This window comes from Ochotona princeps, chromosome 10 (genome assembly GCF_030435755.1).
Source record: "Ochotona princeps isolate mOchPri1 chromosome 10, mOchPri1.hap1, whole genome shotgun sequence".
In the NCBI taxonomy this organism is placed as follows: Eukaryota; Metazoa; Chordata; class Mammalia; order Lagomorpha; family Ochotonidae; genus Ochotona; species Ochotona princeps.
Genome location: NC_080841.1, coordinates 2,287,266 through 2,428,873, shown reverse-complemented (window position 1 = coordinate 2,428,873; position 141,608 = coordinate 2,287,266). Strand labels below are relative to the sequence as shown.

General features: G+C 46.2%; 4 protein-coding genes across 11 annotated transcripts; 2 read left to right on the top strand and 2 right to left on the bottom strand.

Annotated features, from left to right (window-relative positions):
- Positions 1-3,642: 3,642 nt before the first annotated feature.
- On the top strand, positions 3,643-9,245 carry PDC (phosducin). The gene is made up of 3 exons (XM_004578816.4): positions 3,643-3,721; positions 4,991-5,139; positions 8,721-9,245. Exons 1-3 carry the CDS (start codon positions 3,661-3,663, stop codon positions 9,243-9,245), a joined length of 735 nt encoding a protein of 244 aa, XP_004578873.2. The 5' UTR covers positions 3,643-3,660.
- A 26,036-nt stretch (positions 9,246-35,281) lies between these two features.
- ODR4 (odr-4 GPCR localization factor homolog) lies at positions 35,282-68,653 on the bottom strand. 3 transcript variants are annotated; one of them, XR_009246131.1, is made up of 15 exons: positions 68,399-68,653; positions 66,515-66,638; positions 64,011-64,136; positions 60,961-61,056; positions 59,749-59,855; positions 58,824-58,860; positions 57,355-57,495; positions 56,640-56,735; positions 55,855-55,923; positions 53,133-53,261; positions 52,569-52,658; positions 50,184-50,369; positions 38,477-38,587; positions 37,200-37,268; positions 35,282-35,852 (listed from the first exon to the last, which is right to left on the bottom strand). XR_009246131.1 is itself a non-coding variant. In XM_058668955.1 (15 exons), exons 2-14 carry the CDS (start codon positions 66,611-66,613, stop codon positions 37,201-37,203), a joined length of 1,362 nt encoding a protein of 453 aa, XP_058524938.1. In that variant the 5' UTR covers positions 66,614-66,638; positions 68,399-68,651; the 3' UTR covers positions 35,282-35,852; position 37,200. The 3 variants fall into 3 exon arrangements, 1 of the variants encoding a protein (XP_058524938.1); XR_009246132.1 differs by lacking the exon at positions 68,399-68,653 and adding an exon at positions 68,292-68,379; XM_058668955.1 differs by having other exon boundaries at positions 52,562-52,658; positions 68,399-68,651.
- A 283-nt stretch (positions 68,654-68,936) lies between these two features.
- On the top strand, positions 68,937-119,383 carry TPR (translocated promoter region, nuclear basket protein). Of its 2 annotated transcripts, none has more exons than XM_058668948.1 (51): positions 68,937-69,309; positions 70,135-70,239; positions 70,848-70,921; positions 73,454-73,550; positions 74,491-74,594; positions 75,091-75,255; positions 75,623-75,715; positions 76,047-76,127; positions 76,202-76,289; positions 77,161-77,301; positions 77,638-77,729; positions 78,168-78,365; positions 79,965-80,072; positions 80,704-80,930; positions 81,730-81,893; positions 82,276-82,409; positions 82,527-82,675; positions 83,538-83,700; positions 85,108-85,242; positions 85,929-86,069; positions 86,853-87,018; positions 88,286-88,452; positions 90,033-90,185; positions 90,536-90,652; positions 92,021-92,224; positions 92,349-92,533; positions 93,123-93,270; positions 94,090-94,227; positions 94,311-94,442; positions 95,330-95,460; positions 96,266-96,476; positions 97,880-98,023; positions 98,277-98,475; positions 99,898-100,103; positions 100,187-100,248; positions 100,789-100,997; positions 102,447-102,719; positions 103,050-103,198; positions 103,899-103,982; positions 106,549-106,749; positions 107,354-107,485; positions 107,645-107,735; positions 110,988-111,169; positions 112,252-112,320; positions 112,410-112,498; positions 113,781-113,887; positions 115,259-115,354; positions 115,454-115,610; positions 117,063-117,181; positions 118,663-118,758; positions 119,191-119,383. In XM_058668948.1, exons 1-51 carry the CDS (start codon positions 69,159-69,161, stop codon positions 119,244-119,246), a joined length of 7,083 nt encoding a protein of 2,360 aa, XP_058524931.1. In that variant the 5' UTR covers positions 68,937-69,158; the 3' UTR covers positions 119,247-119,383. The 2 variants fall into 2 exon arrangements, with proteins under 2 accessions (XP_058524931.1, XP_058524930.1); XM_058668947.1 differs by having other exon boundaries at positions 112,407-112,498.
- Positions 119,338-132,923, bottom strand: PRG4 (proteoglycan 4). 5 transcript variants are annotated; one of them, XM_058668949.1, is made up of 12 exons: positions 132,767-132,923; positions 130,553-130,675; positions 129,351-129,470; positions 127,226-127,375; positions 126,551-126,670; positions 123,109-125,316; positions 122,479-122,556; positions 121,724-121,860; positions 120,788-120,944; positions 120,476-120,688; positions 119,972-120,097; positions 119,338-119,533 (listed from the first exon to the last, which is right to left on the bottom strand). In XM_058668949.1, exons 1-12 carry the CDS (start codon positions 132,906-132,908, stop codon positions 119,436-119,438), a joined length of 3,672 nt encoding a protein of 1,223 aa, XP_058524932.1. In that variant the 5' UTR covers positions 132,909-132,923; the 3' UTR covers positions 119,338-119,435. The 5 variants fall into 5 exon arrangements, with proteins under 5 accessions (XP_058524932.1, XP_058524933.1, XP_058524934.1 ...); XM_058668950.1 differs by lacking the exon at positions 126,551-126,670; XM_058668951.1 differs by lacking the exon at positions 130,553-130,675 and having other exon boundaries at positions 132,767-132,920.
- Positions 132,924-141,608: the final 8,685 nt, after the last annotated feature.

Here is a 141,608-nt window from a genome sequence, read left to right as displayed (position 1 = left end):
AAACGAAGGAAAAGGCAAGTTCAAGGAGTCCAGAGCACAGAGCAGTGGGCAGCACCAGAGCACAGAGCAGTGGGCAGCACCAGAGCACAGAGCAGTGGGCAGCACCAAGGAGACTGTTCTCAACCAAGCTAGATTCAGAAACTACAGACTGCATTGTTCTCCAGCCCCTTACAGAACTTATCTTGAGTGTGTGGCAAATGCATCGTTTTCAAAGATACACCATGTACTGAGAAGACTGTTACATAAAACTTGGGCTAGATAATAACAGATATATTATTGAGGGAATATATTTTCCAGCTGTTTTATTGTACACTCCTACCCACTTGTGAGGTAAGAATTTGAAGCAGGGACATAGTGCAAAAATGGGATAGTTTGTACATTCAGACATTGAGTGCAAGCAACCTCACAAAGGAGGACATTTGTCCTTATACAATCAGTCCAGAAGGAGACACCAATACAGGAGGAAAGGGGCGGGGGATAGGAAAGATACAGACCCCAGGTCTGGTATACACCTTTGTGGGATGAGGGACGGTTCTCTAATCAAGCATTTAAGTGGGTTGGGGTTTAGGTGGGGTTCAGTATGTCACTTGGGAAAGTTAGCAGAGCATCTGCAAGCCGAGCTCAGTGTCCGAGTGTCCACCATGGCATCTGCAAGCCGAGCTCGGTGTCCGAGTGTCCACCATGGCATCTGCAAGCCGAGCCCAGTGTCCAAGTGTCCACCATGGCACCTCCAAGCCGAGCTCAGTGTCCGTGTGTCCACCATGGCACCTCCAAGCCAAGCCCAGTGTCCATGTGTCCACCATGGCATCTGCAAACCAAGCTCAGTGTCCGAGTGTCCACCATGGCACCTCCAAGCCGAGCTCAGTGTCCGTGTGTCCACCATGGCACCTCCAAGCCAAGCCCAGTGTCCATGTGTCCACCATGGCACCTCCAAGCCGAGCTCAGTGTCCGTGTGTCCGTCATGGTACCCTCTGGGTGCCTGAGAAAGTGGGTATGCTGGACTGGTATGAAAGGGGGTGAGGTTGGGGTGCAGATAATCTCTGATCCTTGGTTTCATGACTCTTTACCTATCCATGTTGGTATGAAACAAGTAGGCTGAAGGAAATGAGTGTATCATAAAGATTTCTGAAGTCATGAAATTGTTACCTTGACTAAATTTGAAAACTAAATACCATTCTTTAAAGTACAAAAAATTATCATTTTAAATGGTTACTATAAGACCATGAATATAATGTCTCACTTTGCTGTAGAAGGATCTACACAAAGCTCACCATGTAACATTGCCATTGAAGTTTGCCACACATGAAAGAGAAGTTCTGTAAGGAGAATTTCTTAATTTGATTTTTCTATGTAACTGATCATACTGCCTATTACACTTGCTTTTACAAGTCATCTAGAGACAGAAATCATGAACAGTTCTTGATCAGTTCATATGCTTCTTAAGAATCAACATCAGGCAAGGAAATTTTTATGTTTCACAATGGCTTTCCAGGGTCATTATCAGTCATTTAGAATTAATTCCATTAACTGGAGCCAGCACATTGGCTCAACTGGCTAATCCTCCACCTCCAAGAACCAGCATCCCATATGGGTTCCAGTGTGTGTCCCAGCTGCTCCACTTCCCACCCAGCTCCCTGCTTGTGGCCTGAGAAGGCAACAGAGGATGATGGTCCAATGCCTTGCAACCCTGCACTCGTGTGGATGATCTGGAAGAAGCTTCTGATAATAAACAATTGTTGTTCTTTGTCCCCCTCAAAAGTCAACAAGAAAACGATGCCTTGAGCATCACTACAAGTTTTTAATTTTTAACAAACTGAAAAGCACTTGCTGCCGTGATCACATCCATCTCCTTACAGCCATTGCTTTGACTGCACCTCTTCTTCAGGCTCACACTGGCAACGCCATGTTCTATCTCAGAATTACATGAAGGAGTTCTTCAGGATCTTGACCACACTTGCTTAAAATGTTCATTAACAACTCTGCTCTTGCCTGCCACTCACTACTTTGGGAACCAAAGTTTTGGTACCCATCAAAGAAAGTTTGCTCAATTTCAACTTTTCAATGAGAATTGTGTAACCAACTGAGATGTCGTTACTGGCTACTATGTGTGCTGTCAATCCCCAATCCTCTTCTGTCGGAGCAAGAGCAAGCAGTTCCTTCATCTTCAGCACCATCGCATCCACTCCTAAAACAGTGTACTGATCTCTCAACTGCTGAATTCTGCGGGGGCACAATGGTATCATGACCTTCTAGTAAACATGAACGGTTCTACCATTCTTCCAAGCAAGTGTTACCAATTTTAGAAGAATTCATGCTGCTTCAATAGAACCTCTTCTCAAATGGATGGCTTTACCTTCTTTGTATTTCAAACTAGATCAGTTTCAGACATGTTAGAACAAGTCAGTATGAGTTGACCATGGAGCATAATTTTGTTGAGATAAAGACACAGTTTTTTCACATGGATTTTCCATGAACTTTCTGAAGGGAGTGCATATAAATCACCAACAAAGAAGGAGTTCAAGCCACAAGGCGGATGCTTGAAGGGTAACACTGTCAAAACTTGAGGCGCACACAGAGGCCAGCACTCGGCATTGAACAGCCATGCACCTTAGACCATTATTCTTCAATGTCGATTCGGAGGATGGATTTATCAAGTCATCCTGAGAAAAAATGAGTCACTATAGTATATTAACCTTCGTAGTAATGTAATCATTAAGAGTTGGCTAAGAGTTTAATGGTTAAGGGTTATACAAACTCAGGTCACATGTTATTACTCTCTGAGTGATCATGGATGAGTAAATTTTTTGTCCTTCAGCTTCTTAAAGCCATAAAATGACATTAACAGTTATCTCTACTACTCATAACTGTATGCAAATTAATTTTGATGCACAGAATTACTAAATCAATGCCTAGCAGCTAGTAACTATTCATAGTAATACTCTTCACACTAAATATTGCTTGTTATATAAAAATAGGGCTAGAGTTTCACAAAATACAGTAATGCATAGTAATAAAACCAGCAGTAAACAAACATTTGTTATGTACATGGTCTTAAAATGAATGCATAAAGGCCCGGCACAGTAGCCTAGTGGCTAAAGTCCTCTCCTTGCATGAGCCAGGATCCCATACGGTCAGTGGTTCGTATTTCGTCTGCTCTGCTTCCCTTCAAGCTCCCTGCTTGTGGCTTGGGAAAGCAGTTGAGGATGGCCCAAAGCCTTGGGACCCTGCACCCATCTGGGAGTCCCAGAAAGAAGCTCCTGGCTCCTGGTTTCGGATCAGCTCAGCTCTGGCCATTGCAGTTTTCCCTTCTCTCTACAAATCTGACATTCCAATAACAATTTAAAAATCTCTTAAAAATGAATGTATAAGTAGAAAATAAAAAAAAATAAAACTCATTGGGTTCTGTTACTTTCAGTAATACAAGTGTTAGATCTGTGTACTATTATTATAAAGCAGACAAAATATTTAAATACTTAATCACTTAGAAATAAGGTTTTTAGCCTGCCATGGTACCTGTCATCAGAAGACTATATGTATTTATGAATATGTATTTATGTACCAGATATTAAGTATAAATGTATATCTGTGTGTTTACTGGGATTCATCTGTTCTTATTACTTCTTGTTTATCCTGTAGATTAAATCAAATCCGATTCCGAAAATGGAAGAATCCAAAAGCCAAAGTTTGGAGGAAGATTTTGAAGGACAAGCCACACATACAGGTCCGCAAAGTTAGAACAAAATACTATTATTAAGTCAAAATTAAATCTGAAAATATATACTGTTCTTTTTTGACACTATTCATATGATTTATTTTCATAAGACAATTTTCATATGATCTGATAAAATGATAAAAATATTTTGAGTAAGTAAATCAATTTGAAAGGCTGACGGCTAACGCAGTTTTGCTTGATGCCAAACAGCAAGGAACTCCAATGCTGATCATTTCTTGCTCTCCCAGCGTCAAGGGCCTACTTGTGGGCACTGTGATCAAGCCACTTTTCCCTTTCCTTACCCACTTTACTCTCCCCATGAGCTTCCTTTATATTTTATAAACAATAGTAGGCCAGAGTTAAACAGATAGCCTTTAATTTTAATTTTTTAATCTGAATAAAGTAAAGAGAATGAAAAAACATTCTTGCCTCAGATGGATTTCCGTATTCCTCAGAGACACCCAAGACGTCAATTCATTTTCTAAAGAGCCTGGTTTCCTAATCTGTTCAATTTTGTCTGGCTATCTGTGTGCAATTTATGAGAGCTCAAAACTAAAAATCTATCTCTCAAATTTTAAAACTTTTAAAATATTTAATCTTATTTGCCTAGTAATCTCTTATCTCTTTTAATATGGACTAGAATCTTTAAATTTAGCCAGAAATTTGAAAAAACTTATCTAAGTACAAGAGAAGAATGAATACTCTCTGTATAATGGTCATCTTAGAAAAATCTTTCTAGATAGAGCATGAAAGAAATAAATCATAGAGACTGTTCAATTCATTTATTCCTTTCTGTTTCATAGAAGACTCTGAGACTCTCAGAAGAGACTGGATGGTTTAAAGATTTTCTTAAAGCCATTTCAGCCCCGCTGATTGAAGCCCAGGCCTTCTTTCTGTCTTGGGTCAATCCTACTAGCTTCCTTGATCAACAGGACAGGGCGAAGCTTGCCTTACTCTCTCTTATGCAAGAAACGTATTCTTTTCTAAAACCTGAGTTGCCTCCTTACCTTCTAATTTTAATAGCTTGAAGTGCATAATCTATATTTGCATTAATGCAGATATTTCTGAAATATTCATTGCTAAAGCTCTAACAAAATTCATGTGGTAGAACATCTTTATGAGCAGCTGGAAATGTCTTGCCCAAACAAGACGTTGGTTTCTGACGCAGGAAATGACAAGTCTATTCCCATGGCAATGCACACACATTTCAGTTGTGCAAACGGTCCTTTGAAAGATTAAAAAAAAAAAAGCAGCATTTTTTCTAACCTTCCATTCCAGGACCCAAAGGAGTAATAAATGACTGGAGAAAGTTTAAATTAGAGAGTGAAGACAGTGACTCAATCCCTCCTAGCAAAAAGGAAATTCTCAGGCGAATGTCTTCTCACAACAAAGATGACAAGGATGCAAAAGACAGACTGGGCAGGAAGGTAAGAAAGAAAAGTCAATCACACGTGATTTAAAATGTACTTTCTGGTATGAACTGCACCCAAGACCTACTCAGGATATTACAAAGTACAGTGCAGCTTTGTTATACTGGCAAAGACAGAAAAGGAACCAAATCCTTGGGCAGACGCCCCTTCACGCGGCTGCTAACGGCCCGAGACAGCAGCAGCAGGTGTCTCCAGTGCTTGGGGTTCCTGAACATGGGAAACCCACATGAAGCTGGTGGCTTACAAAAGCAGAAACACATAGTACTTTATAACTTTTATTTAAAATACATAAGATATTTTATTACAGTACATAGTCTTTAATATCATTTTAAAGTTTCATGTGCATTTTATTATCCAGACATTCAACAATTTATTTACCATTCACTACTCCCATCCCTGGTTATTATAGATTTTAATATTTCCATCTTCAATCTATGAGCATTCTGTAATAAATATGATGTTATTTAAAGAGCGAGTCATAAAAGTGAGTTGACTTTAGAGGCCATTTCACCATATGAGAAAACAATCAGAAATTTCAAATTACATGTTCTCATGTTACAGAGCAATAAAATGACCACAGAATCTGCTTGTACAACGGATGGCATGTAATGTGTAGACACAGGACACTCACCAAACGGACGGTACTTGCTGGGAGAAAATCAGGAAGGAGAGGGCAGGAAGGACAACCCACAATGCTTTTAGATTTTTCAAAAGGTGTTTTTTAAAAGAAGCACTTTTTAAAAACTATCACCTACTTCAGTTACATAATTTGTATCTATGTGTGTCAGTGAAGACTTTCTGAGTACTAGAGTGGCGGCATTTCAGTATTTGCTATTTCCCATCTTTAGCTTTCAGCTCATTTTTGAACCTTTATTATTAGAATATATGATTTAGGTGATTTCTATGATGATGATGATAAATAGACCTCAGGGATTTTCATTGTGGAAGAAACTCAGCTTAGTGGAGCCTAAGCAGAGACAGAATTTTGGTTCTCTCAACAAGCTTCTATGTCATATGAGTGAGTTGTTAACAACACCTCCACATTTTGTTTGTAAGGGACAATATGAGAAAATAAGTGTGGAAGCTTTTTTTAAACCTGTCACACACTCATGCCATACAAACATACATGCATATGATCATTACCAAAGGTTTTTACACTAAAATTGAGTCTGAAAAAAAATCTGAATGCCTAAGTCTTTGCATGCCTTAATACGTGGATGGAACAGGTTCAAATACGAGTGTTCAGACACATTTTTTTTAAGATTTATTCATTTTATTACAGCCAGATATACACAGAGGAGGAGAGACAGAGAGGAAGATCTTCCATCCAATGATTCACTCCCCAAGTGAGCCGCAACGGGCCGATGCACGCCGATCCGAAGCCGGGAACCAGGAACCTCTTCCGGGTCTCCCATGCGGGTGCAGTGTCCCAATGCATTGGGCCGTCCTCCACTGCTTTCCCAGGCCACAAGCAGGGAGCTGGATGGGAAGTGGAGCTGCCAGGATTAGAACCGGCGCCCATATGGGATCCCGGGGCTTTCAAGGCGAGGGCTTTAGCCGCTAGGCCACACCGCTGGGCCCTAGACACATTTTTAAATCAACATTTGTATGATTTTGTTTGTTAAATGACCAGAACTAGGCTAGCAGTTTCAGAATTATATAAAACACTTCAACAATTTTCAGGGTTAAAACAAAGTGGAACTATGACAATAAAACAGGAAAAATGCAAGAATGAGGCTATAAGGAAAACAAACACAGAAAGCAGAAGCAAGACAAGGAAGTGACGAGACCATCTGTAACAGAGGCAGCAGGTGCAGGAGGACCCATTTCTGACTGAACTGTACCAGAGGCAGCAGGTGCAGGAGGACCCATTTCTGACTGAACTGTACCAGAGGCAGCAGGTGCAGGAGGACCCATTTCTGACTGAACTGTAACAGAGGCAGCAGGTGCAGGAGGACCCATTTCTGACTGAACTGTACCAGAGGCAGCAGGTGCAGGAGGACCCATTTCTGACTGAACTGTACCAGAGGCAGCAGGTGCAGGAGGACCCATTTCTGACTGAACTGTACCAGAGGCAGCAGGTGCAGGAGGACCCATTTCTGACTGAACTGTACCAGAGGCAGCAGGTGCAGGAGGACCCATTTCTGACTGAACTGTACCAGAGGCAGCGGGTGCAGGAGGACCCATTTCTGACTGAACTGTACCAGAGGCAGCGGGTGCAGGAGGACCCATTTCTGACTGAACTGTACCAGAGGCAGCAGGTGCAGGAGGACCCATTTCTGACTGAACTGTACCAGAGGCAGCAGGTGCAGGAGGACCCATTTCTGACTGAACTGTACCAGAGGCAGCAGGTGCAGGAGGACCCATTTCTGACTGAACTGTACCAGAGGCAGCAGGTGCAGGAGGACCCATTTCTGACTGAACTGTAACAGAGGCAGCGGGTGCAGGAGGACCCATTTCTGACTGAACTGTACCAGAGGCAGCGGGTGCAGGAGGACCCATTTCTGACTGAACTGTAACAGAGGCAGCAGGTGCAGGAGGACCCATTTCTGACTGAACTGTACCAGAGGCAGCAGGTGCAGGAGGACCCATTTCTGACTGAACTGTACCAGAGGCAGCAGGTGCAGGAGGACCCATTTCTGACTGAACTGTACCAGAGGCAGCAGGTGCAGGAGGACCCATTTCTGACTGAACTGTACCAGAGGCAGCAGGTGCAGGAGGACCCATTTCTGACTGAACTGTAACAGAGGCAGCAGGTGCAGGAGGACCCATTTCTGACTGAACTGTACCAGAGGCAGCAGGTGCAGGAGGACCCATTTCTGACTGAACTGTACCAGAGGCAGCAGGTGCAGGAGGACCCATTTCTGACTGAACTGTAACAGAGGCAGCAGGTGCAGGAGGACCCATTTCTGACTGAACTGTACCAGAGGCAGCAGGTGCAGCGGGACCCATTTCTGACTGAACTGTAACAGAGGCAGCAGGTGCAGCGGGACCCATTTCTGACTGAACTGTAACAGAGGCAGCGGGTGCAGCGGGACCCATTTCTGACTGAACTGTAACAGAGGCAGCAGGTGCAGCGGGACCCATTTCTGACTGAACTGTAACAGAGGCAGCGGGTGCAGCGGGACCCATTTCTGACTGAACTGTAACAGAGGCAGCGGGTGCAGCGGGACCCATTTCTGACTGAACTGTAACAGAGGCAGCGGGTGCAGGAGGACCCATTTCTGACTGAACTGTAACAGAGGCAGCGGGTGCAGGAGGACCCATTTCTGACTGAACTGTAACAGAGGCAGCGGGTGCAGGAGGACCCATTTCTGACTGAACTGTAACAGAGGCAGCGGGTGCAGGAGGACCCATTTCTGACTGAACTGTAACAGAGGCAGCGGGTGCAGGAGGACCCATTTCTGACTGAACTGTACCAGAGGCAGCGGGTGCAGGAGGACCCATTTCTGACTGAACTGTAACAGAGGCAGCGGGTGCAGGAGGACCCATTTCTGACTGAACTGTAACAGAGGCAGCGGGTGCAGGAGGACCCATTTCTGACTGAACCTTTCTGTTGTTTCTCTCATCCATCTCAGATGAGCACTCAAGAATATGAACTAATCCATCAAGAGAAGGAGGATGAAAACTGCCTTCGTAAATACCGTAGACAGTGCATGCAGGACCTGCACCAGAAGCTGAGCTTTGGGCCCAGATATGGGTTTGTGTATGAGCTGCAAACAGGGGAGCAGTTCCTGGAAACGATTGAAAAGGAGCAAAAGAACACCACAATCGTTGTGCACATTTATGAGGAAGGCATAAAAGGCTGTGACGCTCTAAACAGCAGCTTGACATGCCTTGCATCAGAGTACCCGATGGTCAAATTTTGCAAAATAAAAGCTTCTAACACAGGCGCTGGGGACCGCTTTTCCTCAGATGTTCTCCCTACACTGCTTGTCTACAAAGGGGGGGAGCTGATAAGCAATTTTATTAACATTGGTGAGCAGTTCGCGGAAGAGTTTTTTGCTGGAGATGTGGAGTCTTTCCTCAATGAATATGGGTTACTCCCTGAGAGAGAGATACAAGCCCTAGAGCAGAGAAACCTGGACGAAGACATGGAGTGAGGACCCACTGCCAGTGCCTCCCACAGGAGTGCTCGTCCGCATACTCTACACACAGCCCTTTAGGCAGCACCAGGCAGCACCATGGCTGCTCTAATCCAGAAAAAAAAATAGTGACACTAAAGTTGTGCTACTGTCATTTCTTAGTATTAGTTTATCAAGCTTATACAATGTTTTACTACAAAAGATTTAGTCTTCAGTGACCACTGTCTGTCTTAGTAAACATGGATAATACTGTGATACCTAAAAAAAAACTTCTTCAAACTCTGTTGCTGTTTTATTCCTTTTTTCTTCAAGATTACTGTTATGCATATTTTTAAAATTATATTCTTTATTTTGCTTCCATAGTAAGAATAAAATCTCATGAGGAAATAAAATTTCTTTTTAAAGTCTGTTCTTTCCAAAGTATTCAAAGAAACAGTGTCAAGGCCAAAACAGAGAGGTCATCAATAAGTAAAATATCTCTAAACAAATCCATGCATATGTAGAAATATGAAGTTGCACACCTTGGACCAATGAAATCAACGGCATCTCAGAACTATCCAAATAAGTCCAAACATGTTCCTCACTGGGGAACCTGGAATCACATCACTTGGTCGTCCCCAGTCCCTGGGCACCGATACACTCAGGTCTCCAGGAGCAGCCCTCTCCCTGGGCACTGATACACTCAGGCCTCCAGGAGCAGCCCTCTCCCTGGGCACTGATACACTCAGGCCTCCAGGAGCAGCCCTCTCCCTGGGCACTGACACACTCAGGTCTCCAGAAGCAGCCCTCTCCCTGGGCACTGACACGCTCAGGCCTCCAGGAGCAGCCCTCTCCCTGGGCACTGACACGCTCAGGCTGCCAGGAGCAGCCCTCTCCCTGGGCACTGACACACTCAGGCCTCCAGGAACAGCTCTCTCCCTGGGCACTGACACACTCAAGCCTCCAGGAGCAGCTCTCTCCCTGGGCACTGACACACTCAGGCCTCCAGGAGCAGCTCTCTCCCTGGGCACTGACACACTCAGGTCTCCAGGAGCAGCCCTCTCCCTGGGCACTGACACACTCAGGCCTCCAGGAGCAGCCCTCTCCCTGGGCACTGACACACTCAGGTCTCCAGGAGCAGCCCTCTCCCTGGGCACTGACACACTCAGGCTGCCAGGAGCAGCCCTCTCCCTGGGCACTGACACACTCAGGTCTCCAGGAGCAGCCCTCTCCCTGGGCACTGACACACTCAGGCCTCCAGGAGCAGCCCTCTCCCTGGGCACTGACACACTCAGGCCTCCAGGAGCAGCCCTCTCCCTGGGCACTGATACACTCAGGCCGCCAGGAGCAGCCCTCTCCCTGGGCACTGACACGCTCAGGCCTCCAGGAGCAGCCCTCTCCCTGGGCACTGACACACTCAGGCCTCCAGGAGCAGCCCTCTCCCTGGGCACTGACACGCTCAGGCCTCCAGGAGCAGCCCTCTCCCTGGGCACTGACACACTCAGGCCTCCAGGAGCAGCCCTCTCCCTGGGCAAGAAAAGACAACTGGAAATAATTGTCTCATTCACCTTCACCATTCCAGGATCCTTCCTATGTTAATCAGTAGTCCACAGGGCATACATGCTTTTCAACTATGTGAACATCATCACAAATAAAATGAATTTTTAAAAAACAAATTTTAGGGCCCGGCATGATAGCGTAATGGTTAAGGTCCTCACCTTGAATGTGCTGGGATCCCATATGGAAGCTGGTTCTAATCCCGGCAGCTCCACTTCCCATTCAGCTCCTTGCTTGTGGCCTGGCAAAGCTTTCAAGGACGGTCTAAAGCCTTGGGACCCTGCACCCATATGGGAGACCAGGAAAGGAGCTCCTGGCTCCTGGCTGCGGATCAGCACAGCACCAGCCATTGCGGCCACTTGGGGAGTGAATCATTGGATAGAAGATCTTCCTCTCTGTCTCTCCTCCTCTCTATACATCTGCCTTTCCATTAAAATAAGTAAATCTTTAAAAAAAAAAAAAAAACAAGTTTTAGGTTACTTTGAAATCATAAAAATTAGTATTTGCCAAGGCAGAACAGGTGCAATAATTTCTTATTCTTTGGATGAAATAATAGTATGTAGCCGTAGTAATAGTTCTAATGGCCATTTGATTGCCAATTATGGGTTTGTGTTTTATGCCGATCCAGTCTAATCTGTAACCACAATTCTGCATGCATTACGCTTGTCTTATAAACAAAGAAATGAATTCAAGTGAAGCGAATGTTCTACTCCCATTCCCTTGAGAGCATCTGCCAGTCTATTCATACACAAGTAGGCGTGCAAAACAAAATGTGATTTCAAGATGTTTTTAAATGAACTGAAGCAGAACAGGATAAAAAAATTTACAAGTGTCTGATCAGAGAGGAAGTAAGTTGAGTGTGAGGCCTGAAGCAACAAGGCCTGCACCTTAAGGCAAGGGGTTGTGCAAGTACCCAGAAGTGGGTTCCCTGAAAGATGGACATTTAAAGCAGGTGTGCACCTTTTCACTGAATAGCCCAGTGTTGGAACAGACACGTGTCATCAGTACCAGTCTACTCTCTGAAATGATCATTTCACAGCTTTGCTTCTTAAGACTGTCATACATTTTCTCGCCTAACATTTCACTTTGTTCATATGTCATTGATACAATAGAAGCCATTACAAGTGAGGCCTCCCTTACAATCACACAATCGAATCTATTAAAAGTGCACCTGTGTGATGCAGTGTCCAGCACCTGTCATTACCTAGTGCACCTGTGTGTGGACACTGTCATTACCTAGTGCACCTGTGTGTGAACACTGTGCTGTCATTACCTAGTGCACCTGTGTGTGGACACTGTGCTGTCATTATCTAGTGCACCTGTGTGTGGACACTGTCATTACCTAGTGCACCTGTGTGTGGACACTGTCATTACCTAGTGCACCTGTGTGTGGACACTGTCATTACCTAGTGCACCTGTGTGTGGACACTGTCATTACCTAGTGCACCTGTGTGTGGACACTGTCATTACCTAGTGCACCTGTGTGTGAACACTGTCATTACCTAGTGCACCTGTGTGTGGACACTGTCATTACCTAGTGCACCTGTGTGTGAACACTGTGCTGTCATTATCTAGTGCACCTGTGTGTGGACACTGTGCTGTCATTATCTAGTGCACCTGTGTGTGGACACTGTCATTACCTAGTGCACCTGTGTGTGGACACTGTGCTGTCATTATCTAGTGCACCTGTGTGTGGACACTGTCATTACCTAGTGCACCTGTGTGTGGACACTGTCATTACCTAGTGCACCTGTGTGTGGACACTGTGCTGTCATTACCTAGTGCACCTGTGTGTGGACACTGTCATTACCTAGCGCACCTGTGTGTGGACACTGTGCTGTCATTACCTAGTGCACCTGTGTGTGGACACTGTCCTGCTCACGATGGACGCAGTGTCCAGCACCTGTCCTCAACTATACAGCAGTTTTCTCCTGCAGTTCTACCTGCCTTTCCTGGCAGCATTTCTTTCTCTTTGCATATGTTGCATTAATCATACTGACATATAAATCAGATTTAATAGTTCATTATATTTTGTATCCTACCTCTATGTGGACTTCGTCCCAAGCACTCTCATTACAACTGTAGCATCTTGTCAGGCATGATGGCAGCTCAGACCTTACTTTATTCTCTTCTTTGCCAGCACCGCCCTTCTCTGCCTTCCATCCCGACTGCTCGTCCTCAGACTCCTGTGCTACCTTCTCTAAGCCCTCCCTCTGGGTAGGCTTCCCTAGCTACAATCTGTAAAATCAATTTGATTCAAAAGACTCTAAAAATTATATCTCTAGATCTACCTCTCTCTCAAGTGAAGAAAAGGGATAAGAAGAAATGAAAAATAAATAAATAAAATCAACACAATTGTACTACATATTAATGATACACAATGGATAAAACAATCCTTGCTTGTGACTAGCATACATTAAGCATGCCCCAACATTGGATCACTAAGAGGTCTAGTTTATTAATCTAAAGTGCCGACATCTGATCCTTTTTGTAAACTGTGAAAGGCATCTTTAATTTACCTTCACTTGTCTGTAAGCTGAGGAGCAACAGGTGTGACATGGAAGAGAGATGCTAGTAGGATTTATGCTAAAGAATAGTTAGACCTAAAAACTACGGTCACGGGCCTAGTGGCTAAAGTCCTCGCCCTGAATGCACGGAGATCCCATAAGGGCACTAGTTCTAATACTGGCAGCCCTGCTTCCCACCCAGCTTGTGGCCTAGGAAAGCAGTCCAGGACGGCCCAAAGCCTTGGGACCCTGCACCCATGTGGGAGACCTGGAGGAGGTTCCTAACTCCTGGCTTCGGATCCGCGCAGCATCGGCTGTTGCGGTCACTTCGGGAGTGAAGCACGGGATGGAAGATCTTCTTCTCTGTCTCTCCTCCTCTCTGTATATATATATATCTAACTTTGCAAATAAAAACAAATAAATCTTAAAAAAAAACTACAGTCACAAAACAGTATCCCTGTATGAGATATCTGTGATTAAATAACTCCATAGTAGAACAACTTAAATTGAAAATTAATTTAATGGTCTGGAAGTAAATACTCAAAAAAGAACAATATTTTAATAATCTCAAGAATTCAGAATGCAATTCCATTGTTAGCTGCAGTGTGATACAATTTTTCAAGCCAGGGTAGTTAAGGAGAAAAAAAAACTGTACAGTAAAAGAAAACTCTTATCTATGGGAAAGAATAGAAACCAATGCTTGTAAAGATTCTTAAAAGAGAAAACTTGACTTTCTAAGCAATAACCCACCATGCCTTCCTTAACACAGAGAGCTAACAAGCTTAAGTGAGATTAAGCCCAGGAATGTATTTAACCCATAATTGTCAAAACAAAAGTAACTAGGTGGCTCCTGTGGAGAGTGATGACAGCAACCACCCTCAGTGACTAAGGGAGCCCTAGCGAGGCTCTGATCACCACAGTGCCCGGGGAGCTGTGCCAAGGCAGGACCCTGATCACCACACTGCCCGGGGGAGCTGTGCCAAGGCAGGACCCTGATCACCACACTGCCCGGGGGAGCTGTGCCAAGGCAGGACCCTGACCACCACACTGCCTGGGGGAGCTGTGCCAAGGCAGGACCCTGACCACCACACTGCCCGGGGGAGCTGTGCCAAGGCAGGACCCTGACAACCACACTGCCCGGGGGAGCTGTGCCAAGGCAGGACCCTGATCACCACACTGCCCGGGGGAGCTGTGCCAAGGCAGAACCCTGACCACCACACTGCCCGGGGGAGCTGTGCCAAGGCAGGACCCTGACCACCACACTGCCCGGGGAGCTGTGCCAAGGCAGGACCCTGACCACCACACTCCCCGGGGTAGCTGTGCCAAGGTAGGACCCTGACCACCACACTGCCCGGGGGAGCTGTGCCAAGGCAGGACCCTGACCACCACACTGCCCGGGGGAGCTGTGCCAAGGCAGGACCCTGACCACCACACTGCCCGGGGGAGCTGTGCCAAGGTAGGACCCTGACCACCACACTGCCCGGGGGAGCTGTGCCAAGGCAGGACCCTGACCACCACACTGCCCGGGGGAGCTGTGCCAAGGCAGGACCCTGACCACCACACTGCCCGGGGGAGCTGTGCCAAGGTAGGACCCTGACCACCACACTCCCAGGGGGAGCTGTGCCAAGGCAGGACCCTGACAACCACACTCCCTGGGGGAGCTGTGCCAAGGCAGGACCCCACTACTGCAGAAACCCTGCACACAAACACTAAATCCCCTATTTTACCAGTAGCAGGAAAGGAATGGTTCATTTTTGTCTAAACAAAAGAATGCAGTTTTAAATGTAAAGATTTACAATCTAGTAACATGTCTGAGAACAAAGCATCCAAACAGCTGCAACACACTTGAAAGATATTCCAACTGTCCAGTTGCAAACTAACAGAAAAGCTGGTAGGAAATGGCAAAACCATGAGTTGAGACGCTCGGGCATTCACCTGTTCACAGAACACCTACTGGTAAACTGCAGTGTGCCCTGCGCACCCCCGAGCCCCGGGAGCTCCAGAACACTGACATTCACACACGCAACGCTGCGTCTACACCTACAATGCTGCGTCTACACCTCTGTTTCCGTGACAGTCCAGCCTGGGACTGCTATCAGACTTCCTAAGTTTGAATTCACTTCCTAGTCTGGGTACCTTGAACAAACTAGTTAACCTTTCAGGCTCTTTTCATTGTCTGTAAAATAAGGGTAAGAGTAGCAGATGGAATTGGTGAGGGGGAAAATACTAAACCATGTCAACCATTCTGAACGCCCGACTCTCATCACTGAAATGTTAGTTATTGTGATTATTAATACATAAACACAGTAAAGTGGTACAGACTGCAGAAAAATCAGAAGTTAGAGTTTAATGTTTTCTTACAGAAAATACTTACGATAATACAGTTACTTATTTGGATATATCTATTTTATCATAATAAAATTTTACTTTCAAATATTCAACAAATATTTGAGTGGCTAACACATATAAGGAATTAGCTAATGGAGACAGTTACCATTCTTTCCAAGTAATTTAGAACCTAGGAGTACTCGTTTCTAAAATTAACAAATGTAGGGCCCGGCGGCATGGTCTAGCAGCTGAAGTCCTCACCTTGGAAACCCCGGGATCCCATATGGGCACCGGTTCTAATCCTGGCGGCTCCACTTCCCATCCAGCTCCCTGCTTGTGGCCTGGGAAAGCAGTGGAGGACAGCCCAGTGCTTTGGGACCCCGCACCCGTGTGGGAGACCAGGAAGAGGTTCCTGGTTCCCGGCTTCAGATCGGTGCGCACCGGCTGTTGCGGCTCACTTGGGGAGTGAATCATCGGACGGAAGATCTTCCTCTCTGTCTCTCCTCCTCTCTGTACATCTGACTTTGCAATAAAATGAATAAATCTTTAAAAAAAAATTAACAAATGTAGGGGCATATTTATTGATTGATTGATGCTTGAGATCTTACACAAGAATTTAGTAAAAGAGCTATCACCTACTCAGGCCCTTCTGATTCACCAACATGCACTCAAGACATCCACTCCATTTTCCTCCTACTGTCCCTATCAACTGCCCTTTTGCAATCTTTAGTTTCAGGGCCGGCACAGTAGCCTAGTGGCTAACGTCCTTCCCTTGTATGTGCCAGGATCCCATGAGTGCAAGTTCTAATCCATGTGGTCCCATTTCCATCCAGCTCCCTGCCTATGGCCTGGGAAAGCAGTCAAGGACGGCCCAATGCCTGAAGCTCCTAGCTCCTGGCTTTGGATCGGCTTAGCTCCAGCTGTTGTGACCACTTTGGGAATGAATCATTGGACGGAAGATCATCCTCTCTGTCTCTCATGCTCTTTGTATAACTGACTTTCCAATAATAATAATAATAAATCTTCAACAAAAAAATCTTGAACTCAGCCCAGGTACATACAGCTGAGCACACTGGGTCCCTGGGGGGAGGGAAGCTCGGCAGGCTCCAGGACCACCCTATCCTGGAGGTTAGGTTTTTTTGATTCACACAGGTGCCTGTAGCTGGGCAGCTTGGGCACCAAAGGGCACCAACCCTGTAGGCCGTCCAGGGACGCACCCTCATGGTTAGAGGTCTTCACGTTCAGGGGATGATGGGATCCCACAGGTGGCAGTGGGAGATGACCTGTGGTTTTTATGCCCAGGTTAGGAATTACAGCTGAGGGACTTGCATTGATAAATCCATGACATGTGTATATACGTAGGGGACTGACACCAAGTTGGTGTGGAGGGGGGAACAAGAGTGAGAGAAGTGGGTCTGACAGCAGAATCTGGGGGGACAATGTGAGCTCACCCCTGTGGAACTGCAATCTCTGCTGGCTCACCCAAGAACTGTGGATGGGGTCAGGCCTTGCTGGAGAGCTAATGGGGCACCCCAGCTGGTGAGAATGAGAGTAGGACTGAGGGCGGCAGGCATGGATATACATGGCTACAGACTGCACAAGCGTGGGTGTGCACTGGGATGGTAGAGTGACAGACCGGGCTTGACTTCAGCCCCCACTGATACTCATGAGAGTCAGTTTGAGTGTAGAACAGGCCAAACTAGGTCTTGACTCCTGCTGAACTACGTGAAAGCTGTGTCTGGGCATGGACCATGCAGCGCTAGGCTGCAACAACCAATAACAAAGAACCAGAATCAGTGTGGCTGCTTGAGCAAAGCCAATGTTCTTATCAGGACAGGAGGTGGACAAAGCCAACCAGGGCAATGACCCACTGGTGTGCGCGAGAACTGCCACTGGGAGGAGACTTGATGGAGGAGCTTGGGGAACTCCTTCACTGGGACACAGCCCCTGCAGGCGAGCCCAACAAGCAAGGCAAGCAGCAGCCCAGAACATGCCAGGTTACAGAACCCACCATCATACATATGGGTCGGGTCTGGGGACAGACCAGTCGGGGCCAGCACATAACACCCACTGGCAGATCTGAGAACCAGGGCAGGGGGCAGGAGGAGCCAGATCAGGTCGTAACACCAGTTCACATTAGGGCTGGGACAGCAATCAGGCTGGGCTGGGACAGGCTGCAGCACCCACCAACAGGAGCTGGAACAGAGTGCAGACTAGACTAGGCCAGGTGCGCAAGAAGACTGCAGATGGTGAGCTGAGGAGAGTCATGCCAGCCTGGGCCTAGCGGGGGCCGGGTATATGAATACTAGGAACGGGGGATCTGACAGGGCTAGCATAGCTTGGCTCGGGTCATGGGGCCCACCTGTGTGGTAGCAGATGGGTTCCTGAGCCCCAGGGACTGGGGAACCAATGGGGTATGGGTCGATTGGCCCAGACCTGGGGGGACCCGCCTTTTAGGTGGGTGTTGTTTTCGTGAACCCCAGAGGTGGGGACACCTGGCCCAGGTACTAGGACTCGCCTGCAAAAACATGCCCTACTTAATGAAGAAGGCGGGGCAGTGGACACAGGCCCTGCTGTAAAAGGAGAATATGGCAGCACATTTGGTGTTGTAGCAGAAGAACAGAACAAACTGACAACTCCCCCAAATAAATGATGACGGCAAAAAATCTCGGTGAATGGAGTCAATGGACATTGGGAGGGTGACATCATCCTTGGTGAGACTGGCAGCATTTCAGAACTATCCAAACCACTTGGGCAGAACCCTCAGAATATGTACCCATTGAGACTCTGGGTTGATATGAGCTGGTGGTTCCTCATCCCTGGGGACTGGGACGTGTGGAAAGTCATGAGTGGTTTACCTACTTTGTTTCTCTCCTTTCCCCAGGAACAACAAGAAGAAACAGCAAATTTGGAAGCAATGAATTCACCCAATTTTCCCTAAACTCCGATCCTTCCCATCATGATCGACCATGTAATCATTATTAAAAAAATAAAATTTAAAAACATTCTTAAAAACATTTAAAAACTTGAAAAGAAATCTTTAGTTTCACTTTACTGTTTGCCGGTGAGAGCCATCTACTCTTGACCTCCGTCACGCCCTCTCACGACACATGTCCTTCCGCACCACGTAGGACCTCTGCCTTGGTGACGCCACGCCCTCTCACGACACATGTCCTTCCGCACCACGTAGGACCTCTGCCTTGGTGACGCCACGCCCTCTCACGACACATGTCCTTCCGCACCACGTAGGACCTCTGCCTTGGTGACGCCACGCCCTCTCACGACACATGTCCTTCCGCCCCACGTAGGACCTCTGCCTTGGTGACGCCACGCCCTCTCACGACACATGTCCTTCCGCACCACGTAGGACCTCTGCCTTGGTGACGCCACGCCCTCTCACGACACATGTCCTTCCGCCCCACGTAGGACCTCTGCCTTGGTGACGCCACGCCCTCTCACGACACATGTCCTTCCGCCCCACGTAGGACCTCTGCCTTGGTGACGCCACCTTCACCCCAAGGTTCCTGTCCTCGCTGAGCCGAGCCCCTCCTGTTCAGACTGTCAGCATTTCTCATATTCTCATCCCTTAACCCTCCCTAAGTCCTAATTTTTTAACAAAGTATACAAACCTCTGATCATTCCAGTTTTCTGATCTCTCTTTTCCAAACTACATCCAAACCACGTGCTACTCATGGCAATTGCAGTTTCCTGCCTGATCTCAGCTGAGGGACTGAGCTCATTCTATCAGCGGTCCCTCTCACTTTCCACAGCCCATCTTCAAGCCTTCAGCAGCCTCTTGGTCCCGTTTCCCACACCCTCCTGGCTCTCAGGGTCACAGAGGAAACAATGCACAGGCATGAAGCTTCCCTTCTCTCACCTGCTTTCCTTCCGTGCTTCAGCCTTACAGCTCCTGTTGTATCATCAACTTTCGCACCTTCCTCTGTCCGGCTGCTCCTCAGTGCCCGAGGTGATTTGCCTCAGGATGACCTCAAGGTACCGAAAGCTGGCATTCCGGACTCTGCTCTATTAACTGCTATCATACCTGCATATAATGCACATTATATTTTATACTTGGATAATTTCCAGATTTATAACACCTAGTGTAACGTAAACACCATGTAATCAGCTGTGCACGGTATTATTAAAGAATAACGGCAAGTGCAGGAAAGTTGGTTTGTATTTAATGTTGAGGCAATCTAAGAAAAAAATTCTGATCTGGGATTGGTTTGAATGCACATATGTGGAATTCATGGGTATGGAAAGCCAAGAAAGCTTCTTATCTTATCCTAACAGAAGTTTACATCCTTAATTAAAAAACAAAAAGGGCTCTGTGTCTCTGGTTCTTCAGAATTCCCACTAGGGTATCCTTTCCTAACAGGTTTGTTCCTTTGCCAAACTCGTTGCAGGAAAGCAACCAACCAACAAACCTTCCTTGACCTTCCTTTTTCTCCCTTTACTTCTATCAGCCTCAACTTCTGCATGGAAAGTCCCCTGACAGAGACGAGTAGTGAGCTCTGTGTCAGGCAGGCCCCTGGCACTGAAGAGCACAAACAGAAGCGGCGTGACTCAACAAAGCTGAAGGTTCTAGCAAGAGATGGGGACCGGACGGACAGCGGGTGGAGGTGACCGCAAAGCACAGGCCCTGAGATGCCTCTGCCCATCTGTGCCCAGCAGGCACAGAGCTGGCATAGGGAATAAGCTCACCTCTCTCTTTTCCCTGCTTGCCTTTTCCCCGCAGTTTCTCTTCGTCCAAACCACAAGGCTGTCAGAGGGCAGGGCATCTCTGCTGATGGCTAACATCCCCTGGGCATGAAGCAGGAGGAGCAAGGCTGCGCCGTGGATCTACAGAGGCCCCTGGAGGAGCAAGACCACTGGCTCACACGGACTGTGGCTTTTTGCTGCTAATTCCCAGCTGAAAGTCTTTCCTTACCTGGCTTTCAGGGTGGCAGTCCAGAGGCCGCAGGACTTCTGTGACCCTTCTCACTGTGTTTTCCTCTGCTCTTCCTTGGCAAAGAGGAAAAAGAATGTTTAATTTTTTTTAATATATGCAGGGATTTTTTTAAATGTTTACATCAAAATAAACTTATTTTATCTCTCTCAGCATTTTCTTCTAATATTTCTCAGCAACAAAATAAAGCATATTTTATAAAAAAACAATGCTGGGATTTTTTTTTTATTTTCACATCAAAATAAACTTACTTAACTTGATCTTACATGAACTCTTTGAAGTTCCTTTCTGAAACTCACCACTATGGACATTTTGGGATGGTTAATTCTTTGTTGTGGGGACTTTGCTATGCATTATAGGATGCTTAGCAGGAACCCTGACCTTTGCCCTGGGTGAAGGCCAGGGGCACTCCTTCCCCAATGTAACAACTGACACTGTCTTCAAGCACAGCAGAGTGTCCTTCTAAGGGCAAACTCACCCCCTAAGTCAGGAGTCACTTACCTCGACATCTGCTCCCTGAGATGCGAATGGGAACTCGATGTGCCATCATCAGAGACGGACATTGTGCACCCGGCAAAGCTGCTGCTTGGATGCTCACATCCCACACCAGATGCCTGCATCAAGTCACGCCTCTCCTTGCAGTCCAGGGTTCTGTAATGCAACTGGCAGGCAACAGCCAATGGTCCAAGTATTTGGGTATCCACCATCCATGCAGAAGACCCAAATGCAGTCCCTGGCTCCTAGCTCTGGCCTGGCCCAACCAAAGCTGTGGTAGAAATCTGGGGAATAAACCAGAAGATGGAAGATTCAGTCTCTCATTCACTCTCTCTCTCCCCCTCCTCTCCTTCTTCCCACTTTTTCACCCTCATTCCTTTTCTTCCCCATCTTCTGTCTCTCCTTCCACTACTGTCACACTGCCTTTCAAATCAATCAATCAATTAAAAATCACCATGATCAGTCATGTAGACCGTTGCAATAATTTCCCAGCTGGACACAATATTAATCCATAAAAGATTGTCAGTGGGTGAGGAAGTCCCCAAAGCTGTGAAACACATCGCTAGGCATCTTCTTGGAATACCTGTAAGAAAAAATAAAGAGAATTAGAATTGTAAGAATGCTTTGCCTACCTTCTAAAACATCTGGAGATAAAGCACTGTGACTTATGGGTACTAATTTAGTATTTACAGAACTATTGGGCATCCTACTGTTCAGATATTCTTTCAGATCACAAACTCAATAGTAATATTTCTCTAGTCAATTTTCAAGAGTTTGATCTGTAACTGGAAGTTTGAAACCCCAGAGAAGTATATTTTAGCAATGGGTTGTTCATTGATTTAGTCTTCTGTTGTCATTTCACTGGGATGTTCTTCACATTTACCTTTGGTTTTGGTGGGCATTATTCCTCTTCTCTGTCAAGAGAACATCTTTAAGTATCATTTGTAGGGAAGGTTTGGAAGAGGCATACTCTTTGAACTTTTCTTTCCTGTGGAACAATTTTATTTCATTTTAAAAGACAAAGGAAAGTTTTGCTGGATATGTTATCCTGGACTGACAATTGTTTGCTTTTAGAATCTGGAATATGTTGTTCCATTCTCTTCTGGCCTGTAGAGTTTCCTGTGAGAGGTCTCCTGTGAGTTTAACTGGCATTCCTTTATATGTCAGCTGATTTTTTTTCACGAGCACTTTTAAGGATGTCTTCCTTATGTTCATTTGAAGAGAGCTGGATTATCATGTGTCGTGGTGAAGAACACTTCTGATCAACCCTCCTGGATGTTGTTTCCCAATTCTTTCTCTAGATTGGGGAAATTTTCCCTTATTATTTCATTAAATATATTTGTAAACCCAGCTTCTCGTTCTGCACCTTCTGGGACTCCCATAACCCTTATATTTGGCCTTTTAATACTGTCTTTCTATCCTTGAATACTTTTTTTGGCCTGACCCAGCTCTGCTTCCAACTTTTTGTTTGTTTCCCCCTGGTGACAGGAAATATTTTCCAATTCTGAGATTCTTTCTTCTGCCTCCTTCATTCTATTTTGGAGACTCTCCACTGCACTTTTAGATTGCTCCACGATATTCTTCATTTCTGATAAATCAGCTTTCATTTGATTCATTTCCAATGTGACATATTCCTTGAATTCCTTGAATGCCTGCTTTATGTTCTTGTTGTTGATAAGAAGTTTTATAACAAGTGTTTTGAACTCCAAATTACCACCCATTCATATTAACCCCGCATGTAACTGGCTTAAACTCATCAATCAAACGACATAGATTAGTAGTCTGGACTAAAAAATAAAACCCATCTTTTTGTTGCCTACAGGAGATATATCTCACCAACAAAAATCAGCGGAAACTATATTTCATGGATTTTGATTTTTTTTGTTGTTGTTAGTTTTATCTCTTCAAAACACTTTCTTCTGATTAAATTCTTCAATGATTCATAGATCATACAGTAGCATCATTTTCTTCAAGAAGGTTCTTGATTTTCTTTTTTATTTCTTCAGCGATACATTAGTCATTCAGTAGCATGTTATTTAACTTCATGGTGTTAATTTATTTTTTCTTCCTGTTGTTGATTATATTTTGTGGCTTTTAATTTAAAGGGATGTATAGGAATGGTGTAATGGAGACTATCATATCTAGGAGCATGTTATTTAACTTCATGGGATTGTAAATTTCTATTTTGCTTCCTGTTGTTGATTTTGTATTGTGACTTTTCACCGCTCTATACGTTAGATTGCCGGATCTTGCTCATTTTATTACTGAAAGTTTATAGCAACTTGCCATTCACAAAAAAAGCATACCCTTCATAACCACCATTCTCCCGTTACTACAAGTTACCTTCTTTGCATTCCCCGTCTAAACGAGACTGTGCAGTGCTTGTCTTTCTGTCTGGCTTATTTCACTTAGTATAATGTCCTCTGGATTCAGCTGTGTTGTCTCAACCTTATCTTTTCGCTGATGTTAAACGTGCAAAAAAGAATAATCTGAAAAGGAAGTTCATCATTGTAGCCAGGGAAGTCCACCTGCACCGAAATACCTCCTGGGCCAAAAGCTGCCTCAGCAGCCATTGTTCAGCCTCAGATCCTTGTCTCCCTCCGATATAGCTATTCCAAGATCTAGTTCTAATCAAATATCCAACAGAGACTTTGAAGCTCCCCCCTCCCCCTGTCACTCTCCCAGAACTAACAGCTGTCTGTAACCTAAGCGGAGTGGGAGCCAGGCCATGGTAATTCCATCATGGAGAGCAGGTCTGTGTGCTGTATGCAGCCTTTATACCGTTCAGCTATGCTCTGCACTTCTGAAATGCAGAAATGTAGCCTTGTCTATTACCTGTCTTCAACAGAGAGCAAAAAGATCATGAGAAACTAAAAAATTCACTTGAAAATCAGTTCTGGCTGATTCTATGAAAACAATAAAGGCTCACCGACCTTCTAAAGACAAATTCATCCTCTACAAAGAGTCCTTTCATTTGAAAACCAATGCACGTCCTCCGGAGACTGCTGTCTGTGGACTCCAGGGTCACGCAACGCAGACACAGGCTCCTGGTCCTGCTAGGCGGCAGATCTAAGAGCATGTGCAGCCGTAACTGTGTGGTCAACAGGCCTTTCGCAGCCCCCGAAAATCAAATGGAGCTTTGAAAAAGTTAGAGATTTAGTTTTGTGAGTTGATTTATTCGGGGGGTGATTTTTTAAGTGCAAGAAAAGAAGGGCAATGTTCATGGGGTGCACAATTTCAAGTCCTAGAGATCTGTTTTACAGGCCTGAATACTATAGATAACAACAATTCATTGCTCGCTTGAAAATGAAAAGGGAGTATATTTCAAATGTTCTTACCACCAGAAATATGTAAGATGATGGCTATGTTATATTGATTTAATTACTCCACACTGTATACATACAATCAAAATGTGAAGTTGTACAATTTGACTTTAATAAAGCTGGGATGGGAATGGAAAAAAAAGATTTTTATTTTGTTATCACCTTTGTTTAGCAGAGTAGGAAAACTGCCAGATCTCCATTCAGTCACTGCTGAAAAGTAGCAGTGAGTCGCTGAAAGCAAGTATATTACCATTCTTTGCTGTTTCAGAGCGAAATATTGAAGAAGAAATAATTCTAGACATAGTGGTAACAAAAAGCATACATGCCTTAAATGTACTGGTTGAAAAACATAACATCTACTGAGACTTTTAAAAAGCTACAACACGGGGCGCAGACAAGAGCATGCAAAGGGGCAGGAGAGTGTGTCAAGCAAGCGTCAGACTAACTAGGTCAAGGAGAAGCAGCACTGGGAGCTGCAGCTGTGACCACGGCCTGTGGACCTGTGGGAAAGCAGCCGTCAGAGACACGGAGCACCACGTCATTAAATGCACACGGTAAACACGGAGAGAGACAGTGAGAAAGGGTTGCTCTCCCGTCAGAGATTGGTAAATCAGTATCTATGGGAATATTCACCCCATAATTAAAAAGCTTGACAGAAGAGGCATTTATAAAATGCTGCAACTGATAATCAGTGAAGTAACATGTTTCGCACACAAGGAACATTTTCAAAGTTATTAATAAAGTAGGACACTACAGCACATCACATTTTTGCACCGCAATGCACTCAGGTACAAATTAGTTAATATATTATAAATATAAACATGTATACCCCTCAATAATTTCTGCGTTAAGGAGCCAATTACACACAATGTTTTAAAACTGAAAAACAATTTTAAGCACTTTATATAAAAGCTTGTGGGAATGGGGAGGTGGCTGGCACCGTGGCATAGCAATTAAAGCTGTTGCCTGGGGCACCAGCACTCCTTACAGGTTCCTGGTTCAAACCCTTGTGATTCACTCCTGCTCAAGCTTCCTGCCAGTGTGCCTGGGGAAGCAGCAGAAAATCACCTGAGAACCTGGGCCTCTGTCACCCCTGTGGGAAGCCCAGCTGAAGCCCATGGCGCCTGGCTTTGGTGTGAGCCTGCCCCTGCAACTGTGACCATTCAGGGAGTCACCCCAGAGATGGAAGAGCTCTCTCTGTGGCTCCCTCTTTATAACTCTGTCTTTCAAGAAAATAAATATACTTTATAGATTCTAAGTAATATATCAGCAAATAAAATCCAACAAGTAACGCAAAACATAAAATCTGACTGGGTTGGTTTTATTGGTGGAATGTAAAGCCACAGCTACACTCTGATGTCTTCTGCTGCTGGCATCACCAGCCAACCTCCACCCATGCAGCAGCAGGTACCAGCAGCTGTCCAAGTGCAGTAACTACTACATGAGCCCCTCTCCTGACCATTTGGCCCAGAAGTCAACTATCTCAACTGCACTCAAACTACTCAGCACTGCATCCAGAGGGCAGGCTTTCCTGCCATCTCTGCTCTTCTCACTCCCCGCCGCCTGCCCATTTCCGGTTTGCTTCTTGCTGTGACTCTGCCGGGTCATCATCCTCATCAGTCATCACATTGCAGATTGCAGGAATCAACACATTTCTGCTTGTTTTCAACATCTTCTCTGAACATCCTTGTACAACTGTGCCATCACTAAAACCTGACTCTTCACATAAGGCCGCTTGAGTACTGACTGTGTGTTATTCTACTGCAGACACACCCCTTGCCACGGGCTTTTCCCAAGGGCTTCTGTAAGAATCTTTTTCATCTTTGAGGGCCACTGTGGCTGTGTGTAGCACTTTCTTCTAATGCTTGTAACTATCAACTCTTCAGATAACCATCGACGGGGCATCATATATCTGGGTGCTCTGCCTTGATTTCGCCCATAATCTGCACAGTTCTGTGCCCAGACCTCCAGCAGTCTCTACTTTATGCCAGCCACTCACTAAAGGTATGTTCTTTTTGCAAGTATCCTTATCTTTGTGTTCCTACAACAAAGATGTTGGTCCTCTGACTTTTAGACCCCATGGCTCCCTTTCCTTCATATGCACCCTGCCCCAGGGAGGCCCTCTCCCTCTGACTTCTAGACCCCCTGTGCACTGTGCCCCAGGGAGGCCCTCTCCCTCTGACTTCTAGACCCCAAGTACACTGTGCCCCAGGGAGGCCCTCTCCCTCTGACTTCTAGACCCCCTGTGCACTGTGCCCCAGGGAGGCCCTCTCCCTCTGACTTCTAGACCCCCTGTGCACTGTGCCCCAGGGAGGCCCTCTCCCTCTGACTTCTAGACCACCGGTGCACTGTGCCCCAGGGAGGCCCTCTCCCTCTGACTTCTAGACCCCAAGTACACTGTGCCCCCAGGGAGGCCCTCTCCCTCTGACTTCTAGACCCCAAGTACACTGTGCCCCCAGGGAGGCCCTCTCCCTCTGACTTCTAGACCCCAAGTACACTGTGCCCCAGGGAGGCCCTTTCCCTCTGACTTCTAGACCCCAAGTACACTGTGCCCCCAGGGAGGCCCTCTCCCTCTGACTTCTAGACCCCAAGTACACTGTGCCCCAGGGAGGCTCTCTCCCTGACTTCTAGACCCCAAGTACACTGTGCCCCAGGGAGGCCCTCTCCCTCTGACTTCTAGACCCCAAGTGCACCGTGCCCTCCCACATTACCCTACATTTCCTAGTCCTTCTTCACTTTCAACTCATCTATTATACAAAACCTTCAAATACTGGCAACTCAAATTTTATACCCTTGAATTTGAGAAGACAAAGACAAAATAACACAATATCATTCATTACTAGCATCCACAGGGAATTTGCCACTGTCGGGCAATCCCATGTACTCCTTTGATCAATTTGATTTCTCAGTCTTTGTAACACTGCTTCCACATCTTGATGCTCCTCTTTCCTCACCCTTCAAACATACAATCCTCTTCTCTGACAACTGCAAACTACCTGACAAAAGTTTAATATCTAGAAAATATCATCAACTCAAAAAGTTCGACACAAAAAGACAATACATCAGGTTAAAGAAGTAGAAAAAAAGACCTCAAGAGACAATTCTCAAAGAAATATGAATCGCCAGGAAACGCATAAAAAATGTTGTGTTTCACTGCCCACAGCGAAACTACAATGAGAGATCACATCAGAATAACTCTTCCCCCAAAGACAGACAGCAGCAAATGCTGGCAAGGTTGCGGAGAAAGGGGGACAGAGACACTGTTAGGGGCTGGAGTCAGGGCAGCCAGTCTGGAACACAGCTGGGAGAGTTCTCAAAAGACCAGAACCAGCCTTCCGACAGGATCCAGCAATGCCTCTACTGGACGGCTACTGCACACACACACCAGACATGAACACACTGTAGCAGACACCTGCACCCCAAGGCTTAAAACAGCACCTTCATAACAGCCAAAATGGGACAACAATCAGATTAATGCATATTATTTTTCAGCTACAACAAATGATGAAATTTTATCATTTGCATCAAAATAGTTACAACTGGAAAACATCCTGTTGAGTGAAATAAGCTGAACACAGAAAGACAAACACCACATATTCTCTTACACGTGGAAGCAAAAATTATTTTTAAAAATAAAAAATACGTTTGTATACCAGTACACACACACACACACACACACATCCTAGCATCACTACAATTAGTTCTACCAAATTTTGCTATATGTCTTTGTCAAACCAATGGTTAAGAAGGATATTCTACCATAGTTTTAATGATCTGTGATTGTCTTAAAATTACTGTATATGAGTGAAACCAACATCTTTTAATTTGATTATTGTTTAAGGTTCTTGCCTATATCCTTGCTGTACTAAGTCACTACTTAGTGGAGCATAACGCCTCTGACTATAATGTAAATTTTAAAATGTTCTGTCAAGAGTATTTTTTTTAAAGAGGTGGAAAGGAGACTTTCATTATATTCATGGGATTATAAGTAGGAACTACATTGTTTGTTCTGTTTGTATTAAAATCACAACAAAAAAATTCAAAAACAGTTAAAAGCAAGAGACATTCCCCCTCTAAAGGTCAACAGTCACCAATGTTTTGGGGTTCAGTCGCTCACTTCTCTGGAATCTCACACTCCTGTTTCCTTGGTTCTGAACAGTCATCCCTTCTTGCGTCTATGTGACTTCATTTCATGAGCATTATTCCTTCACTCTGCCTGTGTCCCACCATCCAGCAGCTAAACCAAGTCATTTTTCCAAACTTCACTTTCTCAAAGTATGATAAAAGTAAAAATACTTTGTTTAGTAAGAATTAAGTTTGCTAGAATTAATTCCAGTGTAAAGACCAAAGGAATCAACTGACTTCCCAAAGTTTTACTTCACTTTTGGATGATCTAGGGGCATAAGTCAAATATTCACAATTTATATGTAAATCAAAAATTTAAATTATAATAAAATTAAAGTACAGGAAGTACTTTGAAAGTACAGAAATTTGTGTTAAAATATTTTGTTTACACACAAGTATGACAGATTACCATCTTAGCTTATTAGCATTCAGAATTTTAATCACAGGGCCAGGCATCTGGTATATCTACAACTAAATTGGATTTGACCAAAATAGAACCTAAGACCTGATTAAACTACCTCCATCTTTATCAGTAAGTTCCCCTTCACAATTATGTAATCAAAAGATCTTAGGGGCTGGCATATTAACTCCACTGGCTAATCCTCCATTTCCATGCACCAGAATCCCACATGAGCACTGGTTCATGTCCCAGCTGCCCCACTTCCCATCCAGCTCCCTGCCTGCAGCCTGAAAAAACAGTCGAGGATGGTTCAAAGCCTTGGGACCCTGCACCCACATGGGAGACCCAGAAGAGGCTACAGGTTCCTGGTTTCGGATGGGCTCAGCTCCAGAAGCTGTGGCCAACTGAAGAGTGAACCAGCAGATGGAAGATCTTTCTCTGCTTCTCCTTCTCTCTGTAAATGTACGTTTCCAAGAATAAATCAATCTTTTAAAACAAAAATGATCTCCTTAACAAATCTATCAAATTCAGTGAAGTCTTTTCCTAAAATACAACAAAATATCCTAAAATACCTTTTTAATTAAGCAATTTAAGGGATTTTCTACAGGGCTGTTTTGAAATTAAAATTTCAGAAATCCCACAGAGTAAACAATATAGCTTTATTTGATAGTTCCAAGTTTATTTACAAAATATTTTTTCAAACATGAAAAAATAAGGAATAACCTATTTCTGATTATGGAAACAAAAATAATCACTGACTAAAATATCTACATTTCTTAATTATATGTCCTTGGGGAAGATATTGAGTATTTCAATCCTATCCATCATGTTTGGGTCTACTTAAAAAATATTTGCTTGTGTGTTGTAAATTTCAACAAGACAGTGAACATTAGGATATTTCTTTTTTAATTTATTTTTTAATAATGATTACATGATTGATCAGAGTGGGAAGAATCGAGGTTTAGGGAAACTTGGGTGAACTCATTGCTTCCAAATTTGCTATTTCTTCTTGTTGTTCTTAGGGTAAGGGGAGAGACAAAGGGGGAAACCACTCATGACTTTCCACATATCGCGGTACCCAGGGATGCGGAAGTGCCACCTCGTATCAACCCTGAGTCTCAATGTGTACACGAAGATAGTTCTAAAATGGCAAAAGCAGAGACAAACTATAAACTTTAAGTCTACTTTGATCTGTTGTCTTTTATAACTGCTAAGTTAAAACCTGTTAACATATTAATTTTACCTTTTGTAAGGACTATGTACTTTGAAGAACATTGTCACAAGTATTTATTAGCATACTTGATATTCTCAACACAAATTGACATGAAATGAATTTACATTCATACAAGCACAAAGAACTTAGAATAGACTGATTCTTCTCACCTGTGTTGACTGACTGCCAAGCACCACAGGCGTGGATACAGGGAAGAGTTCATGCGTTCACAGCAGAAAGGAATGAGACAGGCACTGTAGTAAAAAGTAGACTGTGGAAAGTGTACTTTTAGAGCAGTCTCTATTTTTCTGGAGAATTCCTTCATCTTTTCTTTTTATATATTCCCAATCTTCTTTCCTTACACATACATACACATATGAAAACTCAGGTGTAGTTACAAATCTCTAGTCATCACTGCAAACAGTGCTACCTACATACAAGCATGCCCCACTTCAAGAGATGGGCTGCTTTCCCCCGTGCATGCACAACCAGGCTAGATTTAGGTCTGCTTTAACCAAGTGAACATAGAGGAAGTGGTGTCCTCATAGCCACCAACACCGTATCTTAGGCGTCCCTTTCGATGGAATTCAACCATCATGACACGCACGAGAAACACCAACGTTCTCTGGAGGAGTTCCATAATGGAGGATCAAATAAACTGTGCAACTTGCAGGTAAGCAGAAGTCTCAACACCTGGCACCAAATGAGCCCCTCTAACACAGCTGGATCCCACCTACTCACACAACGGGACTTAGTCATTCCAGAAAGCCACCGTAGTTCTGGGGTTGCAACAGAACCAAATTAGCCAAAACAGAAAATGATTCTGAGTCAGGATTCTCCAGGAGCAGCTCATCATATGCATCCTTTACAGCGGCACTGAGCAGAGGGGAGACTCCAGGGCATTCAGCCAAAACAGTCACCAGAACAGGGAGACTACAAGGCAACCCTTGATGTGAAAGGCACACCAGATCTGCTGCACTGTGAAAGCCAAAATGAATAAGCTGATGGAAACTGCTCAACAGAAGAGATAACCTAATAAATACACCTATATAATTCAGCTCAAAAATGCCAACTGACTTTCTAGCAGTCTATGATCAAACAGGAGAGACAAATGAACTAAAGCAGCTGTTTCATTTTGGAGCAAAATTCATAGGAGCTATAAGTAACCCAAAACATCTTTTCCAGCCATCAAGAAACTGCCTCAGGACAAAGATTAAAACCAGAGTTGTTAGTCACAGAATCAAAGGATGCAGCTCTACTGTCTTGGTAACACTGAAAAACATGAGGTCAGTACCTTACGGATCTCACAGGCAGACAAAAAAAAAAAAAAAAAAAAAAAGAATCTTACAGTTCTTACAGTTTGAAGATTCACTCAGCTAGACAATGAATAAGTAAGACTTCCACAGGTGTTGTTCCTCAACCTTTGACTCTCAAAGCTGACACTGTTCCACAGTTTCATGAATATGCCTTTTGTGTACTGGAGTGTATCACAACTCAACTCACAGGAAACACAAGACATCTTAAAAGGGATTACATCATCTTAACTAATGGGATAATCTGGTTAAAAAGAAAAAAATGGCAGCAGCAGCTATTTTGAGCCTTTGACCTCCAAAAATCAGAATGCAGTTTGACAGAAGTTGTTTGGTCTTAGACTTGAGCCATTTCTTATGGGAGCAAAGCAGAGTCAAAATCTCTTAGAGAAGAGCCAAGAGCTGCCAACCACTGACTAGAAGGAATCAGGTCCCAGTCTACACACACTGTTCCTAGAACCACATACAGTTCAGATATTCACCCAACTGCAGTTCAAAACTGCTAGGGACCACTCATTGATATGCTCGCCTTACGAACCATCCCCTTTTTTATTGGAAAGTCAGATTCACAGAGAGGAGGAGAGAGAAAGAGGAAGATCTTCCATCCGATGATTCACTGCCCAAATGGCTGCAATGGCTGGAGCTGTGCCAACAGGAAGTCAGGAGCCATTTCCAGGTTTCCGACGAAGGTACAGGGTCCCAAGCCTTTAGGCTGTTCTCGACTGCTTTCCCAGGCCACAAGCAGGGAGCTGGATGAAAAACAGGGCCTCCGGGATTGGAACCGGTGCCCATATGGGATCCTGGCACGTGCAAGGTGAGGACTTCAGCTGCCAGCCTACCGCACCGATCCCTTATGACTCTTATTTTACCTTAACTAGCATCCTTTGCCTGACTCAATTCCTGCTGTGTGAATATAGGGAAGCAACATCCCTCCTTAGCTTATCTTCAGATTGACAGGCACTACCATAAAGTTGTCTCAGATGTAACCAACACTGGTTTAGAGGACATTCTTGACCCAAGCTTGAATCTGATGCCAAACTTCCGTAAGCCATCTAAGTTTCTTGGGAGGAGGTGAGGAGTTTAATGCTGTGGTCAGTGTATTAAAGGGAACCGGTGCTGGCTACCATCAATCCCTCTTTTTCAAGGGAAGGTAAAGTGCTTTGCTTTTGCCTTCATCCTTCCCTCCCTCAACACTGGGCCTCTATGTGCCTTGCTGAAGCACAGTAGTAAACACGAGGACCTGGGGGGACTTGGCTTCTGCCATGCTCAGTTTAGGATGCCACTTGGTGCACCACAGCCCTCTCGGTGAAGAACTTTGAAAGCGCACTGGGGAGCAGCTGGAGGACTGAGGAGTGAGAACTCTGCAGGCACGGCACCGAGTAGCCTCAGATGCTTCCAGCTCCACCAGATCCCATTGACTCGGACCCACTTCTCCATGGAGCATGTCTCATGGTTAAAGCTCAAGAGCCTTCAAACTTCTTCCTGATTAGCGGAAATGCAGAATCACCCAGCCGATGCCCACCAACTCAAAACTGTTTAGAATAAAACAATTTGCTTTTCTGAAGTCAATCCAATTTGGAGATGTTAGGAAGTAACAGACAACCAAATCAACACACATTACTGCCAATTAATAAAACATCAAGGAACCCACTGCTCAAAAACATCACCAATACTGTTTTCATGTATTGTTCCACTCTCTTAAAATCCCTGGCTTCCTGACTGACCATTTGCTAATGGACAGCTGAAACGATATTCTAGTTTTCCTGATTTTTAATTTATAAAATTTAGTCATGATGCCTCAGCCCTTCTATGTGCTAACTTCCATTCAGTGCTATTGATCTTTATATGCTTGTGCTATTAACTTACAGCAATTTCTCCAATTGGATGTATCCTCGTTTTAGTAACACCAGCCTCATAAACTTCAAGGGAAATATTCCTTCGTTATCAGTTTTTAAAAAGTGCATAAAATTTCAGACTACTACACTTCTATTAAGGCAGAAGCAACGCGTACCTGAAGAGCTACGCTAGGTGCTGCGAGTTCTAAGTGTCCCAGCACTCAATGTGCTTCTCCATCTGCACTGCAATCAGCGTGTCCTGACCTGACGCATTTCAAGTCCTTCCCTACTGTTCCAACTCTGCTGCAGCCGATGCTCAAGTGGTTGGTTTTCCTTTCATCCAGATTTTTAAACCTGAAAACATATGGCAGTTACTATTTTTAATGACCTCTGCTTATGTTTCTGTTATTCCTTTACTATTTTAAGATTGATTTTTATTGGAAATTCAGATTCAGAGAGAAGAGACAGAGGGGAAGATCTTCCATTCAATGATTCATTCCCCAAGTGGAGCTGAGCCGATCCGAAGCCAGGAGCCCAGAGTCTCTTCCGGGTCTCCCATGAGGGTGCAGCGTCCCAAGGCTTTGAGCCGTCCTGGACTGCTTTCCCAGGCCACAAGCAGGGAGCTGGATGGGAAGTGGGGCTGCTGGGATTAGAACCGGTGCCCATATGGAATCCCGGAGCATGCAAGAAGAGGACTTCAGCCACTAGGCTACTCTACTGGGTCCTCTGTTACTATTTTTAGTGGTCTAATTTTGTCTTTAATACTATGAAGTCAATATGATTTAACCTACACAAGTACTCTTAGTATTTGTATAATGCAGCTATATCTTTTTACTTTCAACTTCCATGTCTTACATTTTTAGTCTTTAGTCTGTACAAAAAATAATTTTTTAAATGAAACTTGACCAATATGCCATTTAAATGGGCACTTCAGCCTATTCATAATTAACTCTGGATATTGAATAATTAATGTTAATATTCAGTTATCTAATATGTAATATTAGAGAGTTCTTTTACAAATGTTTTCTAGTCCTCCCATCAAACCCCCCCCCCCAAGTAATTTCTTTCTGTAACTGCCTTCTTTATATTTTAAACGTTTTTGCCCTTGGAGTAATTAATCCTTAATTTTTTAGCAGTTAACATTGAAACGTGGCTAGATATATTTAATATAATGACTTATAAAGTTACACAAGTTTCTCAGAACCCTTAGACCTCTCTTTTATTTTATAAACACTTTTGACTTTTACGCAATTAAAACTCATACATATACACTCTTCACTTCCTTAGTTTTTTTTAAACAACTTTTATTTATTTGAGAGCAGACAGAGATAAACAACAGAGAGACAGATTATCTTCCCTGTTTTTACATTCCCCGAATGCCTGCAACAGCCAGGGTTGGGCCCAGAGCTGGAGTGCACTCCAGGTGTCCCACACGGGTGCCACGACACATGGTACTTGGGCCATCACCTGCTGCCCCAAGGGTCACGTTGGCAAGAAGCTGGAGTTGCAAGCACAGTCATGACTCAAACCGAGGGCCCCAGAGCAGGATGTGAGCATTGCCACGCAGTGCTATGAATGCCCCACCAGATCCCACCCAGGCCATTAACTTTTCAATTTCATACCATCCTTTTGGAGTGGCTTACTTTTTCTAAAACGATTTATTTATTTATCAATCAGTCAATCATTTGAAAGGCAGAGAAACAGAAATCAAGAGAGAGAGCGGGGGAGATTCATCTTCTTTCCACTGACTTCCTCCTGGAATGCTGAGAACGGCCAGGGCTGGAAGGCTGCGACCCAGAAACTCCACCTGAGCGTCCCACGCGTGTGGTGGGGCCAAGTCCTGGAGTCACTGCCTACTGCCATGCAGCACACGCATTAGCAGGAACTTGGAGCTTGCCATCCCACTGTCGTGTGGGAGGGGCATTCTCAATGGCATCGGAACCATCCACCACCCACTTCCCTCTTTATTCTTGAACATCACCATTCTGTAGATTCCAAAGAAGGCCCCCGATAAACATGTGTTTCATGTTTTTCACCTGAACATATTTATTTCAGTTTTGTATGGCACAAATTCTTAAGCTAATTATTTTATCCTAGAATTCAAAAGGTATCATTGCTGAGAAGCCTAATGAATATGTGACTATGTTGCATTTATCAATGGTATTTTCTCTCCCACTGGTTGCTTCTACAATTTTGTGCTATAATGCAGTGTTCTGCAATTGGTCTCAGAATGGATTTTATTTAACTATGTGTTTGGGATATACTTTGCTTCTTGAACTTATGAACTCAGTTTCAAATAAATGCAAACCTCTGTCACCTCTTCACATATTGCCTCTCCTCCACTCTGTCCCCTAAGCACTCCTTCTGTAGTTCTTTCTTTTCTCTCAACATTCTGTTATTTTGTAGTCTCTTGTATCTCCCTGATGTTCAATGGGAAATTTCTTTAGATACTAACTTCAAGTTCACTTGTTTTTTGAGTTGAGCTTAAAATTTTAGGCACCATGCTTGATGGTTATTTTAATATATTCCGCATTGCTAGGAGTTCTGTTTGGTTCTTCAGACTTGTCCAATGTGGGTCCATCTTCCACATGATGGTGACGAGACCCTGAAAAATTGATTTCAGTTTTGTTTTGTTTTACAGATCCTTCCAACTTGAACCTGGTGATTTTTCGTCATCACATAATATAAGGGAATCTTGAGCCTAAATTAGGAATGCTTCCCATGTTGAAAACTATATCCCGAGTGTTACTTAACTTCTTCAACTGTCCTGGCCAGGACAGCACTTCAGCTTCAGTTCTCTCTCCTTGCTTTGGCTTGAGATACGCTGACCTTTCCATCCGCTCATTTATTATATTTATTTGAGAGGCAGAACAGTACACACACAGAGGCAGAAAGAGGGAGAAGGGAAGATACATCTTCATCTACTGGCTCACTCCCCAAATGGCCACAACTGCTAGGTCTGAGCCAAGTCAAAGCAAGGAGCCATGGACTCCATGCTGGGCTCCTACACAGGCAGCATGGGCCCAAGTACTGGGGCCATCTTCCACTGCCTTTTCCGTACATTAACATTAAGCCGCTCTGAAGGTAGAGCTGGGACTCAACCTAGCACTCTGACATGGGATGCCAATGTTACGAGCAGAAGCTCAACACACTGCACCACAGTAACAGCCCCGTAGCCCAGCACATTCGGGACACTGCCACTAGTACTTGCCATCTTGGCAACCCTAGTCTACTTGGATGATCAATGTTTCCTTGGTCAGGGAGGAAAGAGGGTGTTATAGTTCTTGAAGACATCCACTTCCTTGGAGCCTGTTCAAATGTATACCTTACTTGGGATCTAATTCTTTTACAGTGTGTAGTCCAATATAAAGCTGAAAGAAAAAGTCCTAATGTCATAGATTAAAGTTAGGATACACTATACTGAGAAAGCACATGATTTATGGCATTTCCTATGGATTCAGATCTCTCTGGAAAGGAGTCCTAGTTCCAGTCAGAAGGAAATACACGGTATACAAAAACTCAGCGGCACATTAGAAAGGTCTAAGACGATGAACTTACCCACAAGTTGGTAGAAATTTTGTCTAATGTTCTATTACTATTTTTAATGCCTTGATCAATGCATAATCCAGATCAAAAGAATCACAATCCAGGATATCTTCTTATTTTCAGCCTTTTTAAAAATAGGTATTAATGATTTGTCACATGCAATTTCCATCTGGATGCATAACTTTATTTTTCGTTTATTTATGTATTTTTGAAAACTAGTTTACCTATAAAAGCAGAACTAAACAAGGCAGCTGGTGACTTGATTTTGGCATAAAACAAACCAAATAGGCATTATGGCAGCAGACATGGCTGTTCCTGTCTGAAAACCAAGGGGGACGTCTACATCTTTATCATGGCTAACCACTGGCCAGCATTCCCTAGGGGTTCACGAAGCTCTGTGTCTCACCCTAATCACTGAAGTAATGAAAGGAGACGCCCACAGCAAAGACTGCGACTGCAAATGCGGCAATCACACCTAAAGGGAGGCAAACACAGGACAACGGCAGGCAGCATTAGAAGTTGATCCTCGATTCTAACATGTGGCTAACCTGTAGACCCAACCCAACATGAGTATACACATGTGCACACGCACACACACACAAAATGCAACAAGACTGAACATGTTGGACAAAGTTTCTCTCTGATGTGTGTACTCATAGCTAAGGAAAAAACTAACAGATACTTGTAAAGGTTTCTGTAATTACTAATACCACCTCCAGGGAAGCAACTTTCCACCATTACAACGCAAACTCACTGAATAGCCACTAAGCACTGCAGAAGCCCAGGCGCTACAAGCACAAAATCTAAGAATTCCTTAGCACTCATTTGGTGACTTTCCTTTTTTCCTCTGATTACAGCAAGTTAAAAAAAAGAAAGTGGCCAAATTAGTTCAGAAAAAACACACAAAGAATTTAGGAAACACTCTCTGTTTTTCCTTCTCTCCATAAATCTGATCTTGTCAATAAAAGATAAGTACGTCTTATTAAGAAAATAAAGGGACTGCTCTTGAGCCTACCTGCTGAACAGCAGTAGTTCCGTCTAAGTCTCCTGGCCCCTCTAGCCAAGTCTTCATGCTAATGACACAGTCTATGTTCTCTTTGGGAAGTCAAAATGGTACTGCTACTTTTCTCAGAAACTTTATAGGAATAAATTTCCAGATCTGAATTTGAATTCCATAAAACATATTGAAGGGTACTTCAAAAAGCTCCCAGAAAATTGAAACTGAAGACAAGTTTGAACGCAAAACAATTTTTCTGAAAAGTAGTTTTTTTCATATTATTGCATTTTCCAAGGATTTTGTGAAGACCTCTCCATAAATACAATAAAAAATTATTCTTAAGATAATTATTTTTAAATTCACTTTCCATAAACTGCTTTAAGTTCACGCCTCTCAAAACCTCGTGCAATGCTAATTATAGGAATACAAGTCTGGACAACAATTTCCTTGTTACTCTGTTCAATCCCCAAGCTCCATATCTGTCCTCTAAAAATAACAAAAATATTAAAGATGTTCGTTTGAGGGAACTTGAATAATAGTACTTCACTAGTGTTTCTATCTCCATGGCTTGCCACTTATACAAATAGCCAATATTTGTGCTTAATCTCGCACTTTCAAGAAAGTAAAATGAAAACAGCTGAAATCTGAAACATTTTCTTGTCAATGTCATGAAACAAGTAAAACACCTGTGTTCTGCTGAACTTTCATCATGACTGTACTCTTCACCGGCTGTGGTGGCTGCTCTTCATCTGTGCTGTCCACGGAGCCTTCACTGTCCACCGAGGGACTCACACAAGCTGTGAGGGAACACACCAAGACCCACATCAACCACACCAAAAAGGAAACACAGGAAGCACCATCTCTCTTCTACTCATGTTTCAACAACACAACAAATCTGCTCATTATCAAATCATGTGAATTTAACCTCATGGACAATATGTCAAACTGGTATTGTTTCAAAATACTTCAGGGCCTGGCACAGTGGCCTAATGGATAAAGTCCTCACCTTGAACGCACCGGGATCCCATATGGGTGCTGTTTCTAATACCAGCGGCCCCGCTTCCCATCCAGCTCCCTGCCTGTGGCCTGGGAAAGCAGTTGAGGACGGCCCAAGGCTTTGGGACCCTGCACCCACGTGGGAGACCTGGAAGAGGTTCCTGGCTCCTGGTTTTGCATTGCTACAGCACCAACCATTGTGGTCACTTGGGGAGTGAATCATCGAACAGAAGATCTTCCTCTCTGTCTCTCCTCCTCTCTGTATATCTGACTTTCCAATATTCTTTTTAGAAAATACTTCATGTAGCCTTATCCCTGATTCCAACAGAGGGCCTCAGAGGTGGTCTGATGAGTCAGGGAGACTACGTCTGTTTACTATAGAGCAGTAAAGATAAATACTGAAAATCAAACTGTTGTAAGATAAATGTCACTTGAGATCAGCCTGTATCTAGCATTCTTGTTGGTGGCTGTAACTAACAATTAAAATCATTAGGTATTAACAATAAAACAAGGTTCAGCAAATTGCAGTTAAAGGATTGAACTTGCTCCATGCTTTGCTCTGCATAAGCTAGCATTTGCACTGCAACGCATTATTAAAAATCTACAAGATACTTTCAAAAGCCCAATAAAGCTACAATAAAGTCTGCTTACTCTTGATTGAACCTGAAATTTGAAATGTATAAGCAAAATATGATCTAAAATTCTGAGCTTGGAGCTCCGGATACCAAACAAGTGAAATACATCAGCCCAACAGAGAGAGAGAACATAAAAGCTGCCAGGAGCAGTGTCCACCTGTCGGTCACGGTGGTTAACTAGAGTCTGAGTCTTCTGTAGCTACAATGACAGCAATCTACGCAGCTTGGCTTATCGTAATTTACCAACAACTAAAAATGAATTGATCAATCCTTAGAGATCACACAGGCCATGGGTTTTTCAATTTATTTTCTAGTGCTAAAAAACCCTCAAAAAACAAAATGCGATTGCCCAGAAAATGCCCAGAGCTACAGCAGCTCCTCCCTCAGCCAGCCCTCCCCACCCCAAAGAAGAGCAAGCTGCTCTGTCAAGCCCCAGCAAACCAGGTTTGAACACCGCCCCAGATACATCCCTTTTCTTTTTGCAACAAGAGGAGGATAAGACTGACAGTGTAGGGACTGGCACAAAAGCCTAGTAGCTAAAAGTCTTGCATCCGCCCTGGGCGCCAGTTCTAAATCCCGACTACTCCACTTCCTTTCCAGCTCCCTGCTTGTGGCCTGGGAAATCAGTCAAGGACGGCCCAAGGCCTAGAGACCCTGAACCCACATGGGAGATCCGGAAGAAGCTCCTGGCTCCTGGCTTCAGACTGGCTCAGTTCCAGCTGTTGAGGCCATTTGGGGAGTGAATCTGCAGCAGATGGGAGATCTTTCCTCTCTCTCTTTGTGAATCTGACTTTCCAATTAAAAAAAAAGACCGACAGCTTATGTCCACATATTTATTGCAGCTCAGTTTCTATCAGCTAAGAGATGGAATCAACCCAGATGTTCATCAGTGGGTGAATGGATAAAGAAAACGATGCATACTAAGGCAGTTACTCAGCCATTGAAAAGAATGAAACAGAGACAACTGGAAATCGTTATGTTTAGTGCAATTAGCCAATCTCAAGATCGGATTTCCTTGATTGCTGGTAACAATTGCACAGAGGATAAAATAAACATAATCTATAAGAATGAAACTGACATTTTGAGATTCGGTTATTGCTTACAGCTTCTGCCCATTCTCTGGGGTAACAGGAGGTTTTTCCTTCTTGCTAGTTGTTGTTGAATTCTTTACCTAATGCAGTGTTGAGCCTGTGATTGTGAACTGAACTGAAAATACATCACCGCCCAAACCAGACAGAACGAGAGAGAGGAGGGAGAAGGGCGGGTGGGGGGCCCAGGCAGGAGGGTGGGAGGAGAGGGAGCATCACCGTCGCCCTAAGTCAGTGCTGCAGAACAGGTGACATTGTTCACTCTGTACCAGTAAGACAGCCTAGTGTTTGCATGTAAAGTTCCCTCACAGACATCTTGGCAGCCCAACACAGACTTGTCAGGATGACAACTAAGCCTGTCGAAGCGCTTGTGGAAGCCTGTGTCTACAGTCCTAAACAATCAACAATACAATGACCACTTCTGCTGCTTCTTTTTCCTGTACTTGCCATGTCACGATCATCTTTACATACTGGAACGCTACACCTGCTGCTGTAAAGTGGCTGGATAAGGGGCAAGGGGAGACAGGGAAGGAATAGGTGGGGGACCCCCCTGTGCTTCTAAATCTGCAGTGTGAATAAACTGTGACAACAAAATGGATTTTAAAATACTACCCACTTTTTTGGTTTTACCACAAAGAGAAGTTTACTGGGATTTTCAGAAATACTTCATTAGATCAAGGGTGTCACCACACTCTTTTCCCTTCCTCAAGTATATAATCAAAGTCTTCTAACGTTGAACTTGACTGGACAATAAGATGCTGGACTCTATGTTTGGTGTATGCTTGCAATGGGGGAATCTCAACTGAACTTGAGCTGTGGTTATGCAACAAGGTGGAGGAATCCACCATGGTGGGAGGGTTTGGGGAGGGGTGGGAGAACCCAAGTATCTATGTAACTGTGTCACATAATACAATGTAATTAATGAAGTTAAATAATAAAAAAAAAAATAAAATAAATAAAAAAAATAAAATAAAAAATAAAAAAAATAAAAAAAAATAATCAAAGTCTTCTAAAAACAAGCAAACAAAAAACCCTCTTTTGTTTCCTGCCATCATATCAACCAGTCAGTGACCAACAGACACCTACTCTGACTCTACAAAGATCTGGAGTCAAAGTGACCAACAGACACCTACTCTGACTCTACAAAGATCTGGAATCACAATGACCAACACCTACTCTGACTCTACAGAGATCTGGAGTCACAGTGACCAACACCTACTCTGACTCTACAGAGATCTGGAGTCAAAGTGACCAACAGACACCTACTCTGACTCTACAAAGATCTGGAGTCACAGTGACCAACAGACACCTACTCTGACTCTACAAAGATCTGGAGTCACAGTGACCAACAGACACCTACTCTGACTCTACAGAGATCTGGAGTCACAGTGACCAACACCTACTCTGACTCTACAAAGATCTGGAGTCACAGTGACCAACAGACACCTACTCTGACTCTACAGAGATCTGGAGTCACAGTGACCAACACCTACTCTGACTCTACAGAGATCTGGAGTCACAGTGACCAACACCTACTCTGACTCTGCAATGACTTGGTCCTCTGTATTTCTGTTTCACACTTCGCTCAACTGCACACAGTACTTCCATATTATGTTGATTTACTGGCTTCAAATTTCTTTCACTTCAGTTTGTAAATCTGAGTTAACTGAGTTTCATTTTTTGTTTTAAAAAGTACAGCAAATTTGATGTAATAGGGCTTAATGTATTTTAAATCAAGTTTTAGATGCTAGGTCATTTCACCAAAATTTCACTATAGTAAATTTAAATGCAAATAGTACGATTTAATAGGAAATTAGATGTCAACCATTCCTTAGAAGCAAGTAATTTTAAACTCAACAAATTCTAAACTAATCTTGTAGGAGAGCTCTTTAACAACTACAAATAGAAGAGAAAAAGGTGGTGCGGCATGCCAGCAAAGTTGCCCACAGGCTCAGAACTCCTTCCCAGCTGCTGACGGGCGGGAGAGTCCTCAGAAATGTCAGGACTTGAACTCCGCCCTTCACTGCCCTCACTCTCCCTCAGCTCCAGACTAACGGTAATTACAACGCTCGATAATGCAGCCTGAAAACACAGCTCTACTGTCACCTGCTCGCTGCTTCACAATGGAATCGGAAATGCTCACCCAAACAATAAAAACCTGTACCTGCTCCCATATCCAGACACAATCGGCACAGCCAAACTGCCCATTTCAAAGGTGTGCCTCCACACTTTTTAGCTGATACTGTGGACAAAGCTCGTCAGAATTATTAAGTTGAAGTCTATAAGGAGATGACTAATACATCTAAGAAATGTTAAACCCATCGTTATCCCTCACCTTCAATGACTCATTTTGACAAACAAATATTTCTTCGTCTCTTAAGTCACATAAAAGTATGTTATTTTAAGATACTTACCAGGCAAAACATGCACTTTAAACATAGCAACTATTTGGCAACTACAAGACATACATAATTAAACAATATTTCAGCAAATTATGTCAAATATTGAAAAAAAAATCCAGACATTTGTAATGAGGGCCCAATTATGTAAGTGATTTCAAGTTGGCATTTGAATATATGAACATACTTTTCATGATACATTTTACATGGGAATCCAAATTTTAAATATTTAGGAAAACCTACACATACTACCTTTTACACGTCAATGCTTTTTTCATTATTATGCAGAAGATTCAGTATTTAAAATCCTAATAAAATGTTCACATCACCCTCTACTTACTTATCTCTTCCTGTTTAAAAAGTGCATTTCCTGGAGAGTGGGTGGCTAACCTAGTGGTTGACACCTGGGTCCCCACCTGAGTCCCATCCACTGGTTCACTCCCAACATGCTCACAACTGCCAGGGCTGGGCCAGGCCGAAGTCAAGCGTGAGGAACTCAGAGCTTCCCATCTGGGCTGACACAGACAACTCCCATGGTGCACAACTGGAGGAGAGCAGAGAGGGAGGCAGCTGACTCAAACGCAGGCCCTCCAACAGGAGATGCACAGGTCCTACTGGGCAGCTCAGCTGCTGGACCATACACTGCCCCAGACACTGCAGATCACACAGCACCAGCTTAGCAAATGGGAATATGCGTCCAGTGACTGTCCATGGAACATGAAGGGAGTAATAACAAAGAAATAAAAAGGCAAACAGTCTACTAAAATTCCCAAATACTAATGCCAAAAGTTATTGCAGATGTTAGGTTACTGCAAATACTTAAAATCAAAGCTTTTTCTGACTGAATTATTAACCAAGTCATTTGGAGACTCTAAAATTCCAATCACTAACTTGCTGAAATTCCTAGGAAACCTGCAGCTACTATTTTCCAAATCAGACTATGGACATTTTGAATAAAGGAGTCCAGTTAATGGATGTGCATCTAGCACATGGTACTGAAGTAAATGTTTAATAAATATCAGATAAACAGATAACTCCAAATGTTGTAAATTACAACGAATATTTCCTGAGGCAACAATCAGTGCTATGCATGTTCAACTTTTTAAATGTTCAGTGCCTCATAAAATGTTCTAAACTGCTTAGTCATGGAGTCCTGTTAGATCTTTTAAAAATTCTGATCATAATCACAACACTGCACTAAGCAAATCCTAAAAATATTGCAGCCTGTTACACATGGGCCTATAATCTTTTGACCATGAAAAAAGATGTTATGGTTTCTTAGAAAACTCTTATTCACTGTACCTCAACAGTAATGAATACTTATGAACATCTATCATGTCTTATATATAGAGCCCAGAAAAATAAATATTCTACACACTCACTTTAAAGATGCAGTTATTGATTTAGGTAATTACAAGGATGCAAAGTAACATAAAACAGCAGCACAGAACAGGAACCTACAAGAAAGTTTAGCTGACTAGTTGTCCAAGTCCAGGCTTATAAAAGTTGATGACAAGTTAGTATCTACACTGATCTTGCAAGAATTCTATTCGGGGAATGGCATTGTGGCACAGTGAATTAAGCCACCAGCTACGACATCAGTATCCTACATGGGCACTGGTTGAGTCCCAGCAGCTCCACTTTCAATCCAGCTTCCTGCTAAGCCTGAGAAAACAGCAGAAGATGCCCCGGTTCTTGGGCCCTTTCTCCCCACATGGGCGGCCCAGCTTACACCTGGCTCAGCCCTGACCACTGCCATCATCTGGCACATGAATCACCAGATAGAGGATCTGTTTATTCCATTCTCTTTGTAATTCTGCCTTTCAAATTAATTAATTAGTTCACCTCTTTAAAAAATTCTATTTAGCTCCTTGAAGACAGGACTAACCTTTTATTATTTTTAGACTCCAATTGAATGAAACCAGTAACTGGTCTCGTCAACACACTGTGTAGTTATGATGTGCGCAAATGCTAGAAACACAACAGTGAGCAACCAAGTGAGGTCCTTCCTCTTGAATTTACTTTTAAAGATTTATTTATTTTTGGGCCCGGCACAGTGGCCTAGCGGCTAAAGTCCTCACCTTGAACGCCCCAGGATCCCATATGGGCGCCGGTTCCAATCCCGGCGGCTCCACTTCCCATCCAGCTCCCTGCCTGTGGCCTGGGAAAGCAGTCGAGGATGGCCCAAGGCTTTGGGACACTGCACCCGCGTGGGAGACCTGGAAGAGGTTCCAGGTTCCCGGCTTCGGATTGCTGCAGCACCGGTCATTGCGCTCACTTGGGGAGTGAATCATCAGACAGAAGATTTTCCTCTCTGTCTCTCCTCCTCTCTGTATATCTGACTTTGTAATAAAAATAAATCAATCTTTAAAAAAATTTATTTATTTTTATTGGAAAGGAAGAGCAGATTTTACCGAGAGGAGACAGAGAGAAAGATCTTCCATCCACTGGCTCACTCCCCAAATGGCTGTAGCTGAACCAATCCAAAGCCAGGAGCCATGAGATTCTTCTGGGTCTCCCACGTAGACGCAGGATCCCAGGGCTTTGGGCCATCCTCCATTGCTTTTCCAAGCCATTAACAGGGAGCTGGATGGGAAGTGGAACAGCTGGAACATGAGTCAGCATCCATATGGGCTCTTGTTGCTTACAGGTTGGGGATTTAGCCACTGAGCCACTGTGGCAGGGCCTGCTCCCCTCTCCCACCAATCTTAAGGGAAAATCAGTAAATGCTTGCAGAAATGCACACAGAAAGCCCTCAGAGGAGTTTGAACTTGGCAGGTTTCTGCTTTCTTCACAGAACACTGTCATACAAGGCCACCTTGGTCACCTCTGTAGGCACACACTGCAGTGAGGGAAGCTCTGTGAATGTCTAAAGAGTGCTTTAGGAGTGTTAACAAAGGATTTTAGCCTTCATTATCAGCTGAGGTTAATCATTGTTATTGCCTGCCTTTTAAAGCATAACTTAAGAAAAAAACTGGGTAAAATAAAACCTAGTTGACATGATCTTATGTTTAAAAATAAGTGACACTAAACAATGAGTTAAAACAATACTTAAAGTACATGGCATTCTTTAGTTCTCTCCCAGATTTTTATTTGATTTTAAACTAATTTATGAATGGGGTACATCCTGCGTAGTACCACCCTTACTCATTCTTAGTGTAGAAATGACACGCATTACAAACGTTATGAAGAAGTTGAAAAGTATGACAACAATATGAGATCTGCAATTCTAGCGCCATGTGAGAAACCAGAGACATAAGCAGGACAGAGGGATAGCGTGACCCCATTCTACATGGAAACAAACATCTCACAAGCTGGAGTGAGGTATCTACATCACGCAGAACAATCACACTCAGCTGTGGACAGCTCCCACAGAAAGGCTGGGAGACAGGACTGCCAGGAAGGGAACAGAGACGATTCTGGAATCTCCCTAAGTTCAAACTTCAGTTCTACATCTCCAGCAAGGCAACCCTGGAAATGCTGCTTCATCATTTTGAGGCTTAATTCTCTCATCTCAAAACAGGATTTATAATACAGTCTACATCAGAGGACTCTTAGAAGGATTAAATGACTTAGGATTTGTAAAGTGTGTAAGCTAGTACTTAGCACATATCATCATAATTACAAAACAGTCATGTGCTGCCATGTTCAGTCCTGGACCATAGAGATGACAGTGGGCTTCTCACACAGCCAAGGAGCTAACACACTGCTATTGCCTAGTGACAGTATAACATCCTAACATCACAGTACAATGTATTCTCACATCGATGAAGGTACTGCTGGGATAAGCAGAACTGCTCCATGGCCACTGATATGAAAGGACAGTTTACACAATTATGTAGAGTGCATGATATTTGATGGTGATAATAAAGACTGCTCATTTACGTACTTAATAGACTTTTTTGCTGTTACTGCTTCTTCAGAGTATACACTTATCTATGAAACAAACAGCTTCAACAACAAACAGTCAAATAAACAGTTCAACAGGAAGCCAGTGACAGCCCCATGTCTCGCAGACGTCATGGCTAGTGTCTCCTTGGCATCAGGAGGATCCATCAGGTCACAAGGACAGACTGTACACTGCGATGCTTGACACATTTCTCAGTCTCCCAAATGTTGAGACACATACATGTCCACACCAAGTCTAGTCTAGACTACAGACTAAGTCATACTAGAGTAAGTCAAACAAACTACTTTAGGGTAGTTCTCACTTTTTCCTAAGTAAGCACACTCTCTCAAAGATACAGATCCCATCTTAACCTGCATGAAGATGCCTACAACAGACTGCAAGGTTTCCACACCCGCCTCTGATTCTTAACTCCAGCTCTGAGCTCTTGCAGACTTCGGGAGACGGCATGATGGTCACCTACCTGGGGGCCTGGATGGAAGTTCCGGCTCCTCCCTCACCCACGGGAGGCCTGGATGGAGGTTCCGGCTCCTCTCTCACCCACGGGGGGGGGGGGCCTGGATGGAGGTTCCGGCTCCTCTCTCACCCACGGGAGGCCTGGATGGAGGTTCCGGCTCCTCTCTCACCCACGGGGGGGGGATGGAGGTTCCGGCTCCTCTCTCACCCACGGGGTGGGGGGGGGGCCTGGATGGAGGTTCCGGCTCCTCTCTCACCCACGGGGGGGGGATGGAGGTTCCGGCTCCTCCCTCACCCACGGGAGGCCTGGATGGAGGTTCCGGCTCCTCTCTCACCCACGGGGGGGGGGGGCCTGGATGGAGGTTCCGGCTCCTCTCTCACCCACGGGGGGCCTGGATGGAGGTTCCGGCTCCTCTCTCACCCACAGGGGGCCTGGATGGAGGTTCCGGCTCCTCTCTCACCCACGGCGGGGGGATGGAGGTTCCGGCTCCTCTCTCACCCACGGGGGGGGGGGGGGCCTGGATGGAGGTTCCAGCTCCTCTCTCACCCACGGGGGGGGGATGGAGGTTCCGGCTTCTCTCTCACCCACGGGGGGGGGGGATGGAGGTTCCGGCTCCTCTCTCACCCACGGGGGGGGGGGATGGAGGTTCTGGCTCCCCATTTGGCTCTGCTTCCTTCTGGCATTATGGGCCCTTCTGACCAGGGCACCAACAGATGGAAATTAGTTTTCTGTACATTTGTCTTTCGAATTAATAATTTCTCTATCCAAAAATGCCTTTTAAAGCTTTGTTTATTTATTTATTTTTGTTTTTGCAGAGTGAAGGGGAGACAGAGAGGCTTTCCATCCGCCTTTCCATCCGCCAGCTCACTCCCACAGTGTCTACAGCAGCCAGAGCCAAGCTCATCTGATCTACAACGGGAGCTGGAGCCTCCTCTGGCTTTCCCCATGGGCGCCTGTAGAATCACACACATATCCAGCCCTATAAATAATTTTGAAATACTTACAAAGTAACAGCTATCCTGAACCTTACAGCATGGCCTTCGGGAGGGAAAAAGGCCAGACCTCATTGTTCCTTTTACCTGAACAGCACAGAGCTGACAGGGAGGTGGCCCAGCCTGGGACAAGGAAGGACCTGACCTGACGCCCATCTGCTAAGGACACAGATTGTATCACCACGAAGAGACGGCTGCACTAGCAGTTCCGCCAATCTTACCAAGTTCATAACTACTGCCAGGCCCTAATAACACAGATGCCCTCATTGTGGAAGTTTGGTTGGCAGAGACAAAGCAATGAATGACCTGGAGGAGCAGCAGACCTCTTACCTGCAGATACGTCCACCTGCTAAGAAACAAACACAATGCTACCTTTAAAAATACTAGTTTTCAAAGATTAAAGCATAGTTGTTTTCTTCCTTTAAAGCAAACTTATTATTTTACATCATAATCAATACTAACCGAACATGCCAAAACCTCAAATTGATGGTTTCCAACTAACTCAAGTTTTACTGACAGATCTGAAATTATCCAATATTTCTTTAACAACCTAATCACAAGTTCACTCTGAATCACAACTACTCCTCCTGTGGGGGAAGGACTGGTTATGCAAAGAAAAATGAGAAATTAGAAAAAGGACCTAAAGTTGCTACACTCACATTTTACTAACATTAATGCATATTAAAAAGTAACCTAAACATTCCGCTGAAAGTTTCAAGAATGATAAACACCTGCACTTACCATGTGTACACATTTACAAATAATTGCTTTTAGTTTATGTGAGGGAGAAGATAGAAAGGACTGCCATTCAATGGTTTACTTCCCACGTGCCCCGACCATCGAGGCTGGGCCAAGCTGAAGCCAGTCCTCTGACACTCGGCCAGCACCTCTGAGTGTCAGTCCTCTGACACTCGGCCTGAGTCGAGGAGCTGTCCCGCTGCTCCCTAGGTGGACCCAGGAGCCAGAGCCAGGATCCAACCCAAGCCCCTACCACCAAGACACAAGCTTCTAAATGCCTGCTCCCAAATTATTCTATCACACCTCCTAAATGTTTTCAGATTATTACTGCCTAGACATTTATACTATGTTTTCAGATCATGCTCTCAAAATAATAAAAACAAAACACAGTTCTCCAAATGAAGTGATGGCCAGGGGAAAAGAATGTGTTACTCGGTTAGATGGAGCACAAATCTATAGTCTGCAAACAATCAGGCACAGTAGCCTAGTGACTAAAATCCTCGCCTTGCACGCACCAGGATCCCATATGGGGGCACCAGTTCGTCTCCTGGCTGCTCCACTTCCCATCCAACTCTCTGTTCGTGGCCCGGGAAAGCGGCTGAGGGCGGCCCAAAGACTTGGGTCCCTGCACCCATGTGGGAGAACTGGAAGAAGCTCCTGGTTCCTAGTTTCTAGCTTTGGATCAGCTTAGCTCTGGCCATTGCGGCCACTTGGGGAGTGAACCAGCAGATGGAAAATCTTTCTGTCTCTTCCCTCTGTAAATCTGACTTTCCAAAAAAAAAAAAAAATCTTGATCTAAGTTTGGAACTGCTCAGTTTTAGCTTAGTGTCCCAATTACACGTCAAAGTCATGAATAGAAAGGCAAGCAAGGAGGAAGCTACCTGGTAAACAGTGTCTGACAGCTCGACCCTTAACCTTAAAGACATACGAGCATACTTCTACCTACTTACGCAGGAGCTTGTTTTATGAAGATCTTTAAGGCTGGAAAAAACCCTGAAGTATCTTAAGTTTTGGTACAACTTCATGGTAAAGCACTATTTACCTATATAGATTAACTGGGTACGTTTCTAAATGCCTCAATTAACATTTTGAAGTGTCAAACAGAATTAGTTAAAGGAAATCTAAAGTGACAGTATTTAAATCAGACCTAATAAGGTTTTAAAATAACATGATATAATTACCTGTATTTGGTTCTTCTGCAATTTCCAAATCTTCTGCTTTAATCGTATGATCTAGCATCTCCATAAAGTGGTCCCTGATTTCCTCAGCTGGCTCATCACCAAATTTATAATCACAGAGCATGACAGCACACCCAGGAATTGGGACAAAAACTCGGTGAGGGAGGATGTGGAATTCTTTTTCAGAACCTAAAAAGAAAGGGAAAATTACTGACATTTAGACAGGTTTGTCACTAGCATCAGTGAATACACAGTTTAGAAGTGGATGAAAGTCTCATTGAAATGAAGCTTAGGACATGTGCTGACTGGCGTGGCACAATGCTGCTGCACCCAAACTCCACAGCCTTTGCAGGACACCCAGAGGCGAGTCTCACAGAACTGAGAATCCCTGACTTCAGAGAGCGACGCACTGTCCTGCCACACAGAACTCGACAGAGAATTCTGCTCCTGTTCTAGACAGCGCTGCCCTTCTTGTTTAACTTTCTGAGTACTGTGGCTTTTACAGCCAACTCTTCCCTTCTTGAACAAGGTCTAGAGGTCAGTGAGCGGCTGGCCGGCACCAGGAAAGGAACATTTGTGTCAAGGCTCAGTGCTGACTTCTGCTCCATCATTATTTTGTTTACTTTTCTCTTGTATATTTATAATATCTCCTCAAAATCAAGTTCTAAGTCACTTTAGCAAAAAGGATCTAAATCTAAATAACCAGTAGGCTTCATTCTGTGAATACTTAGGAACTGGACACACAGCACACTAGTTCACATCAACACCGCTTAACTCAGAGCTGAAACTCCTGGGCAGCCACAGACACATACTCTGAGACCTGTGTTAGCAACAGGCAACATTGGAAAGCCACCAATACAAAGATTAAGAAAATAGAGTTTGTTTTCATTTGCCAAGAACCTACTGTAGCTTCCTGTGTTTACAAACACTGGCAGAAATGGCCATGACACACACAGCTCACTGACACAGCTTCCCTTCCATCCTGTTCTCTGCTCTGCATATGAGACAAGGAGATTAACTTCACTCCCTGACCAGCCTGCCTCCTGGCTGCAGAATTACGTTACTACAACTTGTACTACAGTACACAAATTGTTCAGACTCAAACTAATATTCTGAGCCAGTCACTTGCAACAGATACAGTTCTATAATGCATGTAGAATTGGCATAAAAAAATTTAAAGCCGTTTCAAACAAAATCAACTCAGTTTATATACGAAAGGACAACATGATACGAAACCAAATATTAAAGAACTGGTTGTTACAGATTTCAAATATTCATTGAAAAAACAGTAGAACTTAATATTCTCAAATTAAAAAATTAAATTAGCTATTTAGTATTCAAAACAATCCAATTTCCTACTTGAAGTTAAAAATTGAGAGGAGGATCTTTTTGGAAAAACACATCTCAAATAGTATTCTATGGACTTCCTAACAGGGAATTTCTAAAATATTCCAGAGAAAAGAATTTTCAATCTAAGCTAATGTGGCAGGAATTGCGTTTCTGTTAGCTAAAATGAGAATCCTGGTTCCCACTCGGTAAGAGTGGGCGGTAACAGGGCTGACATCTGCACGGCGCAGTGGTGCCCAGAGCCAACCCACGCAAAGAGGATCACAAATGTACGTCTCGGGAGGAGTGGGAAGTGGACTGGGAAGCAGCGAGCAGCAGGTAAGAGATTTCACACCCAGTGACGTCAACCTCCCAAGTGAGGCAGGACCGACTGGCTTGCAGTAAGTGACAAAGGTCGGACACACATGCTAAGGCCAAGTCATACCTTAGGGTTACTGGTGAATTAAGGGGGTGCAGTTTCAAAAGCAGTCATTATTGTAATTTTCTTTTCAGGTAAAAACCACAATATTTTCAATACAAATTTCTCATATGGCATAAATTATGCTCCCAAAAAGATGGAATAGTGTATTAAAGGATAAGAACTGATGACTTTGCCTTTTTAAAATCTAATGAACTCTGCTACAGTGACAGCCGAGAGGTATATAAACCGTTATGGCTTACACAGATCTATTATAAAATGGCTCCCACTAATAAATAACTGCTTTATGGTTAAATTTTTTTTTAAAAAAGTTGATAGATACTACCACATTTTCTTTAAATTGTCATCACAATTTACTAATTCTCAGTGGAAATTCATTCAGAATTAATATTTTAAAAATCCTTCCTGGAATTATTAAATGTTAAGAGATTTGCAATAATCTGTTGTTTCAACAATTTTAGGGCTGGTAAGCAACTGAAAATTTTGACTCAATAATAAAAGCAAAGGATAATCTTGTTTTAAAAAAGAGGTACGGAACTAGAAAATATGACAGAGCCATTATATCTTGAAACCCAATTACTGTATCATCATGCAAAGACAAGTACTTCTGTTATACTCATAACTTTTTTTCCTGGAATTTCATTCAAAAGCAGATCCTCAAATAGTATTTCACAACGATCAACAACTGTGTTCAAAATATCTCTCTTCACTGCCTGGGGAAAAATAGAAACAATCATAAAACACAAGAATAAATAAAACACTTCAGATTTATAGTACTTAGTTGCCAAAAAGACAAATGTGTGTTCCAATATAATGTGATTGTGGCCACCAAATAACTGGTATTGCATTCACTGTGCTTAATCACTCAGGTGATTTTTCTGACAAGTTTGCCCAAACATTGTCTACTACTAAATTAAAACCAAGCAAACGAATAAAATTTCACATTTAAACAAGTAATGTTTTTTTCCATAATAGGAAATGTATGATAAAAACGTCAATCATCATTTTGAAATCTATGTATTACAAAGATTACAGAATACTACCCTAATAAGTTCCTGTGAATATTTTCATTATTTAAAAAATTTAAATTTTTGCAAAAGAAGTGATTACAAATGTGTCGGCACGTCCCGGTTGAGGAGCACCTAGGCTAGGCCCTCATTCCCAAGACCAGTTGTGCTCTTTCGTACCTGCACAGCATCCTTAACCTTGGGTTTACTGCTGTGAAGGAAAGCTCTGCACCTCACCGCCCCCTTCAGGTTCACGGAGCCACTGCAGATCTGGACTGTGGCTGTGGATCTGTGGTCAGGACTCAAGAGCTGAAAGACAACACTGCTTCAGTGCCAACAGCCAACAACTGACTGTAGGAGACACCCAAACACCAGATGAGCCAGCTCTGGACAAGAATTACGACGAAGCCCAGTATTTGAAATATCCTCCATAAACTATTCAAATGCTTCCAAACAGTTCGTTATAAGTCATACATTTACTATTCTTCTTACTATTGTTATACTCTGGGTTTGTTCTATCCATTTCAAAGGCAGAGTCCATCTGTTTACTTCCCAAGTGGCCTTGACGGCCAGAGCTGGGCCAGGCAGAAGCCAGGAGCTTCTTCCAGGTCAGCCACAGCATCTGGATCATTCCCTGCTGCCTTTCCAGCACATTAGCAGGGCACCAGACCTAACTAGAGCAGCCGGAACCGGCACCTAGGTGGGATACCAGAGCTACAGGAGACAGCTTAACGCATCACGTCACAATGCCAGTCACTGGATGCAGACTAAAAAATCAAACATGGCTAATTCTAAATTTTTGTTACTAACATAAATATCTAAACACTGATGTCTATTCATAACTAAAAATACATCATTTGAAGATTAGTCAGATAAGTACTATCTAGATGAATGAGAGCACTTTAAAAAGTTAATGGAAAATGAAATCAAAAGATAATCTTATCTTAGTACAAAATCATCTTGAAATCCCTGCACAGCATTTTTTTTTTTTTTGCGTAGTCAGCATGGTAGCAAGTTCAATGAAGAGAAATGAGGAAGAAAGTAACCCTAACAGCTCAGGTGGGCATCTCAGGAACTGAGAGCCAGCGTTTTCATGACACAGACGTTCCACAAACCTTCTGAAGATCCCTGCATACATGGATTTCAAAAGTTTTTATACTAAAATCATCACCTTTTAATTCCACTGTCCATGAGCTTTTAAAGTCTCCTTGTAAGAAGATACGCCCCCAAAGAACTGGAATACAAGGTAGTATTTGGGGAACACAAGCGTACACTCACACTTATTTACACACATCCAACTCACAACGCTCATGCACTCATCTCAAAGTCAACAAGGAACTGTGGAAACATGCCAGTGACTAGAAGCAGCCACTTGTCAGCTCACATTTCACCTCCTTCGGGCGACGAAACGTTAGTGCCTGCTTGGTGTTCAGGCACTATAGACTAAATGTTTAAGCTTATCATCCTTCTGAGTGCCAAACAGAGGATACAGAAACGTTCATGTACCACTGGAGAGGCTGACACTGGGATGCAAGGGGTTAATGGCACCCCCCGGGAGTGCAGGGTGGAGTTCCAGCTGCTCCCTGTCCAACCCAGTGCCTTGTTAATGTGCCTGTGAAAGTAGCTGAAGATGGCTCAAGTGCTTGGACCCTGCTATCCATGTGGAAGACCCAGATGCAATTCCAGGCTCCTGGGTGCAGAATGGCCTCAGCCTGACTGTTCCAGACATTTGCGGAGTGCACAGTGGATAGAAGATCTGTTCTGTCTCTTTAACTGCCTTTTAAGTAAATAAATAATTCTTCAAATAACTGATGTACAGTCACAATGGAAACAAACTATAACAGTTTAATTATGGTGATTAAAAAATACACATTAAACAATACACAAAACAGGACATGGTAAGAAAATAATTTAAGAACATGTGGAGTAAGTCAACTTATAATAGAGTAAGTTCTGAAGAATAAAAAGCAAATCCCACACACAGGAAGAAACACAGAGAGGATTTGAATAGGCTACTGCTGACAGCACCAACAGTCAGCGCCTGAGGCAAGTCTCCAGGGCTAGTATTTCTTTTTTCTGAATATCAAGGACTTGCTGGTAAAAACGCGTCACAGTTCAAACAGCGGTGAGGCCCAGATCCACTACAAGTGTGTGTCATCAGCGCAAGCAGCAAGGCGACAAGGCTCACCCAGGACACAGTGCAGATCACTGACAAGCAACAGAGTGGGTATTCTCTCACACGCTCCACCAGCCTTGACTACAGAAACAACGACTATATGATTTACAATATCTAACATTTACAGTACATAGTAAGAATAAACTCATGAGAAAATTGAATGAAGTACAGGGGGAGGCAGGGGTTGCAGGCATGTGGCAGTTAGGACACTACTGGGATGCTCATACCCCACACTTGGTGCCTGGGTTTGAGTCCCGGCGCCACTTGCAATTCTAGCCTGGCAGTCAGCAGTGAGGACTCAGTCACAGGGTGGCTGCCACCCACATGGGAGACTTGGGCTGAGCTCCCGGCTCCTGGCTCCTGGCTTCGGATCGGCTCAGTTCCAGCCGCTGTGGCTGCTTGGGGACGTGAATCCGTGTCAAAAGACCTTTCTCTGTTTCTCCTTCTCTCTACAAATCTGTCTTTCCAATAAAAATAAATAAATCTTCAGGAAGAAAAAGAACTGCTATTCACTTGTTATTAAAATTTTAATAGACATGAGGTAAAAGATACAAAAAGCTTTCCTTAGATTTTCTTGGAAATAATTTTCTAGTAACTGGGGATGGTACAGTCTCTTGTACCTCTAAAACATTTTAGTCTCTAATTGCAAGCAGAAAAAAGAAACAATTTCTTTGTGGTTATTCGAAGAAACACTATATTTTAAAAATGCCATCTTCAAATATTTACCAACTGTGTTAGCACTCTGACATCAAAAGAATGGCCAGATCCCGGAGCATTTCCTCTGGGTGACTTTTTCTGAAGAAACACAAAAGTTAAAAAACAAGGCTGTTATAATTTAAAAGACAGTTTAGAAACAACCCTACATATACTGAATAAACTAATAGAAAAATAAGCCACAACTTACTTTGGTTTAGTCTTTTACATGGATCTCTTACTTTACAAGTGTATGCTGTTAACAACCTGTATGTCCTTGGTGGACCAAACCCACACCACACTGGAACTCTTAACCCTGTCGTCTCTGCTGGCTTTCCTGCTGCCAGAGCAGAGCCCACACAGCCTGGAAGGTCTGAAATACGCACTGCTTCATCCTAGGGGGATTCTAACCCCAGCCCCTGTCCTGCTCCCGGCCCGAGGCCGCAGTGGAAGCCTAAGCCCACTCCAGCCCTGCTCCCGACCTGAGGCCGCCCTGGAAGCTTCGGCTGCCACTCCTGCTGGACAGCCGCTGCGCAAGCACAGCGGTAACCGCTGACTTAAGTTAGCAGCACACAGCACGGGGATGAGCTGGCATTCACAGACAACGTGACATCCTTACTTCAAGTTGCAGCACCCCAGTTAAATCAGAACAAAATCTTCTCCCAGAATTAAATCTTTTCTTTTCGGAGAAAAACATTTGCTCTTTAAAGACTTTAGGAACGCTAAGTCAGTGAAATCTGTTCTCACAAAGGCAATCACTAAAAAGAAGTCTTCCTTAAGAACAAATAACTGCAAAAAGTTATTTTCTATTAATTCACCTGTCCCTCCAACAGGTCACAGTCTTCACCCTTCACTTGTCCGTTGATCAAATACACTCCATTTTCTATTTGCTTGGCCCAGCGTGTGAGTCCATTCTTAAAAGAAACACAACAAGGAAAGCTTTCGGACATGAAGCCATCACAATTAAACTCCTCAGTCTACTCTTTCCCATCTGATACACTGAAATATGAATATTTCCTAAGTACCACTAATGCCGTGCTTAAATCCACACTTCCAAATTCCAACAGGGTAGCCCCAGCGGAGGGCCTTCTCTCACGCATCAGTAGTTTTCCTGTTGTGCGTGCCAAACCAGCATTTATCTCAAAGACTCAGGACACGGGTCAGCCACATGATTACAGTGAAATAAAATCCAATACAGCCATCATGTTAAAAACAAAGGCAAGAGGACAAAAACAGCTACCAACAGGCTTATGAAGTAGTACACCAGGCTGTGGCACAAAAATAAAGTACCAAGAGAAAGCCAGAAGACAAAACAACATGGCTTCACACATTGCTACATTTTGCACATGTAAATAAATACTTGCTAAGTGATTATTGTGTTAAATATATTGTTAGTATATGACCTCCAAAAAATTCATAATTTGGATATCATAGCAAGTTGGTCATATAACATCATTAGAGAGAGGATATAATCTCTGAGGAGCACAACCACAGTCAGAGATCTCCCACTGAAGAAACCACTGGACTGGATACCCTGGTGTTTTTCTCCAGAGAGTAGCTGGCAGAGGTGGTCGAGAGCGGGATGTGAATATTGATGTGCACAGTTCCCTCCAAGCAAAGCCAGGACGCGGAGAGTCCATTTTGATACTTCCAATCTGCCGGCCTCGCGGAACTCTGCAGCAGCGGAGAAGGGAGAAAAACGTAACACGTGATGCCACTCAGGTAAAACGCATGGATCAATGAAACAGTGAGGACTAACATCACATCCAAGCTGGTATCCCACGTTCGGCCCAATTCCTTGACCCCTGGGCTGCAGATCAGAACTGAGTTAAAGGCCACATGAGGTTCTGTCTGTTAGAGGCAACCAAAATGTTAAAAGATCTAAATATTAGAATGATTTGAGTAAGTCAGAAGCAACTTGAATTTAAAGTAAAAAGGAGAAGTTTTTACAAATAACTTGGGCCCCACCCCCAGGCTTAGGCTGTAAGGGTCAGTGGGTCCCTGCAGGCCCTGGTAAGAGTAAGAGCAAGGAGCCCTTGTCCCCCACACGCAGGCTCAGGATGTAAAGGTCAGTGGCCTTGATAAGGGTAAAAACGAATAGCCCCATGCCCTGTATGTCACAGATATGTTACCTATTGCTTTGCATCTGTAACCCTTAGCTTAGAATAGTTTTTGTCTTGTCATGATGAACAGGGACTTGAGGCATTCCGCAGGCCTTCAGTCTTGCCTGTATTTGATTGGAATGTTTCATATTTGCTTAAAAATGATTGGAGTGTTTTTCGTGGGCGCGGGCTTTGCTGTAACGGCCAAACTGGCCTATAAGAATCTGGCTTGTCCCTGGCTCGGGGTCTTGCTTCATCCACCGGTCCTTCGTGTCCGTGTGAGGAGCTCCACCCTGGCCAGCCAGCTCAATAAACTCTGCTTGCTGACTGCAATCCAACGGTGGGACGATTTTGGACTCTAACACTGTCCTCCTCGACACAGCCAGGAACTCAGGCAAGCCCCCTTCCGCCACCCCAGCAGTAGGCAGGGGAAGGGGAGAACGCTGCAGGAACAGGCCCGACACATCCTGTAGGCTGCTAGTCTGCACCTGGAAGCTTCCACAGTGCCAGTTCTGAAGATTCTGACACGAAGCAGGTGATTACTATGCCACCCCCAGGGTCAGACATGGGTTCTGTGCCAGCTGCGCCCACAGGATTGTGGGGACACCTTCACAAAATGTTAACATAGGTTCCGCTGCGAACAAGCAGCTTGTCTCACCAGGCACTGCAACCGCCACTTTCGCTCTCACTCTCCCACACACAAAACCAAAGAAAAGCACAGCAAAAGCAGCTTCACAAAAAGTTTCAACTTAAAAAAAAACCACATTTCAAAATAAAAACAGCGAAGTGGCCGAAGACACCAATAAGGAACGACAGTACTGAAAGCTATTACAGCAAATTTGACTTTGAACTTAAAAATACATAAACACAGATACGTTCTCCAGGAGTCATGTTTCTTACCTTTGGATCATGGACATCGTAGGTTCGACAAACTAATCTTCGCTAATTAAGGACAGAAATGAACAAAAAAGGAACAATTTCTGATAATCAACAGAATATACATCAAAATATAAATGTATGTGTCTAAGAGTTCCCACAAAATCCTAGCTTTAGAAACCTCAAGATAAACACATATGTAGATGTATAATTACATTTGTGCATTCACACAAATATAAATAGTTCTCACCATACTGCTTGACAACCATATCCTGCTGTTTACAAATCCTGCTGATTGTAACAAATAGAAACAAAAGCACACGTGAACCTTTCCTTAAATATGCAACCTCCAAACCAAAGCACTGTGCTATCTCAGGAGGGGTCAGGCTCCAACACACTGACCAGGCAGAAAGGCTTAAAGACTAACATTCTCCCTACACCTCCTGCAGGAGCGACCGCTTTCTGAGTTTTGTCTCTGACAGTCTTGAATTACTGGGCCCTTGGCCGTGTCGCTCCTCGGTAAGGCTGCACAGGCCAGGCACAGAGCTAAGGGGCCCTGTCAATGGCCACGAGACACAGGAAGAGCGCCAAAAACCTGATTGCCCGGATGTCCCACACCTTCAAGCACAGCACACCTGTGAGTGAAGGTGAATAATTTAGCATAAAACATGATTTTTGCCTAAGCTGTCAGCTGAAATTTCTCTCTCCGGGACACCTTTAGTGCTTGGAAGATTCAATACAGGGTTGAGAAAGAATTCAGAATCCTGAGTTGGTTGTTTTCTCTCAACTTTTTATAACCCCGGAACATAACAGCCAAAACATTACTACTTTTCATCACTGGCAGTTTTAATTACATGTTAGTTATAACACGCAGTCTACGTTTAAGCAACGACTTGAACCCCGAGGGCACATCCTCTCGGTAACACACAGACACCTGAACAAAAGATACTTTTTGGAAGCACAGCACAAGTGCAGGGCCACCCGCTCGGAGACCTCCTCCTCCGTGAAGCGCCACAGCCTCTTCCTGCTCACAGACTTCTCCACAGCAAACAGCAGCTGAACAAGAGAAAAACATACAACTGAGTGCAAAAATGGGGGGAAAAAAAAAAACAAATTAAAAATAAAAAACCAAGATGTGAATGTAGAAAAAGGCAAGTATGATGTCCCTAAGCTCCTGTCTGGCCATAAAACACAACACTGGGCTTTGCATACAGAAACATAACCCACAGTCACAAATGACTAGCTGGACACAAAAAGTCAACTTGAACAACTAGCACTTACATGCAAGTTCAATGAAGATATTCATCAAAAGGAACTGTCACAAACTAATTTATTTGCAGCAAATCAGACCACAGGAAGCGATTTCCAGGGCTGAGGCCCCAGGCAGAAGGAAGCAGGTCTGTTTTCTCTCAGGGAAGATGGACAGAAGGAAAGTTATGCTCCTTCACGCAGGGGTGGCTACAAGCTCGGGCACAGGGCTCAGAGCCACATCTGGGAAGAGCCGCCAACGGGACGAAGCCCACAGTGAGCTAACTGCCTTGTAGGGTGTGCAGGCCTCGCCCTGGAAGCAGGCCATCTCCCCACAGCAAACACCACCTTGGCGAGGGCCAGGTGCCTCTGAGGCTTCGGGAGCCATAAGCCTTAGTGAGTCATGAGGGAGCATTAGCAGGTGAGAGAACAAGTGATTTTATGACAAAAACAAAGCCTGTCAGTCATTCAGCAGTTTTCATTTAAATGCCTCAAAGGACTTCATAGGTGCAGGCAGACAAAAGACATAACCATGTAAGTTACAAGTAAAAAAGTCCCAGTAGTGAAAAAATACACTTCCGATATGGGGGGGCAGGCATTTTGAGCCCCATCTCCTGGGGTGTAACGTCCCTTCAAAGGGCGCAGACATGACACTGACTAGATTCTGCCCGAAAACAGCTCCTGCACCTTCGCAGTTATTTTTGGATTGATGACTCAATTTTCTGGTGAAAATACACATATTTAGACTATCTGAGATACTCAAGTACCCGGATATGAAAAGCTACACAAAGTAATCACAGCACACAAACCACCTAGTGCACACTAACCCAACACGGATCACTGCATAGTCACAGAATCAACTAGACACGTACAATCCTGACGTTACTAAGGAGCTCTAGTGTGTTAAACTTACTCTGCGCAGGGTATGTTGAAAATCGTTTGTCAGCTCTACAGTTGTGATAATAAACACTCCGAGAACTAACAGCCCTCCTGGCAGCATTCTGGACACCTGGAAACAGAAACAAATCTTAGCTGACATGAGCACTCAGTGTTCTCGGCGATTCTGAAAAACTGGACACAGAGCAGCAACAAGCTCCTGGTTGCTGACGACACGCACAGCACGAAGACGGGGCTCTGCCTGGACACTCAGGTTAAAATACTGAGCAGCCAGTGTTCCCGGAATGGCTGTCGTGTGGATGCGATCTTCCCAGACTCTCCTTTTCACCTTAGATCCACTTCATCTTCTAGAATTTTTTCCACAGCTATCCATTATCAGCTAATAAACCAAAAGTTTAATCTTAGCCTGATGTTCCAGCATCCCAGGAGTTCTGAGCGCAGAGGCTCATGAGCTACGACCTTGCCGCAAGTATTCAGGGAGCATCAAGGACACACTGCTCTCCGGGCACCTCCTCGCGCATGCCTTGTGGCGGGCTGGTCTTCCCTGCACGCCCCTGGCTCCCAGGCTCGGCTTCAGCAGCTGCCGTCCCGCAGAGCTCTGGCTTCGCCCTGGGCCTTACCGCACAATCCTGCAGGGTACCCAGCCGTGACCTCACCCACTGGTCAGGGAGCTCCTTGAGGGAACAAGTTTTTTTTTTCTAACATTTTATTTCACAGGTAGATTTACAGAGAGGAGGAGAGAGAAAATAATCTTCCATGCATTGATTCATTCTCCCAAGTGGCCACAATGTCTGGAGCTGAGCTGAGGCCAGCAGCCAAGGGTTTCTTCCAGGTTTTCCACATGGGTTCAGAGCCATCCTGCACTGCAGGCAGAGGGTTATTCTGTCACACCACCATGGTGGCCTCAAGACAATTCTTAACCACCTTGCATCCTTAATGGACTCTAGCTTGGAAATTTATTGCTCCCTATGGTTGTGGTTTACCTAAAAATGTAAAACTAGATACAGAAATGGCATTTATATCATATTCAGGTTTTCTTCATATCAAAATAAGACTGGAATGGGCCCTGCCCTCTCCACTGCTCTTTCCAGTAAACAAATGAATGTTAAATAACCAAATCAGATCGACTAAAAATCCTCCTAAGTCTGTCATGTTCCCAGGACTATACTGTCAGCACAAACCCCGTGTGGTGGAGAGCGAGCCAAGGAAGCAGTGCACGTTGGCAAGGTGTGGGCTGCGCGGCTCAGCACTGCCGCAGCTGCTGCCTCACTGCACTTGGCTGCGTCTGGACCCTCCGTACGCAGCCCAGATGCCCCGGCTGGCTCCTGCATGCTTACTGTGTAAGTAAATGCTACAGGTAAGTCTTAGAACATCACACATCATGGTCTAATCCTGCAATATGTGCATTATATCTGAAGATGCTTTGATCTCATAAGCTCTATTTGCTACAGTAACACATATTGGATAATTTTTTTTTGCAAAAGGGGAAATTCATTTTTCAAAATCACAAGCACATAAAATGAACCATTTGTTTGTGAAAGTAAAAAAATTCACAGTCCCCCACTCGGAGGGGGGGTGTGTGTGTGTGTGTGCGTAAATGAATATATGTGTATTGTGACGTATTTTTATTTATATATATCATAAAGAAATCTATACACATACATTATACATGTGAACATATAGATCATAAACAAATTAATAGTGGATCAAAAGCAGAGTAAAAAAGTAACTTCTAAACTACTAACAGATCCCTGTTTTCCTTGGAAGGTTGTATTACGTGTTCCATGGACTTGTCTTAGATTCCCCACTGTCATCCCACAAGCACACGCGTGCACAAACACACACACACACACACCCGTGTTAAAGATTTAAAGTTGATCCAAAAAAGGAGCAACTCTTTTTATTTCTCTGGCATTTTCTCTATCAGATGCTACAATCCATTCAATTCTTTTGGAATCAGATGTACTGTCCTGTGCACCTCCTCGCCACCTGCTCCGACTGGACATTTCTCCTTCTACCTCGTCATGAAATCTGGATTCTCTTTCACATTTCAGTCACTAAATTTCGACCCATTCCAGAATGATTTGGCAATGAGGTTACGGCTAAGTAATGGTTTGCTCATTCCTCCAGTATTTGGGGCTCTCATAAACCACGATATAAGGTACTGGTCACTCAGGACAGCCGCAACTCGGGCCTCATAAGCTCCCAACACCCAGTGTGGACCGCCTTCATCTCCATAACTACACACTTCCTGCTTTGTCTCCTGCCTCTATGCCCTCCACGCTCGTGGAACCAAAACACCCACATTCCTTTTTAACTCCTGGCAAACTACCAAACGCAGATCTGCAGTGTGGCACACGCCTCAGGACTGCTCCCACAGCCATCCACCAGCCAGGCCCCGAGGTCCGGGCCTGGGAGCAGCCTCCCACACCCGTGACCTCCGCCGTGCTCGGTGTGTTGTCCCTGCCGTCCCACAAGCCCTGCTCGCTCTCACCTCAGCGCCGTCAGTGGAGCCGCCAGCAAGGCGGCCACAGCAGGCCTCATCACTCCCGCACTGCAGCCACAGCAGGCTGCTCCCTCTGCCTCACTGCTTCCAGTCAGCTCTGAAAAGCCCTTCTTTTTGGCTAAAATGTAAACTCTCCGAGGACATTTATACAAGAACTTCACCATCAATTATATTACCAATAGTGTAACTTTCAAGAAAACTTGGAAACAAGCCAAAAATGGTGGCATGAGGTTTAAATCTGTTTAAATCTGTTACGCTAATGGTGGACAGATGTTAACAATGAGGTTAGGCAGGGCAGCTCAGCGCAGGGCTGCCCTGGCAGATCCCAGCCCTGCCCCTTGCTCAAGCCAAAAAATTCTATTTAAATTAGACGCAGATAAACAGAAAACAAGGCCGGAAGTGAAACAGTGTAGAAAACAGCTCTATTTCTGATGTACTCAATTCTGAAAACTTGAAAAGAGTGTTCTGAAATTCTGGCCTAGTTAATCTGAGAACAGAGCGCATCTTTTAGAACTGAAATACACAGGAACTTAACTACACAATGAGGCAAAGCAGATGACCTGGTTGGCATGTTCCGCGGCCCATTCTTCATCCAGCTGAGCTTTGGGGTGCTCAAGGTTCTCCTGCTGCTCCTCTTTGGGTGGCGTCCTTGCGGCAAGGATCACATAATCCTTTTGGGGGGAACACTTCGGAACAAATCATAAAAGCTTGTGAGAAAGGTATCTTCCTGTGAAGTCGAGTAGCTTAGCACTTACACAAAACGGAGCAATAGCTTTAGCACACGTTACGATGCAATCTGCAGAGAAACTAATTTTCACAGATAGCTTTATACTATTTCCCTCATATGTTGTTTATCTTTTAAGATGTTTAACATCAGGTTCTTTCTTTTTTTTTTTTTAAGATTTATTTTATTTTTATTACAAAGTCAGATACACTGAGAGGAGAGACAGAGAGGAAGTGGAGCTGCCGGGATTAGAATCAGCGGCCATATGGGATCAAGGCGAGGACCTTAGCCACTAGGCCACGCCGCCAAGCCCCAACATCAGGTTCTTGTTTGGGCATCCTCAATGTAAACCTTACCGTGGCCCTTAACAATGCTTTACTAGATGAGTGAATAAACTGCATTAATTAAAACAATATGGTTAGCAAATTTTCTAAATAAACATTCTGGATGTTTATCAATTACGAAATCTCAGCAAAACAAAGCAACAAATGATCCTGAGTTTCCTGCTGAAAGTGAATTGAGAAGCAGGGAGCCTGCACAAATGCATGTACTAAATAACACAGGGAGTCAAGTGACACCACAGTCCACGTTCTTAACTTAGTATTCTCTTTTAATTAAGAGAGAGAGAGAGAGACTGCCAAGGGAAGGTGAGGAAGACTCTCATCCCTGGTTGCCTCCCCAAGTGCCTGTACCAGCAGGGGCCGGGGTAAGGGCCAGGGTAAGGGCCAGGGCGGGTCAGGGCCAGGGTGGGTCTGGGGCTGGGGTCAGGGTTCCCACCCACTTGCAATACCACCTGCTGTCTCCTGGGTATACTTTAGCAGGAAACAGGAACTGGAAGCTGGGGCCAGGTGTGAAACCCAGGCACTCCTGATGTAGCACGTAGCACCTCAACTGCTAGGCCACATACCTGCTTTTATGCTCCTCAATGTTTTAGCTATTAAATGGTACCTACACGTAGGAGGCTTAAAGATAAACGGAGGGCAAGGTTGGGGAGGACATCCGACAGCCCGGTTTTAGCACACTGAAAGTTTCCAACAGAGTAGAAACAAGGCTGAAGCTGCTGGTTAGCTTGGTGTCACACAACCAGAGGCTCACCCTACTACCATCTTGTGGGCAGAGCACAAAGGAACACACTGCTCCAACAGTAAGTGCCAGAAAGCCAAGCTCAGAGGAACAAGAAAAGGAAGCAGACGCTGACTAAAAAGGCTCTCCCTCTCTCCTAACATAGGTAACTCTGAAAGAAAAACACCACAGGGAGAAGGGTCAGGCAAGCTTGGCGGGGGGGTGGACAGAGCACAGAGCGGAGCCCTGGAACAAGAAAAGCATGTTGAATGCTGCAAGGCATGACAGGGGCCAGAGACTGGCGGAAGGCTGACTAGAGACAACGGCTCTGCACCTGCCATGGCAGCAGGCGTGGGGGAGAGGCCTTCTCACTGAACTGCACCTCACCCATCACACCTTTCTCTTAAGGCCCGTTCCTTCCAACTTTTCAAACAAAGGGGAAAAAATAGAATATAAAAGATTGATTTAGGGGCCCGGCATGGTAGCCTAGCAGCTAAAGTCCTTGCTTTGCACATGCCGGAATCCCATATGGGTGCCAGTTCTGATCCCGGAGGCCCAGCTTCCCATCCAGCTCCCTGCCTGTGGCCTGGGAAAGCAGCGGAGGACGACCCAAAGCCTTGGGACCCGGCACCCACGTGGGAGACCATGAAGAGGATCCTGGGCCCTGGCTTCAGTCTGGCCTAGCCCTGGGTGCTGCAGCCATTGTGGAGTGAATAGCAAATGGAAGATCTCTCTCTTTCTAGAATTCTGCCTACCAAATAAATAAAATCAAACTTAAAGAACTGACTCCCAGTGCTTCCCTATGATAATGACACAACCGTGGTCGCTACAAGTCTGAGACCCCGCGAGACAAGCTAGAATGGAAATAAGAGCCGGCTGAGAGCTGGACAATGAGGATCTAACAAGAGTGGCCATCAATGCAGAAAGGGAGCTAAGACCCAAGAACTGTGGTTCAAAAAATGTCTGAAACCCATGCATAATTCTTCCTACAATATGCATTTCCCATGAGTTTTTTTGACCCCCCTTGGTGAAGATTTAGAACAGAATGCAAAGCATGCAGACAGAGTGTCCGTCACCTGGTCAGTGAGGACTCCAATCTGAACTCCCACATCACACACAACATGGTCAGACTGGGCCTGGGTGTGTCCCACTTCCTCCTGTGTCTCCCCAAAGATGTGCTTCTCCCGTGTCTCCAGCTTGCCATCCCGAGTCCCCTGGTGAGCGCTGGCTCTCAGCCTTAGGGCACTCACTTCACGAGTGAGCGTACCCGATACATACCTGACCCACTAAAAGCCCAGACACAAAGGCCTTTCCTTGGAGACTAATGTTGGAAAGATACTGGCCGACAGTCTCCTCCACAATGTAGGTTCTTCCCATCGTGGACACGTAATCCTTCCGCCTCCTAAGTCACAAACACACACAAACAGCACTGTTAGGTAAAAACACAATGTTCAACATGAGTAGTGTAGCAAGATATTCCACTTATACAAAGGTGTCCTTCCACGCAGCACTCCAATGTGGTTCCAGCCCTTTCCACAGTGCTGAGGAACAGCTCCCAGGACTGCTGAGACCAAAGCTCTCTGTCATCCCTGGGAAGTGGAGGGCCACTGAACCTCCATCAGCGCAGTGCCTTTGTTCCGGAGAGGTGCTCCCGCGTTCCCCGTGACACTCCTCGCTGGGCGGCCAGGGCCACATTTCACAACGGGCAAAAGGAATTTCTGACGCGTTTACTGGGAAGCAGAGAATTGATCCCTGCACTCAATAAGCCTATACCAAAGAAGCACCATTTGCTATAAAGGATGCCAGGTGGGGCGAGAGCCACGCTGCACCTCTGCCCTTGGGCAGCCTAAGTGGTACGGACACACGATTACAACAGCAGCCACATCTACGCAGAGATTACTGAAAGCCCTTCACGTGCACCAGCTAACAGCCACGTGAATGCCACCACGATCTTAATCTTAGAGATGAACAAAGTGAAATAGAGAAATGCTGGTTAACTAATTGGCCACCTGACAAAGGCAGGACTCAAACTCAGGTGGCTGGCGTCAAGGGAGCAGTTGCAACCATCACTAACAGTGGCTTATTCTGCTCTCTCTCCCCGCGGATGGAGACCTGCACAGTCCCCGGACTGCCTTGCTGCCCCTCTGAGCCCAGCTTCTGCAGCCTCAACTCCGAGGTTCACTGAGCGCAGAAGTGGGCAGCAATCAACGCGGGATGGTGTCAAGTTCTCACGCAGTGCCGAAGACAGAAATGTAAAAAGAGGACACTCAAACTTCCAAGAGCATGGAGGCCACAGCAGTTTACAAGTGAATCATTCGGTCTCTGCCAGGGCCACAGAGACCAGGGCTGGTGCAGCCTGAGCAGCGCAGGGCACCGCCCTGGGGCGGGAACAGGTTCCAGCTCAGGCCCGTGAAGTGCTCTGTTCCTAGATCGCCAGAGCGCGTCCCTGCACCTCAGCGCTCCCCGACTTTCGTCCTAGCTCCTTCCCGCCAGCAGCACGGCCATCACGCCTGCTTGCTTAAGCCTGCTTGCTTTCCGCAAGAGGAAGCCGACAGCCGTGTAAAGGCCTCCATTCAGCTCAAGGCCCTCAAGGGGCACTGCCCCTCCACTCCGTCTTGGTATTCCGTGTCTTTTCCTTCTGCTGCGACTCTTGCAGGCCAGGGACTACAAAGCTGTGACACCTGACTTCCTCACTTCTCCCAGGTCACACCTGCTGGCCATCCCAGTAGGGTCACCAAATCTGGCCGAATGTCAGTGACACAGGAAGACAGGCATATGAGGAGGGTGGGGGACACCTGCCATCTGCTGGTTCCCTCCCCAGCGGCCTCAGGCGGCTTCTCCGGAGGCTCCCACATGGTGACGGGGACCCAAGCCCCCAGGCCACGTCCCACTAGCGGGCAGGAAGGGCAGCGGGGACTTGAGCCAGCGTCCACCCCGGAGGCCCCGTGGGCGACGTGTCAGTGCTGCAGGCGCTGGGATCTGAGCCCCCGCCCGCGGCCCCGGGTTGCGAACCCCGGAGTCCCAGCAGCTGTGAAAGCCCAGGGCTGGTCCACACCTGCCAGCGGACGTCTCCTCAGAGACCTCGCTAACTCAGACGAAGCAGGAAGGGGGAGCAGCGAGGCCCGGCAGCCGGGGCGGCCCGGCGCGCTCAGGAGAACGCACCGAGGCTATCACGCGGCGCCACAAGCCACGCCGACCGACTTCGCCCCCGGGGCCGCGGCTCGCGTCCACGAGCGGCCTCTCCAGGGGCCAGCTGCCTCGGCCGCCGCGTCCACGGGCTGTGAGCTCATCAGAAAGCGACCTCGGCGCACGGCCCACGCCGACCCCGGGCCCACGCGGCGCAAGCTGATGACGCACACGCCTCGCTCCCCTCCCTTCCGCCCGGCCGTGGCCGCCATTAGGAGCGTGGCGGTAGCCCGTCAACGGCCCGCGGGCCCTTCCGGGACCGATGCCCTCCGGTGGTTTGGTGTCTAGAAGCCGTCCGAGAGGACGTCCCCCGGCCGGCCGGGGCTCCGACGGTAAGGACGCCGTGCTCTTCCGGGGCGGGACGCGGGCCCTGGCGTCGCCGCGCGGACAGCGAGCCGAGGAGGCGGAACGGGCGACGCGGGCCGGCGTTGGCGGGAGGAACGCGAAGAGAGAGACACTGCGGGCTGGGCGCGGGCGGAAGGCGGAAGCGGGCGTGCGCGAGGCGGGTGTCCCAGGGTGCCCCGCTGCCGGCGGCTGCGTGCGCAGCTCAGGGCGTCCGCGCCGCTGCCGAGCGCTCTCTTCCCCAGGGTCCCGGCGCGCCAGCCCGCGGCGCACGGAGCAGGCGGCCGCGTCCGGAGGGGCCGGAGGGGCCGGCGAGGCCGGCGGAGCCAGCGGAGCCAGCGGGGCAGGCGAGGCCAGCGGGGCAGGCGGGCCGTCGGCGCTGCGCTCGGCCGCCATGGCGGCGGTGCTGCAGCAGGTCCTGGAGCGCGCCGAGCTCAGCAAGCTGCCCAAGGCCGTGCAGGGCAAGCTGGAGAAGTTCCTGGCCGACCAGCAGTCCGAGATCGACGGGCTCAAGGGGCGGCACGAGAAGTTCAAGGTGGAGAGCGGTGAGTGCGCCGAGCTCGGCGCCCGCGGCCTGCGTGGAGGTGGCCGCGCGTGCCCCGTCTTCCTGGGGACTTGGGGGGCCGTGGGCACTGGACGGCGAGGTTGGCCGCGCGCGCCCCGTCCTCCTGGGGACTTGGGGGGCCGTGGACACCTGGACGGCGAGGTTGGCCGCGCGCGCCCCGTCCTCCTGGGGACTTGGGGGGCCGTGGGCACCTGGACGGTGAGGTTGGCTGCGCGCGCCCCGTCCTCCTGGGGACTTGGGGGGCCGTGGGCACCTGGACGGCGAGGTTGGCTGTGCATGCCCCGTCCTCCTGGGGACTTGGGGGGCCGTGGGCACCTGGACGGCGAGGTTGGCTGCGCGCGCCCCGTCCTCCTGGGGACTTGGGGGGCCGTGGGCACCTGGGCCGCTGCCGCCCGGCCGACACCGCCTGACCTGGGACAAGCGGCGGCCGTGGTGTTTTATTTGCATCCGCTCGGTAAAAGTTTTGATGCTTCCAACATTCCAAGGTTTCTCAAACCAAAGCCGTTTTCAATCTGAACCGTGCTCTTGTCCGAATGATTTTCTTTTCTAGTCTCGAAAAAGCTTCTTGCCTGGCACTTGCCTGCCGGTGTGGAGCGGTTCACCTGTAAGCTGCTTTGAGCCCTTGTATTTTTGGGTGAGCGAGCCTGTTGGATAAGCTCTTGTGCGTTCTCGCTCTCGACCCGGTTTCCCTACTCTGGGACCGGATTCCAGTGCAACAGCTAGAGTCAGGGTGGGGACGGCAGGGGCCTCCCGGGGCAGTGCCCGCTCGTGTCCGTGGCGGTGACCTCTTGCTTGCGTTCCGCAGAACAACAGTACTTCGAGGTAGAGAAGAGGCTGTCCCACAGCCAGGAGCGGCTGGTGAATGAATCTCGCGCGTGCCAGGGCTTGCGGGCCGAGCTGGAGAAGCTGCGTGAGTATGCTTGCCCTACTTCTGGAGGGTGGCCTGTGGGGTCTGGGTGAAGAATGCCAGCTAGCTCAGCTTCAGCCGCTTGGAGGGCGGGACATTTCATTTGAGTTATGTCCTGCCCGGGGAGCCAGGTGCCTTGAGCCATACCTGCTCTGTCCAGCTTCCTGTCCCTGCGGGAGGCCTGCCTGGGATGCTGGGCTCCTGACCTGGCCCAGCCCGAGGCCCTGGAGGTTTGAGTAATGAGCCAGTGACTGGAAGATCCCTTATCTCCCCCACCCCCCTTACTCTGCCTTTCAAGTAGATAGATCAGTTTAAAAATGTTTTGAACAGTTTTCCATTTGTAGATCATAAATGTCTGTGTAACATAGCTAGACCCGCGTGTCCCTCTACTCACGTGACTTGGCGTATCAAGTGAGGTGATATTTGTTAGCATTTTATAAAAAGTGTAAAGTATTGTGCACTTCAAAGCGCGCTTGGAGACGGTTAAAGTTTTGTCCTATAGTACTGTCTGTGCACAGTTCAGTTCAGATCTTGGGGTAGCAGTTGGGTGAAAAACGTCCATTGTGAGTTCTAAGCTGATGTGTGTGTGTTGTGAAACTGTGCTTATCCAGACAATCAGGTGAAGGTCCTAACGGAGCAGAACAGAGAGCTTCAGAGCGCTCAGGACCGCACCAGCGCCGTGCAGGTGGGTTGTCGCTAGGAGGCACTGTGTGCAGTTTCTTCCTTGGGTCTTTGGTGGTTTGGTGAGAGACTGGGCATTCCTTTATTATCTCCTGTGTACTCAGGCCAGGCCCGGCGTTGCTGCGCGTAGTGTAGTCCACATGGGCAGCAGGAAGGGTGGCAGGTAGACCGTGGGCACCGGGGCTGCTGACCCACTCATGCAGCAAGTTGGGTCACTGGTGATTCCTTTAGACTTCTGCTATATACTATGTGTATGTTTAATTCTTGTTTGACTTAAGGTTTAAAAATAGCAATATCTTCAGATCTCTAAAAAGTAAGTTCTGTTTCCAAAAGCTGCCTAGCAGCAGGAAGCTGTATAATGCGCTTGGCAACAGCCTTGTGGGAGGTGAGGCTCCTGCAGGTGAGAGCCTGCTCTGGACAGACATCTGGACAGTCGTCTCCACATCAGTGTGTTTCTGGTACCTTGCACTTGACTTGGTTGTTGTTAAGATCTCTTGATTGATCTGAAACAGAGAAACGTCCCCTGCACTGGGTCACCCCTGGAAGGGACAGACTCCTGGATGTCAGCTGTAGAAGTTTTAGATTATTGCACCAAAAGTTTAAGCTTAACAAGTGAGACTACATTATGGTAGAAGAGCTTCTGCATGGTAAACAGCCAACAAAAGGAAAAGGCAGCCTGTGGTCTTGGAAGAAATAATTGTCCATTTTTCTAAAAAGGACTCAGTATCGGGCCCGGCGGTGTGGCCTGGCGGCTGGAGTCCTCGCCTTGAACGCCCCGGGATCCCATATGGGCACAGGTTCTAGTCCCGGCAGCTCCACTTCCCATCCAGCTCCCTGCTTGTGGCCTGGGAGGGCAGTCAAGGACGGCCCAATGCTTTGGGACCCTGCACCCGCGTGGGAGACCCGGAAGAGGTTCCTGGTTCCCGGCTTCGGATTGGTGCAGCACCGGCCCGTTGCGGCTCACTTGGGGAGTGAATCATCGGACGGAGGATCTTCCTCTCTGTCTCTCCTCCTCTCTGTATATCTGACTTTGTAATAAAATGAATGGATCTTTAAAGATATATATATTAAAAAGGTCTCAGTATCCAAAATTTATAAATAATTTTTGAAACTTAATGACTTCAAAATGGACAACAGCGTTGAGGCTGGCATCCGGTGATCAGGCATTTGAAAGGTGATGAACGTTGCAGGGTGGCGGAAGTTGAAGCCACTGTCCACTGTTGTCTCACACCCATTTGAGAAGGTCGTCCATGGAGTGCCAGTGTAGGTTTGGGCAGCCCTCATGGAGACAGTGCGGCAGATCCTAAACTAGTTAGGATGGCCGTGCAGCCCAGCCGTCCTACAAGAGAAGGCCACCGTGTCCACTGCAGCGGAACTAAGTCAGCCACAACAGGTGAAGGTGTAGGAAGTGCAGGTGTCCAGCGGAGCATGAGTTTCACCAATGGAATCCTGTCCTAAGCCGCAAAGGACGGGGCTCCCCGAAGGCGTGAGTGAGACACGGAAAGAGTAGCCTTTCTAAAGGCCAGATAGCGTAGGGATGAGATGAAGTGTTAGAAGATACGAAGCAGAAAGCTAGGATGAGCAATTGTAAATTTCAAAATCTGACAAGAGAATTTGATTTAGTAAAATTGTCTTAGGAATTTTTATTAAATAAATTGCATTTGCTGGCGTAAAGCCAATTTTGAGATGCTAGGTGAGTTAGCTGATTTCAGAACAGGAACCCTTCTGTCTGTACATGTCCTGTAACGTGTGAAGCGCAAATGTACGCAATTAATTGTTTGTAAAAAATATTCCTAAGCATAAAAACAGTGCAACAAAGTAATGATGAGAAAGAATGATAGACTCAATAAAATTTTTAAATTGTGTGCATAAAAATCCTAAATAGGAAATAAAGTATGCAATTTTTTCAGTAAAAATATTCAGTGGTCATAAATTTGATGACTGCTAACCGATTAGAAGGAAGTCACCCTGGAGAAGTGTGCTTATACCTTTGCTTGTAGAAAGCTGGCTCATCGGGCAGTGGTAGTATGAAGCCTTCCCTGCAGACTACAGACCCCAGTAGGTGATGCTCACCCTCTCCTGTCAGCGTTGACTTGGCCCTGTTCCCTGGCCCTCCCTCCTCGGTGTCTGCAATGATGCCTTGGGAATCGGGGCCTAGGACTGAAGGGAGAACCTTGGGAAGGCCGTTGTCTGGTCGCAGCACAGCTTGGGACTCCGTGGAATTGTATTTCTAGGAATCCTTGAGAAACAGTCTGAACTAAAGTGGAAATGTAGTGTTTTTATGAGAGCAAAAACAAAGAACATTACATGTCTTACCCAGCTTATTTCAGTAATTAGAATATTAGCACATGATAGAACAGGAAAAGTTTCTGAGTGGGGGAAATGCTTTAAAGATTCAAAATATGAGTAGAAGTATTGGGTGTGGGTAATCTTTAAACGTTTTCATGTGTGGAAGAGAATTCACCATTTCGAAACTGTCAGCTTTGTGTTCAAGTAAACGACCTTTCTAATTCAAAGTTATTACTTTGTATCACAGAACCAACTTACAAGAACAAAGGAGGAATTAGAAGCTGAGAAAAGAGACTTAGTTAGAACCAATGAAAGATTATCCCAAGAACTTGAATATTTAACAGGTATGAACGTGCCGCTATCTCCTTTGTCTGGTGGTACTGCTGGGGGAGTCCCCACGCTCTCCGCTGTCGTTGGGTCCAGCTTCCCTGAGAGTTAGCGTTCTGTTTTTTCCTGTGTCTCACTGTTCTGACTCATTTCTGTCTCTGCTGGTAACAAAAGTGAGAAGCGAAAGTGAGCAAAGGGAAAACATGTCAAGAAAAGTAACTGCGCCCAGAGTTCACACACAGGATTTTGACTACAATTCTGCCTGTTAGGATAAGTAGGAGGCAGTTTAAATCTGTTCGTCTTATCCCGAGACTCTTGCTGTTCATAAGCCTTTAATGCATGTGCAGAGTGAGCCTGTGTTGAAGGCAGACGAAAGGAGTCAGGAGTCCAGGTGTTGCCCCGGTGCAAGCTCCTGCCTGGTGTGGGTGCAGCTGGTGGACCCCGGGAGTCAGGCCAGCTCTGTCGTGGAAGGCGACAGACAGTCCCATTCAGCCAGGTAACTGCTGCCCGTGTGAGACAAGGCTCACTCTACAGTGTTGGTGATAATGTTGAACTGCTGCTGGGAATTAATCTGAACATGAAGGAATAATGAAAAAATGAAACGTATATTGTGTCGTAAGAAGACTGTATGTTTATCATCGTCTTTTAACAGATGATTCTTCATTTTATTGGCTCTTTGTTATCAGGAAGATTAAGGCTGCAGTTTAGTATTTAGCTTAGGATATGGCATTTAAAGCAGAACAGCCTTTGTAATTGATGCGTTTGATGAGATACACAAATTTCAGTTGTTGAAACTCCGTGTCTCGTGTATGTCTTTCACTATTGGTTGAAGTTCAGTCTGTGGGTTAGTGTGGTGACGCTGGCTGGGGCAGGGTGCCTTCAAAGGCCTGTCCTCTGGAGGTGTTTTGTGTCTGGGTCTGGTGACTTGTCATCTTCAGCTTCTCCTGACTTTTCTAGAGGATGTTAAACGTCTGAGTGAAAAGCTGAAAGAAAGCAATACAACAAAGGGTGAACTTCAGTTAAAACTGGATGAGCTGCAAGCTTCTGATGTTTCTGTTAAGGCAAGTGAATCAATCCTAATGAACAAAGTAGGGTGTTGGCTTTAAGTTGACCTAACCTGCATTTCAAATATAGGCAGGTATTTAAAAGATGCAGGTTTTTTGTTTTTAGTGTCAGAGAATGGAGTCTACAACAATTTGAATGGAACTGTGTTACTTATTTGAAGTTTAAGAAGTTCTTTATGTTTTTATTAAGATTCTGTGGAAATACATATTCCTGTTTTAAAATGAATATATGCTTCTGTCTAGCTTTGTTTATTGGTAAGGCAGAGAGAGCAAGTTCTCATCTAGCTAGTTTTCCAAATGCTGGCAACAGCCGAACCCACGAGCACGTTGCGTGTTGCCCGCCGAGTGAAGGTCCCCAGCTTCCCGAGGGCTGGCAGGGGCTGGAGTCGGGAACTAGAGCTGGGTGGGAGGCGCAGACCCCTGACGCGAGGTGCCCAGCCCTACAGGCGGTGCTGGGGTCCCTGTGTAGTTAACAGTTTCTTGTTCTTTTTAGTATCGAGAAAAACGCTTGGAACAAGAAAAAGAATTACTACATAGTCAGAATACGTGGCTGAATGCAGAGCTGAAAACCAAAACTGATGAGCTTCTGGCTCTTGGAAGAGAGAAAGGGAATGAGATCCTGGAACTCAAGTGTAACCTGGAGAATAAAAAGGAGGAGGTAAAGTCAGTGAAATTGTGTCTGTGCACGTGGGATGTAGTTAGGTTTGTTCGCGTGTGTGTTTAGTGGCATACCTTGATGAGTGGTGATTATGGCCAGTGTGGAAGGTATGAGTGGTTACATTCGAAACGAGGAAATCACCAGTTGCATTTATATAAATGATTGTAAGAATCATCTTTGGATGAATGGATCCATTCTATGTTACAAACTTTATGAAGTGCTGAAGGCTAAACACTGTTCTGTGAGCTTTTTCTTTGTTTTTTTTTCCATGCCTCGTTCTGTACGATGTGCACTTTTTGGGGTAGGGGGATGATTTTGTTTTTCGTGACGGTGTAACCCTTAGGTCCGCTGACCTCTGTGTTGGTAGGTGTCCCGCCTGGAGGAGCAGATGAATGGTTTGAAGACCTCCAATGAGCATCTGCAGAAGCACGTGGAGGATCTGTTGACGAAATCCAAAGAGGTACAGACGGTTCCCGTTAAACGTCCAGAATCCTAGGCTGTTCCTGGCACCGTGTAGCGGCCAGAACTCTCTGGTGCAGTTGGGCTAAAATAGAATCAAAAACAGCCGGCATATGGTCTGTGTATGCAAGTACTGTCTGAAAATGAGAATAGATTTGTTCTAATCCTATTTATTCTACTTGAGGTTAAAAAAATCCAGTATTATTTCACTGTATATGGTTCGTGACCTTTCTCTTTACAAAAACTTTAATTGCAGCATTATGTAAGAATTCAAAATTGAGTTCAAGCTAGACTGACAGTTGAGGGAGGGGTTTTATTCTTGTTTTTTGCAGGCTAAGGAACAGCAAGCCAGCATGGAAGAGAAATTCCACAGTGAATTAAATGCTCACATCAAACTGTCTAACTTGTATAAGGTAAATATCACAAATGCTAGGATCCTGATGTTGCGTCATTGGCTGTAAGGTAACTTACTGACATTGGTGTTTAGAGTGCTGCTGACGACTCAGAAGCAAAGAGCAGTGAACTAACCCGTGCCGTAGATGAGCTACACAAACTCCTGAAAGAGGCGGGAGAAGGTGAGTGTGTTGGGTGCAGGACAGTTGGCTTTGGGGGCCAGGGTTGTGGTGCCTGGCGCACGGTTCCTGTGGGCTGCTTGTCCACGTCACTGCTCTGCACTGTCCAGCCCCCTGACGGAGTGGCGAAGCAGCAGGACAGGACCCAAGGGGTGGGCCTTTGCCTTCCGGGCAGGACACCTGGATCTGGGCTTGCTGCCTGGCCACAGCTCCAGCTGCTGCAGCTGGTTAAATGAAGCATCCTGTCTGATTGTCACTAGCAGAGTGTAAAGTCTCCTGGAATCTGGTGTTTCGTTTGTTCCAAGGATACAAAAATCTAGGCATCTGCAGACTCCTTAGATAAATTACAGATAAACCACGAACATCCTCCTGTAGGCTTTAAATCATGCTTCAGTGACTTTACAATAACTAGTACATGGTGAATTCTGCATAAAGAGTTGTTGATCTCTGTGATTGAAAAATGTTAACACGTGAGCCTGTGAGTACTGGGTGTTCTCTACAAATCTGCTTGCTTCTCAACATCTTTTGCCCGGTTAGTTACACACACGCACACGCATGCATGTAGATCCCAGGGATATGGACAGCCAAGATTCTTTTTGGTCTTTCCTGGCTGTTTCTTACATCCTGGACTAAAGATCAAAGTTGAAAACTAAGATTGGCTAGAGACTTTTTAAAAATCATCTGAGTTCCTTTTTCACGTGATGGAAGTTAAAAGCTCCCCAGGACAGACCCTTTCAGCAGTTGCCCTTGGGAGGAGCACACGGTAGGTGACTGTCAGGCACAGCCGCTCTGGCCTGCACTGTGCTCAGAGGAAAACCGCTTTTCTGTACAAAGTGCAAGAGTCAACTGGATGTCCTGTTTGGAAATCTTCTAGCCAACAAAGCAGTACAAGATCATCTTCTGGAGGTAGAGCAGTCTAAAGAGCGAATGGAGAAAGAAATGCGTGAGAAAATTGGAAAACTGGAGAAAGAATTAGAAAATGCAAATGACCTCCTATCTGCCACAAAGCGCAAAGGTATGACTTACTGAAGCTGTTAGCGGCTGGAAACACCAGAGCTTCCCTACCGGTGTTTCTTAGGCTGCGGTATAGGAAATTGCATTACAAAATCGCAGAAGCATGTAGAGTTACACTCTCTGATCACATGTAACGTTAGTTTATCTCCCAGAATAATGTTAACTATAATTATAACAATTTTTAGAATTTTGCTGTTTCGCAAAGATGTCCTATTTTAAAAATATTTGTAGGAATTGAATTAGAGTCCTATGACCTTCGTTTATTCTGAGAAAAGTGTTGACTTTTACTTTGAAATGTGCAAGAGGGCCCTAGAGTGATGTGTGTGCGCTGGTGTAGGCGCTGTCCTGTCCGAGGAGGAGCTGGTGGCCATGTCTCCCACTGCAGCAGCAGTAGCCAAGATCGTGAAGCCTGGCATGAAGTTAACCGAGGTAAAATCCCCAGAGCTCAGCAGGTTGTTTCCCTCAGTAGACATGCTCAAAGCCCTCTGAAGCTTAACTCTTCCTCAGAAAAACACACTGATTTGGTGGTAGGTGGGTCATTAAGTTTCCCACTTGTGCTCAAAGCTGTAGAACATGCGTGTGAAGTGACCCACTTATTCTTGCAGCTGTATAACATGCGTGCGTGTGAAGTTTCCCACTTGTGCTCACAGCTGTAGAACATGCGTGCGTGTGAAGTTTCCCACTTGTGCTCACAGCTGTAGAACATGCATGCGTGTGAAGTTTCCCACTTGTGCTCACAGCTGTAGAACATGCATGCGTGTGAAGTTTCCCACTTGTGCTCACAGCTGTAGAACATGCGTGTGAAGTGACCCACTTATTCTTGCAGCTGTAGAACATGCGTGTGAAGTGACCCGCTTGTTCTTGCAGCTGTATAACGCGTACGTGGAAGCCCAGGACCAGCTGCTGTTAGAGAAACTGGAGAACAAAAGAATTAATAAATATCTGGATGAAATTGTGAAGGAAGTTGAAGCCAAAGCTCCCATCCTGAAACGCCAGCGTGAGGAGTATGAGCGTGCGCAGAAAGCTGTGGCCAGTCTGTCCGTGAAACTCGAGCAAGCCATGAAGGTTGGTTCCTGCGAAGTCTCTCACTAGGTGGTTCTTGAGGTGTCTGGGTCGGAAAGGCCAAATCACTCTCAGTATTAACACTAGTTGGATGTTGTGGTCCAACAAGCACAACATGCTGTGCTTTGGCTGGAATCGTGAAGGCCCTGTGCGTGTTTTAGGGCACTTGGATTTATTCAGGATCCTGTAGTAGAGGAAGATGAGCGGCTCTCCTCACCTCTCCTGGTAGAGCTCTGCTCACTGAAGCTTTACTGTTCTTTGACAGCAGTTGTGAACATCTGTCTAAACTGTTGTTTGCTGGGGTAAAGACATCTCCACGATGTGGTATGTCCAGTAGGTTTCGTTGTATTGCTGGTCCTTTGTGTATTGATGCTGTCGAGGAAATTCAGAAGTAATGTTCTGGCTTTGACAGTTGCTTTTGAGTGGTGATTATATAGTGTTTATACCTAGTTATTTTGCTTTTCAGATAGCTTACGAAGATCTTTCAAGATCTGTCAAGCAAGTTTTATTGATAAAATTTAAGTGTATTGGTAGTCAATATTCTAAACTGATAAGCTGCTTTTCCTTTGGGGATAAGAACATAAATAAACCATGTCCGTAATCTAGAACTAAGTCTGCCGTGAGTACAGCTTAGCAGGAATCCGGGTGTGCTGCAGTGAGCGGCTCCTGCCTGCTGATGCGGCCCCAGGCCAGCCTGCTGTGCTGGGTGAGCCGGTGAGGCAGGGTTTGCTTCAGGGGAGCGCTGAGGAGAGGCCCTTGCACCAGGTAACAGCAGCCATGGCTTCATTCGTGGGCATTTATAGGAGTGAAAATTCCTTCAATGCGTTTTGTAACAAAGTGTTCAGAGCTGATTTTTGTGTGCTGAAACTGGATGTTAAGCCCGTTGTGTGTTGTGTTACCTCCACTCTACTGTGTAATGTTTGTGGAGGTCTTAGCGTTTGAGGGCAAGGACTTGCCTTGTCACCTTATTCCTGTGGCAAACCCCATAGAGTTGTGTCTTTGTTTGAATTCAGCTTTGAATACCTCCTTCATTTTTCTCACAGTCTGTTTCTGTAAAATTGGTTTGCACAAGTTTAAGGTAGTGAGTGTCCTCAGAGTACTTGAGACAGCAGCATTACTGCTTGGAATTATTACGTGGAAACAGGTTTGGAAGTAAGCTTTGTGACTGTGCCGACCTGGCGGCTCCCTTCCCCGCTCCTAGGTGCCTTGGACGTCCACTGTTGCTGCTTCAGAGTTGGTTCCTGAGGCGTCTTATGAGTCAGGCCTCTTGTATCTCAAACTATTTTACTTACTTTTCTTTGCAGATAGTCCGTGTAATAGTGGTATAGCCTTCCGTTTGTGTTAAGGCAGTTTGAGAACCTGTGATGTGGTTTGCTGGCACACTGTTAGAGCGTAGGTGACGGTGAGTCTCATGGAGGACCCAGCCTCCCCGTTGGAAGGAAGACATGTCCCAGTGACGCGCAGTGCAGGGTCGGTTCTCTCGTGGCGGTGACTGTACTGTGCGGAATGTTCGTAGTTGATAGCAGATCACTCTCGTCCTCAGCATGACAAGTCTGACTTCCATAAATTCCGGGAGAAAGTAAACACGCTTTGCATTTTCAGGAGATGCAGCGCTTGCAGGAGGACGCGGACAAAGCCCGCAAGCGCTCCTCCGTGCTTGAACGAGACAACCAGAGGCTGGAGGTGCAAGCCAAGGATCTCTCCCAGCAGGTGAGGCTCCTGCTGTCTTGTCTGCGTTGGCGCACAGGAAACTCAGGGCATCTGAGCTAGAGCTACCACACAGCAAGTGTTAACAGCAGTGCTATGGGAGTTACACATAGTCATTTGTTTTTTAGAATATACTGCTTATCAGATGTTTGATGAATTTTTAAATCATACATCCACACTTGTCCTGAGTGAAAAAGCACTTCCGAGGTGCATCGACCTTTTCTTCAGCTCTTCGTCCCTGTTTCTCCCTGTTTGATGGTGTGTAAGTTATGCGTAAAAATGTCGTATGGATGGCGTTGTAATCTGTGCTTTTGCTTACAACTGTATCTTTTGTGATCTCCGTGCTACTATACAGTACACACACGTTATTGTGTGTGTTTATATCTGTGAGGTTTATTTATCTCAGAGCCATGTTTTAATAAGTAACAGCTTACATTATATACACCGTGATAATCTTCGTCCATTAAAGTTGTCCTGTCTAGGTTGTAGTATCGGGGTGTTACGTGTGACGTTCTGTTACTTCCGGATAAAGGCTTTCGTGGCTAGGTTCTCATTGGGAGACGTGGATTTTCTTCTGTGCATTTGCAGTCTCACAGTCGATCCCGTGACGCACATACTGAACTTTGCTTTTTAGATTAGAGTACTTTTGATGGAACTTGAAGAAGCACGGGGTAACCATGTGATTCGTGACGAAGAGGTGAGCTCCGCCGACATCAGCAGTTCGTCTGAGGTGATATCCCAGCACCTCGTGTCCTACAGAAACATCGAAGAGCTCCAGCAGCAAAATCAGCGTCTCTTGGTGGCTCTTCGGGAACTTGGGGAGACCAGAGAGAGAGAGGAACAAGAAACGACCTCATCCAAGTAAGCACTGGACTGGCGACCTCAGTTTCCTTCCTTCCTTTTTTTTTTTAAGATTGATTTATTATGTGGGAGTTGGTAGTTTTACAGAGGGTGTGAGTGAGAGAAAGGTATACGCCATGTGCTGGTTCTCGTTCCAAGTGGCCGCCACGGCCAGAACCAAGCTGACCGGGCCAGGAGCCTCTTCCGGGCCTCCCGCGTGGGCACAGGGTCCCCAGGACTGGGGCTGTCCTCTGCTGTTTTCTCAGATCATAGCAGGGAGCTGGATGGAACACGAACCAGCACCGTGCAGGGTGGTAGTAATACGAATAGAGGAATAGCCTAATGTGCCTCAGCACGAACTCTCACCTCCATTCTTGAGCAAACTTACTGAAATCCCTCCTGTGCGCCTCACAGTACGTTCAGGGGCAGACTGATTGCAGTGGGGGGGGAGGTTGAGCAATACGACAAACAGAGTGACTTTGTTCCTACGGACCTCGGTGTCTGAGTGAAGTAGGTACACTGATAGGTAATGAAGTGGATGAAGAAGTCCACTTCATAGTGTTTATCAAAGAGTGTAGCGTTTTTTGAAAAAGGGGGGAAGGTGCTAAGCCAGAGGAGGAGGGTACTGGGAAGCGAGAAGAGCCCTGGATTGTGAGCTCAGTGGGGTTAGTGTAAGTTTGGAGTCCCTGAAGTATCAGCAGAAGGAGAAAGGGAGGCCGCGGGTTAACGGCAGGCTCACAGGGTCCCAGCGGTCTCTGGCAGCGCGGAGAGCATCCCGCGCACGCCCAGGCCCTGCATCCGGCCGACTGCATTCCCCTAGGATCTCGGAACTTCAGCTGCAGCTGGAGAGCTCCCTCACGGAACTGGAGCAGCTCCGCGAGTCCCGACAGCATCAGATGCAGCTGGTGGATTCCATCGTTCGTCAGCGCGACATGTACCGTATTTTGTTGTCACAAACAACAGGAGTTGTCATTCCCTTACAAGGTGGGTGTCTAAATGGTACCTTAGGGAAGCATTTCAGAGATCTATGTTAGTGGATTTTGCAGCCTAAGCAGTAACCAACCCGGCAGTGGCAGCCTTGGGGTTTACTGCCCCAGGATTAATGTGAACACATCTTCTATTCTAAGCTCTTTGTTGTTCCTTTTACTAAGAATGAAGGCTGACTTCTTGCCAGAGGTGAATCTTGGAGTTAGTGAATGTCTTTAGTGAATCCGTTACGTATTTGGATTGCATTTTAACATCTAGTCTGTTCTTTCTAATTGTAAATCAAAAGCACTGCATTTTTGAATGAATAGACTCCTTGTAATCTTATAATTGTGTAACAGTATGGCTTGTCAACTTGATAATGTCTTTTTGCTTTCTAAAGCATCCAATTTGGAAGACATTTCTCTTGTGTCAACCCCAAAACGGCCAGGCACATCACAGACTGCTTCCACTCCTGCTCCAGTACCTGTGATTGAATCGACAGAGGCTGTGGAAGCCAAGGCTGCGCTCAGACAGGTACAGCGCGTGCCTGCACAGCTAAGGCTGCCCCTACACAGCGAAGAGCCTGCCTGCTCGGCATCACAGCTTTGATTGGGTTTTGAAGAAAAATGTCTTCTAATCTCTGCTATTTAGTTGCAGGAAATTTTTGAGAACTATAAAAAAGAAAAAGCAGATAATGAGAAAGTACAGAATGAACAGCTTGAGAAACTTCAAGAACAAGTCACAGATTTACGATCACAAAACACCAAAGTTTCTACACAACTAGATTTCGCATCTAAGCGGTAAGTTTCCTTTGGTTGAAAGGTTAGTCAAGCTGGAGTGTTAACTATGTCAGCATTCAAGTCAGTCCCGTCTGGATGAGTGTCAGGTAGTGTTCCAGCCACGGAGTCCCGGTGCCGATACACAGTACTCCAAGGCAGTGTGGAGGCCTCCCGTGTGGAGGTCAAGTTCAAAGGAACAGTTTTGCCTGGTTCTTCCTGAGATGCTGGGTTTGTCCCTGTAAGACCTAACCCTTTCATGACCCGAAGGATGAGAGAAAAGCAGGAACACGTTGTATTCGTCTGGTCTGTAGGTGGAAGAGAAGTGGTGCTGATAACACAGCAAAGGCTGCTGTGGTGATCATTTACAAAGGAGAGTTTACCTGTGGCTAACTGGGGCGAGACTCGTGGTGGTTAATGCAGCCTGTTAGGACAGAAGTTATTTTTTTATGCACATGATACAGTTATTTCTTATAAGAATAGCTACGGTTGGACATTTTGTATGTTAAAGTTGTTTTTTGTGAGAATAGATCAGGCAGTTAACTAGCAGGAAGTAACTCCTGCTGGTCTAATAATCAAACAGTGTAAACCGGAACACACCAGGAAACGGGCAGGGATCAGGGCCGAGAAAAGACACACGGGGAAGGCACTCGGACGCAGTGTGCGTGATGGCTGGTGTTGGTGCTTTAATTTTAGTGCTGAAAAGGAGTGCAATTTAACACTCAGCGTGAGCTACATGTGTCATTAGAACTTGAATTTAAATGCTGGATTGGGAAAGGTTAAGGATTTATGTTACGAAAGATGTAAAAATCAAGCTGTTACAAAACTCTTTAGTATTCAGGAGAGTATTCTGGCTACTTAGAGAGTTCTCTTTTTTCCATAAAAGTTATGAAATGCTACAAGACAACGTTGAAGGATATCGTCGAGAAATAACTTCCCTTCATGAGAGGAACCAGAAACTGACAGCGACAACCCAAAAACAGGAACAGATCATCAACACGATGACTCAGGACCTGAGAGGAGCAAACGAGAAGCTGGCGGTGGCGGAAGTGAGACCGTAGTCCTCCCTTTACACTGTGTCCAGCACGTTAGTCATTGCTTAGATGTGGATGCAGTTTCCATGTAGATAGATGTGCATTAGAGGTCCTCCTGCTCTGGCGCTGACAGGTGGTGGCAGTGTGGTGCGTCGGAGCACCTGCTCGAGTTAGCTGCTCCGCTTCCAGTCCAGCTCTCTGTGGGGCTCCCTGGGCAGCAGGACAGAGACCCAGAGGGAGAGACCTGACCCACCCCTATGCCATCTGAAGGCTGAGTTACCAGATGGAAGGTCTGTCTCTGCCACTATGCCTTTCAAGGAAAGGGCATGAGAAAGGAAATTAGTTCAATTGACACTGTTTTGTTTGGTTTTTAAAGCGTTGAAAAGAAAACAAGTTATCTCTTTATTTCAGGTTTCCTTGTAAGTCATTTCAAAAGCAAATTGAAAGCATTAGACTGATACTGATGTATGCTTGTCTGTAGAAGAATATTTATAACAGCTTTCATTACTTCTGAATATATAAACATCTATCTGAAGTTAACACTACTTCTAATTAAGTGCTAAGTTCAGTGATGTTAAATTTCTTACCATGTTTTGCTTTCTTACAAAGTTGAATCTCCCTGCCCGTTTTTCTGATGATTACCTTTTAGCTAAGTTTGGACGCCCATTTGTAAGGCCTGAGAAATAGACTCAGGCTGGTGAGTCCTTTGGCCATTTTCAGTCAGTCCGGAGATGAGTTGGTTGGCTTAAACCTAAGTTTCCAATTCGGTTGGCTGTATTCTCCCGTGGTATCCTACCCCCAGCTCAGCATAAGCAGTACATATCAACATTTTTTCAAACCAGAGTCAGTATTCTGATTGGTCACAGATATGGCACATGTCGTGTAAATATGAAGACTGTGGTTGTTGATTTTGAAAGTAATCGCCGAGATCCCAAGACTCAAGAATAGCCCGTTCACTGGGGAGGCAAGGAAGGGAGACAGTTTACATAGATGAATCATCAATTTGAAACAGGTTCTTAGAAACCATTTGTACTCAAACTTGGATTGTTCCATAGGGGAAGGTAGGAAAATATCATAACTGTACACTTTGGAATTTTTATACTGACATCTTTGTTTTTTGTGGGGGTGGGCTGTAGGTATTTGGGTTGGTTGTGGGCTTTTGTTTTTAAAGCTTGGTTTGTTAGAACAAAGAATCATGAGTTTGTGGTAGTTAAAAGAATTTTTCTCAGGCTTATTCCCAATAATTTTTGCTTTCTGTTTCACAGTGTGACGCAACGATCTTTGTTTCCTTGCATATTGAGGGAGGCAGTATCGGGTGCATGCAGAAATCATGTAATAAGGAAAAAAATAATTTTGTAATTGTATTACTCAGTTTGACACCATGTCTTCCAACATTTTTTTTTCTTTTACGTTTGCCTCAAGGTAAGAGCTGAAAATTTGAAGAAAGAAAAGGAAATGCTCAAATTATCAGAAGTTCGGCTTTCCCAGCAAAGAGAGTCTCTGTTGGCTGAGCAGAGAGGGCAAAACCTGCTGCTGACTAACCTGCAGACAATTCAGGTAACAGCAAACCTTGGGTGCAGAGGGAAGTGTTGGTAGAAGTTAGATTTAGGTACTTTGTTACTTTGTGTCTCAGTTGGCTTAATTTGAAGATGTATAATTGTCACTTTTGGCATCCAGCATGGTCATGAATGTTAAGGACTTTTTGTGTATTTATATAGAAGAATGGATTGAGGGGCTGGCCTTGCACTGTAGCAAGTCGAGTCACTGCAGCAGTGGCAGCCTGCCTGCAGGCACTGGGTCATCTGCCCACTGCTCTGCTTCCCACCCTGCTCCCTGCTGTTGGCATGGGAAAGGGGTCAGTATCCTGGACCTCTGTCATGCGCATTGGAGGCCTCAAGAAGCAGAGGCAGCTGGCTGCTGGCTTCGACGGAACCTGGCCCCAACTGATGTGGTCATGCAAGTTGTGGTGCCGATACTAGGATATTTACAAGGCCCTGTGCAGCTTCACCTTTTACAGGACAGTTTATTGGACCCCAATTTCCTTAGAACTTTAAATGAGTATTCAGATCTCTTTCATTTTTTTTTCATTGTTACATAAATGTTTTAATGGGAAAATGTTCTGCAGTGCCTTTGTTTTGTCATTTATAAAAGTGAATTATAATCCTGGAATTCTCTGAAGCTTTTGATTTTCATTGTACTGCTTCTGTTGTCCAACTTACCCAAATATTCTCCCTTTGCCTTAGGGAATACTGGAACGATCTGAAACAGAGACCAAGCAGAGGCTTGGTAACCAGGTAGAGAAGCTGGAGCAGGAGGTCTTGCATCTGAAGAAGAAGCTGGAGAACGAGGCGGAGCAGAAGCGCACTGTGACCAGGGCCCTGGATGTGAGTCCCCCGTGTGACTCCCGAGGGCGGCTCGCCGTCCACGTGCAAGCGTGCTGTTGAAAAAACTACTTGAAAACTCTGTTCCTCTTTTTCCTTTGTTTTCCTCCTAAATTTTGTTTGGGTGTCCTTCATTGTAAGTTTTACCCTGTTAAGTGTTGGAAAGTTTTGTATTCCTTTGAGTTTTCTTGAGCTGTTCTGGGATGTGGGAAAGTTAGTTGGAAGTCGGTTGACTCTTATACTCTGTGATGCCTTACGCGGGCCCAAGTGATTCCTTTCCGCTGTTGAGGTGGGAGCTCCTGAGAGTGGGGCCCACTGTCCAGGGCATTGTGTTACTTGGTGTGAGTACCAGCATCCTTCACTCCGGCCCCTGCTGGACTCGTGTTTTCCCACATGTGTCCTGAATGTTCATGCCACATCCTACCCTGCATGCTTCCTGGCTGTTCTGTCTGCTGTGTGTCCTCTGTATTCTTGTGGTCCCTGGGACTCGGGACTATATTCGTCATTCTGGGAGTTTGCTGGCTTCGGCCTTGTTTCCCCTTCCCTGTGTCATTACAGGGGAACTTGGTGAAGTCGGTGTGGAGCAATCCCAGAGCTCACCTCTTTGCTCCCCGTCTTGGGGATAGGAGTCCTTTCCTGGATTCTCTCAGGGTTTTTGTTTGTCTAAGGATGGGAGGAAAATCTTTCCCGTAACTCTTCCTGGGGCAGCGTTGGGGGTCTGTAAAAAAAACTCTGGTTACTTAGGAATCTGAGAGTGTTTATAAAGGAATGTATTATTTCTTGTAGGTTCAACTTTCAGATGCAAAGAGACAGCTGGATACTGAGATAAACCTTCATGCGAACTCGAAAGAGCTGTTAAAAAATGCTCAAAAGGAAGTTGCTGCGTTGAAACAGCACCTCAGTAACATGGAAGTCCAGCTTGCATCTCAGTCCTCACAGAGAACTGGGAAAGGTAAATAATAAGCAAATAAAACAGACTCCTTTAGTTTTATAATATGTGCTGTAAGTGAATAACCTTATTTATGGATTCCAGTGAAGGAATTTTTCTTGTTCATATAATAAAGCTTAATTTTTTTTACATGAATAAATTTGCAATCTATTCAAAATAATTCTCATGGCACCAACTAAGGAATGTTGAGTTTTTCATTTCTTGAAACCATTTATGAGGCTTTTTTTTTATTATTATTATTGGAAAGTCAGATTTACAGAGAGAAGGAGAGACAGAGACAAAGATCTCCCACCCAAGGGGCCTCAACAGCCAGAACTGAGCCAATCCAAAGCTGGGAGCCAGGTGCTTCTTCGGGTTCCCAAGGCTTAGGGCCATCCTCTACTACATTCCCAGCCCACAAGCAGGGAGCTGGACAGGAAGTGGAGCAGCCAGGATACAAACAGGTGCTCATATGAGATCCCACGCAATTATTGGAAAGCCGGATATACAGAGAGGAGGAGAGACAGAGAGGAAGATCTTCCATCCGATGTTTCACTCCCCAAGTGAGCCGCAACGGGCCAGTGCGCGCCGATCCGATGCCGGGAACCAGGAACCTCTTCCAGGTCTCCCACGAGGGTGCAGGGTCCCAATGCATTGGGCCGTCCTCAACTGCTTTCCCAGGCCAGAAGCAGGGAGCTGGATGGGAAGTGGAGCTGCTGGGATTAGAACTGGTGCCCATATGGGATCCCGGGGCTTTCAAGGCGAGGACTTTAGCCGCTAGGCCACTGCGCCGGGCCCTTCAACATATTTTTTTAAGCAGAACTTAATGTTTGATGTTCTAGCACACTCTTATTCTGTTTAATTTTATTTTTTGTTGGAAAGGCAATTCAGATTTACAGAAAAGGAGAGACAGACAGATGCTCCATCCACTGGCTCACTCCCCAAATGTCCGCAGTGTCCAGAGCTGAGCCGATCCCAAGCCAGGAGCTGTTTCTGGTGCAGGGTCCAAAGGTTTTGGGCCATCCTCTACTGCTTTCCCAGGCTTAAGGGGTCTGGGTGGGAAGTGAAACAGCTGGGAGTGGAACCACCGTCATTGTGGGATCCTAGAGTTTGAAAAGGAGATTGTAATGATAGTGCTCACTTCAGGAAATTATTGTTATCAATAACAAAGTGTCTACTTTTTATATTCTGCATGGGTTGAAATGTGCTTTCGATAGTTCGGTGGTCTTCTGCGTTTGACCTCCCAGTTTCTTGGAGAACAGTCCTCTCTGAAAGCATTTGTGTCCTACAGGTCAGCCTGGTGAGAAGGAAGATGAGGGTGACCTTGTCAGTCAGCTGAGGCAGGCGGAAGAGCAGGTGAATGACCTGAGGGAGAGACTCAGGACAAGTACCAGCAACGTGGAGCAGTATCGAGCAATGGTTACCAGTTTAGAAGAATCCCTGAACAAGGAGAAACAGGTATGATCTCTCCTAAATTGAATCTGAACATGATTCTCAACTGCCTTCATACATCGTGTAAGACGTGATGTGAGTTGTGCTGGTAGCATTTCACTGAAAATAGTTGGGGTGTCATAAGCCTGAAGAGACAGGCACCCAGAGTCCTCGCAGCGTGGGAGGTTGTAGCTGAAAAGCACGTTAATGCTGAGACATCCAGGAATGTCTGTCTGTATCCTGGGCGTACGTGGCTGAGCCGGAAAAGATGGCATTGCCGCAGTGACTTGAAGGAGGCCTTGTCTGGGGGCTTAGATGGCACGGGGCAGTCGGTCCCTCTTCAGCCAGCGGGACATGACTTCAGATACTGACACTATGGCTGCTATATTGAAATCAAACAGTAAGGAGTATATAATTATAGAATTAGTCAAAAAAAGATGTGAAAGATTTTTATTATCACGTTAAGTTATGTTCCAAGTCTTTATTGAGAACTGTTGAGTTTTTAAACACCATGCCGTTACCAGAATTTTGTGTTCATTTGAAAAACTAATGCAAAGATGTGGTCGGCATCACTGAAGATCAAAGTGTATAGGCAGAGTAACCTCAGTATTGGATTAGGCGTGTTTGTTAATTAGATGTGAGGGTTGTAGGAGAGGTGACCAATTAGAAATTTTGGGGACGAGGGTTGTGGTGCAGTGAATTAGGTCGCTGCTTGAGACGCTGGCATCCCATATTATACGGCTGGCTCAAGCCTGTCCACCTTGAGACGCTGGCGTCCCATATCGTACGGCTGGCTCAAGCCTGTTCCTTGAGACGCTGGCGTCCCATATAATACGGCTGGCTCAAGCCTGTCCGCCTTGAGACGCTGGCGTCCCATATCGTACGGCTGGCTCAAGCCTGTTCCTTGAGACGCTGGCGTCCCATATAATACGGCTGGCTCAAGCCTGTCCGCCTTGAGACGCTGATGTTCCATATAATACGGCTGGCTCAAGCCTGTCCCTTGAGACGCTGGCGTCCCATATGGTACGGCTGGCTCAAGCCTGTCCCTTGAGACGCCGGCGTCCCATATGGTACGGCTGGCTCAAGCCTGTCCCTTGAGACGCCGGCGTCCCATATAATACGGCTGGCTCAAGCCTGTCCCTTGAGACGCTGGCGTCCCATATGGTACGGCTGGCTCAAGCCTGTCCACTGCTGCTCCCCAACTCCCTGGGACAGCAGGCGACAGCTCAAGTCCTTGGGCACCCGCACCCATGTGGATGGAGTTTCAGCCTTCTCGCTTCAGCCTGGCCCAGATGCAGCCACTGCAAGCTGACTGCTCTCCTCTTCTGCCCCCGTCCTCTCTTCCCAGCACCCCATCACTGCCTTTTAAATGAAGTCTTTTTAAAAATTGGCACGCACTCCAGAAGAAAAAAATGGCTAGTAGGCAAGTTCAGAACAGATTATGCTTGTAGATTGGATTGGTGTAATGGCCTTACTTATTTTAATCTTGTCATCAGCATTTGATGGACACTTTTTCTAGTGCACACCTTATTCTTAGTGCCTCCCATTTGGGTGAGGAGAAACCAATATGGTCTAGAATTAAGTGTGTATTGTTTAATATGTTGAAGGTGACAGAAGAAGTACGTAAAAACATTGAAGTTCGTTTAAAAGAATCAGCTGAGTTTCAGACACAGTTGGAAAAGAAGTTGATGGAAGTAGAGAAGGAAAAACAAGAACTTCAGGATGAGAAGAGAAGAGCCGTAGAGAGCATGGAACAGCAGGTGAGCCGGCTCCCAGCCACGTTAACCCTGCTTCATTCGTGTAGGGGTTTGAGTTCTTCCCGTGACCTCTTTACCTCACACTCTGTCGACAAATTCATGAACAGTCTCCGTTTGCTTTTCCTCTGGGCCGAGCAGATGGGGGTCTCCTCAGTGTCCGTGCTTTCTTGGGTAAGTCTTCTCAAGGTGTGGCTTGGCAGGATTTCTGCAGTAGATTTCATCAAGCTATATGTAACAGTTTTGAATTTAACAGCAGCCCTTGGTGCTAATTAAGTCTTGCAAATTCCTTCTCCAGTGTTTTTCCAAGTAAGCTTGTTGTTAACTCTGGTTTTAATCTTACTTTTACCACACAGTTATCTGAGTTGAAGAAGACACTTTCTAGCGTGCAGAATGAAGTCCAGGAGGCTCTGCAGAGAGCAAGCACAGCTCTGAGCAACGAGCAGCAAGCCCGGCGGGACTGCCAGCAGCAGGTGAGTGCCGCCTCCTCCCGGGGCACTTCTCAGGCAAGTGGCGGGGCTTAGAAAACTGCAGGATGATCTCCAGTGACAGGGAACGTGGCTCAGATCAGTCGAGGGCCAGCAGTGAAGTGTGCAGTAACTGAAGCAGGAATAGAAGTGCACCTGCAATTGTCAAGGGTCTTCAGCTGCTGCAGTCCTCCAGATGTGGTGAGACGCTCTCCCAGATAACCTCGTTACAGACACGGCCCCTCAACTGCACCAGGAGCTTGTCATGCGCTGCTGGGACCTTTAAAGACAAGGCCTCGTTTCCTGACGTGTGTGTTTACATACTTGCACAAGCACACGTGAGATGTTTAATGAGAAATAAAACCTGGTTCTGGTGAAGGGAAAAACATTGATTTTTTTTTTTTAAGATTTATTGTATTTTTATTACAAAGTCAGATATATAGAGAGGAGGAGAGATAGGAAGATCTTCCGTCCAGTGACTCACTCCCCAAGTGAGCACAATGGCCGGTGCTGCACCAATCCGAAGCCAGGAGCCAGGAACCTCTTCCGGGTCTCCCACGCCGGTGCAGGGTCCCAAGGCTTTGTGCCGTCCTCGACTGCTTTCCCAGGCCACAAGCCGGGAGCTGTATGGGAAGTGGAGCTGCCGGGATTAGAACCGGCGCCCATATGGGATCCCGGGGCTTTCAAGACAAGGATTTTAGCCATTAGGCCACACCGCCGGGCCCAAGACATTGATTGTAAAACTGGTAAAATGGAGAGAGATAAATGAAATATTGATAATCTTTCATTTGGGTGGTATGTTAATAGATTCTCATTTTGGCTATTGTTTTTTATTGCTTACATTTCTATTGCAGAAATACACACACATCACATCACAACATTAATTATCTGGTTGCCAAACAACATAACATTATAAACTGAAATCAAACAATATTCGGACGGGTTGGACATCTGAAATTCAGACTGTGCTCCTCCCTGTTGGTGCTCGGACAGTTTTAGATAAAGTCATGTTTTGGATTTTCAGTTACAGAATCTATGCATCTATTCCAGAGTCCAGGCATTTCAGAGAAGGTTTTAGTCTGTACTTGTAATTCAGAGCCCACCTGCGCAGGTTTGTGTGTTCCAGTTTTCTTTCCTTGTGCATGTGTGGCTATAGGAAACACGATGGGGTTACAGGCAGCTTTGAGTCTAACGGAAGTTTGAGATTGGCTACATAATATTGTTTCCTTCTCAAGCTTTTCAATATTTTATTATTTGGTTACAGTACAGCTTATAATTATTCCCATCTAGATACATTTAGGTCGTCTTTCCCAAAGGTATTGGCCACCTTCAGGGATGCTCACCCTGTGTCCGCGGGGGCGGCCTGTCTTGCAGGCTAAGATGGCGGTGGAGGCCCAGAACAAGTACGAGCGGGAGCTGATGCTGCATGCCGCAGATGTGGAAGCCCTGCACGCCGCCAAGCAGCAGGTTTCCCAAATGGCCGCCGTCCGTCAGCATTTGGAACAAACAGCCCAGAAGGCAGAATCCCAGTTGTTGGAGTGTAAAGCATCTTGGGAAGAAAGAGAGAGGATGCTAAAGGTATCGCCGTCGATCATAATAGAGTTTCTGGGGAACTGGGAGAGTTGGGTTTGGGTGTTGTGTTTTTGTTTTTATTTTACTGTGCAGTGCTAGTTTGCTGTTGTGATGCCATGTTGGTTTGCAGGATGAAGTTTCTAAGTGTGTGTCTCGCTGTGAAGATCTAGAGAAACAAAACCGGTTACTTCATGATCAGATTGAAAACTTAAGTGACAAGGTCGTGGCCTCCATGAAGGAGGGTGTGCAAGGCCCACTGAATTTCTCTCTCAGTGAGGAAGGGAAATCACAGGAACAAATTTTAGAAATTCTCAGGTAAATCAAGTGTGCTCTTAATATTTTCATTTCTTTGTTAAGGCTATGAAGTGAAGCTACACATGCCTGTGTTGGGAAGGTACCTTATCCATAGTCTACTTACAATGCTCACTTCGGACAACAGAGTCACTGCTGTCCAGTTAGTGGACACTTTTCGCACGTCAAGTAAGTGACTTAAAGCTGATGCGGTGGTGAGGAACTTGAGTGAATTCATCCCTCAGGTCACTTTAAATGTGTGGATGTCTTCAGACATCATTAAAAAGAAATTCTGTTTCCCATTGTTTATTATTAATGAAAACGTGAAAAAAGTCATCTGTATGATTTTATACAGTGTAGAAATGATCCAGGTTTTGAAGTGTTACCATGTTGGCTTTATTTCTTTTTTTATTTTGTTTTGTTTTGTTTTTGAAAGTTTTAAATTTAATACTAAAAAAGGAAAAATTTTCTCTATGTACAAGTATCTCACCCAGGGTACCACAGTTCAGTGGGAGGCAGGCTGGGATGTGGGCAGACTCGAGTACTTGACATCCGTATGTTTTTGGCTTTATTTCTTAATTCAAGTAAGATTTACACAAACATGTTCTTACAGATTTATACGAAGAGAAAAAGAAATCGCTGAAACGAGGTTTGAGGTGGCTCAGGTGGAGAGTCTGCGTTATCGACAGAGAGTTGAACTTCTAGAGAGAGAGCTGCAGGAAGTGCAGGACAGTCTGAATACGGAAAGGGAGAAGGTCCAGGTGCGTGCCCTGAGCGTGGACAGAGGAGAAGCCAGCTTTTGGACAAAGGGGAGAGTCAAGTCACATTGAGGATAATACAGCACCTGAGTGAGCATGAGCCGTGTAGCTTGGCACCATGAAAACTGTTACAGTTTTAAACTTGTGGGGAGAAAGTGACCTCCTGTGACAAAGCAGGGTCGTTACTCCCAAGAGAAAAAAGCAGTTCTTCATAGTTCCCCGGGATGGCAGAATGACTCCTGAGAACCCAGCTGCTGAAACAGCAGAGGAACCAGATGATGGAAATGGCCAAGATGCCAGTTGGCGTGTGCCCGCATAAGATGGCCTGGATCGGTTCCTCTGTGGCCATGCAGCTTCCTGCAATGTGGAGGCAGCAGGTGCTAACTTGAGTGTTTGAGTCTGTCACTCACATGATGGACTCAGCTGGAGTTGTGGGCATGTGGCTTTGTCCTGGTCTGTCTCTGTCTATGTCCTCCTCTACACCATCCAGCTTTTACAAAACTGGAAATCATTGTAAAACTACTAATCAAAATTTGTAGCAAGATAATAAATCCAGGTTTGAATTGATGTCCTTAACTCCCAGTATTGGTACTGCTGATTTGATGGCAGGATTTGTAGTATCTCTGTTTATATCTGAACTCTGTGGTTAGGTTATAATATATCACAGAAGAAATAGAAAAAGGAGAACTTTCAAAAGTGCTAGTCTTAAAATTTGGAAATTAAGTCCTTTCTACCTTCTCAGGAGAGTTAAAACTAGTAGAGAAAAACAAGCCTTTTTTAAAGCAGTTGTTTGATGTTGATGTATCTATTCACAACCTTTAGGTGACTGCAAAAACTATGGCTCAGCATGAAGAACTGATGAAGAAAACAGAGACAATGAATGTCGTTATGGAGACCAACAAGATGCTGAGAGAGGAGAAGGAGAGGCTGGAGCAGGAACTGCAGCAAATGCAAGCAAAGGTCTGTGTGCTGAGAGCAGGCGCTCGCTGTCCTGAGGGGGTTGGAAATGACTGTTGACAAGGAGGTGTTGGCTCTACTTGCAGGTGCGCAAGCTGGAGCTGGACATCCTGCCCCTGCAGGAAGCGAATGCTGAGCTCAGTGAGAAAAGCGGCATGTTGCAAGCAGAGAAGAAGTTGCTAGAAGAGGATGTCAAACGGTGGAAAGCGCGTAACCAGGTAAGTGGAGTCAGCACCTGCCCCGAAACACGAAAACATGGGTCTGAAGTGCTGAGCTACAACAACCAAATAATCCAGGAGCTACTTTCAAAACATGTCTTTGGTTACATTCTGTACATTTTTTAAATCAGGTGTTTATTTCCCACAGTCTGTTAGTTTAGTTGTAGCTTTGTGTCTTTCTAAAATATTTTAGACGTGATAGTTTATTGAAGCACTGTAGGAAGATTTGTCCACTAGAGCCACTTTGGGGAAATGAAACCATCCAGCCTGGTGTGGTTAGAAACTGGCTCTGATTCAGCAAGAGGGTGGAAATCTGCTTTGCTCGTAGAATTATGTGGTTTAGGAGAGTTCTTTACCGCTCCAAGGTGTGACTTTCCTCATTTATAAAATAGTAGCTCTCAATATGACAAAAAACTCAGTACCTATGAAACCATTCACAGCAGCTGGCACCTAGAAACAGCTGTTGAACGGTAGTAGGCACTGCTATCTGCCTAGCATTGTAGAATTGTAAAGTTATTTCTTATTATGCCAACAGTTTGAAAAGTCAGGAGGGAGGATAATCTGTATAGTTTTCCTCTTACAGCCACTTGAGTGAAATCTGACACTTCTAATGTTAATATTAAAGGCTTTCTGAGTGTATCTATTTAACTTGGCTTTATTGAGCTAACCTGAAATGTTCATTCATAAGTATGAAAAGATAATCATCAATTATGACAAGATAGTTTTGCTACACCTCTTAGGTTTAAAAACAGTTTTGACTCAGTGTCTCAGAAGTTGGTGTTTGCTCATTTTATATGCACAGTTCCTGATGCAAATAAGCCATGTTCTGGCACAGCATGTATATTTCATAAAACCTAAAAAAGCAAATGTGCTTTTCTGCCATCTAGCATCTGGTAAATCAGCAGAAAGATCCAGATACAGAGGAATATCGAAAGCTCCTTTCTGAGAAGGAAGTCCATACGAAGCGGATTCAGCAGTTGACTGAGGAGGTTGGCCGACTGAAGGCTGAGGTTGCCAGGTAACTGAAGCAGGCCTCCGCCAGGCTGTGCCCGTGCAGTCAGCTCGGCAGGTGCTCCAGTGCCTCCTGGCTGGAAAGGGCTTTAGGAATAGGAAATTCTCCATGTGGCCTTTCCTCTCTTGTATAATCAGGCTCGATGTGATTTAATAAAGGAATTACACGGTGTGAATCAAAAACTCAGCTTATCTTCTAAATGGTCACAATAACTTTCATTATTAGGGTTTCGTTTTGATTTTCATTTTTGATTTTTCACAACCTGTAGGCAAAAAAATGGTTTCTACATTTTTTTTTTTAAGATTTATTTTATTTTTATTACAAAGTCAGATAAACTGAGAGGAGGAGAGATAGAGAGGAAGTGGAGCTGCCGGGATTAGAACCTGCGGCCATATGGGATCAAGGCGAGGACCTTAGCCACCAGGCCACGCTGCCGAGCCCGGTTTCTACATTTTTAAACTTAAAAAAAAAAAATTGGATGCATCCCCCAAAGCCTAGTATTAATTGTATGTGTCCATTTACTGAAAAAGCTTCGCCCTACGCAATAGCTGTAGCAGAGGAGTGCCACTTTGGTGTGGAGCAGATCCGAGCGTCCGGGTGCCTCCACCTGGCTGCTGGGAAGCTTTGCTCTCGCCACGCAGGAGCTTGTAAGCGGCAGCTGCAGGCTTCCTAAAGGGGGTGTCAGTAATTTGGATTTTGTTATTGTAAGAACTTTTTTAGTTAATTTTATTTAAGCTATACAATGTAAGCATAAAATTACAGACTTTGAAACAAAGCCTTCATTTATTCATTTTCCTTTGCTCTGTTAAAGATCAAATGCGTCCTTGACTAACAACCAGAATTTAATCCAAAGTCTGAAGGAAGAATTAAATAAAGTAAAAACTGAAAAAGAAACCATCCAGAAGGATTTAGATGCCAAAATAATTGATATCCAAGAAAAGGTCAAAACTATTACTCAAGTCAAGAAGATTGGACGCAGATACAAGACTCAGTATGAAGAACTCAAAGCCCAGCAGGATAAGGTATTCCAGCGTATTCTCTTCAGTGTAGTCACCTGGTATACAGATTCCAAACTCATAGGACTACGAGGTTACCATTATTTAGTTTCATGTTATATAAAATATCCAAAAGCAGGTTATAAGCTCAGGCCAATTTTGGTAAATGCTAGGTGATTTAATTTGTCAAATTTTGCATACTATCCCTTTTCAGAATTACATTCTCATAAAATCATTTCTGGTTAAAATTGTACATCTCCAAAAAGTGGTACACTTTAATATTGGTTTTGGATGTTTTGGGGTTTTTTCAGGATTTGTTTATGTGAAAGTTGAGAGGTTGTGGGGAGAGAAGAGAGGTTTTTCTGGGGAGTGTTGGAGTGTTGGTTCATGGCCTAGAAGGCTTCAAGGGCCGGGCTGGGCCATGCTGAGTCCAGGAGCTGTGGACTACATGTGTGTCTCCCACAGGAGGGCCGGGGCGCAAACGATTGGACCATCAGGCCGTCAGTGAGGAGCTGGGGCACAGGTGGGGCAGCTAGAATGCTTCCATCCCAGCACCCCATGTGTGACGCTGGGTCATGGGCAGCAGCAGCTTGACCTGCTGTACCAAAGCACCAGTCCCCAAAAGTAGTGATTCGTGAAGCTCTAAATGAGCTGCTTATTGTCCCTACCTATCAAAAAAAAAAACCTTTAAAATTTCATGTCTTGTTTTCAAGTGGAAAACCTGCATGTTTTCCTTGCATTGCATTTGAAAGTATATAAAGAAAAGATTTCAACATTTTAACCTCTTAATGCTAACCAATTAACACTTTTTGTTTTTCTTTACATATATGTAATGTTTTTTCCAGAGAACATGTTTCCTTACATTGTTTTATACTCTGATTTTCCACTTGATTCATTATTTTTAAAATATATTTTTGTGTCACAGATTCATCTACAGTGCATCATTTTGACTAGCTATATAATGAATTGTGTAAAAGACCATAAACTTTAGGGACATTAAAGTTGTTCTATAGAAAAATCACGTTGAGGGAAGGAGTGACCATTTTACCTGTTATTCTAACATTTAACCTGTTGGAGAAGCCCAAGTCAGATACTGGCCCTGGCTCAGGCCACTCCCTTCCTGCCAGGTCAGACTCAGTGGGGATACCAGGTGACGGCTCTTTGAGTTCCTGCCACCAACATGGCAGACTTGGCTTCTGTTGCCTGCTCCCAGCTCATAGTTGGCCCAGCTCTGGCTGTGGTGGCATTCAGGGACCAGCAGGTTCAAGTTCATCCCCTTTGTCAGTGAGTCCGTCAGTGCTTTCTCTCTGTCTTTCCCTTTCCTCAGAGTAAATAGGGTGATTTTTAAATTGGAAAATTGCTTTTGTAATACCCTCAGAAGATGTGCGTACTGACTTCTGTGACTTCCCTGACTCCTGCTTGCTGTCCAGGCCGTGGAGACGTCAGCTCAGTCTTCCGGAGACCATCAGGAGCAGCAGGTCTCAGTGCAGGAGATGCAGGAGCTCAAGGAAGCCCTCAGCCACGCTGAGGCCAAGGCCAAGTCCCTGGAGAGTCAAGTAGAGACTCTGCAGAAGGTACCAGTGGGCCCTGGGCCTTCCCTCTTGCATACCGAAAGAAATCCTGTATCTGTCTTAGCTTTGGATGACTCACGTGCGTAAATATTCTTCATCTAAAAGTAGACATTTTGCTGATTTCTGTCATTTTTATACAGATATTTATTGTATTTGATTTGATTTAAAATTAGTGGTGGATTTTGGAGCTTCTGGACACAGAGTTTGTAGTAATTTGGCTGAATTACATGGTGAATGCTTTCTTTTCCCTTGAAAGACGTTGTCGGAGAAGGAGACGGAGGCGAGAAGTGTGCAGGAGCAGACGGCACAGCTGCAGTCGGAGCTAGCACGGCTGCGCCAGGACCTGCAGGAGCGGGCCACGCAGGAGGAGCAGCTGCGGCAGCAGATCACCGAGAAGGAGGAGAAGACCAGGAAGGCCATTGTGGCAGCCAAGTCCAAGATTGCACACTTGGCTGGTAATTCCTCTGTGCTTTGTGTGTTGAAGTTGATGGTAACATTTGGATTGTGTGACACAGGCTGTAAATTAACCACAGAGGAAAAAGTAGTGTAAATGACTTTGTGTGTGTAAGGTTTAAACATTAGATTTTTTAGTTAGCAGTCTTAATTTTCAAGTGATGAAGTTACCTTGGGTGTGTGTGTGTGTGTGTGTGTGTGTGTGTGTACACTTCTTTTCTAAAGTTTCCTTACTTGAGAGCCAGAGCGACACAGACAGGTCTTCAGTTAGGAGTTCACTCCCGGTGTGCAGGAGACAGCCAGGGCCAGGCTAGGAACCTGCAGTCCCATCTGGAGCTCCTGTGGCAGCGCTTGGTCCCCATCTGTTGCATGCCCAACATGCTAGTGGGAAACGGGGTGGGAATCCCAAAAGCTGGAACTGGAACCAGCCCTCGGACTGGGATTGCGGGGCTCCCGGGCAACTTGGCCTGCTGTAACCTGGCACGTGTGTACTTTTTAATGATCTCCAAGATATATCTCCCCACTTACTTCAAAAAATTGTTGAATGCGTATGTGCTATGATATTAAGTGAAAAATCTGATAACTCAGTGATGAATAATGTATTGAAATACTAAAGGCCATATAAAAGCCTGTGCCATCTGTCAATACAGTGGCGTGGCAAGCTGATCCTTACCAGCATTGCCAGCATTCCAGTCGGGCACCACTTCATGTCCTGGCTACCCTACTGCTGTCGGGAGACCTGAAAGTGCCTGGTCCTGGCTTGTGACTGGCCCAGCCCTGCAGAGTGACCCAGCGGGTAGACGGTATCTGTCATTTCTCCCCCTCTAATGTTGGCTTTCAAGTAAATTTTCTTTTTGAAATTTATTTTTATTTGAAAGAGAGATATATAAATAGGAGAGAGACAAGATCTTCCATCTGCTGGCTTACTCCCCAGATGGCTGCAATGGCCAGAGCTGAGCTGATCCAAAGCTGCAAGCCAGGACCCTCTTCTGGCTCTCTCACACGGGTGCAGGGTCCCAAGGCTTTGGACCATCCTCTGCTGCTTTCCCAGGCCACAGGCAAAGAGCTGGATGGGAAATGGAGCAGCCAGCACACAAGCTGTCCCCACAGGGTGCAGGATTGGCCTATTGAGCACGACTCCAGGTCTAAAATAAATATACTCTTAAAAAAGTTTCTGCTAATTAGGGTTCTTCAGCTTTTTGGGATTTTTATTAAGAGAAGTCACATCTTTCTGTTGGAGGAAGTGTATTTTATTTTGTATTAGAGTAATCAACATGGGTGGGTGTGTTTAGAACTTTGTTCATCTAGATATTGATGTGCGAGCAAATATAGATGGTGAAGTGGGGTTGTAGAGCTGTGTGCCAAGTAAGCATGCATTTCTAGTGTTTGGTTCTAGTGTTAACAGAATCTTGGGTTTGGTTCAGGTGTGAAAGATCAGCTAACTAAAGAAAACGAGGAACTTAAACAAAGGAATGGAGCCTTAGATCAACAGAAGGATGAACTGGATGTGCGCATGACTGCCTTGAAGTCCCAGTACGAAGGTCGGATCAGCCGGCTGGAGAGGGAGCTCCGAGAGCAGCAGGAACGGCACCTTGAGCAGAGGGATGAGCCCCAGGAGCCTGCCAGCAAGGTGGGCATGGGCAGTGGCATCTGCAGGGCACTGTTCAGTGGCTTTCGGAAACAGACACAAAGATCCATGTTCTGTCTTCCTAGGTCCCAGAGCAGCAGAGGCAGATCACGTTGAAAACCACCCCAGCTTCTGGGGAAAGGGGGATGTAAGTGTTAGTTCTTTCTGTTTTTCTCTATGAAGCCTGAAGAAGACAGAGAAAATAGGGAGATCTGTACTGTAGCCTAGTGTAGATCCTAAGGGACCATCAGTGGCTGTGCTTGTTTTCAGCCTGTGTATAGCCTATCTGGTAGATCTTTGTGACGGAGGAAACATCTCGCATCTCTGATGTGACCCCGAGATGCCGTGCAATTAGGAAAAGCAGGATTCCAGCAATCAGATACGTTCCAGAATATCCTCTGCACAGATTTGTTAAGTTTATTTGTTTGAAAGGAAGAGAGAAAAATACATTTTCCATCAGCTGGTTTGTTCCCCAGTGCTCACACCAGCAAGAGCTTGTCTGGGCCGGTGCTAAGGTAGCAACTGCATCCGGGTTCCCTGTGCACGTGACAGGGACCGAAGAAGTGGAAGCGTGCCCTGACTTGGTCGTGGATGCATGGATCCGAACAGAGGCTGGGATTGTGTTTTACAAGAGACATTTCAGTAGTACTTTCTTGGTCAGTCATTATTGTGTTTTCTGCTCTCCAAGTGCCAGCACTTCAGACCCACCAACAGCCAATATTAAGCCGACTCCCGTTGTGTCTACTCCAAGTAAAGTAACAGCTGCAGCGATGGCTGGCAGTAAGTCAACACCCAGGGCGAGCATCCGCCCAATGGTCACACCTGCAGCGGTCACAAACCCCACAACCACCCCGACGGCCACAGTGATGCCCACCACACAGGTGGAATCGCAGGAAGGTTGGTGAAATACTATCAGATGGGGTTTTGATTTCATGAAGAAGATGATGGTTACCTCGGTGATACATGAAGCTTCCACTGAAGCTTAAGTCAGATATTGTAAAAATGAGTGCGGGTATTTTGAGGTACATGATTGCTAGCATCCTTGTTAATGTAACCACATTTGTTTTTAAACTGTGTGTAAAGGGATAATTACCTCCCTTTGGATTATTATTTATTCACTTGAAGCAGTTATGTGTGTGTGTGTGTGTGTGTGTATAGATAGAGAGAGACAGAGAGAATCTTGCATCTGCTACCTCATTCCACTGATTGTTGCAACGAACGGCATTGGGCCAGGCCAAAGCCAGGAACCAGCAGTTTTTCTAGGTCTCCCTATGGGTGGCAGGGGTCTGGGCCATCAACAGGGAAACGTGAGCGTCACAACACTAGCCCCACCCTTGAAGGTTATAGCAAAGTGTCCACTTCTAATGACTGATACTGATGACATGAAATTCATTTTGGAAAACCATACTTCATTACTGGTTCAGCCCAAATAAGGTTTTTTTCACTGAATTTGGCTTTGTTGCTTTCTTTTTCTTCTTCCCATGGCATTTTGTATTCATTGTACCCATTACAGTTACACTTGAAAGAGAAGTGAGTAGCATCCATCTGCTGGTCCACCGGGGACTGTACACAGTGCCTGGGACTGCGTCCGGGTCTCCAAGTACCCGAGACACCGCCACCTCCCCGGGAGGCTCACCGCCACCTCCCAGGGAAGCTCGGTAGGGAGCTGTGTCAGGAGCAGAGCCAGGACTGGAACCCCTGATGGAGGAGGCAGCCACAAGCAAACAGGCCTGGTGAAAGAAAGCGTCTTGCTTAACTTTGGGCTTGTGAATTTTAGTTACTTCTATTTAGTTACAAGTTGACATGGGAAAATAAATGTAGAGAGTTCCACGTGCTTACTTAGCTAACGTAGAAAACAATTTACTGCATGATACTGGGACAGCATTTGGCCCAATATGGGAAAACACCAGCATCCCATTTTGCGAATGCCTGAATTCAGTACCTGACCCTGGCTCCTGACCATTAAATTAGTGCCAAAGACCAAACCCTGGGCAAGAGTTGTGATGGCTCAGGTAATTGGGCCCCCACCACTCTTGGGAAAGAGCTGACTTGAGTTCCCAGTGCCGGCTCTGGCCTTGGGCCCACCAGCAGTATCAGACATGTGGAGCGCAGGACAGCAGGTGGAACCACACACACAGGCTCTGTTTCTTGCTCTTCCTCCCCTGCTCTGTGTCTGCCTGAGCAAATGTAAACCCAAAATGTCTTCAAAGATGTGTAATACATAACCTTTACTGTTCCTTTTTTTCTGATTAGTGGTAAGAAGTATAATCATAACTACAAAAGAAATGACTCCAGCTGTGCTGAAAGGGGGTGACTCACATTAAACATAACGCAATTGCTTTTCAGCTATGCAGTCCGAAGGGCCTGTGGAGCATGTCCCAGTGTTTGGAAGCACTAGTGGATCTGTCCGTTCTACAAGTCCTAATGTCCAGCCTTCCATCTCTCAGCCCATCCTGACTGTTCAGCAGCAGACACAGGCCACGGCTTTTGTGCAGCCCACCCAGCAGAGTCATGCTCAGATTGAGCCTGCAAATCAGGAGCTCTCCCCCAGCATAGTGGAGCTCGTTCAGAGTTCACCGGTCGAGCGGCCTTCTACCTCCACAGCAGTGTTTGGGACTGGTAAGGTGGACTTTCAGATGAAGTTAAAGCTAAGCATTTGTTGCAGTGGTGAAGATTCAAGTAGCCCTGGGGTTTTGTTTGTAAACATTGTCAGTGATCATTGCTGGTGCCCTCAAGGGGATCATCCGTAACTGGAGTTGATGGCTTGTTGGCCAAGGATTAAAACACTGGTTCAGCACGGAAGCTGCTCTTTGTTCATATAAGAAATCGAAACAAACTGTGCGATGAATAGTTACTGTGTCCTCTACTTAAGTGACCTCCTTAGCTATTTTTGAAATATTTTTTCATTTATTTTGTAAGTGATTCAAGAGTTCTGATTTACCTTCAAAGTTTCAGCCACTCCAAGTTCTTCTTTGCCAAAACGCACACGAGAGGAAGAGGAAGAGAATACCATAGAAGCCTCGGAGCAAGTCTCTGAGGACACAGTGGAGATGCCTCTTCCCAAGAAGCTGAAGAGTGTGACCCCCGTGGGAACTGAGGTGCGTGATCCCCGCCGCCGGCCTGGGCTTCCCAGCACGGCTCAGTGCGGGTAACACCGTGATCCCCGCCGCCGGCCTGGGCTTCCCAGCACGGCTCAGTGCGGGTAACACCGTGATCCCCGCCGCCGGCCTGGGCTTCCCAGCACGGCTCAGTGCGGGTAACACCGTGATCCCCGCCGCTGGCCTGGGCTCAGTGCAGATAACACTGAATCGCCTGCTGCTCTGGGCTTTCCAACATGGCTCAATGCGGGTAACACCATGATCCCCACTGCCGGCCTGGGCTTTCCAACACAGCTCAGTGCGGATAACACTGTGAGGATAAATGTCTTATCTGGAAACCCCTCACTTGCTTATTGAACTCACTGTGCTTGCAGAAATAAGTTGAATCCCATTTCAAAGCTATTTCTTCATTTAAAGCAAGTTTATAGTCCTACTCATCTTTTAAACTATTGTCTACCATCTTTTTCTAACATTATCCAGAATTATTCCTTTTTTGTTTTAAGGCTAAATTATTTTTTTAAGTGAAATATTCATACTGAGAGGATTATGATTGTGCTTGTATTTTATAAATGAAATGGACTTTGCTGATACCTAGCTGCATAAAACTATCACTTTGAGCTTTGTTTTTGTAAGGATTCTCACAGGTAACTCTTCACCCAGGGTATGGTTGTGGTGATCATTTCTGTACATTGATATTCAGGAAGAAGTTGTGGCAGAGGAAAGTACCGACGGAGAGGCAGAGCCGCCAGCCTACAACCAGGACTCTCAGGATTCCATTGGAGAGGTAAGACAGATTGTCGCTTTTAGTTAATTGAAACTGAGCATGTTTCATAGCTAATGAAAGATCTAGAAGTCTCAGTGCCATCATGCTTTGTTTGCCTCCTCTGAAGAATGGCTTTGCTCCTGGAGGGCCCCGGTTCCCACGTACAGAAGGCCCAGGGTGCTCGTTGGCCCCTGTGCCCACTTGGTTATCCTGTGCTGTTCCTAATCTATGGAAGCAGATGCGTTTGTACACTTGTTGAGCTTTTGATCTCTGCTTGCCATTCCCCCGAAAGGCAACTAAAGTCTTTGACTTCCCTAGGTTCTGTTCCTAGCTCTACCACTTGGAATAAGCTGTGTGTCCAGTTAATGCTCAGTTACGGCATTTGTGGAAAAGTGTAGCATTTTCATATTGTACAAGACCTGAAGTAGTTGGCTGCCATATATTACATGTTCAGAATATCACTGCTTTCTTTGTATTGTTTGCCCTACAAGATGAGAGAATCCATACATAAGATCGATCATTTAGAACTAATACTTAGCATGGAACTCAGCACTACACATTTGGTTTTAGGGCGCCCAGCAGTGTGGCCTAATGGCTAAAGTCCTCGCCTTGAACGCCCCGAGATCCCAGATGGGCGCCAGTTCTGGTCCCGGCAGCTCCACTTCCCATCCAACTCCCTGCTTGTGGCCTGGGAAAGCAGTCGAGAACGACCCAATGCTTTGGGACCCTGCACCTGTGTGGGAGACCTGGAAGAGGTTCCTGGTCCCTGGCTTTGGATCGGCACAGAACCCGCCGTTGCGGTCACTTGGGGAGTGGATCATAGGACGGAAGATCTTCCTCTCTGTCTCTCCTCTCTGTATGTCTGACTTTGTAATAAAAATAAATAAATCTTTAAAAAACAATTTAGTTGGAACCCGATTCAGACAAGTTCACATGACTTTTGAACTCGGGCTTTTAGTTTCCAACTGTGCTCTTTTAACTTGAGAAACAATACTTGCTTTACAAAATTTCAGGAACGTTTTATTCTAACTTCTGTAAAATTAAAATATTGTGTGAAACTCATCATAAGTAATTATGTTTACAGATAAATCTTGTTTTCTGAGATGCATTGATTTTATACCTTAATTTTGCCAGTTTTTCTTGACTAAAAACACAAAAGTGAACTCTTTTTTTGATGAGGTCACGCATGAGGACATCTGTTTTGTGGATTCTTCAGAGGGTGTTGTATCTAAGGAGCAATTTGAGATAGTATGTGAATTTCTTAAATTGGCAACCTTGGCTAAATTATTTTAAAATCATGTTAAAGCATTTTCTCGAGGCTGACGTAGTTCAGACCTGAACCGTGTGGCTCCCGCCGCACCCTTCCTGCACTGCTGCTCGGGTTGCGGTTGCGCTTTTCATTTTCTGCTAATGAAGCATATGATGTTCATAAGTGTTGCTTTTTGGAAACAAGCATGTCAATTTGAGGGTTTTTTTAAATTAGAATGTGATATAGTCATCACTTCCATTATGATATACATAGTTTTTTGGAATATCTTACTTCTGAATACATGGTTATTAGCTTGTATAAAAATTTGGTTTTATTGAATATTTAGCCAAAAATAAAACATCATGTAAATTTTTATAGTACTGCATATCTATGGAAAAATTCAAATCATAGTTTGTAAAATTAGTGGAACTAGAGATCTTTATCATACATGAAGAAAGGCAAAAATAAATACGTATTCTGTCTTGGAAGGAATTTCTAGAAATGCATCAGAGCCTCAGGGTACAGCTTTCTAGACGCTGAGAAAGGAACAGGAGTCAAGGAGGGTGGATGGATGCCAGCACACTGGCCAAGGTCAGATGGGTCACTGGGCCTCAGCACAGAGGGAAGGATTGCTCACCGCCATGTTTTGTGTGTCCCATACAAGGAACAGGACAGGAAACACAAGTGCTGATGCTCTGATTTGTGTTGGAAAACTCTGCTGTGCCCTATAAAAATATATAATATGAAGGATTTTTTTAATGTTTTTTAAAGATTTATTTATTTTTATTGGAAAGTCAGATATACAGAGAGGAAGATCATCTGTCCGATGGTTCACTACCCAAATGGCTGCATCAGCCACGGCTGAGCCAATCCAAAGCCAGGAGCTTCTTCCGGGTCTCCCACACAGGTGCAAGGGCCCAAGGCTTTGTGCCGTCCTCGACTTCTTTCCTAGGCCACGAGCAGGGAGCTGGATGAGAAGTGGGGCCGCTGGGATAGAGCCGGCGCCCATATGGGATCCCGGTGCGTTCAAGGTAAGGACTTTAGCCACTAGGCTCCCACGTTTGGCCCAAGTCTTAAAAATTTTAAGACATTAAAAATAAAAACAATATGTAATAAGACGAATTTAGAGAAATAGAATATGCAGAGAATTGCTTTATATCTGTCATAAGATTGTATATATGTATTTTTCTCATTATTACCCAGTAAGATTTAGAAAATATTCTTTTGTAGGAAGACAGTGAAGAAACAGAAAGGCTTGTCATCTTTACCATTTGATTTCAGTTTTTAGAACACTGCTAGGCCATTCTTAGCCTTTGCTTTGACCATCTAATTTTAAAGGGAGTCACCCAGGGAGATTACACGCCTGTGGAGGACAGTGAAGAGACCTCACAGTCTCTGCAGATGGCCCTGGGGCCCCTGCAGTCCGACCAGCAGACAACGGCTTCGTCCCAGGATGGCCAGGGCAAAGGGGATGATGTCATTGTGATTGACAGTGATGATGAAGAGGAGGAAGAGGATGAAAGTGACGGGGAGCATGAGGTAAATAAACGTGGTTTGAAATGAAAGTGTGCAAATCCTTGCACTTCTGCGTTGAATCCTAAATCCTGATTCAGTACGCCGTATTTCTTGCCTTACAGCCTGAGTGGCTCGGGAGTACCACAGTCTCCTTTTGAGATGGCTGGGAATTTGTCAGCACTGTGGAGACTTTTAAAAAATGGATTTTTCTTTACCTCTTAGAGGTCTGTAGTCCATTTCTGAAATACTTTATAGCATACATAATTGAATGAAATACATTTTAGATGAAATTTTGTGCTTTATTTTGAAATGTAACCTTAAATTGACAGCTTGAGACTTTAATAAAGAAACTTTTAAAAAATTGCTGGTGATGTATAATAAGTTCATTGTTCTCTCCCAGCTCACCTGTTTTAAGGTGAGATAAAATGAACTCCTTGGGATCCTGGATGATCTCGCGTTCCCAAGTGGTGGTGTTGGGCTGTCTGGTGGGCAGCCCAGAGACGATGCTTGCCCCTGGTTGCTCACACGCAGCGCTCTGGACAAACCTGTGTCCTGGCCCAGGTGACGACGTACAGACACGCGGGCCACATGCAGTATCTTCATTTACCCTTGCGGATTTCTCTACCAGGATTATGAAGAAGACGAAGAAGATGATGATGAAGACGAGGATGACACGGGGATGGGAGACGAGGGTGAAGACAGTAACGAGGGCACTGGCAGTGCAGATGGTAACGACGGCTATGAAGCCGACGAGGCCGAGGTAACGACCACAGCTCTCCCAGGATGCGGGGACTCGTCACGGTTCCAGAGCTTGTGCGGCTTTGAAGCTTGGCTTCATGGTTTACTTTGGTTACTATTGGGTATTTCTTCACCAGTACTTCCACGAATGATTGAAGCTGAAGTCATGTTTTATTCTTAGGGTGGTGAGGGGACCGATCCAGGCACGGAAACAGAAGAAAGTATGGGTGGAGGAGAGAGTAACCAGAGAGCTGCCGATTCGCAAAATGGCGGTGAGACTTGTTCTTCTTTAGAGCATCTTGGGTGGGTGTTGAGGAGGGTGGTCCCAAGGACGCCTTTCGGTTTCCCACAGCCGGAAGTACTTGTGTCTGAGTCCTGGTTCTGCTTCAGATTGGAGCTGCACTGGAGGTGGCGGTGAGGACTCCAGGGCTAGGCTCTGGGGCTGGGCTCCGGGCTCCTCACTCTGTCAGAGCGCAGACTCGGCTGGACTCCAGGGCTGGGTTCTAGTCTGGGCTTCAGGGCTGGACTCCAAGGCTGGCCTCTGGGCTGGGCTCCAGGCTGGGCTAGGGGCTCCGGGCTGGGCTTCGGTCTGGGCTCCGGGCTCTGTCCTAGCACAGACTCGGCTGGGCAGGCAGTAGGAAGGGAACCAGCAATTAGATGGGATCTGTCTCTCTGTGTCTCTCTTTACTTCTCAATAAATAAACATTTTAGAAATTTTAAAACATTCAGTAAATTGACAAAGCACTGACTCTTGTCTCATTTTGTCACCATTATGCCCTCAAGGAAATCTATATTTGTGGCTCTTAGGTACTATCATTTGAAATTATGAATTTTTAAAGGTTTATTCATTTTCATTGGAAAAGGAGGTATCGAGAGAGAAATACTGGTTCATTCCTTCAGTGGCCACAGCAGCCAGAACTGAGCTGATCAGGAAGCAAGTAGGAGCCTCCTGCAGGTTTCCTGCATGGGTGCAGGGGCCCAAGGACTTGGGCCATCCTCCACTGCTTTCCAGGCCACAGTCAGGGAGCTGGACTAAAAATGGAGTAGCCAGGACATGAACCAGTACCCATGTGGGATACCAGCACTTACATGTGGAAGATTAGCCTGCTGAGCCACCACACCAGCCCTCAAATCTCTAAACTACTGTAAATGCCATATGACGTTGAATCTCTGACTTCTAATGGAAATAACGGCTCACAGCCACAAGAGATCAGTCTGAGCAAGCTGCATTCCCAGACTCGTGGATGCTGCAGCTGTCCAGTGTTGCCTAGTTTTTCCAGTGGGAGAAGAACAACTTGGTAAACACAGTATTGCTGTTATTAAAATCTTTGAAAAAAGTTAAGTCCTAGAGGTCAACTGAACGGTGGGCATTAAATGGCTATGGAAATTAGAGAAAATTACTTTTATTGTTTTAAAATGTGTCCTATATGGTTTTTTTGTTTGTTTGTTTTTTAATGCTTAGTTATTTGAAAGATGGTGTTAGAAGGAGAGAAAGAGTGAGATCCTCCGGTTTCTGACTTTCGCTGTGGCCAAGTCAGGCCCAGGCCGTGAGCCCGGATTTCCCCTCGGGTCTTTCCTGGATGGCAGAGACCTGTGTCAGAGCTCACGCCAGTGCTCAGACGAGGGCTCCTGGAAGGCTGGCCTCTCACCTCTGTGCTCAGCACTGGACTCTAAAATGTAGTTGAAAGAGTTACAATCAGGGCAGCATGCTGGCTCATCGAGCTAATCCTCCACCTGCACTGGTGTCCTGACAGCCCCACTTCCCACCAGCTCCTGCCTGTGGCCTGGGAAAGCCGAGCAGCCCCACTTCCCGTCCAGCTCCTGCCTGTGGCCTGGGAAAGCCGAGCAGCTCCACTTCCCATGCAGCTCCCTGCTTGTGGCCTGGGAAAGCAGTCGAGGACGGCCCAAGGCCTTGGGACCCTGCACCCACGTGGGATACCTGGAAGAGGCTCCTGGCCCTACATAAGTACAGCTGTGCCCATTGCGGCCGAAGCTCTGCGGAGGAAGAACCATGGACTTGGGTGGAGGACTTTTCCCTCTGTTTCTCCTTTCTGTAAATCTAGCTTTGAAATTTAAAAAAAAAAAAAAACCTTGAAATGAAAGAATTACCATCACCTCATGCAACAGCGTTGGTTTTGCAGGTAATGATGCTGAACCAAATTTAGCAGTGAGACTGCGTATTAAACTAACAAAACCATCGAGTTTCTTAGAAGTCCGAGTATTTGAAAGGAAAGATGTGCTGCTTTGAATGCACGTAATAAGGGCACATCCCTTTCCACTTTTAAAAAAATTTTTTTAAGATTTATTTATTTTTATTACAAAGTCAGATATGCAGAGAGGAGGAGAGACAGGAAGATCATCCATCCGATGTTTCACTCCCCAAGTGAGCCGCAACGACCAGTGCTGCGCTGATCCGATGCCGGGAACCTGGAACCTCTTCCAGGTCTCCCACGCGGGTGCAGGGTCCCAATGCATTGGGCCGTCCTCAACTGCTTTCCCAGGCCACAAGCAGGGAGCTGGATGGGAAGTGGAGCTGCCGGGACCAGAACCGGCGCCCATATGGGATCCCGGGGTTTTCAAGGCGAGGACTTTAGCTGCTAGGCCACGTTGCCGGGCCCCACTTTTAAATTTCTTAAGGGAAAAGCTAGCAAATATTAGGCCATATGATAATGAATAGTTTTCTTTTTTAAGACAAGTGAGGAGAGAAATTGATCATTGAGTATGATTCAAGCTTTATAAACATTTTGTCGACTCAGCGTTTCTGTGGAATACAAGATTGGAATGCAGAGAAGTTTCCTTTTCATCTCTAGGCGTTGTCACTGAAGTATAGACTCCTGTGAGGGCTAACGTTCTTGGCCGTTGCTCCCCGACACCAGGATGCTTGCAGGAGACTTGTTCTCCCTCTCCCCTTCCCTCCATCCTGGCTTGATGATCAGCACGTCAGCATAGTGGCTGAGTTAGTGAGTGGAGGTGGTGTGTACGGGATACCTGTGTGAACAAGCTGAAGCCCAGGTTCGGGACCCGGAGCACAATCATGGCTGCCCTGAAGCCTCGTGTTAGAGCCGAGGGGGGTCTCTTCCTGCACCCCACACTCACAGAGCACTGCAGTCTGTGCTACCCCTAATTCAGCCTTCTGTCATGCAGGACAAACTTTGGAATTTAAGGAAAACAGAATATGGTGCTTCTTCATCAAAGTGCTTGCTCGGTCTGCTCCCCCTCTGCTGGGTTGTTTACAGGAATGACCCAGTGGGCTGACCTTTATGTCGAAACCCGCATTTCCACAGTGTTGGTCACAGAGTAATGTTCCAGTTTGTGAAATCTGCAAAGCCTAAGTTGCTTTTGCTCTGTATTAACTCAAACCAGGGCCCCACACTGATCCTGGTAGGCCTGTGGCCCGCCAAGTCCAGAGCTGCTCAGTTCCCTGCTCAGCTGCTGCTGGCCGGGACAGTGGGAAGGGAGCATTGCCTATAGTTTATTGTGCGGTTACTTTGATAGTTCAGGAATGAGCTGCTCGTCTCCCATAGGTGATGGAAGCACGGGGCCGGCGGAGTCTTTGTCCCAGGAGATTTCCAGAGACCAGCAGCCGTCGTCAGCATCTGAAAGACAAGCCCCTCGAGCGCCCCAGTCCCCAAGGCGCCCACCGCACCCGCTACCCCCTCGGCTGACCATTCATGCGCCGCCACAGGAGCTTGGCCCACCAGTGCAGGTACTCAACCACAAGGACTGGACGCTGGTCGCCCTCGAAAATGAGCTTTAAGGAAAAGTCCTGGCTTTTTGTCCCTCTTCAAGATTATCCTGGCTTTTTTTTTTTTTAAGAACGAGATGAACTGTGTTTTTTTTTTTTACTTGTTGAACTAAAGCTAATTTCTGCTTTCTGCCTTAAAACATGGTGGTTACTTAGTACATGTAAGTTGAGTGTGCTGTAAGGGCGGTTTACTGAAAGTTGTATACAGATTGAGATGTTTATGTCAGAGCAAGTAAAGTTACAGTTGCTACTTCTTCAGGTAAAATACTGTTTGCAGCTCACTGCTTGCTTTGACAACTTGAGCTCTAAGAATCAACATTTTAAAAAATAAATTTCTATTTAATGAACTCATTCGCTTAATCACAGATTATTTCCACTTGTAAAGTTAATGAAGAGAGGCAGGCCTTTGGCACAGGAGTTGAGGTACGTACCCCTCGAGATGCCTGGCATTCCATGTTGGAGTTCCTGGGCCCAAGCAAATCCTGCCTCCGCTCCAGTTCCCACTGTGGCTGGTGCACAGCGTGGGAGGCGGCAGGCAGTGCTGGCCAAAGGGCTTGGGCCCATGAGGACTGCACAGAACCCCTGGCCACCGCCTCTGTTGACTCATCGCTCGGTGGTATGGCGAGTCACAGGAAAGTGTGTTTGCCCTTCTTTCAAGTAAAGGTATTTAACACAAGTTATTAACGCAGGTTTATGTAATCCGGGCACTTTAGGAAATGACCAGAACGCTGTTTGCTGAAGTACATCAGACTCACAAGTACACGTGCGCGGTTCAGGGAGGGGACAGGACACGAATCCCTTCACGTATCAGTAACAAACACATTGGCTTTTATCTAAGTGTCAGTGAATAGTTTATCTAGGTCGTGAGATGTTTTCTGTTAATGTGACAATACAAATAATTAGAAAATTGGCCACTGATTTTAGTAGCAGTTTTTCTTGAGAAGATGTCCAGATGGCCACCTGTCTGCTGAAACTTCAGTTACTTTGGTCACGAGCAGGTAAGCTGTATCGGCTGATACCCTGATTCCTTTCCTGGCACACAGAGAGTTCAGATGGCACGGCGGCAGTCTGTCGGGCGCGGGCTTCAGCTGACTCCAGGGATAGGCGGCACGGTGAGTGGAGGCGCTGCACCTGCCCAGCTGCCCTCGTGTGGGTCGCGTGCTTGCTCAACATTCCTGGCCCCTGCTCTCTTCAGCAGCAGCACTTCTTCGATGACGAAGACAGAACAGTCCCAAGTACTCCAACTCTCGTGGTGCCACATCGCACTGACGGGTTTGCGGAGGCCATCCAGTAAGTTAGCGGCACACTGTGTCATTCTGCTCCTTTGCTGTTTGCTTCTGTACCGTTTGATTGATTGCTCTATTTGTTGACTCCTCTGCCCTACTGTGGTACGCTGCTGATGTGTGAGGGCTAAGGATATCATGTTAGGGAAGTCTATTCAGAGATAGCGAGGAAGAGGAGTTTGAGTGTTCGCAACACAAAGCAGTGCTGAATGTTTTGAAGTGACGGCTACACCTGTTATCCTGACCTGATCATCGGATTGTTTGAACCACTGAAGTGTCACATTGCACATTTTAATATTTCTAGGTTTTGGTTTTTAATTTTCTGGACATATACTTAGACCAACAGGTATAAAGTCAAAATTGCAAAAGGTTAATTTTTACTTTTAAAAAATGTGAATGTCGGGCCCGGCTGCGTGGCCTAGCGGCTAAAGTCCTTGCCTTGAACGCCCCGGGATCCCATATGGGCGCCGGTTCTAATCCCGGCGGCTCCACTTCCCATCCAGCTCCCTGCTTGTGGCCTGGGAAAGCAGTTGAGGATGGCCCAATGCATTGGGACACTGCACCCGTGTGGGAGACCCGGAAGAGGTTCCAGGTTCCCGGCTTCGGATCGGTGCGCACCGGCCGTTGCGGCTCACTTGGGGAGTGAATCATCGGATGGAAGATCTTCCTCTCTGTCTCTCCTCCTCTCTGTATATCTGACTTCACAATAATAATAAAATCTTTAAAAAAAAAAAAATGAATGTCAGGGCAGCCTGGCAGCCGCTGAGCGTGTTTCCTAGAGTCTATGCCCTGGCGGCTGTGAGCTCCGCGTTTCCCAGGAGTAGCACGCCCCTCAGCATCTGCGTCTTGACTGCCTCATTCCTAAGCTGGGATTGAGCGATGCAGGAATTCCTACCTCATAAATTGAGAATTTAAAATATGGTTGTTGGTGATCATTGCCGACAGTGGGTGGTGATGTGAAGGCCACACTTGAGGGCAGCGGACTACAACCTAGGCACTTGGAAGTGGGGGTGGGGACGGAGACAGTAGGCTTTCTTAGTTCAGATGAAGAGGCAGTTCACTCCAGTAGTTGGGGAGTGTCATTCTCGGGGGGTTTGTCTAGAAAAGTCAAGAAATATGAGGCATGGTCCCAGGGGATTGAGAAATTCTGCTGTAAATCATAGCTGACTTCATTGATGGCTGATAGCACAGCACACCCCTTGTTGGCTCCTCTTCTTCCTGCATTGTTTGCGATGTTGAGATTTAAGCAGGGTGAGTGTCAGTTTTGTCTTACGTTTCTGCCCATGCAGTTCCCCCCAGGTTGCTGGTGTTCCCCGGTTCCGGTTTGGGCCACCTGAAGATATGCCACAGACCAGTTCTAGTCACTCCGATCTTGGCCAGCTCGCTTCTCAAGGAGGTGGGTGGCTTGAAGAAGTAGTTCCTGCACTCCCTGTGCTTAGCGCGAACCTGCTGCAACCGAGTTACACGACCCCTGTGCTAGGCTGTGCTTGCTACTGTCGGGCACTTTCTGAACACAGTTCTTGTCATTTCTGAGAGCGTAATTTGCACTTTGTCCCTTCCCGCTTCGGGTTTAGTGTCAGACATGCAAGCAGGAGTGTGTATTGCGCCAGAAAGTACACGTGGGTGCTACGAGCTGCTTTCACATGGGCACTACGAACTGCTTTCACGTGGGCAGAAGTGCAGCCCCTAGTTTGATATTTGTAACATTCCTATTTCAAGTTGTAAAACCAGTAGAATTATTTCCCTTGACATTCATTTTAAAGAATGTGGACTAAAACAATGCTGCTTGTAGTCAGTGTAGCTCCTTTTTTTCTGCACTGCTAAGGTCATATGAGTTGGTCGTGCACATGGGGTGTGTTTGTGTGTACACATATTTGCACATACATGCTTATGGTTTATATTGTAAAATGGAAAGATTTATCTGCCTCAATAAATGTATGTTACAGTCCTCCCCTGGTTATCAGTGATGTTAGTTTCTAACACAGCAGGCCTCTATTATATGAAATTGTGAGTTGGTTTTGTATAAATTGAGAATATCATGTGACTTTGGACATTAGGATAATTTCTTAGACTTGAGGTGGTACAGTTGTCTAAGCTTGTGATCTTGGGTGAAGTTACCTTGTTCTCATTGCAGTGTCATTAGCAAAAGGGGGATAATAGTGTCTTGTATTGTGGGCGAGAGATAGATGGTCAGATAGTGCCTGCTTTGTTGTTAGTTACTCAGTCGGATTTGCATGTATGAACTATTAAGAGCATTCTTAAGAGTACAACCTTGGGCCTGGTGCTGTGGCCTAGCAGCTAAAGTCCTTGCCTTGAACATGCCGGGATCCCATATGGGCACTGGTTCTAATCCCAGTGGCCCCACTTCCCATCTAGCTCCCTGCTTGTGGCCTGGGAAAGCAGTAAACGACAGCCCATAAGCCTTGGGACCCTGCACCCGCGTGGGAGACCAGGAAGAGGCTCCTGGCTCCTGACTTTGGATTGGCTCAGTTCTGTTGCAACTGCTTGGGGAGTGAATCAACGGATGGGAGATGTTCTCTGTCTGTCTTCCTCTCTGTTTATCTGACTTTCCAATAAAAATAAATCTCCAGAAAAGAATAGTGTTACTGTTGTTAGAAAGCTTAAAGAGTATGTTTAAATTACACTATTTGACAGAAATAATAGGTTTTAACAAAGTTGTGTATCTCTACTCAATGTTTCTAATTACTTGGCATTTTGGCAGCTTTATGTTCTTTAACTGCTCATTAATATTCAGTATTATGTTCAGGTCTGGGGATGTATGAGACCCCCCTCTTCCTGGCTCACGAAGAGGAGTCAGGTGGCCGGAGCGTTCCCACTACTCCTCTGCAAGTGGCCGCCCCTGGTGGGTATCCAAGGCACGTGAGCAGAGCTCACATTCCATGAAGAAGCTTCTGGCTGAGAGTTTGATGAGCCGTGAGTGAAAGCTGCTTCTCTCCTGCAGTGACTGTGTTTACTGAAAGTGCCACGTCGGATGCCTCCGAGCACGCCTCGCAGTCCGTTCCCATGGTGACCACATCCACTGGCGCTTTATCCACCACAAATGACGCTGCTGCGGGGGATGATGGAGATGAAGTGTTTGTGGAGGCAGAGTCTGAAGGGTGAGAGTTTACTTTTGTATTTGCTTTCTATAGGTTTGTCAGGCCTAATGTATTTGTTTCCTTTGAGCCAAGAAATAGTTGAGCTTTATTTTCATTAGCATCCTACTAAGAAAATAAGGTAAACCATAAGTTTTTAAATACTACCTTGAATAAACTGACATATTTTAGAACTTTGTGATCATTATTAAAGGCAGTCCTTAGAACTATTATGTCTCTGAAAATGACATAACATTCACTGAAACAAAGCATTTTAAAGGTACTGATACCCCTCTGTTGACTTGACTCCTTGGATTTTCTACCAAAAAAGGAGCCCTGCTGTGAAAACCAGGGGTGCATGGCTGGCTCTGAAGTGGCCCTCACACGGGACATTAGGCTGACACAGGAAGCACTGCTTCACACAGGTGTTCCAGCGGCCACAAGTGAACGCGAAGCAGTGAGCTGCCACGTGGCCAGGGGTACAGCCAGGACTAGGACCCACACTTCTAGGTAGAGGGCCAGGGATAATAAGGCAACTCTGACACATCAGAGAAATGTGGGTCTGTTGTTGCTTATTGTGTGATGGGTTATAAACCTTGGTGAGACTGCTCACTGCCGTTCTAGACCGTGTGTGCAGGTCACTTATTTCTGACCCACACGAGATTCTTGCAATGGATTCTCCATTATTACACAGATGGTAACACCCAGCTGGGAGCTCTAGGCTATTTTGCTAGTTATTAGCTCAAGCTGAACTTGGCATTGACTCCAGTCCCACACAGACACTGCCCTGTACCTCTCAGCTGGTGGTTACTGATAATGATGAAAAGAGTGAGCAGACAGACTGCCCTTCTCACTGGCCTCTGGGCAGCAGGGAGGAGGGAGTGGCAGCCGCTGGTTGCCTCAAGGCTTGGGAATAGCCAGGACCCTGCAGGTCTGAAATTTCATGGGGGATTTATGTATAATGTGTTCCCTGTGAGTGAATGTGAACATCCTTGATAAGAAGGAAAAGGTAACCAGAAAAAATAGCAGCTAAACTGAAACATGTCCAAGTGAGAGAACTACCAGAAGATGCATTTTTTAGTTAGAGGGGAGCTGGAATAGTTCTAATTTTTTTTTTTAAGTTTTTATTTGTTACATTCTATCTTGAAGATAGAAATTGGTGTCCCAGCCACTGCTGCCCTCCCTAAATGTTCTCAGTGACCAGGACTGAACCAAAGCCCGGAGCCAGGGAGTTCTGAGTCTCCCACGTTGGTGCAGAGCCCCTCACCCGCTGCCCCCGGGGTGTGCCGGCAAAGCAGGAAGCTGTGGAGCCCGGACCCTTCAGTATGTGGTACGAGCTCCACGTGGTGTTTAACCACTGTGCCACACAGCCTGCATCGTACAAGTAATAACCATGCAGAAAAAAGTTTGAGAGCAATGGAAGAGACTTTTTAGAATCAGCTTTGTATTTTCTAATCGTTTATTTTCCTTTTTTAGTATTAGTTCAGAAGCCGGCCTGGAAATTGACAGCCAGCAAGAAGAAGAGTCTGTGCAGGCCTCCGAGGAGTCGGATCTGCCCTCCACCAGCCAGGAGCCTCCCTCCAGCTCCTCCGCAGGTAAGGTCCCACGTGGGCCACGGCACACCCACGAGACGCTGCTCTCTGACAGATCAGTAGTTTGTTCTCTGGATTTTAAAATGTGTTACGAGAAGTCTACTTTATTATTAAAGGAAACTTGCTTTTTACTTGAATCAGTATTCTATTGATCCGGGCAGTCAGAAATGTGGACCGCATGCTTCCATCCCAGAATAGCTTCCCCCTGTGTCTTCTGGACAGGGCCTTGGCAGTAGGTGGTTGGTGGCGTTGCCAGGCCCCTAGGGGTGCTGGAGGTGCAGGAGGGCGGACATGGACCATGCTCTTGTCTGAACCAGAATAGCTTCCGGCTTGCGTGTTCTACAGATCAGGGTCCCACACGAGATGTGTGGAGGGCTGAAAGGTGGGGCACACTGCTGCATAAAAATGTTTGAAATCTGATGGAAGTAGTTTCAGAGTTTGACTTTTTCCCAGTTTTTAAGCTTTCTTTGAGAAAAAAGTTGTCATGTATGTTTCTGTGCGCTTGAAGACTCGGGCACAGGAGGGTTCGCCACGGTCACATGGCAGATTGGTGTTGTGGTCTGATGTCTGTGAGAATTACCTTCGCTCAGGCGTTCTGTCTTGTTCGAGCTCACATGAGAAGATAAACAGGTTGTTGGAATTATAATGCCTTTAAGTGGCTTTTTTTTTTTTTTTTTTTTTTTTTTTTTTGAAAATATAAAACATACCTTCCAGTCTAAGCAGTCATTTGGCTAGCAAATATTTGCTGTGTGAATGCAGTTCCATCTAAAGCATCACTTAGAGTAGGCAATATTAGGGGCCAGTGTTGTGTCACAGCCTGCAAACACCAGGATCCCAAATGAGCACCACCTAGATTGCCCAGCACTCCCTGCTAACGTGCTTGGGGAGCAACAGCAGACAGCCCAGGTGCGTGGGCACCTGTGCAAAGACGTGATGAAATGTCAGGCTGATGGTGGTTACCATCTGAGGAGTGAGCCAGCATCTGGAGTGTCCCTTTCACTCACTCTTTAAAGTGGCATTAAGTATATAGACATGAAAAGGGACAGGGTTTAAACTGCAGTTACTGGAGGCTGGTGTTGTGAGGAAACAGCAGTTGGCGTCTGTGAGGCCGCAGGGTGGCAGGAGCGGAGTAGCCAGAGTTCTGATGGGGGTGGCAGCAGAAGGCAGGACTTTAGGGTGTGAGGACTGTTGGAGGCTTTCCAGCAGGGCATTGCCATGCTGGCTCTAAGAGATCCACAGTATCAGCTAGTGCAGAGGCTGTTGCCGTGATCAAGATGGAGAAGACTGTGGCTTGGATAAGATGGTAGAGATAATAAGGTCATAAGAATTGGTCAGGTCAGGGGGATCTATTTCAATTTGAAATAGCACTTGCTTAGAAAGAAAAAGCTTAAATACTGGAAGCAAAATGGCGTATCTGCATTTTACCCATGCAAATGTTTGGCCTTGTCAATTAATGCTTTCCTGATGTGTGATGTTGTTCTTAGACACCAGCAGCAGTCAACCAAAGCCTTTCCGAAGGGTGAGACTTCAGACAACACTAAGACAAGGTGTGCGTGGACGTCAGTTTAACAGACAAAGAGGTAATGCCCTGATACACTGATAGAGTGTGGGGTGGTGATACTAAAATCCACTTTCTAATCCTTAGGCTTACCAGCTCTTCTTTAATGTTGCAAGGGTTGATTGGACAATTCTATGTTGAATGTGCACCCACTGGGTAGCAAGCCTCTCGGCGTATCGGTGCACAGTGGGTGTGTAACAAATACGTGCTTATGCTTGCTGTTTATTGGCTCTTCCTTAAATCCACAGTAAGAATTGGAAAATCTGAGTTGTAATTTTCTACTGTAACTGTTAATGATCTAATCGTTATGATTTCTATCAAAGATGTGGCATATCTTAACAGCTTTATATCTACTGCCAAGATACTTCACCTCGCAAGGAATTTTCTTGATAGAAATAAATAAATTTTTTCGAAAGAATGCTCTCAACTTCATTTGCTTTTTGTTTTTGCGTAGGTTTGAGCCATGCAATGGGAGGAAGAGGAGGACTCAATAGAGGAAATATTAATTAAATGGTGTGTAAACTCTGTGAATAAGATCATCGAATTTGTTCAGTGTAATAATTGTCAAGTCGAAGAACATGTTTATATTTAAATTAGTATGCTTGTCTCAACATGCTTTATTAATAAAATGTATTTCAGTGTCAAAATGTGTCATTCTCTTCTTCATTTTAAATAGTTGGCTCTTCCTTCGTCCTCCGTCTACGGGCAGTTGTACCAGATCTTGGACAGCGTCTGCCCGGAACGAGTAGTAATTGCTCTTGCTGTTCTGGTAGGCACATCGATGTTATAGTATTGATCTGAATAAAAGAGAAATTATTTTTAATTAAAGAAAAAGCCACTTGAACCCAGAAATTTGGGGCTGATTATTATAGTTAGTGTTCATCATTTTACTATCAGAAATATCTTACTGCTTACTGACAGAGTGATCTTCCAACAGAAATTAGGGTTGGGTCTTGGATTTTATCTTTTTGAAAAAGTACATTTGATGTAATTTATATTATGGAATCGTAGGCAAAATAAGATTTCCTAGGCTTGGATAGATATCCAGAATAGTTTAAGATTTCTGAGAGCTGTGTAGCATTGCAAGTAAGCATAGCTCTGACAAATAAGGCACCTGCTGGATGCCTGGGTGATGGACATGAAGAATGTTAGAGCAGCTGAAAGAGAAGCTGTCCTTCCAGATGTAACTTCCCGCTCACATTCTCCGTGTGGGAGATCCCGGCTGGCTAACTCACCCTTGGAGAAGGCATAGTAGTCATAGCCGTCGGGCTTCCTGGCATTGGGCAGTGAGATGGCTGAGGTGACCAGGCCTGGGAGTCCGCTCCATATGGTGCTTACTTTCACTTCATTATGCAGGAAGCCTGAAAAGGACATTTTCAGTCAAGGGTGGCAGATTTTCTTGGAAAGAGGCAGGCAAACCTGGGTACTGAGCGCATCGCATGGACTTGGTGGAGCTGTTCTACAGTGACTTGCTTAGTTCCTGTTAACCACAACTTTGCACTAATCCCTTAGTTAGGAGAGTAACATATTTGTATGCAGTGTACCTGGTAAGAGGTACTAGGTAAATAAACACAAATAAACTGGTTTCTTGACCCATTCTCCCCTTCCCCCTTCAAAAAAAGGAGGAACTGATCTTTGGTTTCTCACTAAGACACTGATGTGTGTTGCATCATAAAGCTTAAATCATTGGAGCATTTGATAAGTAAACGTGTGAGACTTTTTTTTAACTCTGATGTTACCTTTGTCTTGGTAAGAGACTCTGACAGGCGGGTACTGGACTCTGACAGGTGAGTACTGGATTCTGATGGTTTGCATTTGCGGTCCCAGGGCACGCTCAAAGCGCCGACGCCTGACCTGTGCCGTTTCCCCGTACACGGAGTAATTTATAGGGGACCGTCCAGGGCACTTCCTGACAGGTTCCTGCTTGTAAGTATACTGCTGGATGTTGCCACCTGTTAAGTATTAGAAAACAAAATATGAAAATGAATTTCAATCCCTTTAGATAGAAAATCTTAAAAAGTTTTGTAATTGTTAAGTTATATAACATATACCTCTCTTGAAGAAATATACAGATTCAGGCCTGTTCTTGTATTTAGCTATTGAAAGAGCTGCCACGATTTTCCCAGTTAGTCCTCCAAATCCTTTTGCGATTGGTTTGGGATACCCTACGTCTCTTACATCATTGGTGAATCGCCAGTACTGAGAATCCTGATATGTTAAAACAAAATCACGTCAATAGTTTTAGGGAAATGGGTTGTAGATAAGGAGAAAGCATTGACATAGAGGCTTGAATTAATCATTGATATCAAATTGTTAAAACGGAGACTTCTGAGATGCAGATTTGGGTGATTATTTTAAAACCTTGCTTGAGAGAGGCAGAGTTAGAGAAGAGAAAGGGATTGAGGATTTCCACCCGCTGGTCCACTCCCTAGACGGGGGAAGTGGCAAGGTAGCGCCAGGCCAGAGCCATAAGCCTGGATCTTCATCTGCAGAGAGCTGGTCAGATGGGAGCAGCCTGGCCTCTAACCAGTGCCCACAGGGGGTGATGAGATACCAGCATTAGAAGCTGCAAGGGTTTTTTTGTTTTCATTTTTAAAAGGCAGATTTACAGAGAGGGGATATAGAAAGATGTTCCATTTGCTGGCTGACTCCCCAAATGGCCACAATGGCCAGAGCTGAGCCAATCCAGAGCCAGGAGGTTCTTCCAGGTTTCCCATACAGGAGCAGGGCCCCAATACTTTGCTGTTTTCTCAGGTCACAAGCAGGGAGCTAGATGGGAAGTGGAGCAGCCAGGACATAAACCAGTGCCCATATGGGATACCAGTGCTTACAAGGTGAGGATTTAACCATCGAGCCATCGCTCTGGGCCAGGCAAGCAACAATTCTACCCACTATGCCACAGAATCAACCCCAAGATTTGGGTGACCTTGTGTTAGCATAATAAATGGTGTCATTACTACTTGCTGCCCTCAGAACATTTTGGTTACCTTAAAGAAGAAAGTTTTTCCCTCACAGTTGCATCTGGTAAAAACTGTGTCGATAGGGGATGGTATGCCCCAGACGTCAGTGATTCTGCGAGGCGGGGATGGTGGTTGAAATGGGTTCAGCATCCAGAAATAATGACCTAAGAGAAAGATCTGTCAGCCTGCAAGCCAGATATGAAAACGTCCCCAAACAACCTGTTTAATGTTACCACAGAGCAAGACACGCACTGTATGACAAGAAATGTAGGCACACCAAAGGCCATATTCAAGCATTTCTGAGAGAGTACTGTTAAGTCAGGCTTAAGCTGAAATGAGCCCCTTGCCTCATGTATTAAGAATCGTTTACTAAACCTCAGCTTAAGATCAAAGAGTCGTGAAGCTTTCTAGCCACTACTGTGTAAGTATGATTGGTTTCTTTTACAGGTGAATCAACTGGCTGAGCCCAGGAGGGAAGCCACCTGAAATGGCTGCTGTCATGTTGCTCTCCTGAGGAGCAAGCTCCATCTCCAAGGAGATGTTCCCAAGGTATAGAGAGCAAGGGACACAAGCCTCAGTATCATCCTGACTGATGAAAACTTGAGCAGTGAGGAAGATTCTGAGGTTATAGTTATTTGGTATTTTAATGTCTTATTTTGTTCATTGTTGTAACTGTTGTTCTCAGGTTCTCATGAATAGAGTGAGTTCGTCCCACTGACCAGCACTCTTACACACACCTGGGCCAAAGGACAGTAAGAGCACACGTTATGCACCCAGCTCACCTCGGAATGCAACCAGCGTCCCGTTGCGCAGTGTAGTCAGTCCGTCTACCGGCTTACCATTGCACAAATTGGTCTCATCTAGGACAAGTTAACAAAACAAGAATTGACCCAGAACAGAATAACAGGAATGTTACGTTCTTTTCAAATCCTATACAGGGCTCCATTTCTTACAGAAGTTTTTGAAGGGTGCAATTTAAGATTCTTACATTTCATAATAATGTCTTAAAATGTACTACATGAAATAAGTTATGAATTGGAATGGACCAGCTTACCTCATTCTTCATGTAAATTAGACTTTGGAATTGGTGTTTGAGCAGATGTGTGTCAATCTGAGTACCCTTTGGTTTGGAAAAGGAAGAATCCAAATTTTTGCTTCGCAATAATGCTTTAAGGCTAGGCTACCAGGTAAAATTAGCAACATTCTGTGTAATGCCACTATACTGAATTTCTAACCCTCAGTAAGTGCTCCGTTTTCTGAAGACTAGGTAAACATGATTATCCTTTCTCTTGCTTTCCTGCAGGGAAGCTGTGTGACTCCATGGGTTAATGAGGTGAGGGGTCAGGTAATATGTCTGCCAAGTGATATTAAGGACATGATCAAGTTTAAAAGTGCAGGTACCAAATGATTACCTGAAAGCATGGGACTGGTGATGATGCGTTCACTGGGTTCCCGCACCAGGTACCCGCCACCTGGGATGACTAGGGGGATGAGCCCAGGGGGCCCGGGGATCACAAAAGGCTTTTCTCCAGGGTTTGCTTCAGCGACATCTACTTTCTGGGTGGAAGTGGGCTTGGTGGTGGTTTGGAGCAGGGCGCCTGCCACAGTGGTAGGGTTCAGTTCTGAAGAGGATGGTGTGGTTGTCTTTGAGGGGGTTGGAGTAGTCTTCGGTTTCTTCACTTTTGATGCGTTTGGCTTTCTGGTGGAGATAGGCTTCTTGGGGGCTTTGGTTGGCTTTTGGGGGGAAGTAGGCTTTTTCGGTGCTTTAGTTGGTTTTGGAGGTTTGGCATCAGTTGCTTTGGTGTCAGTATCTGCGTCTGGTGATTCTTCAGGTTTGTTTGTAGACTCTTCAGTAGTAGTTGTCATTTTGGTTGCAGTGGTTATTTTAGGTACAGAAGTAGTTGCCTTCGGAGTAGAAGGTTCAGCATTTGATTGAGTAGGAGGCTGCATGGTGGTAGTTGCAGCAGGTGTCTGAGAAGTACTTGGAGCAGGCGCCTTGGGGGAGTCCGGAGCAGGCGCCTTAGGGGAGTCGGGGGCAGGCTCCTTGGGGGAGTCGGGGGCAGGCTCCTTGGGGGAGTCGGGGGCAGGCTGCTTGGGGGAGTCGGGGGCAGGCTCCTTGGGGGAGTCGGGGGCAGGCTGCTTGGGGGAGTCGGGGGCAGGCTCCTTGGGGGAGTCGGGGGCAGGCTCCTTGGGGGAGTCTGGGGCAGGCTCCTTGGGGGAGTTGGGAGCAGGTTCCTTGGTCGTGGTGGGAGCGGGCTCCTTGGTCGTGGTGGGAGCGGGCTCCTTGGTCGTGGTGGGGGCAGGCTCCTTGGTCGTGGTGGGAGCAGACTCCTTGGTCGTGGTGGGGGCAGGCTCCTTGGTTGTGGTGGGAGCGGGCTCCTTGGTTGTGGTGGGAGCGGGCTCCTTGGGTGTGGTGGGGGCAGGCTCCTTGGTTGTGGTGGGAGCAGGCTCCTTGGGTATGGTAGGGGCAGGCTCCTTGGGTGTGGTGGGAGCGGGCTCCTTGGGTATGGTAGGGGCGGGCTCCTTGGGTGTGGTGGGAGCGGGCTCCTTGGGTGTGGTGGGAGCGGGCTCCTTGGGTGTGGTGGGGGCGGGCTCCTTGGGTGTGGTGGGGGCGGGCTCCTTGGGTGTGGTGGGAGCGGGCTCCTTGGGTGTGGTGGGGGCGGGCTCCTTGGGTGTGGTGGGGGCGGGCTCCTTGGGTGTGGTGGGGGCGGGCTCCTTGGGTGTGGTGGGGGCGGGCTCCTTGGGTGTGGTGGGAGCAGGCTCCTTGGGTGTGGTGGGAGCAGGCTCCTTGGTCGTGGTGGGGGCAGGCTCCTTGGGTGTGGTGGGGGCAGACTCCTTGGTCGTGGTGGGAGCAGTCTCCTTGGTCGTGGTGGGGGCAGGCTCCTTGGTCGTGGTGGGGGCAGGCTCCTTGGTCGTGGTGGGGGCAGGCTCCTTGGGTGTGGTGGGAGCAGGCTCCTTGGTCGTGGTGGGGGCAGGCTCCTTGGTCGTGGTGGGAGCAGTCTCCTTGGTCGTGGTGGGGGCAGGCTCCTTGGTCGTGGTGGGGGCAGGCTCCTTGGTCGTGGTGGGGGCAGGCTCCTTGGGTGTGGTGGGGGCTGCCCCCTTAGGGGTAGTAGGGGCTGCCTGCTTAGCAGTAGTAGGAGCAGCTTCCTTGGGGGGGGTGGCCCCAGGTTCTTTAGGGGTCGTGAGAACAGGGCCTTTCGTTGTAGTTTCTGCTTTGGGGGTAGGCTTAGCAGGAGGTTTCGGTGCGGGTGTAGAATCTTTAGCAGGTGTTTTGTCTGCGGTCCGTGTCTCTTTAACTGAGGTTGTCTTCTCTTTTGCACTGGTGGACATCTGTTTGTTTGTTTCAGTAGTCTTAGTTTCAGCTGTAGTCTCCTTATTGGTTTTGGGAGGTTTCTCTTTGGATTTGTCAGGATGAGGTGGAGAACTCGGTTTAGGATTTGCTGGCTTTACCGTTGTAGCTTTGGGAGGTGAGGTAACCTTACTACGTGCTGTGGTGGAGACATCAGGCGTTGGGGTGGGCTTAGGGTCACCACTGTCCAGTCCACTTCCAGTGTCGTCTGCTGCTGGTGGCTTTGAACTAGGTTCCTCTTTAGGAGTTCTTTTTTTCTTGTTGTCTTTCACTAGAGAAAATCATCAACATCTTGTTAGTTTGAATAGTTATTGTTTTTTTTTCCTTGAATGGAGACACAAGATCACATCTGTATTATTGACTAGTGTGTTTCTAGGCAAGTTGCTACCCCCAATATGTTGTTAATTTGCTGTAAAAAAAAAAATGGTAAATTCTCAACCTGTCTTATTGGGCTGTTTTAGGGAGTAAATGAGAAAAGGGATGAAAAAGCCCAAATGGAACTATACAGTCAGTACATGGAAGCCAATGGCAACTGTGAAATGACCAACATGACCAATGACACAGGTCTGTCTGTTCACCTTTCTTGCTTCCTCTCATTCCTCCTTGCCTAGAAGTGTCCCTTCCTGCTGGAATCAGAGTTCCGACTGCACTGGTGACCCCAGAGTCCACCCCAAGGCTGCTGAGCCCTGTTCACCCACACAGGGTTGTTGGCTGCTCGTCTGTCTGCCAGCTCCAGGGGATACAGGGAAGTGATAGGGATGCCATGGCAACGAGAGTTGAATGGAATTTCCCATTGGTGAACTAGAGCCCAGCAGTACTACATGGAGATGAATTCCACGGGGCAAACATGTATCATGCTTGGCTAGGCTAATCATCCTAGGCTTCAGCTGGTTGCAGAGCTCAGAGGAAATCATGGAAATCTAGAGCGTCCGCAAGAGAATATATTTTAGAATGCCGGGGAATAATAAAGCATAGAACAAAGAGATCTATTCCAGGAAGCAAGAACCTGCTCCCAAGTACCTTGTCCACTGGAAGGGAATTGGCCAAATATGGCCAAATAGTGAAGGTGGTATAGGAACTAGAGCATCAAACTAGAGCATTACAGTGCTTGTCCACTGGGGCTTACAAGAAGTCAATGGATCGGTATTTATGGCACACTTGCAGTTGGGTGTGGTGTGAAATGAAGGAAGCTGGGATGGGGCTGGAGACACAGGAAGGTTGAGTTAGGTGAAGGAAGTCAGCTGGCATCAGGAGACAGGAATGACAGAACAGCGTAAAACCTCATCTGGAGCCTCCACAGCCGCTCTTAAGCACGGCTTCCCAGGGTGACTTCCTGGAGGGGGAGCTGATGTCCAGTGGAAGTACCTAATTTGATGCTTTTCTAACACAATGCATGTAGTCATTTACCTCCCCGCCCTTATCAGAGTACCCCTAGGTCATTCTGCCAACACACACTGTTGTAATATGGCATTGATATAGTCTGTGATCTTTATCAATGCTCAAACCTTTGGGTTTCTTCTGTAATTCTCTATTAGCAGCTGAGTTTTTGGAAGACTTGACTTTCCGAATAGTTGAAGAGGAAGAGGAGGAGGAGGAGGACTCTTGATTTTCAGAAACAGAATGTTCTATAAATCAAATAAAAAGGTTGATCACACCAATTGTGATTGAAAACCAAAAAAAAAAAAAAAAAAAAAAAACCCGCCAGTCCAAACAGAGATGTTGTCTGAGCTGCAAATGTCAGTAGGTTCTGCTTTTAATCTATCAGTAATACGATCAATTGACCTTTTAAATAGTTAAAGCCAAGGCACGTGCACTTAATCATAAGTCAACAGCAGCTTTATCATTTTCTCTTGGCTTTCCTGTATCTCCAGAATATCTCACGGAATCTGATTATTTTGTAAATAATAATGAGTAATACATTCTTACTATAGTAAGATTTGTTCCTTCTGCTTGTTAACCCAAAGTCATGCTGGGTTTGGTAAATCAGGAAGAGATACGGTTACATGAACATGCAGCCTCTGGCTTCAACTTTGAGGCTTAACGTGAGCAAACAAAAGTGCGCTGGGCCTTTTGCGATCTGCAAGAGGCCCCTGTTCTGTGAGAACAGCTTGATGTAAGCAGTCTGCCTGCAGGCTGTTATACCTAAGAAAACTCTTTTGTGACATCTGTCATCTTCCTACCTTCTGTTATTTCCTCTGATTCTATAACTTTCTTAGTCTTCTTCTTGTTTGGTGATTTGGGTGAGCGTTTAGTTGTTGATTTGATGCTTTGAGGTGCTCCTGGAGGCAGAGGTGCCGGCTTGGAAGTTGGTGGTGATGTGGGATTGTGCACTGAGGCCAAGCAAGACAGGCGAGTTAACATCTTGTTTAGACTCATCAGTAACTTTCACTGTGTAAAGCATGAATGCATCTGAGGAGATGCTGGTGAAATCCAGGGCAGGCAGGACCTAGCTGACGCTAGTGATTAAACCAGTCACTTCTGGGCAAGTGCCAACACACAGTACCAGCCTTCGAGGTGTACAGATGATGGCACAGCAAGGGCTCAGCAGCGAAAGCCCTGGACCCCAGTCCTAGGCCTGTAAGTGGCTACCTTGTGACTTGGGCAGGTAGGCTAACCTCCTGAGCGTCCCTTCTCACCTGCAAATAGATGTTTTGGCAACATGACTTGTAAAAGTGTTGGCCTACCTGGAAAATACTTGATTCTATGAACATAAGCCATGCCACCGTTGCATAATCAAAAAGGCACCTGCCTTTTTGTGAGTAACAGGCCAGCCGTGCTCTTGGGAAGAGGAAATAATTACAGTTTTCCAATTTGCATGTTCATTCAAGTCTCATGTTGGATGTCTGTTGACCTTTCATTTGTTCTTAATGACAAAGTCCTACGAGCGGTGTTTTTCCTGGTGAAGATCTCCCACCTTCATGTTATGCTTTTGCCCCTCCCACAGGGAAGCGACTGTCGGTTTGGCATGAATCTTCCTGTTCGCCTTCCCCCGGCCTTTCTCCTTTCTGGAAGAGAAGCCACGGGCCCCTTTGGATAGTTGAGCAATGGAAACCAGAAGGAAAGGATGGGGGCTCCTGAGTGGGGGAGCTCGGAGGGAAGGTCATTGTTCTTGCTTGCTGCCCAGTTCTCTAGGGTATCTCCCCACGCAGTGCGAGCTGGAGCTGCCCTTCCCCTCCTCCCACCTCACAGGAGTGCCTTCCCCCACCGTGAGCAGCAGCTCCACCCTACACCAGCAGGCGCCAGGTGAAGAGCTGCCTCTGGGCCCAGTCCTCTTGTTGCAAGCACATGGACTGCCGGGCTTGCTGGACAGGTGTGCTCTGCAGAGACACCCAGGCCAGCAAGCAGGAGCTCGGGCAGGCCTGGAGCAGGTTTGCTCGCTGCAGTGTGAAATGCTGTGCAGATACCGCGGGTGGCTCCTCTGCTTTGAGTTGAGACCCTCGCAGTGAAACCCCACCTAGAGCTAAGGTCATCTAACCTGATGCTTTCTGGAACCTTCCTCCCTCCCCACCCACCCATTCTCTGCCCCAGCACAGGCTTAGCTTTTGGTCTCACAGTCAAGACAGCTGTGGGGTTGTGAGTGATGGGTGCCTGGGGAGAGGTGCAGGAGCGCTGAGCCCACAGTTCCTGAAGGCGAGGGTGCTGTCTCCGTTGGTTTTAGAATGCTTTCCAGTGAAAACGCTAAGCAGTTACACTCTGCTGACCAAAGCAGCAGGAGGTGTGGCTTGTTTGAAACGAACACTAGGGTGATTATGCAAGCAATGCCTGTTTTCACTGTCACCTCTATACGTCTCTTCATTTTAACCAAGCAGGGGTTAAGAACAAGCTTGTGCTAAAGGAAAGCAATTCATTCACTAAATGTACCGTTCAAATCTTTTTTTGCAGCCTCTGGTGAATTCTGTGATAGCCTCTGGGCCCCCTTTAGGACTAACACCAAGGAAGAGGAGTCTCAGGTGGGTCTTCCCCATCTTACGGATTCTGTCAGGCACAGACATTGGAATGGGCGCCATGGAACAGACTACACACACGGGAAGCAGCATGCTTTTTAACAAGTTCTAGTTGACTTAACCTGAGCCTGAACCACAGCTGAAGAAATAGCATTGTGCTTGGGCCAGGCCTGTTACTCAGCAGCCACCTCCTGCACGCCTGGAGCCTGGCTGAGCCAGCCACTTCTCGTCTTCAGGCCATCTTCTAGTGTTAATAGCGGCTTATGTGGTAGTAAATTCAAGGTGACAGATAGCCCGCCTATTAGACTGATGTGACACTGATGGGTGAGGTAAGTGTGCACACCTGCTGGGGCCAGCTTACCTTCTTGGCAGAATTCCTCGTAGTCGGAGCAGCATTTGCCGTACGTCTTACACTGGGCATCACAGTCACACTCCCTGCCTCTGGCAAAGGACTCGAAGCAGCGGCCCTTACAGGAGAGCTCTGCCCAGAGCAGAACAGAACAGAACGTAGAGGGTTAGTGGTGATGAATTTGGTTCTGTGTATTTGTAGCCTTTCTCCCCTTGTTCTGACCAGCATTCAAAGTCTTTGATTTGGAGTTTGAAGTACATCATTCAGCAGCCAAATGGATGATGTTCCAAATTGGCGACAGCCCAAGTCAAGAAAGAAATATAGAGGCTTGGGCCAACTCTCCCAGCTCACGGAGGCTCCAAGAGATTCCATTGCTACCCCATTGCTACCCGAGACGGAAACTCCCCCTCACACGGCAGCCATGGAGTGCATTTGCAGCAGCTGAATGTTGCCAAGGCCTGGCTCAGCATGCCTGGGGGAGTGTCCAGGACGGACAGTCACTTTGAGTGTGGCAGTCTCCACTGCGACAGACTGGGTGAGAGCCCATCCAAACCCTGACCATCACACAAAGGCCTTGGCTTAAGATAGGGACGCTTGCCTTACCGACTGTCCAACACAGAAAGGGCACAGTGTATTTACCAGCTTCCCCTGCACGTTCTAATGCAAATCCAACTTTAAAAATGTCAAATCCAAGTTTCATGGATTTGAGCATGATGAAACAGTTCTGAGTGAATAACATGAATACGTTGAGGAAAGAGACCAGTTGTAATCTGAAGTTCAGATCCTTTGAATTTTAGCTGAATCTCATTAAAAACACTGCTCGTTCCCCCTCCAAGTACCTTTCTCAGATAACTTACAAACACATTACTATCGAACAGTCAAATCAGTTCTGCTGCAGCTGTTGAAAGGCCCCTCCCTAAGCCACTGTGTCTGGTTGTTAGTAACAGTTACTCGTTACCGGTTACCTGATGACTCCTGGGTCCTGGCAGTAATCTTGCCTTGAAAACACGTTTGACCCAAGTGACATAGTGGCCTGGTGCAAGTGGCTCCCCATGCCTCCCGCAGTGGTCACAGGCTTTGACACATCCTCAGGTGCAGGGCACAGTGACATTTAGGCAGTGAGAGGAGTGGCACTCAAGCGAAGGAAGTGAGACAGGTGGGAAAGCAGCATTGCCGGCGCCGGGGCTCAGGATGTGCCAGCACTCAGCACTTACCCACCGTGCAGACTTTCTTGAAGTCAGGGCAGCACTCCGTGTAGTGTTGACAGTTATAATCACAGTTGCAGATGGCATCTCTAGAATACCCTTCCCCACATCTCCCTGCACAGCTTGATAAATCTAAAATGATACAACACTAGGGTGAACGTGGCCCAAGCCCTGGGCAGGCAGGGGAACCCTAAGGAGGATAATGCCACACAACGGGGTTGGGGGTGGCAGTTAGCACAAGTCCCAGGGGGTGCTCAGGCCCCAATTTCTGCATGGTCTTGTTCTTCAACAGTTAGAGAAGACAAAGGCACAAAGAGGAGGAGATTCCTGGTCCCCCGGAAGGCAGCCTCAAAGTGCCTGGAGCTCTTACTGCTGATTGCCCATGGCCAATAGGAATCATCCCAGCACCAGCATCTCCAGGATGCTTGGAAATGTCCCAGGAGTCCCTGTTCAGGGACAGGGAGGCTGGATATGGTACTAATGTGCTCTAAAGCACAGAGCTCGTGTGAGCTCCAGTACACATGTGCTGTTAGCCAACTAATACCTACTGATAATTTGTGAGGATTTTCTTCATGCTTAATGAGTGTCATTAGTTGGATAATAACTTATGTGGTCATCCTTAGAAAACAGCCCACCCAGGATTGGAACTACAAGATAATATTCGAAAGCCCAGGTTTTCCTCCCAATTCTGCCAAGCAGCTGCAAGCAGTCCGGTTCTGCCAGCACAGACTGTACTAAGTGTCCGCTCCTTGGTGGGTGTGAATAGAGAGCCTTTGAGATAGTGCCTGGGCACTAATATAAACCTCAGAGTTCTGGGCCAAAAGTAAACAAAGCATGACTTCCCTCAATTTTTTTTAAATTCACTTGAAAAATAGCACCTTAAAAAAATCTAACAGAGATAACCACAGGAATGCAACGGAATCCGTCTCTGGAATAGAAATTGGCAGGTGCAATGTCCTAAATCCATAGAGGGATGTTGGCACACACTGGAAAAATCTCAAAAAAAGAGAGTCCGGGAAAGTTAATGTCTTAATACATGAATAAAATGACAATTACAGGGACAACTTTCAGAACTTTCTGCATACATGTACATGTGCACGATACATACAAAATGCATATATAGTGTATGTATATAAATACATATATTATATATAAAGGAAGAATGAGAAGAGGTCCAGGAAGCAAGAGAAGCCGACAACACAGGAAGATTTTTCTTTCACACTTGGCAGAAGTTTGAGCTAAAAGCTTAGCACTATGCTGGAAGAGTCTACTTTCAGAGAGTAGAAATCTGTTTTACGTTCCTTGCTCTTCATTTCATCACTAAATTTATTGAAACGAGTCAAGCAACCCACGGTCCTACGGAAGAAAAGGCGGGTTCGGAAATGCAGCCTGCGCTGCCAGGCTGTCGCAGCGCAGCTGGCCCCTGGGAACAGCCCAGCACTCCCTGTTCAGTGTGACTCCCACCTTTCTTGCCTAAGCAGTTCTGCAGCCACACTCATGTAGGCTATCGCTCCCGCTCGGATCTGGTGAGAGTGTTGGCCATGCTACAGGAATCGTCCAGTGGGGAAAAGCAATTTCACTCATGAATGAGAGGGAGGCTGTGCTGAGGGGCTTGTCTGCAGGGTGGTCCTTCGGTGCATGCCTGCGCTGCCCACCCAAGCCCGACTGGCTCGCGAGGCCCTTGAGCAGCTCAGCACCACGCTACACAGCGGCACTGCTGCCAGCACAGCTCCGAGTGTGCGTGAACAGTCCTGGTGGAAAAAGCCGTTCAGAGCGCTCTGCAGGTCAGCATAACCTGGTCTCTGTGTCTGCATGGTGCCAGGGTAAGTCACTTATTAATTGATGAGATGCAAAGTGTTACTTTCTCAATATATGTTTAAAAATGGCATGCTGTTGAAACACTGTTTTCGGGTATTTTGTGATGCCGCCTAACTCCCTCAGGCTTGTCAGGTTAGTATCTGTACTGGTTAAACTTCTGGGGAGAATCACAGAAATAATGGACATTAAAACTATCCTGTGTGACAGTTGTGAACTTCTGGAAAGATGTGAACCAACACAGCAGGAACAGGCAAGCGTGCTAGTGCTTTTCAGATACGCTGCAAGTTTTACATCCTTTAAAGGTTGTACTATGTGTTAAATATGCATTTTTAGAGATCTGTTTCTTTTGGGATCTCAATGATCAGCAGTGGCTGTAGGATGTGAGTGTGCTGGGGACTGAGGTACCTTTAGATGAGGCCTGAGGAATGAGGACAGCCGAGCAGAACAGCAGCAGGCCCGCGGGAAGCAGCCTCCACTCCATGGCTGTGTCCAGATGCTGCCCCGTCCTGCGACCAAGAGGGAAGGCATCACACAGCTGTTCTTCCATCTCCCCCACTGCCTTCTGCTTGTGGCACACACGGTAGCTCAGTAACTTTTAAAATGCAGTTTAACTTTTGAAAAACCCCATTCCTGAAACAAGTCTAAAGCAATGGAGCTTTATCTCTATAGAAAATACCTGACCATTAGATTGTATCTTAAACACACACACAAAATCATCAAGTCACCTTCAATTATGTCAGAAACTTTAGAAGTCTCTGAAACAGAAAACAGACGTATCTTAAAACTATACAAAGTATAGCATGTACTTACAGTGCAGTCTTATCCTGGGAGAAAAAATGAGCTGGCTTCAGTAGAATTGAACAAGCATAGTAGAATCATCATCCCAACTTTCCCGTAAGTCCCCAATTTGTAGGGTTTTAACAGGTACATTGTATAAATCTGAGTCCTTTCAAAGCTCTCCAACTACTATCCTAAAAAGTGTTTCAAATACCTTTCATAAAAATACATTTAATTCCATAAAACAGGCTAGTATTGGCACTTACCTGCGAAAGAAGAGATGAAGTTCTCCAATATCCTGGAAGTCTTATATATTAGTGCAGATCTTCTGGTTTAACCAATTAGTCCAAAGGTTAGACAAAATCAACAGTGACAACCTATGAAATCAAGCTTTCCTCATTTACTGGAAGAGGGCCCAGCTGACTAGACTTAGGCAACATCTGGAAAACACTTCCATTAAGAAAAAAATGACTACTACAAAATAAATTTAGATTTATTAGCCAAAACACATTTCTAAGTGAAGTGAACAAATTGTTCTGAGCTGGTGGACAGTTCTGGGCAGGCCTCGCCTGAGTGGCGGGAGCCTTGAGATGTTCCAATGCCAGGATCACCTCCTGTGTCCACTTAGGTGTGGCAGCGGTGCCTTCGAGATGTATCTAGTGTTAGTTCAGGGCATAAACGTTCTGAACTGACCCCACAGAATCCCATGCGCCTCTCTGGGGTTTCTCTCCGCCAAGTACAGAAAACAACCATTTGCTGCTCCAGGATTCCACTGGCCGATTGCCCACTTCAGATCTAGTCTCTCAGAGATTGGGACAGGAGTTATCTGAGATTTTGGTGTGGAGGAGATAGGGAGTGGAAAGAATGCATAATGTCACATCCTGTGCCCGTCTTCTAGGGTGACTTCTGCTTGGTCCGTCTGAGTGCCTGGCAGTGGCACAGGGATGCCTTCAGGGGCCGTTCAGGTGTGCATCAGGGTTACCTCAGACTGTGCTGCCTGCATCTCTCTGTTCCTGGGATGTGAGCACACAGGAAACAGTGGGGTTCTTTTGCTCAATGTCTAGACACGAGTCGGACTATGACATCAGTGCAAGTATCATTGTGCTTGGCCTTGGAGACTGCGGTGGGTAGATGAGCAGCCCCAGTCTTTGCTTTTTCTAGCTGCCCTGCTAGACAAAGGAGGCATTTCCCAGGGAGATAAGACATGCACATGCGTGTCCTTCCAGGAGAAATAGGAAGGGAAGTGGCGCGCACAGTGGTAGCTCCAGCTTACAGAGAACACCTCGTTCCTGCCCACCGACCTGGCAGCAGCCTGGGGAGCTGGTTCCTCCTGCTGCTGTCAGGCTCACAAGGGAAAACACACTCCTGCAGAGGCACAGCGCCGTTCTTAGGCCTCTCTAGGTAACCCAGCAGAGAAAGCATCACGAGTTCCCAAGTGGGTCTGTCTTAGAGCAAGTGGACCTCGTGGCTGCCATTCTACACAGTATTATTGGTGAGGAAGTGTTGAGACTGCAAACAGAAAGATGAACTAATTTTGTATTTGCAGGTGGTGCAATTGTGTGTGTAGAAAATCCCAATGAACCTGTGAAAAGCTATAAAAATAAGATCACAGGGCTTTAAAATTTTTCAAGTTTATTTTCAAGGTAGAGAAATACACAGAGAAAGTGGGATAAATCTGTTGTTCACTGGTTAACTACCAAAGTGCCTGCAATAGCCAGAAGCCAGGGACTCCGTCACTGCCGGGGAGCTGGAGCCAGACTCTCTGATGGTCGGGCGAGCAGCGCACACCCCAGGGCATCTTCAAGGCTCCAAGATTGCAGGATTTCAGACCAGTAACAGGAGCCATGTTGATACCGTTTCCATGCAGGACCGTTGTGCATGAAAGAAGGAATTTCTAAAAATAAGATTGATTTATTCCATTTGTTCATTCAGTCCATTTGGTGATGTCATTGAGTAGTGTTCGGTATGTTCCAGCCTCAGCATCGGTTACTGGAGACATGCCCAAAGAGCCTCCATTCCCTGGACTGCGTGGTGACTTCAACGCAGTTCAAGTGCTGTGTAGATAGAGGGAAGAGGCTCCAGCTACCTATGGTGTTGCTTAGGCCGCTGTTTGAGTCTTGGCTTCCAGCTATTCTGCCTGGAGGCCTACTTGATTACTGTGCTCAACAGAGAAGGTTGTGTCGCCGCCGCCCTGCCGCATACTCTGGAGGGTCTGGGAAAAGCCGGAACCACAACCGGACCCCTCTCTGCCAAAAGTGGCTGCGTTTAAATCCTTATCTCCGCTGCTCCTGTCCCCATTGGTCTAAGCTTTCCTCTGCTGCTTCTCCAGCCCTCTTTCTGCCACCCTTCTTCCCATATTTCTTCCCGTACTTTCTGCTGCATTCCTCCGTTCTTGTCCCCGTTTCTCCGTACTGCTTTTACTGCTTCTGTCTGTATCCCTCTTTTCCACTCTGTCTCCGGCACCCTTCCTCCCGCCGGTCCTTCTTCTCTCTTGTCTTTCTCCATCCACCGTCTGTCCTACTGTCCATCCATCTGTCGTCCCTTGTCCTCCATCCGCCTAGCTTTTACCGGCTACTTTTATATCGTTCTCCACCAAACACTTCTCCCCGAGGGTCCACTTGGCGCTATGTGATAGGCCAGTAATCACAGTGAGGGCATTGGCCTATCCCTGTGACTTCCTGTTTACCTGCTGGCGAGACCAACTCCACCTCCTGGCCCTGGGCCAGCCGCCATCTTGCAACAGCCCCTATCAATCCTGGAGCGGCTTCAGCACCCTGCTCCCCACAAGGTTGTATTATTGAACATCAATGCACATGCTTATAAGTGATAATTTCACAGTCGCAGTGATAGTTTTGTCTCCAAACCATGATGCAGACCCAGCTGGAGGAGCACCAGCTCCGCCTGAGGAAGTCTGCACACCAGAGGACAAGGTGTCTAGGATCCAACAGCAGAAAAACCACAGGAGCTCCTCCTCTCCATCCTGCTCTGCTGCTTCTTCAGTTCCTGAGACTGGCTTTTCTGCCTCCTCGTAGCATCACTTTGCAAGATTTAAAATTATTTTGTTTGTCCGGCATGGTAACCTACTGGCTAAGGTCCTCATCTTGCACGCACCAGGATCCCATATCCCAGTGACCCCACTTCCCATCCAGCTCCCTGATTGTGGCCTGGGAAAGCAGTTGAGCATGGCCCATAGCCTTAGGACCCTGCACCTGCATGGGAGACCAGGAAGAAGCTCCTAGCTCCTGGCTTTGGATTGGCTCAGTTCCAGCCGTTGCGGCTGCTTGGGGAGTGAACCAGCAAACAGAAGATCTTCCTCTCTCTACTGTCTGTAAATCTGCCCTTCCAATAAAAATAAATATTTTTAAAAATGATTTTATAATCATCCTAACAGGCAATTACTTCTCAAAAGCATTTTATCTTTATTAATAACATTTTGAAGAAGAGAGATGGAGACAGGGATCGTCCATCCTCTGGTTCACTGCCCTAGCGCCCACAACAGCCAGGACTCCATCGTGGTCTTCCAACTGGGTGGCAGGGCTCCCGGCACCGAGCCATCACTGCTGTCTCCCACCCAGGAAGCCGTTAGCAGGAAGCTAGAGTCGAAAGCAGAGGGACTGGGACCCCGACCAGCCCTTGGATACAGTATCTGCGGCCTCCCTGCCCCACCCACACCTGCCCTGGGCCTTGTTCTAATGGCCCCGTTTCGTAACATCACTGTAGGTAGTGTGTGCTGAGCATTTACTGTGTTACATGGAATACACACATGACTTAGTTGAGGTTCACCCTGATCCTGCCTCTTATCGTCATCAAGCCCATTGGACATGTGAGATTGGCTGAGGCTAAGAGAGGACCCACCCGTTCAGGATCACAAAGCTCCAACCCCTGCTAGCTGGGTAGAGTGTCCCTGCCTGGCTGGCTGGTTACCACCGCCCTGCTTGCACTTTGGGGAGCTTCGTCCTGTCTGCCTCTTGTTATGTAGCCTTTCTGTGGCTCACACAGTTTCTCAGTAGGTGGTACCACTGACTATGTGCTGAGTTTCTGTCTTTCTCCCTACCGCTCCTTTGCCTACATATCTATCTCCTAAACTGTATCAGTACCGCCTTGTGACCTAGTCCTAGCCACTTGCATTCATAGTCTGGAGGCGTGCTATTTGTCACCCAGACAAAAACACTGCAAACCTATTATACAGTCGCCAGCAGCATGAGTAATTTTCACATCACCATTTGGGTGAGTGAAAGTGAGTTGGGCTGTGATAATAACCAAGTGTGACAAATACTTGGGAGTTGGGAAATTCAGAGAGTGGGGGCAAAGTCTGGGTGTGGTTCCGGGACCACAGATCAGTGGGACGGGAGGAGAGTTCCCCAGGAGAGGCTGTGTGGGGCTCTGACAGAGCCACTGGAAGCCAGAACCCTCTCCTCTGTAAACATGCCGAGAAGGTGCAGTGTGGCTAATAGACAGCATTGCATAATAACCCCTTTCCCTGCGCTGGGATCTAATTCCCGTGAAAAGGATTAAGACGCAGCAGTTACAATAAACATTCCTAAGAAATGCTTAATTTTTAAGAGATTTATTTGCGAAGTCAGAGTTAGAGACACATGGAGGGGGACAGTGGCAGAGATGTCTTCTGTCCACTGGTTCTTTCCTCAGATGGCTACAGTGGTCAACGCTGGGCAGTCCAGAGCCAGGCGCTCCATTCAGGCCTCATGTGGGTGCAGGAGCCTGCACACTTGGGCCATCCCTGCTGCTTTTTACAGGTCCAGGGAGCTATATTAGAAGTGAAGCAGCTGGGATACTAACTGGCACCCATAGAGGATATCAGTGCTTCAGACAGCAGCTGTACTTTGCTATGCCACAACCATGGCCCTAAGAAATGCTATTAAGATTGATACAGAGGGCCCAGTGTGGTGGCCCATAGGCTAAAGTCCTTGCTTTGAACACGCTGGAATTCCACATGGGCACTGGTTCTAATCCCAGCAGCCCCACTTCCCATCCAGCTCCCTGCTTGTGGCCTGGGAAAGCAGTGGAGGACAGCCCAAAACCTTGGGACCCTGCACCCACGTGGGAGACCCAGAAGAGCTCCTGGCTGCTGGTTTCGGATGGGTGCAGCACTGGCTGTTGCGCTCACTTTGGGAGTGAATCGTCAGACGGAAGACCTTCCTCTCTGTCTCCCCTCCTCTCTATATATATCTGACTTTGCAATCAAAACAAATCTTTTTTTAAAGATGATATAGAAAACCCAAATTTCAGCATTTTCTTCTTGGTCCTTTTTGCTAACTCCTTATGAAATTAAACTCCAGTGGTTAACAGATGTTGGTTGAGTGAATGAGCGAGCCAATAATGTGGCTAGGATCATCGCTTGCTCTGCCTCTCCTGGGCCTGGGGAGGAGGCCCTTGGCAGTGGCCAACCCAGCAGCTCCCTGTCCGCGTCACTGCAGCCTCACGACCAAAGTGACGTGACGGGCACACATGAAGCCCAGCTCTGTTCCTCCAGGCCCTTCATGGAGGCAGACTCCAGGACACAGCTGTGTCTTGAAGAAAGCTATGCCAGGCTCCATCAACATCAACACTTGCTGAGTGCCCCACATATGCCAGGTGCTTGTTTTAATTAAGGCAAAGCAAGCATGAGCAAGACCAAAGCACTACAAAACAATGAGACAGGTGGAAGGAGCTGTCTTTGTGCACAGTGGGTTAAGCTGCTGCTTATAAGGCTCACACCCCATATCACACACTGGTTGGGGTCCCAGCTTTCTCCGTTTCAGATCCAGCTCCCTGCTCGTGCACCTGGAAAAGCAGTGGAAGACGGCTCATGTTCATGTGCTTGCCACCCACGTGGGAGAGCTGGGTTGGAGTTCCTGGCTCCTGGCTCTGACCTAGCCCAGCACCAGGAGTTATGATGCCTACCTCCCATCCTGGGGTGTCTGGGTTCAAGATCTGCCTGCTCATGCGAACCTAGCAGGCAGCACTGATAGTTCAGGTCACTGGCCCCTGCTACCCAAGGGGAAGACTGGGCTGGGGGTTCCCTGCCAGTGCGTGGGAGCTGTGTCTCTTTGCCTCTCAAGTAAAGAAAGAACAAAGCAGTCAGTCCCCTGTAGCATTGGAAACAGCAGCTACTCTGTGCTTTGCTTCGGTCTTGTTTTCTCACCGTGAAGCATATTACTACAGATCTGTGTGTCAGCAGATGAACAAAGGTCGAAGCTGAGATCAGTTGCCAAAAACGAATTCCTCTCCCACTACCCTTATCTCCTAGTCCATGCTGTGTGTGGAAGAGGAATGCGGGGGCATCAAGGAGAGAGTACTGCTGTGAAGTAATGGCATAGGCTTGCCCAGAACCAACTGGCTCCTAAGGGCAGACAGGCGGGAAACCCGGAGGGCAGGTGTACCAGGAAGATGAAATCAATGCAGTCTACAGCTTCGGGGACCCACTGAGCCATTCTGGGGCTCTATTTTATTTAACACAAAGTAATACACTAACATACATCAGTAAGAGAACCATATACCATGTAGTAGATGATCTAAAATTTTTTTTCTAAGCAACAATCCACTGTGCCTTCCATCTTGCCTTCCAAGGGCTGGTTTTATTGAAATCTGTTTGCAGGCCCTCAGCGCAGCAGAAGCTGACCTGCATGGAGGGGTTTGGGGTGGGAGAATGCAAGGCGAGCAGTGTTGCAGGGCCAGGGAGCAGCTGGAGGCTGCTCTGCCAGTGGGAGTTAGATAAACAGCAGCTGACTCGGGCCTGAGCCCTGCCAGTGTCAAAACAGCGCCTGTGCTCCTTACGGAATCGCCACTCAGGAAAGCTTCCGCTAATCACTAATCCTTGTGGTGCGTCTGGAAATGAAAGCGTGGGTTTTCTTGATGTGCACAAGTGGGTCACCACCCATCAGCACCAGGGCAGCCGGAAGCTACCGGGGAAGATCTCTCCTCCGCTTGTGGCACTGAGTGGCGGGAGTACAGCTGACACGTGGCATGCCAGGAGCATCCTCCCCAGAGTTGCGGGCAGGGGGCTTAGTAGCTCCCATAAAGTAAGGCCCAGGTAGAAGTTCCAGCAACCTGCGGGAGTCAGGGGTGTGTCAGGTGCAGAGACCCAGCTGGGCTGGCCCATGCCCGTGGCCACTCCAGAGTCCTGGGAGACAAGAGTGTGTGTTTGTGTCTAGATTTCGTTTTATCATTGAACAAAACAATATTCACCTACCATATAGAGAAACTAGTTCATGAGGTGGGCATCTGCCATGGTGGTTAAGCCACGGGCTGGGACGCCCAGGTCCCGGCTCAGTGGTTACCTGAGTTTCACGTCCTCCTGTGGGCCTTGCCTCCAGTTCAGGTCAAGGCAGACCCTGGGCAGCAGTGGGGAGGGCTCATGTGCCTGGGTTCCTACTGCCCACATGGGAGACTAGGTCAAGCTTCTTCAGCTGCACCCCAGCCTCAGCTGTTATGGGCATTTAGGGAGTGAACCAGTGAGTGGGAGAACTCTCAGGTTCTCTCTCTATATATAAACTCTCTCGTTTATATATACACAAAACATATATATAACATATATTTAACACCTGTTCTCTCTTTATATATGTAGATAGATACAGATACACTCTATTTTTCCCAAATTTATTTTGTTAAAAAATGTTTTAAGAAAGCCAATTCCAACAGCAAGTGTAAGCACAGATATAGGACAAGTCTGCAAAGGGCGAGGGTGGCTGTTGCTGCTCCTGGCTGGTGGCCAGTTCCTTCCTTCCTGGTGGGGATGCGCCCTTAGGAGCTGGAACGGTGTCTGAGGGCGGGTGACTCACCCGAGGGCTGCCGGGAAGCTCAGGTGCAGTGACTTTCAGGGACTTTATGTCTTTTGGCAGGAACTATGCTCCCCTCTCTCCACTCCTAGAATTTCACCTGGACATCCTTTCGCTGCCTTATTGCATCAGGGAAACTTGGACTAGATTCTCCTGTTTGAAAGCCTCTTACAGGAAGCAACCCTGTGAATTGATGGCTCACGGGTGACCTCACTGCTGGCCTGTGCGCCCCGCCTCTGGCAGCCCCCCAGGCCTTTGCGCCTCTGAAGACTTCTTTATACAAGTCCTGGGCACTAATCACTTGCAGCTGTTACAGAGCTCGCCCTGGGAGCCTGGCACACGCAGCCAACCCAACCGGCATTCGGAACCCTTGACCAAGTGCTATGAAAACCTAACACAGCGGGGCAGGGGTGGGGGAGGAATCCTAAAGCAAACATTATTAGAAACATATGCTTGGCCTAAAGGCAGCCATTCTCGAACTGTGCTTTCATTAGAGGGATGTATGCAGAGGTATCCAGGAAGGGAGGAGTGAGTCAGCCTGAAGGACACGGGGAGGCTGGCACCTGGGGCAGAAAAACAGCAGTGTGGACAAGCCAGTCCTCTGCCAGCCCCCAGCAGCCGCGGGGACTGCCCCAGTGGGAGCCGGCACAGGACCACCCACGCGAAGCAACGGGTGCCCTCGGGCGCTGGCCCCA

Bases quoted from the DNA above. Each gene is read 5' to 3' on its own strand.
- PDC (XM_004578816.4), top strand. From the start codon at position 3,661: ATGGAAGAATCCAAAAGCCAAAGTTTGGAGGAAGATTTTGAAGGACAA. The intron at 3,722-4,990 runs GTCCGCAAAGTT...CTTCCATTCCAG, and splicing joins AGGACAAGCCACACATACAG to GACCCAAAGGAGTAATAAAT. The intron at 5,140-8,720 runs GTAAGAAAGAAA...CATCCATCTCAG, and splicing joins AAGACAGACTGGGCAGGAAG to ATGAGCACTCAAGAATATGA.
- PRG4 (XM_058668949.1), bottom strand. From the start codon at position 132,908: ATGGAAGAACAGCTGTGTGATGCCTTCCCTCTTGGTCGCAGGACGGGG. The intron at 129,471-130,552 runs GTAAGTGCTGAG...TGCTCTGGGCAG, and splicing joins CAAGAAAGTCTGCACGGTGG to AGCTCTCCTGTAAGGGCCGC. The intron at 127,376-129,350 runs GTAAGCTGGCCC...GCTTGGCCTCAG, and splicing joins CGAGGAATTCTGCCAAGAAG to TGCACAATCCCACATCACCA.
- TPR (XM_058668947.1), top strand. From the start codon at position 69,159: ATGGCGGCGGTGCTGCAGCAGGTCCTGGAGCGCGCCGAGCTCAGCAAG. The intron at 75,256-75,622 runs GTAAAGTCAGTG...CTGTGTTGGTAG, and splicing joins TGGAGAATAAAAAGGAGGAG to GTGTCCCGCCTGGAGGAGCA. The intron at 107,736-110,987 runs GTGAGACTTGTT...CGTCTCCCATAG, and splicing joins TGCCGATTCGCAAAATGGCG to GTGATGGAAGCACGGGGCCG.
- ODR4 (XM_058668955.1), bottom strand. From the start codon at position 66,613: ATGGGAAGAACCTACATTGTGGAGGAGACTGTCGGCCAGTATCTTTCC. The intron at 52,659-53,132 runs GTACGAAAGAGC...ATTTTTCCCCAG, and splicing joins AGGTTAAGGATGCTGTGCAG to GCAGTGAAGAGAGATATTTT. The intron at 37,269-38,476 runs GTGTTTTACTTG...GCCTCCCTTTAG, and splicing joins GAAAGTTCAGCAGAACACAG to GTGTGATTGCCGCATTTGCA.